This window comes from Vicia villosa, linkage group LG1 (genome assembly GCF_029867415.1).
Source record: "Vicia villosa cultivar HV-30 ecotype Madison, WI linkage group LG1, Vvil1.0, whole genome shotgun sequence".
In the NCBI taxonomy this organism is placed as follows: domain Eukaryota; kingdom Viridiplantae; phylum Streptophyta; class Magnoliopsida; order Fabales; family Fabaceae; genus Vicia; species Vicia villosa.
Window position 1 is genome coordinate 271,913 of NC_081180.1, and position 144,179 is coordinate 416,091.

A 144,179-nucleotide genomic window follows, 5' to 3' on the forward strand; every position below is an offset into this window, starting at 1 on the left:
TATCCTAAATCACCTTAGTAACAAAACTAAACGTTCCTAAAAGATCATTAACAACTAATACAATAACGACGCCTAATACATAAGAATACATAACAACAAAAACCATATTCACCCACCCATAAGCCTGATAATAAACCAAACAAAGAAAAGAACGCCGTGGTATCGTGATGATTTATCTACAATCCCTTCATAAATAATTTCAATTCAATAGTTGTAAAATAGGAGTCTAGTCACAGTTTTAAAAAAATAAATCGATTTGAAAAAAAAACTAGAAGAGGGACTAACATGGTTTGATTAAATTTTGTAAGGGATTAAATATAGACCTTATTTTTTTTAGGGACTAATTTGGACTCTTCTTTTTTTGTGAGGGACTAAAATGAGTCTTTATTAGCAGTCCAGTCACGGTTCAAAAGTAAGAAAAAAACCGATTTTAAAAAAATGTTAGTTGAGGGACTAACATGACTCGGTTAAAATTTGTAAGGGATTTAATATGGATTTTTTTTCTCAGGGACTAATCAGATCTCTACAGTTTTTGTGAGGGACTAAAATGAGACTTCACTCTAAAAAGAAAAAAAAGACGTTTTAAGGAGAAAAATATTTGTCAATTTACTTTCTTCAAATTTTATAGCATTTATTTGCCTCTGATCCTCTTGTAGTTGTTATACTCATATTTCATTTAAGTCAATTGTTGTTGTCACAACAACTATCTTCCTTTCATCATAAAAATCTGCAAAATATATGAATGTTTAACAAAAATTCAAATTTGTATGTGTACATCAACACATCTGCAAAACATATGAATGTTTAACAAAAATTCAAATGTGTATGTGTACATCAACATATGGTTAAAATAGAAGATTATAAAATATAGATCAATCCTAAAAAGAGAAACATTTGACAATTTACTTTCTTCAATTTTTATAGCATTTATTTGCTCATATTTCATTTTAGCCGATTGTTTTTGCCATAACAACTATCTTCATTTTATTTTACAAATCTGCAAAACATATGAATCTTTAACAAAAATTTAAAATTAGAATTGAAATAACAAATTATAAAAAATAGATCAATTCTAAGAAAAGAGAAACATTTGCCAATATACTTTCTTCAATTTTATGGCATTTATTTGCATGTGATACTCCTGATTCTAGTTTTTATACGCATATTTCATTTTAGCCAATTCTTTTTACCTTAACAACAATCTTCATTTCATTTTACAAATCTGCAAAATATATGAATTTTTAACAAAAAAAAAAATCAAAATTAAGATTGAAATAACAAATTATAGAAAACAGAAAGATAAAATTGAAATCAATTCAAAAGGGTAACATTATCATACACACCTCTCATATTTTCCTAAATAATGAAGATAAATTTTATTTGTTTGGAAGACTTGTGTTTTTTGTGACAATGATAAAGATGACTTTATTAACGTGTTGCATTTTGCTGTTATGGAATGCTTTTTTTAAATGGATTGGAGAGCAAAACTATAATTTGAGTGACTTATATAAATATAAGATAAATGAATGTTATTGTGATTTCATAACCGAAAACTAATTACTAATAACTATTTATAAAATTTAATGATTTTTTTCATTGAATGAGTTATTTATTTTTCAAAGAAGAAATTTAAACATTAAATAAAAATTTATTTGATTGAATACTAATAATTGATGATAATTGATTTTAATTTATTATTATTCTAAAACCGACATTGAAAATTTGAGGGGTTGTCAAATTTAATCAAATTTTTAATGATTTTGGTTTTTGGTATCCCAATGTTAAAATCAACATTTTCAATATTATTATTAATAAAAGAAGTTAAGTTTGCTTTTGTCAAAAAAAAATCTAAAATGTATATTCTAATAAAACCCTAGCCATACTTATTCGTATTCCTATATGAATACTCATTCTTACATTTCTTTTTACTTATAGAAAATATTTACAATTTTTATGAAACATATAGGAATATGGATAAGAATATTGAAATCTAACATAAAAAAATTACAATTACGTAGAATCCATACCCTTAAATAAGTTAAAATTACATCTTTTTAAAAGTTACAATATATATATATATATATATATATATATATATATATATATATATATATATATATATATATATATATATATATATATATATATATATATATATATATATATATATCTACGACTACTTAATATTATATTATCATTATTATTATTATTTATTTATTTTTAATGCGAGGTCAAATTAGTAAATGACATAGTAAGATTTTTACCAAGATTTACTATCATGATGACACGTGTCTAGGGTTGCCATCATGACATCATTGGATTTATATATATTAAGATTAAGATTAAGATATTCTTAAACATACATCAATTCTATGACAAATAAAATTACAATAAAATTACATAATCTTAACCATAAAATTACAATAAAATCATTGAACAATAAAATTACAAAATTTTAAATGTCATAATATGATTATATTTACTGAATATCATAAATATAAAAAAAAATAATGATCTCCTCCAAATCATACCTGAGAGCGTCGTGCTGATAACGTATTATAAACTAAATATAGGAAGAGAAGAGAACAAGCAACATTGTATTATATTATTCTCAAGGGTGAACTTTACATTGTAATATGAGTCTTATTTGTAGGACCCAATGGAGGTAGAAAATCATGCACGTTAAAGTAGAATAGGAAGATGAACAATAAGAAGAGAGACGGACATCTACTAGTATAAATGTTTATAACAAATTTAACTTTATTAGATAAAAACAACCAATATTATTGCGGTTGAATTTGATAAATACACTTTTACTTTAAATAAAGTTATGTGTTTTTCAATATCATCTATTATCAGCTTTACAAAACATATACATTATATTTGATTTGAGTCCAATTATATGCTAACTATCCTTGTGTTTGGTCAGTCCATACATAATTGTGCTATGGCTTTAAACGGGACCCCGCTATAGATCCTCTTAGATTAGTCGGCCACAAGGTCGGATACCAATATTTCAAAAAAAAAATTGATTTGCATGTATTTGATTTCTATAGAGATCTTAAAACATAAACCAAATCGGTTTGGTTACGCGATCTAGGTTATTATTAGACAAACCACTTATATGAACCAAATATTATGTATATGTTCACATCTGTCCAAATTAATTTGGTCACATGTTCTAGGTTATTATTAGACAAACCACTTATATGAACCAAATATTATGTATATGTTCACATCCAGTATTTGATAACTACTATGCTTGGTTGCATGTAATTGATTCCTGTAGAGATCTCAAAACATATACCAAATATCATCTATTATCAACTTTACAAAACATAAACCAAATCGAGTCACATGATCTAGGTTATTATTAGGCAAACCACTTATATGGACCTACCAAGCACATCCAACCAAACTTTCCATGCAAATAGACAAGCAAAATCAATGTTAGGAAGTTTCATCACTATCTCATAACCTATACACATAAGTAAAGTTCTGACCGAATGGTAATACACATGAATAGATTATTCTTTGATTGTAATATATTATTGAAAAATCTCCATGCAAGTAATAATATCTTACGAGACACCAATTTGTTCCATGTGATGCACACAAGGTGCATATGCCTCTATGTTGGCACAATATCTAATCACGTGGTGAACTTCTTTGATTGGATATCATTTGCATTTCGCATAAACTTTGGTTTTGTACCCTAACATATAGTATATATTCATACAAATAAGCATTAACGAATGAATCTTCGCACTCTCCCATTAACTCTATTATCCTCTAAAATAAAATAATCATCCAAATCCAACCTCCTTAACTAATGCCATCTTCTGCATTTAGTATTTTGCCACAATCACACTTATTATATGCTACAAACTAAATAGCCTATTAAACACGTCTTTAAGCTAAACTAATATTAATTCCTTTTAAATCACACATCCCTACCGTCATTTTTTGTAGGAAGACAAACCTTCTCCCATATATTTTAAACGTTTTCTCGTTTCTTCTATAAAAAAATAATTAATAGTTTAATTTTTAAAATAGTACTTGTAAAGGCTCTGAAAAAGAAAATAAAATCAGCAAGATAAATAAGACATATTTTAAAAGAATGAAACAAACTTCCAAAGAATGAAACAAACCAAACCAAACCAAACTGAAACCGCAAAAAATCGTATTTGGTTCGGATTAGTTTGGGTCATTTTTTAACAAAACCGCACGGTTCGGTTCGGTTCAGATTGCGGTTTGTATTTTGTAAACCGACCCAAACCGAATCAAGCCGCATTATGTTACAACCTAAATTTTACTTAACTCACATCAAACCCAAACTTAAACCTATTATACATTAGCCTTATGATTACGAACAATTTTCTGATCCTTACACATATAATTTTAGTCACAGTCTTCTCAAATTTCTAATAACATTATCGCACCTTCTTTGCCACATACATCTTCCCTCTTCTTCTATAATTTCTACTCTTTTATATTCTTTCTTTTTCACTTTCTCATTTTTATGTAAATGTTCTGTATTTCAGTTTCATTTTTATCGGACATCTTCTTCTCTAATCTCTCAATACTTTTTTCTTTTCTTTTTCACCTTCACTAATCTTTCGTCTCTTCTATTTTTTGTTTCATTATAATAATTTTTATATTATTTTATGCTATTATATTATGTTTAATATTTCACTTTTGTGTAATTTAATTTTTACATATTAAATGAAAAATTATTGTCAAATTATGACGAGTTTTGTTGTTATTTGATAGTATATGAATGTCTAAATACAAAATTATGTTGTAATCTATATGTGTATGTATGACTCAATAAAATATTTGTAAAAAAACGAACCAACCGAACCGAACCAAACCACATTAGTTTGGTTTGGTTTGGTTCGGATTTTTTTTAAAAGCCAACCGAATCAAACCAAATCGTACTATTTTTTCTCTTGCGATTCAGATGATTTTTTTCTTCAAAACCGTTGAAACCGCACTGCGAACACCCCTAGATACGTGTGCACGTAATAGTTTTGAACCGGTTGAATTGAATTAAGTTAAATAGAATAAAAAAGAATACCAAAAAAAAATAAAGAAAAATGGAAAGCTATGAGAAAGTGGTGGTTTGGAGGGTGGGGTCCTTATTTGATACTATAAGGAAAAGGTATAAGCATTTAGTATTTAGGATATAGGATTGGATTCTGTTTAATTTTTGAACGGAAGCGATTGAAGAATTATCTATCGTAAAGAATAATAATAAAAAAAAGAAAGCAGAGGTTGGAAAAAGAAAAGGTTGAAGGGAAAATCGAGGAAAAGGAAGAAGAAGGAATGAGTGCTACTACTCTCTCTCTAACTCCCACCCCTCTCGTGGGTTCTTCTTCTTATCATTATTCCAATCCAAACCCTAATTTCAATGCCTTCTTCTTCTTTTCCTCCAATTACAACCCTAAACTCAAACCAACAACCCTATCATCATCATCATCTAGGACCACGGTATCTATCACTCTTTCATTTTTTTACTATGCTTTCTGTTTGTATTTTTCTCTAATGAATTAATTCTGTTATTTTTAGTGTGTTTATGGACACGTGAATAGAGATTCAGATTACGAAGTTGAAAATGGGTTAGGCTATTTTGATTCCGATGAGGAACTAGGCACTCTTGTTCGAACTCAGGTTCAAACTGTCGCCGAAGGATCACCCTCCAGCAGGCCATCTGACTACGACCCTGCTCCTGATGTTGATTATCTACAGGTATCCTATTATCTCTTTAATATACCTTTCAACTTATGTGTTTTCAATCATCTTATACCTTAACACTCAATCCACCTTAAATCCTTTCAACTATCAAACACTCACAATTACTTTTATTTTTTCACTTACCTATTACATACATTGTTATCAAATAACACCCTTGGTTGTGCCATGCCGCGAAATGGCGCGAAAAATTGCATATTGATGCAGTGGAAGGATTTCAGGGGGGTTTGTGTTCTGCTGTGAGGCCTGGTTTATAAGGCTATCTGAGGAAGTAATCACAGTACTCCAAGCTCTATGGTGAAGAGTTTAAAGGGATTTCAGTGGAAATACAAGGAGAAGAGAGAAAAGTTGTGTGACATGTTAGTGAGGTCACATGACTAGTTTACTCGAATCTTTTAATCTCATCCATTGATTATTATCTAATGGCTTATAAGAACTCCTCTCATTCTCACTAGATATGATCCCTCTGTGTGTGTTTTATTTGTTATTATGGACGCCACACCCTACCTTACACCATAATGCCGTGCTATATCTTTGTTTGTTATCTGTTTGTTATTTTTGCGGGCTGCCAGGAACCGCCCTCTGCCGTTGATAATATTGCACTTGTTTTTGACTTTGACAATGCCTTTTCACACAATCATTCAAATATTCATAATCTTTAATGGTTGCAATCTTGAAAGCAACCTCAGTTATATTAATTTGCACAATAATTGATTTGATTTGCTACAGGAGTTATTGGCCATTCAACAACAAGGACCTAGAACTATTGGCTTTTTTGGAACACGGAACATGGGATTCATGCACCAGGAATTAATTGAGATTCTTAGCTATGCTATGGTTATAACTGTAAGAAATGCTGCACAAGTTCTATGATTTGTGTTGACAATTCCTATGAATGTTTCACAACTTTATGTGCGTTGGTTGCAAAATTTTCTTTGTAGAAAAACCACATATACACATCTGGAGCATCTGGGACAAATGCAGCTGTTATCCGGGGTGCTTTAAGAGCAGAGAAACCAGAATTGCTTACAGTTATATTACCCCAAAGTTTAAGCAAACAGTCTCCTGAGAGTCAGGAGCTGTTATCCAAGGTAAAGTTCTTGTTTGAACTTTTAAAGTTTTTATATTGTCTCTAAGGTTTAAATTTGAAGTGTTCATATAATCTTTATAGGATCATTTGCTGAGCATCTGTCCTTTCTCTCTTCCTGTATTATTTAATTAAATCATTTTTTACATCCTGAATACTAATTTTTAATACAGTATTTTTATTTCTATATATTTCTCATTGAATTTTAGATTATATAAAATGATATGTAACCAAAAATAAGATTATATGGAATGATCTATTTACTCTTATGATAAAATTACTCATAAAGAAGTTTTATAATTTAATCAAGAACTTATTTATATTTATTTAAATTAACATAAATATATTAATAATTTTTAATATCAATTCTTTTATTTTTATTTAAAACATATTTATGAAATTATTTAATGCTATATATGAGAAGAAGAAACTTCAAAGACCAAATGGAATTATTTAATGATGCTATAAATTTGATAGGTACCAGATATGACCTTATATTTAATGCTTCTGGTAGGAATAGTGATCAGCCACATGTATAAGAATCTCCCTTTTAGATCCTATTATTTTCTATTATTTATCTCATTATCTGGACCTGCTGCGCCAAACCGGATGAACACTAACGCATGCTATAGAAATTTAGATTTCATGCTGCTGTCTCCTAGTTTGTATATAATGTGCCGTTCTTGATTGGAAACTGGATTTATCTCTTTTTGCATTGTTTTTTTGCTGCGATTTTCTTCAGAATAAGCTTTTTAGGTCCTTTGGACCTTGGCTATGCCCTATGATCTTTTATGGTTTTGGCACCTATGAATAGAAGTTTGGTTTTGGCACTCCTAGTTTGTATATAATGTGGCGTTCTTGACCAGAAATTGAATTTATCTCTTTTTGCATTGTTCTGCTGCGATTTTTCCGTTAGAATATGCTCGTGAAGCCCTTTGGACATTGGCTATGCCATATGATCTTTTATGGTCTGTGTGGAATTACTTCACCTTTGCTCCTCTCTGGTGTTTACAACAGCCATGGCTGGAAACAGACATGGGCGCAGAACCCACAAAACACAGACCAGAGCATGCCTGTTTCTGATTATGGGTATTTCTTTGTTAGACCTACAGAAAAATAGTCATGTTCTGTTACATCTCAATTTCAGTTGCTTTTTTTTGTTGCCTTGCTGTGAGGATGTCTTGTTATCCTCTTTCTTTTTACTCGCCTTTCTCTACATTTACACACACACCCTTGTTCCTAATAACCTTGGACTAGTGTAAACTACTCAATTCTATTTTTTGATTGAAATTCTGATGCTCCCTGAATATGGATCTTAGACACTTGCTAAGGGCCGTGCTGTGCACAAGATTCCCAGTATTGTGGTCGAGTTTATAATCATTAATTGTAATTCCTATGATTTTGTTGAATGTGCAGGTGAAAAATGTGATAGAGAAGCCCCATAATGATCATCTACCTTTATTAGCAGCCAGCAGGTTTATACTACTAGCTTTTTCTTGCTGTCTTTCATTTTGGAATGATTATACTTTCACAGGATTTATAAAGACTAAAACCATATTTAACCATTTATAATTTATAATACATGCATTGTTATTTATTTGAGGTAAAATGGAAATAAAAATTTATTGCTTAATTCAAAAACTAAAACCTCCCCAAGCATGAATTTTTTGTATGTTAAACCATCACATTATGAAATGGCGGTAGTGTAATAAGGGTATGGTACCAATTTAGAGAAGCAATGGCATAGGACATATCATTGTCTGCATTTTGTCTGTAAGAATGCAGCATTTGTTTCGCACGTTTAGTGTAAGCGACTAATGTAAATCGAATAAATAAGCTTGATATTGGTAAAAATTGCAACCAGCTTGTAATGAAAATTTGGAGCAAACTTATGCTGTCATAGCGGCTTGTAAGATTAAGACATTAAGTTCTACAGTTGTTTCAATTGCAGGCTATGTAATATGGATATCATTTCACATGTCCAGCAAGTCATTTGCTTTGCTTTCCACGACAGTAGGTTGCTGATGGAAACATGTCAAGAAGCAAAAAATATGCGGAAAATTGTGACTCTCTTCTACCTTGACTGAGGCAATTTTTATCCATGTGTATACATTATTTCTCTGCCTAAGTAGGGGTTGGGAGGGTAGTGCTTATCTTTAGTTTGTAATTAGTATTTCATTATTGTTTTAAAGATTAGTTAGAAAGGTAAACTTAATCACATTATTGGAGAATGGCTGTAGACTTTTCATTTTAAAACAGAGGACGTTGTCCTTATATTTACTCAAAACTCTATTTTGGGCAGTGAAATTGATTGGATGCACACGTTTGAACCGTTTAAATTTGTTGGTTTTTTTGTTGATACATATTGCTTGGATTGACGGTGGGATTGGGAAAAAAGCAAATTTAAATTTGTGAATGTTGGGATTTGATATCAAAATGTGCATCCCTTTTTATTATTTCAACCAAAGGTTTCGGCCACATACTCTAAAATGAATGGTTCCATTTCTCTTTCTATATGTGAGCAGCAATCTAAGCTAGGCAAAGTAAGAGGATGCGAATAAGTTTGAGAAGAGTAGAGAAAGTTATCAGAACATCTACATGAGGAGAGAGTATCATGATTTGAAGAAACTATTTTTTTTTCTTTCTTTTTTCACTCTAGGGATGGAAGTTAATAGTTTAATACCTCTCCTCTCACTTTCTCTCTCTTTTTTTAAGCAACTATGTATTGAAATAGAGTAAAAAATAGAGTAAAAGGGGTACTCAACTCAAATACTAAAGAAAACTATTTCAAACAACAAAGAATTTGTCATCCAATCTTCCCTAGAGAAAGAAAAGGATGCCATTAAATCTAGCCCCAAACCAATCACAAGACAACGACTTTACAATCGAAAGAATATCACAAGGACCCTTCATACCTTTATTAAACAACATATCGTTTCATACTTTTATTAAACAACGTATCGTTCTAAACTAACTAAATGGCCTTAACAACAGTTAACCAGATAAGTAATCTAAGCTTCTTAGTATTGCCTCGTAAAGCCTGATTAAAACGCAATAAATGATACGCTAAACCGCCATCAACAAAAGGAGTGAAGGGCAAGTCAATCCAAAGAAAATAGATTTCCAAACTTGAAAAGCAATCGAGCAACCCAAAAAGAGATGAAGATGAGCTTCAGCACAATCGAAACATAGCGGACAAACAAGGGAGTGTTGCCCTGCAATAACACCCATTTTCTCTAATTCATCTCTGGTTTGAAGCCGGCTGAGGAGAAGACGCCACCCGAAAATTTGAATATTAGAAGGGACATTTGTTTGCCAAATACAACCTAAAGTAGACGGCCTAACTACATCCAAAGAGACTTCCGGAGAAAATTACGAAACATCTTGGAATAGAGGCCGATTTGACGCAAAAGCCGTTTGGATCAAACCTCCAAACCCACCTATCGGGTAATCCCAATGTGGGAGAAATCCCAGCCAAGATGTTGAGAAGCAAATCAGCTTCTATCAAGTGCACATCCTGCAATGGCAACGTAACAGACTGGAAAACATCCCACATCCACTTCCCATGAAGCCAATATCCAACATTTGCAATTTTGATTCCCCTAGATTCCTTTAACAAACCGAACAATACAGGAAATAACCTAGACAACGATGTCTGCCCAAGCCAATGATCTCTCCAGAAATCAATCGAATATCCGTTTTCTAATTTACCGACAACCAAACTACCGAACCAATTCCCCAACACATTAAAATTTCTCAAAGCGATATAAAGATCCCGCCACCATAAAGAAGATTTCTTATTGGTGGAAAAAGAAGAATCTAGAGAGAGCGCGCTATGTTTTTCTCCTTATCAATTTCCTTTCTCCCTTTATAATAAAATAATTATAAGTGAGTGATCTTTCTTGTCACTTTTATGTGGAAATATCATTATGCTGTATAACATTATACTGTTTAAAATCTTAATTTTCAGTACTTTTGTGGGTCTATTTGTCCATTATCTCATGGACTATCACCTGAAACAATATGAAAAATGGGATTACTTCTCCTATCATAAGTAATGAAGAAGCATTCTATGGAAATCTGAAAAATGTTATCTCGAATTCGGAAGTATACTTTCGAATGCATTTAAATACATTAAATTTATACGTAAGTGAATCACACTAATTTTGTTAAAAAATAGTTCAAAAATATAAATAAATTCGGAAGTGGATTTGTTTTTAGTAGGGATAAAGAGTATAATCATAGGATTTTGGAATTGAAACATGAGCTTATTATCCATCATGAGTGGAGTTCGGGAAGCTGGTTTCATGTGGTACACGAACGTACAACAAACTGTTGGACTTCATTCAAAATCAATAGAGATAGGGTTATCGATTCAAGAGGATTCAAGAGGTTATATATGAGAATCTCTTATCCCAACCTATATACCTAAAAACCATCCTATGTAATTCCTAAAATCCCCTTCAATTTTTGGAGATGTATTTTCGGACGCAACTTTATTTGTTAGATGTTAGATTGTTTCGGAGATGCATCTCCATTTTTCATCAAAAAGCATTTAGACATGTATCATATCCAGTGAAGACAATAAATTCTAAATTTTCTAAGTGATTCTCAGATGAAATAGTCATAAGGTATACTATGATGAATTCGACAATACAAAGGATAAAAAATGACATATTTTAAGTTATAAATCAAGAGCACATAAATCCAATCCAAAAATACTGCATGTCGGGCTCGTGCCCTATGTTCCTACGCTGTCTCCTATACATTAGTGCCTGTCGAGCCTTCACCATCAGGGCGTCTACAACGTCCCTTGCCTTAAAGCCATCCAGAAAGAATCCTCTATCAATACTTGTCTGCCCAATCTCCATGATACGGCGACATCTATGCAACACATTAACAATATGATTTTCCCTAGCCTGTTCCTCCTCTAGTATCTCCTGATGAGCTGGCCTTAGTGGATCTCCTAGAGCATCCTACACATATAAGAATGTGACACCTGGAAGAACCACCAGATGTAATCCTCTACATAGCTCCAATCATTCTCAGCTATGGTACTTTGTGTCCTCTGGTACCAAATGATTAAGATAACCATCAAACATATCATCATTATCTATGTGTTTAATAGTGGGAGGACTAGACACATAAGGATCTATGGGAATATACTGCATGTAGCCGAACAAACGCGTGATGCGCTTAGGCAGATGAGTAAATGTTAGACATGACTCGCAAGCCAATCATCCCGAGTATAAGACTATGTCGTCAAATGGATTTGTCGTCTGGTTCCCTCTTAGCGGGGCAAATGCAGAAGCCTGTGGCATGACCTCTATATAAGTCGGTACACATGACCAACCGGAGATGCGTGGGAAGTGCTGGAGGATCCAAGCCTAAAAATTGTTGGAATACATGAATCATTAGTTATTGATGGCATTGCAATAATGTAATGAAAATGAGACAGAAACACTAAAGTATCTCATTAGTTACCATTAATAGTGTGATTCTTCATATCACCTATTTCGTCTTTCACTTACATCCTTCGAATGATTTAGTGTAAAAGTAAACCCCACAAGCGGCCCCTAGTTGTACTCATGGATCCACTCAAAAAGTCTTCAGTACCATTGGTTCATAACATCCACATAAGTGGAACTCTTGTACACAAAAATGATAGTGCCGACCAAATACAATAGGTATGCCCTCATAGCATATGCTCTAAGATGCCCTACCTACTCGTTATCACCAACAACCTGTTGTGCTCCTCAGTATCTCATATGTATACACCTTCTTCAAGAAGCTAAACATAGCATGAGACCTCAGATGAATTCAAACTCCCCCATGGAAACCTCTGGGTCAACTTTTAGATGGTCTACCATCAACTCCAGTTCCTCGTCTTTGTTAATCTTCCCATGATCTAAAAGTTCCCCTAATCGAAAGATGCAGCAGACATGAGACATTGTCTAGTGTGATAGACATCTCACCATGTGGTAGATGAAATGATGAGGTCTCCGTGCACTACAACGCGCAAGGCTTTTAAAAGCGCTTTTTTTGGCCTTTAACAGCGCTTTAAAGCGCTGCCAAAGCCAGCGCTGGCATAGGCTACGAAAGCGCTTTTAAAAGCGCTCTGGTAGGCCCCCCTATAAGAGCACTTTTCTGGAAAAAGCGCTCTTGTAGGCCCCCCTTTAAGAGCGCTTTTCAGGAAAAAGCGCTCTGGTAGGCACCCCTATAAGAGCGCTTTTTTCAAAAGCGCTTTCGTATGTTGCGTTTTTTTTTTTATGCTTTTTATTATTTCTAAACCTGCACTTTTGGCAGCAATATTTTAGAACCTGTAATTTACTATTTTTTGGCAGTATTTTTTCATGAACCTATAATTTATCATTTCAAATCGATATATACCATTATAATCGATATCGATTATATACAAAAAAAGTATTATATTATGTACCATTAATGTAAATCAAAATACATATATACATATTTCTAAACCAAAACAACTAAACCAATTCACATATTTCTAAACCAAAACAACTAAATGGGAAACAACTTCCGAGTTCTTATGCAACCAATGTACGCTTCCTGTATTATCTGGAGCTATGTTGTATTGATGCTTTAGTGGAGAACCAGTAGTCACCTGAGCTATGTTATATTGTGTCACAGAATATGAATCAAATAACTGTACCCCGAAGGATCCTTCCACAGAAGACTTCGGGGTACAATTACTTGATTCATATTCTATGGAACATAATCGGCAGGGGCACATTGTGTTCTATCCTTTACCAGTCCATCCACTGTTTGAAGCTCAACCTACAATAGAAAAACGTGATTATTACTAACTACATATAGAAAATCTTGAATCATGTAAAAGTTGATGAAACCTGCCTACAGTTGTTAGTCCTTCCGAGCTTAAAATGAATATATCCAGCATCACCAAGTCTCTTCTCATACAGATTGACAAGCTCTTCATTTCCAACCCAAAATTCCTGCACAATTCCAATTTCCAACATAAAAAAAAAATTCATAACAAGAAAAATCAAAAGATTTCATACGAAGTAAACATAAAAATCAACACAAGGATCAAACTCTGAACAAGCAACATAAAACAAATTTTTTTTTTTATAATATGTAACAAACAAGTCCTGTATATGAAATGTTTATAATAAGAGAGCTAAACAAAATAAGCTTAAAACAACTAATGAAAATGTCATAAGTTCTTTTCGCATTGTCTTCCATAACAAGTGCATACTTCAGTCAACAGATAAGCTAAAATAACTTCACCTAAACATGCCCTTAACATGAAAAGTAAAGACTTATGCAGTTGAATGCTCACTAATACTCACAAGTGAATTTATACAACTACTAGAAAAACACGAATTACCTGCAAAAAAAATATTCGAAAGGTATAGCTGCGGATTTTTTTGGGAAATTATAAATAAAAATTTGTTTCCTGCAGCCCAGGAATGATTCACTTTACCCTTTTCCTCTTTTTATTCAATGTTTCACTTCTACTACTTATTTTTCTTTTAATACTTTTATATTGCTTAATCTCCAATTAAATACTCACTTTTCATTCCAATCAAAACATAAACAACAACAATCCATTTCAAAAAATGCACAACGATGTTAAACAATCCATTTCAATTGTTGATTCTGGAGGAAAAAAAATGAAAGATTTGATGAAAAATGAGAAGAAACCTGCCTACAGTCATGGCGGAGGTTGCGAACAAGAAGACTGGTGACGGCGACGGGGACTTGGACTGCGACCTCCTCCTCCGCCTCCTCTTCGGCTGTAACGGGGTGGAGGCGATGGAGTGTAGCTTCTTCCTCTTTCTCTCTCTCTCTCTCTCTCTCTCTCTCTCTCTCTCTCTCTCTCTCTCTCTCTCTCTCTCTCTCTCTCTCTCTCTCTCTCTCTCTCTCTCTCTCTCTCTCTTCTATGCTAGGGTTTCGCGTGTTTTGGATCTGAAACAAAACGCGTGTGTTTGTAAAATATATAATTTTTTAAATGGGCTACCAGAGCGCTTTTCAAAAGCGCTTTAATAACACCCCCTACCAGAGCGCTTTTATCCCAAAAGCGCTTTCGTAGCACCCACCCTATAAGAGCGCTTTTAAAAGCGCTTTCATAACCCCCCTACCAAAGCGCTTTTTAAAAGCGCTCTCATACCCCCCCTACCAGAGCGCTTTTTGAAAGCGCTCTCATACCCCCCCTACCAGAGCGCTTTTTTTGCATCATTTTCCCTTGTTTATTAATTTTGTTTTTAGCGAACCCTACGAGAGCGCTTTTGCTAAAAGCGCTTTAGTAGCTGCGCTTTAGTAGCTTAAATTTGGCGTAGTGGTGTGTCATCTCTCTACAAACGCATTAAGCATACTGTTAATTATATGTATTTTGATTGGCATTATGGGAACATGTTGAACAAGATGTTCCATTCACTTCAACTGAAGAAGACATGTCAAAAAAGATGTCCTATGCAAATTTTATTCGACATCGCATCTGATATGTTACAACCAGTGTTTTAAAAACCGGACCGGACATCAAACCGGTGAGGGTACTGAGTCACTGGTTTATTGGTCGAACCACTGAGTCACTGGTCGAACCGCATGACTAAACTGGGTTAAACCGGATAACCCGGTTGAATAGACCGGTCGTTATAATAAAATTATATAGGTATAAAATCTGTTGAACCGGATGATTCAGTCTCTACAAAATATAATTAGCACTAATTTTTTTTGAAAATATCATATTATAAATAAATTCACAAGTTCATAATTTAAATTTATTATTTTTTTTGATAATATGGAGGGCCTAAGCCCAAGAAACAGAAAAGCTAAACAAACATAACTCTAGGGTATGAAACCCCTTGCTTATCACGCTCAAAATTCTCAAAAAGCCAGGACGGCATATCCCGATAAAAAGTGTAAGTAGCCTTTGACTCTTTCCCATGAAGAGCCATCATGTGAGCACAACCATTCGACTCCCTGTAGACATGATGCACCTCCACACTCTCCAGATTACGCATCCACTTGTGAATATTCCGAACCAAGTTGCACTTAGACAACCTCTTAGTTCCATTTTGGTTGCTAATATCCACCGCTTCTTTAGAATCCGATTCAATTATCACCCTCTGATAACCATGTTCTATCACCATCTTCAGCCCATCATGAATTCCCCATAGTTCAGCCATAAGCGGGCTACTAGTCCCAACACACTTCGCAAAACCACCACACCACATACCTTCGTTATTTCTAATAATCCCTCCACATCCTGAAACGCCCTTATAAGAGTGAGCTCCATCCACATTAAGCTTGACAAACTCCTTTTTAGGAAAATTCCACTTAATCATTCTTTCAACCTTATTCCTTTCCATGACCTTAGAATTGATAGCAGCAATGTTGTAACTTTCAACTCTGGAAGCAACCATCCCATGCATATCCCACGGCCTAACAATAAAATAGTACATAATTATAAAATATAATTGCAAACAAAATTTTAATCGCAACATAATCTAATTGAATAATTTATAACAAAATAATTTCATTGTCTACTAAATTTAATTACAAAAAAAAAATTGTTTCAATGTTGGGATCTCCTTCTTCAATATTAAAATTATCGGTAACAAAATCAACTGCATCTGCAACAATTTTTTTATTTTTTATTTATTTTTATTTTATTTATTTTATTTTTCATTTTAATTTTTCATTAAAATAGTCAAAACGACATTGTTTTAATTTTTTAAAATTAATAAAAAATTAAAAAATGCAATTAGACCGCCGGTTCACAAAAATCGTCGGTTTTTCCGGTTTTAACGGTTTACACCGGTTTTGACTGGTTCACACCGGTTCATTGACATTCCCAATCCAACTGTTGAACCAGACCGGTTAGCTAGCCGGTTCCCGGTCCGGTTTCTAAAACACTGGTTACAGCTGGATCAATTGAAGTTGGTTGATGTACAGGTGCAAAATATTTTGGAATATTATGCAATCATATGTGGCACTTGATTTAAGGGATAATAGATTGTCTCTGTTTTCAAGATATTTGATTAGTTACTAAATATGGAAAATATTTAGGAATACAATATTTGGAGCCCTATCTTCATGGAGTAGATTTTGGAAGATTTTATGGAGCACCCTGCAGCAATTTGAAGCCCAAATCCAGTCCAGAAGATTATTTTAAATAGCAAGCATCAAACCTATTATTTGTGTGAACTTATGTTAAAATTTGTATTAGGGTTTGATTCGGGCAAAAAGGCAGCAGTGATATGTCTAATTGTACTCCTCCAAACCCCGAGGTGCTTCTACTGCCTCATGGGCCTGGGATGTCTCAGGTGCCTATTTTGTCTCCTAGGCCTGGGATGCCTCAAGTGTCGATGTCGTCTCTTGGACCTGAGATGCCTCAAGTGCTGCTGCTGTCTCCTGAGTCTGGGATGTCTCAAGTGCCTATAATGTGCGAGGTACCTTCGGTGACTCAGGTACCTCTGCTTCATCAGGTGCCTAAATAGGTGACCTTTGTCGTTTATGGGAAGATTGAGGCAGAGATGCATGAGGAGTGGATCCTCGCCTCCTACGGGAAGAGGAAGAAAAGGGTGGAGATACATAAGCCCTGGAAGCTTACGCCTCTACATCAACCACGCTAGAGGTAACAGGAGCATGTGATGGTTGAATCGTTTCTCTCCGAACAGATGCATGTTATGAAATCCTGTTGTGTCTCAATGCGGACTGTCTATCAACCATAATTCCTTTAAATAGACCACATCACACGCGTTACACAATAAGTTTAGTACAAAAAAGGAAAAAAATACATACTGATGGATTACAGAGATGCATATTTGGTTTCTAGGTAAACGTTGTAATTTTCTGTAGATGCATATCTGTAATGACCTCCAACTCTCAACATCGTTAATGGTGGAATGCACACCCCTAAATCATAAAAAATAATGCATTGATCGTAAAAAGACCTATTTAACTCGTTTCTCATTCGGTATAAGCTATCAAACATGTAAAATCTATCTATTCCGTAACCTAAAAATCAACTTCTACACATTTATACGTAAACTCAATAAAGTTTATAAAAAACTTACAAATTATTTCTTGATGTTGCTTGAAATTGGACGTTTGAAGTTACTTGATCTTGCTTGAATGTGGTTTGAGAGAGTTTGAGAAAATGGGGTTTGAGAGAGTTTCAGGACGTGAGGAAGGTGAAAGGCTTTTGGCGTGTTTTTGATCAAAGAGTATCTGGAGATACATCTACGTAAGGTTTACGAAGATGCATCTCTAGAATAATTTTACATGGAGTTAGGGACTAATTCAAATTTTCACTGGATTTTGGTACGCCCATAAATGTATCTACATAAGGTATACATAGATGTATTTTTGTATAATTCTTTCCATTGATATAGGGTCTGATTCATAAATATATTGAATTTTGATGCGTCCGAAGATGCATCTCTGAAACCTGGAGGCAATATTGTATTTTCACGAGGTATGCTAATAAAGCATAAGATGCATTAAGACATTTCCTTATATCTCCTAATGTCTTCAACAGGATCTGTGGGTTCAATCTAGCCATGCAGAGCATTATAAAAAATATGTGTATAATAACAGTTCTATCAATTTTGGTTCATCCTCAGTTAAAAATTTCAACTTATACCTTTTAGGAATCTGGAAGTCCGTAGAGTACCACATTTGAATTTCCTACTCAAAACATCACACACATTTTTGTATATTTTCACTCCATATAATGTATCATCATCTTCTTCATTCATAAACTTTAACTTGAACATGAAAATAATTAATAATAAATCCTACGAAAGTATACTTTTGGATTTATTTAAAAAATAATTTTTAATATTTTTTTAATAAAATGAGGATGCGACCTAATTACGTATGAATTTGGTGTATTTGGAATGCGTCTGAAAATGTTTTTTTCGAATTTTAAATGCATTTTTAATTTATTACAAGAGTGGAAGAGCATCTCTTTGAATTAAAGAATTAATCCCCATTAAAAAAAGAGATTCTCAATTTCCTCTAAAATTTTAGAATCTTTCTAAAATCTAATATTGATACTTTTTAATAATTATATGTTGGAAAATGTCGACGAGCATGACGAATAACTACTATTGGAAAAAAAGCATAGAGAAAAAATAGATACACAAAAACAACACAAGAGATTAACATGGAAACTCCAAAATCGGAGAAAAAATCATGATTGTTTTCAAATGACAACTAGAGAATAATATTGTGTGAAAATTATTATAACACATAGACTACCTACCCTTAACCATCCCAAGACTCTAATACACCTGCATTCTCCAAAGCAAATAATTAACTACCCCTTACAACACTTTAACACAAGAGAATACGAGAAAATATTAAAAGTCAAATGTAAGCTTAAAGTGCTTTAGACCACTGTACTCCCTTCATTCCTATTTATAAGCAAAATTTAACTTTTTAGATTCACTGAGTAATTAATGTATCTAACCTATATATAGTCTAAATACATCATTTGTTCAATGAATCATTAAAGGCAAAATTGGCTTATAAATAGGAATGACGGGAGTATCTTGTAACGAAGATCTTGAATTCTATATATAGTCTCAGACTCCCTCTTTCTTCAAAAAATTAAGCGACATGGGACTTCGAAGAACTTGAATCTTATATATAGTCTTGGACTCCCTCTTCCTTAACAAAACTAAGCGATGTGAGACTTGTTCAACATGTATATTTTCAACCAACCCCAACAATCTCCACTTTGATTGAAAATAATACATTAACTTCCATTGTCTTAACTGAAATTCATACTCCACCACAAAGAGTATAGTCACTTGAAGCTACTTCACTCCAAGAATTTGCACATTGTCTTCACCGACAATCATAATTTTTAAAACTATCATACTCCACTTAAAGAAGAGTATACTTCACTTGAAGTCAAACCTCTTCAAAAAATTTCACTTGTCGAAAAACAGTTTGAAACTTTATGGTGTAACTTCTATGTTGGTCGGAATCTCTTCAACCATCGACATAATGATAATCCTACAATCGGTTCTTTTATTGAGCTCTAAGCAACTGGTGTAGCACCTAGCATGAACACATAACCAATAGTAGATTTTCTATCCTCATTATCACCACACCAACTTCAGTTAGTGTATCCCTCAAGCCTTCATCCCTTTCCTTCATCTTCCGCGGGAAACAAAATTCCATAATCTAGTGTTCCTTTAAGATATCTTAGTATCCTCTTGGTGGCTGCAAGATATGACAACATTGGCTTCTACACAAATCTACTCACCGTGCCTATAATGTAAACTAGACGAGGCCTTGTGTGTCACAGATATCTCAATGATCCAATAAGTCTTCTATACTGTGTTGGATCAAGATCATCTTTATTTGAATCTTATATCAATTGCAATCTTGGTTCAGCTGGTGTTATTGCATAATTACAATCTTCCATCTTAAATATCTTGAGTATCTCCCTAGAATATCTTCTTTGGTGCATCATCATACCTCTAACACACTTGTAGAACTCAATTCCAAGTAAGTATGAGATATTTCAAAGATCAGACATCTCAAACTCCCTGCTCAACTCAACTTTGAAATACTCAATCTCCTTGCAATTGCCTGTTATTAGAATATCATCTACATAGAGACAAAGTATTAGCATCTCACCTTTGCTTCTTCTGACATACACACCATGTTCAGCTATACATTTCACAAATTACTTTTCTCATCAAAAACCATTTATCCTGTTATTCCAAGCTCCTGGGCTTATTTCAGCCCATACAATGCTTTATGCAGCTTCCACACCTTGCTTTCTTGGCCTTCCTTCTCAAAACCAAATGGTTATGACATATAAATTTCTTCATCTAAAGGGCCATTCAGAAATGCATATTTCACATTCATTTGACACATTGTTCATTTGTCCATGTTTGCCAAACTAACAACCAGCCTTATTGTTTCAATCAAGGCCACTATTGCAAACACTTCATCAAAGTCGATTCCTAACTCTTACTTAAAGAGTACATGTCTTAGGAGGTATGATGAATTCAAATTATTTATTAAATAAACCTGCTTTTTCAACGATGAAGGGTATGTTTACTGGAGAGAAAACGCCAATTTGCTAGGTGAATGGATCACCGACCATCGAATCCAAAATATAAAGTTTGGGTTGGAAAATAGGGAAATTCATTGGTAAAATCACATCTCGATCACAAATCCAAAGCAATTTGAAGAATACTTTGGTGCGAAGAAACCCAGAAAGGCTAATTCGTTGGACGAGTCAGAACTCGCTTAACGAATGAGGATCACTTATGAAATATATAAATATGGGTCTTGGCCATTGTAACTAATATATAATTTTTAAGTTAGTTTTTATATTTTTGTTAAGCTCACAATGGGAGAAAGATAAAGAGTTTGTAACGTTAAAGGTGTGCTTATTGAAGTGGAGCAACTGAGGAATGAGAGATTGTATGAATGTAGTTACGCTTCCACATATTCTATCTTGCTACCATTGTCACGAGTAGCTATGTTCTCTTTTGTTAGGGGTTAGTTTGTACATTATTATGCATTGTATATATTTGATGTAATCATGATGTTACGCCTATTTTAGTCAATAAAATATATCTGATCTTTACTCTTTTTCCTAATGCAGGTGATACATGTATCATGTATGTGAATCTATCTGATGTGAATAGGCGCTCTTAGGTTTACACCAAAGATAAATGTTTGTATGCATAAAATGATTTGATTGCTTATAACATAATTTGTGGATTTATCTTATGTCGAGAGGTGTTTTTAGGTTTATACTTATGTAATCGTATATCATGAGTTATAGTCTATAAATAGATTTAGACGTGTTATTCATGTATATTATTGAACAATAATGCTATTGTATTGTTTATTAGATTGGGAGATCGTCGAATAAACAATATAATTGACATTACATGTTATTTCAGATACGAACAACATTGTTGAACAATATAAGGAAATACTAATTGATAACTAATATGTGAATAAGTGATAATTGATATGCTTGTAATATAGTAGTTACAACCTAATCTCACCACTCTCTATCACAATAATATTTTCTTATTTTACTACACTTTTCTTTCTTGTAACGAGAGAGTGAACAATAACCTATTTCTAAACTCTTGGAAAACATGTGACAAGGGTTAATGCATCGTATTTTGCTAGTAAGTTGTAAGAACAACTAAGCATAGATTTTATCCGTGTTTAATGAGTGTAAAATCATAATTTGTCTTAAAAAGTTTATGATTTTATACCGGTTTTTTTTATAAATCTGATATAAATTCATATTTTTTACATCAAATTTTTTAAATATCCGTTATAAAATCATTGTTTTTTTAAACAAATTAAGATTTTATGTTGGTTTTTTAAATATCTAAAATATTAAAAAAAAAAAAAAATCAAAAAATTCGATAGTGTTAAACTTTATTTTTTATTGGACTATCGAATATGACCTATCATATTTTTGAAAAATCACAAACAAACTGGATTTATAAAAAATAAGATAATATAACTTCGTTTTTATATAGGTTTATCTGATAAGAACTATTGAATTTTTTTAAAATCCAGAAATTAACATAATTTTTCCTAGATTTTCAAAAAAATTGGTAAAAATACATAAACGAAAATTTTGATTTGTCTACCTAATTGAGAAGAGTGTGATATTTAATTGGAAGAAATTGTTAAATTTTGGGTTAATGTTGAGAAGAGAATAAAAAAGAAGAGGGATAAAATTGTTAAATTTTGGGTTAATGTTTAAAAGAATCCTACTATAAGGACACATAAGCAACCTAGTTGACGATGAATATGCAATTTGTGAGTGAGTCGGTTAGGGTTGATATTTTGGGGTATTTGAAAAACAGAAGAGAATGAAATATTCGTGAAAATGGGGCAGGAGATCAAAGAACCGTGCAAGAAAGAGGCTTGTGCCATCCAAGCCTGCCTCTCCAAGAACAACTTTCTCCCCCAAAAGTATGTCTTACTTTCGATTTCTATTTCTGTAATTTATTGGCAATAACCCTAATTATGTAATTAAATTCGTTGGATCAATTTCATTGCTGTCACGTCAGACTATAGAACGAACATGAGAGTCCTATTTGACGGAAAATTTTGATTTCTTGATAATGAATATGATTAATCACAACCTCTCTTTCTGGCGAAACAACTCATACATACCTCTTTATATTTCTAAATGCCTATGTGGAACATCATGCCAATATTACAAACTCTATTCATATGATTTTTATTATGCTCTTGTGACATTGAAGAAACATCGCACTTTTGGACTCAGTTGTTTGTTTTAACACTAGCAGGTGCATTAAAGTAATTGAATTGCTGGACTCATGCTGCACAAGATGCGATTATAATTCAACTCACTGTGCTTCCCTCTCCGGATTATTGAAGCAAAATTCCAAGTAACTCATTACTAATTACACTTTCATTCTGATTCATATACATGACCTGCTTTAATATTCTTATTTTCTCTACTGCAGATTACGAGACCCACCGAAGAAATTGGACAAGTAGTTGAGCCTTGGGACATAATAAAATATACTTATTTATTTCTAATCAAGTTTTAAATTTAGATTATGGGAGGGAGGTACACCCCAATGTCCATGAAATTTAAGTATTACTTACGAATTAATAAGTCACTCACTATTGGTATTTGTGTAATAACTTGGTTTGACAGCTCAACAGTAGTTGTATGAATCATTTGATCCAAGTTATATAACAATATTTTGTGAATTCTATGTTATTTATAACCTTGAAGAAGCTTGTAGGAGGTTTCTGCCAATTCATCCGAAGCTAATGGTTGATCAAGTTTTTTTATCAATATGATAAGCAAAATTTGACGCCTTTCTTGCTAACTTGACTCCCAACAAGCAAGTTTATATCCTTCCAAATAGTCGAAAGAGTGATTCCCACAACTGCAATTAGTGATTCCCACATTTTGAGTAGTAAGGTTCCTCTCAACCCAAGGCTAAACCTAACCCAATTATCTTCTGTCCTCTCAGTCTTGCAACACATGCATCATAGATTCATGATCGAGGGCAGAGATCATCACTATACAATCTTTTATGAATTCTTTCAGCAGATAACTATGAGCAGTCATGAATTCTGGATGTACCTTGAATAAAGGGACCAAGTCATTATTTCTTGTCTCCATCAATCATCATACCAATGAAATTCTGTGTTGGATTTAATCTCAACTATGAGGTTACAAATTGACTTTGGAACTCGACTATAATTCCAATGATCATTATTCTGAACAAAACTATAGATAGAGAATTCAACCTCATAAGTAGGGACGGAGGCCGCCACAATTGATGATCGATGGTTATTTGGCAAGTAAATCAAAAGATGGCCAAGTAATATGATTTATATGATTCATCAACAAGTAAATCAAAAGATAGCCAAGTAATATGATTTATATGATTCATCAACAAAACGGGGATTGTAATAATTCCTACTTTGGTTTGAATACAAGTAAATGGCAACAATTTGGAGGGTACGTGGAGCATATGCTTGTTTGAATGTGTTTTGATGTTTTTAAAAATTGTTTATAAATTAATTTTCAAAATCTGTTTTCCACACCCTTCTTGTTCATCATGATCTCAAGGTCAAACTCTTGCAGCAACACTCATCTAATCATACATGATTTAGCATCTTTCTTAGAGATGAGATACTTGATTACATAATGTTTTGTATACACTATTAACCTTGATGCCCACCAAAAAATATCTAAACTTATTAAAGACAAAAACAACAATCAATAACTCCTTTTCAGTTGTCATTTGAGCTTCTATTAGTGTTTAACTTGCTTAGTAGATAGAGTGGAATATTCTGCCATGCCTATGTCTCAAAATCACTCCTATGGCAAATCATTGGTATCACATACTCACTCAAAGGTTTTGACCAATCAAGAACAGTCATAATTGACATCACACATCACACATATTACGTATATGATCAAGATTAAATAAATAATTGACATCACAAATATTATTTATATATATATATATATATATATATATATATATATATATATATATATATATATATATATATATATATATATATATATATGATCAAGATTAAATAAATTTCTTTCAAAATAAATAGTAATATTTATCTTTATTCAAAGAAACTTTTCAAATTAAAAACAAGATATAAGATATATAGAAAGAAAAATTAATAAAATTTAAACAAGCTAAGAAACAAAGAAGAAACTCGAGATCAGAGAAAATATAAAACATAAAACTTGAATACTACAAAGTACAAATATACAAAGTTAACATGTTAAAATAAAATTTATAAGCCAGGACATCACAATGAATTAAAGTAGGAGAGTTAAATGAGAGAAAAAGAAGAATATGATATTTGTATTATGTTTTTTAAGATGTATCATTTACAATAATACTACATTAGTCCTATTTATTAATAAAAAAATCAGAGCCACAGGGAACAAAAATACAATATCCATAAATACAATATCCAAAAATGTTGAAATATTCTGGTTCTTGTAGCTCATGGGCATACACATTAATTTATATTATTCATAACAATTTTCAATTTGTTTCCTATGTTCACAAACGTATATTTGAACAAAAGGTGACAATTTCATCAATAAAAGTGAAAATAGAAAATAAAAACAAATATTTTCTCAAACTAAACTAAACCTAGCTTAGCATATGTTGAATTGAATATGGTTTGTTGGTTACAAAATAGGCATGTCCAATGCCTGTAAAACATCTTTGAACTCAAACTCACGCGTGTCTTTGTTGAACCTTTCAACTAGTTTGTATCTGACATCATTCAAATAGAAAGACTGAGCAGTTTCCATAAGCCATTTTGCCTCTGAGTCAGTCAACTTGCTGGTAAATACAATATCCCCACGGATAAGTACCAAGTCTTTGCTCTCTGCAAATTCTGTGTAGAAGCACACGGAGAAGTAGGGTGATGCTTGTGTTCCCCTAGCCTTGTAATCTTCAAGACCCGTAAAAAGCATGTATGGCGTTTGTACTGCAAGAAACCATGATTATGCAAGTGGGAGAAACAACAATCAAAGTGGCAATATGAAAAACACATACTAAGAATCATATAATAAGTGTATGTTTTTATTGATTTATTTGAACTTATCTACTGAAATAAGCACCTGAGAGACTTTTTAAAAATAATTATAAAAACTAATGATATGTCAATAAGTTGTTTTCAATTTATTCTCATAACACTCTAAAAAGACTTCCAGAATTACATCACGAGTTGCTGCAAATTTCTGGAGGGGTGTTGCAATGATATAGAGACAATGTGGTCCAAATTTTGGTGGGGAACAACATGGAGTGTCTCACATCCAGGTTAATCTTGATGTTGGGTGCTTTAATGACGGCTTCACTGGTTGGGATCTGGTTATAATCATTTGGGTGTTGTAAATTTAGAAGCCTACATGAGAATTGTTGCACTTAAGTCCCGTGACTGATGATGAGGCCTTAGGCATGAGATGAGGTATTACTGTGGAAAAAGAATTCAATTTAAACAAGATCATGAATTAGTTTATTCATCAAAGTTGCTTGGTTCTAGAAATTGGGTGGGGAATGTCACATACCAACTTAATCAAATTGTTAGCAATGACTCAGCTGTTCTCAGCTTCTAATCAACATGTTTCAACTTTAAAAAAATAAAAGGTTAGTCACGATCTTTACCAGCCCTTGATATATATCCAATTGGAGTGTTTTCATTTAACATTTGTATTTTGATATATCTCTCTCAAGACATTCCTTGAATCTCTTTATTCTAGAATTTTAAAAAATTAGATCCCTCACAAAATCATTACCAAACTTATCACTAAGTATGGGAGAATGGTACATCAGAACAATTCAGTTCCCTGTGATTCATCTAAATCCTTTAATTTCTCTTTTCCATCCAATCCTTTAATTTCAACAACTTTCTAAACTCACCTTTTTCTCTTTTCCTTTCGCTTCAACTTTTTAAGTTCTCTCATTTATTATCAAAGGAATAGAGATAATAACACCAATATTTAAGAGGGATGGATTTTCTCTTGTACAAATATAGACCAGTAACCCATTTGATTCATAACAATTGTTACATTTTTTAAATGATAAGATTAAGAGGGGGCATTTTTATCAAACCTTGAATGAACATTGTTGTATAACCGCTTCCCCTCCATAAAGGAATCACAAAATATCGGCTGCCAAGAAGAAATAGAAGAAGTAAGAAGATGAAATGTTTAAGTACATATATTGATAGTATAAGTATTGATGAAATGAATTACCATTCCTTAGCTCTATGCTCTAGCAAGTGATAAAGTTTTGCCTTCATAGTCGCTCCAATATGACCTCTACCAATGTGGTACTGAAATAAAAATGAAAATAACATTGAAACTATAAATTGACTTATAGTAGATGCTACATAGCCTAACAGCTGTTTCATCAAAAGTTAGAAAAGCAATAATGTGGCAAGGAAACAAAGGAAAAAGCTCTCATAAAAGTTGCATAGTTTATAAGAAACTCGCAATGAGTCTTATTCCTACAACAAAATTAGAGTGCGTGAGTGACAAGGAAGAAGAAGTCGGTAGTTTATAAAGATCATACAGATTTGGTGATTGTAACATGCAAAACACACAAATACTCTTTCAACTAGAATCATAATCTATAGTATTAAAAGTAAATTACCAATAATGCGAAAATTGTATGTGTATATTAGCATTTGTGAAGAATTAACGAAAAAAATCAAATAAGAAGAAGTGAGAGAGAGAGAGATCACATCATCCCAAATAGAAGCGATATCATCGGGATAACGATCCTTGAGTCTGTGAATATCTACAATTGAATCTAATGGCTTCTCTCTCAAAGGGTTGAACCCACTCGCGAACCTTGACATCCTGCGGAATCCAAACGAACACCATTTCATGAAATCATAAGGAGACTGTGATTGATGCAATTTACGAGCAGCTGGTCCAATGGAAAGAGTGGAAAAAGAAGGTGCGTTGTAGAGAAATGAGTTTGTGGCATAGGAGGAGGGTATGGTCCTCCAAATTTTGGAGGGTGAATATAGCCTTTGCATTGCAGAATATGAAATCAGAGGCGTTGGGAGGAAGTGACAGCGGCGGCGTTGGAAAGAAGAAGATGAAGAGCAACAAACGCGAACGGAAAGAAGAAGGAAACACGGAGAGATGGTATTCTGAATTTAGGGGATTTAGAATGTCAAAAATACCCTTGAAACCAGTATTATTATGATTGACCACTGACCACACCCATCTGTAAAAATGAGTTGCGTGATTCTATTAGAAAAAAAAAAAAAGTTGCGTGATTCGAAAATGAATTTTCTTATGTAAAGTGCGTAAATGACATTGTTACAATTGCATATTAAAAAAAAGCATTACTCTGAAGAAGAGGTACGAAAGCATCAAGGATGCCGCCGAAAAGAAATCAGAAGCAGAGCAGAAAGGCTCCTCAGTCATCCTCATCATCAGCTCCCAAGTTACAAATTTCTGCTGAAAACGAGAACCGCCTCCGCCGCCTCTTGCTCAACTCTGCCCGCCCCACCCCCGCGGCCGATGATACCCTAACAAAAGATCAGAAAGCCAAGAAGCTCAAAGCTGTTTACGAGAAACTCTCTTGCGAAGGATTCTCTGATCATCACATTGAACTTGCTCTCTCCGCTCTCAAGGTACCACCAAACTTACTTACTTTATTACCCCCATGCCTTTCTCAAACTTGCCAGAATCTACTACATTTGAGATTCAATTTGTAGGATTCTACTACATTTGAATCAGCTCTTGATTGGTTATGCCTCAATTTGCCCGGAAATGAACTTCCACTCAAGTTTTCCACCGGAACTTCCTCTCATTATAATCAAGGTTTGTGGAGATTCATTCATTCTGTCTTTATAATGAATGCCTCCTACTTATCGTAGTTCATAAACTCGCTTGAATTTTGGAGGTTGATTGATAGTGTGTTTATAATGGCTCCGCAGGGGGTTCTGTTGGTGTTATAATAAACCAACACGACACTTCAACTTCTGTAGTGAATCCGTCCATCACAACAACTAAGGACCAAGTTCTAGAATCTCCTGTCTTAATCAAGAGGCAGTTGAACAATGATACTTTAGATTCTTGCCAATCATCACAAGCTGATTGGATTAGGCAATATGTCGAGCAGCAGGAAGAAGAGGTGATTTCACCATGTCATTCTGAGACTTCAGATTATCCTCTACCATTTTCCCATTTCAACCACTTGATTGCGTCGTCTCTGATAATGAAAATGTTCCAATCTTAACTGTGTGCTGTTAGCAGGATCAAGATACGTCCTGGGAAGATGACCCTTTTTACGAAAATAGTGCTGCAAACAAGGTATTTTTCTTTTTCTTCAACATTTGTAAACATTTGGCTATTCATTCAACATAAAATCTCTCAAACTTTATGATTTTTGTAGGATCTTGCAATCCCACAATTTATGATCTCGGCCTCCCCTTCTCGATCTTAAATAAAATATTTTGTTTTAACTACCATGTTCCAAGTGTTTATGATATATTTTTCTCTCTTATTAGCTCCGTGAACCTAGACCTTATGATGTTATTGCCAAGGAGTATCTTGCTGCAAGATTGGAAGCTACAAAGGCAAAGGAGAAAAAGGACAAAAAACAACAGGAGCAGGCAAGCCTTATCATACGGAAACTGAAACAAGAGTTGTCTGCTCTAGGTTAAATTGATTTTCTCTTCTTTTCTATTTCAATATTTTTTGTGATATTATATTTATCTTAGTTGATTATACAAAACATTGAGCAGGATTATCAGATGACAATTTGGCATTAGAATACGAGCAAATCAGTACTAACCATGCATCTGAGAGAGCATCCATGGGCCATGAGCTGTTGACAGAAGAAGCAACAGGTGATGGAGAAAATAATTCAGCCATTATTTTGCCTTCTAATGGGGAAGCAATAAATGGAGGTGATGTGAAGCTTCCTAGAGTGGAGGAAAATCTTGCCAATTCTTGCTTGCCAGCTGGTCACGTTGAAAAAGATTCTGCACAAGAAGTGGCTGAAGACATTGAGCTTGGCGGTTTCTTCTTGGAGAATGTGTCGTCTAATGAAATACACTCTGATATTTTGAAAGCACAAAAACTAGAAAAAATCAAAAGATTATCCGAGAAGAACTTGGATAAGTTAGATGGCATCTGGAAGAAGGTAAGTTTATTAGCTACATTTCATGACTATCTTGATGAAGTATAATGCAATCCACATGTCTTCCAATTACTCTTAATATCTTTTAGCAACATGGAGTTTGAAGTCTTAGAGTTGTAAAGTGAGGATTACCCCCACTTATAAACATATGTTTTAGGCCATATCTTATCTGATGTAAGACTCTTTAATGCACTCCGTCATGCCTAGCACTATTGGACTCGGTGCGTGGATATTAATTGTGGGTGGTCCGACAGCGAAAGCCTTCTAGCAGGTGGTCCAACGAATCTTAGATAAGCTCTGATACCATCTTAAAATTCTAGTTTAGCCTAACTCAACTCTACAAAACCGACCTGTAAGGTAAGAATTGCCCTCGCTTATAAACATATGTTTAGGCTATCTTATCCAATGTGAGACTCTCTTTAACACGAAGAAACACATTATTACATTAGTTGGTTGGGCTTTGGACATGTAAGTGCTTTACCGAAACTAGTATGCAGATGTCAAGGAGGGTGGAAGAGATGTTTTCATGGATTTTCATAGTGACATTTCTCTTTTTACAATTTTTTAGTATTTTATTTTTCAATATTTTCTAAATAGTAAAATAAAATGCTTCATGAACCTGTACTTGAATTTAAAACTCTTGTTTTGAGATATGATTGTATTTTTTCTTTTCTTTGGTGTAAATAATGGTCTTTTTAATGTGGTTTTGCTAACCATATATGGCAAGCGATCGGTTAGGTTTGCTCCATTGACTTTATCTTTTTATTTTGGGCTGGTTTCTGGTTTGGTACTTTGTTTAGGAGGGTTCCTTATCCCCCACATATACTTTTTCACTATTCATCTTAACGAGTTTGTTCTCTTGTAAATAATTATGGATGTCGTTTGTTTCCAAGCATGTCATATGTTTTTCCATGTGAACATTTATCTTGATATGATCTGACAATAATTATTTCTTACTGGTTACAACCTATCTATGGATAGGGAGACCCTCAAAAGGTTCCAAAGGCTATTCTTCATCAGTTATGCCAGAAATCAGGATGGGAAGCTCCAAAATTCAATAAAATACTTGGCAGAGGAAAGAGTTTTTCCTATACTGTAAGCATACTGCGTAAAGCTAGTGGGAGGGGGAAGAATCGAAAAGCCGGAGGGCTGGTAACACTTAAGCTTCCAGATCAGAATGAGATCTTTGAATCTGCAGAGGTGAGTAATCCATATGCTCATATTATGATTCTATGGTTGAGAAAAAGGTGAGAGAGATATGAAATTTGATCGGAAACTGTATTCAATGTTCACTAAGTAATTGACAGTGTAAATAAAGCTTTTGTAGACAGGTTATGGTTTACAAGAAACTACGAAGCTGATACAAACAGTTCCACAACGTAACATTAATAGCTACAACTAGGCAAAAACCCTTCCGCTGTCCTTAATCTAAATTTATTGCAACAAATTAGTCCTTTAAACTTTGAAATTTTTTTCCGGCTTCTTAATCAAAGCCGTAATCAGTTCTCTAGCAGCTGTTAGTGACTCGATTTTAAGCTGATGTCTTGCTTGAAGACTTGCCACAATAATACAATTGAGTTATCTCACTAATTGAGAGTAGAATTCATCTAGTTTCATTTGAAGAAGCACAATCTTTAATGCTTATGCAATTACTTTTATAACCAACTATGTTCTCTTCATAAACCTGAGCTCAGTTCTCAGCAAGTTAGAATTTCATAACACAATAGATTTTACTAGTATATGTGTGGACTAGTGTCTCTCTTCACGTTTAACACAGAAAGTAAACAATGGAGTTGATTATTGCATATTTATGCAAAATGTTTGGAAGAATAAACTAGTTTTTCATTTATGGGAATTGTTTTTTGTGGATACAGTATTTGCAGTGTTTACTTGATTGCAGGACGCACAGAATAAAGTGGCTGCATATGCTTTGTCCCAACTATTTCCTGATGTCCCAATTCATCTCGTAATTACTGAGCCTTATGCGTCAGTTTTTATGAAGTGGATGGAAGGTGGGCCTTTTCCTTTTTATATGTTTTATTGAACTTTGGTTTCTTTGATTCTGTACTGCGACTGTCATGTTATTAGTATAGTTCTTTTGATAATAAGACATCTCTCATTTAAGTTTAGTTCTTATAATTTTGATTTATCCATTTCCAGCCTCATCTTTTACAAAAACTGAGTGGTTTTAGTTCCTAACTAAAAACACGCCGCTTTTGTAAAAGGTGGGGCTAGAAATGAGAACATTTTTTTACAAGGTCTAATTGTCTAAACTTAAAACTGTGATTTTGTAGAGACTAAAAACATGTTTAACTCTTTTACACTTTAATATAAAAGTTTCTTAGAAGATATGAATTGTAAAACTTACAGGGGAATCGTTAACCAAACTAGAAGATAACGTGGAAGATCACAAGTCTCGTTTTGTGGAGTCATTATTAAGTGGTGATGGTTCTGGTGAAACTGCATCTGCTGATGTTATAGACGATAATTTTCCTCAAAACATCAGTAAACTTGATGAAAATAAAAGTTCAACCACTGAAAGTCATCAATCATTTGTGCAGAGTAGGTTATTCCACTTTTTATCTAAATGAATTTAGATTTGTAATCTTAGTTCCTTTTATTTTCTACTTATTTTTTGTAATATGGTGTTTTTTAAATTTTTTCAAACATAATGTTTCTTCGGAAGTTTAAATATAAATATCTATGTGTGCTCAGTGTTTGAAACATTTAAATATCGTAAATAGAAACGGTTTATAAACTCTACCGGTAACATGTGTTTTTAGTGCTCATTATTTTTGCCTTTTAGAAATATTTGTGGGTATATTGTATGTAGCTCTTAGAATTTTGAGTTGGGCTTGACTCAATCTTAAAAAACCGGCATGTAAAGTGAGGATTGCCCAAACTTCATAAATCCTACCCAAGCCATATCTCTAAGGAATGTGAGATTAAATCCATCCCTTCACATCCAACTCAATGAAGGTGTTAGAGGCTGTAATGAAGACATTCTAAATTATTACAAAACCGACTTATAAGGTGAGAGCAACCAATTTGTAAGGTGAGGGCTGCCCAAACTTTATAAACATTTATGGGAATTTTGAGTTGGGCTAACACGATGAAGGTGTTGGGGGCTGCAATAAGATCTTTTACAAACTCAATACTTTAACACTTTTTGTTTTGACAGTAATTGAATAATAATATTACAAATAAAATGGTCAAAGTTTTGTCACCTTTTTACTGTCGTGAGTTTAAAATTTCATTATGCAGGAGGAACCTATATTAAGGAATTGGAGAGTGCTAATCTGAGACAGCTGCAATACACTAAAATGGGGTCACAAAGATATCAGGTTCGCATGTGTTTTGTTTGATTTCTTATAACGACTAGATGTTTTCTTTATAGTTGTATTAGCACTCCATATCTGTCATAAATTCAGAGGGAAAAGTGATAGAAAGTATAAGATTGAGATTTGTCGTCAAACTTGAGATCCTTCCTATCCTAGGTAATAAGAAAACCAAGTCCCACATTTAAAATAGAGAAGGCCTGAAACAATGGTATAAAAAGTGACACCCTTCTCCTCACAAGTCAATTTTGTAATGATAAGTTAAATCCAATATAAAACATAATTTGGTCCAAGAACTTATCCATCCGGATCACCCACCAAATTATCCATGCACCAAGCCCAATAATATTGAACGTTAGGGGGTGTATTGGGAAAATTCAACTTCTACATTGAAAAGAGATAAAGCTTAAACAAAATTTAAAAAGAGTATACATTTCCCATTACAAGTCGGTTTTATAAGAATGAGTTAGATCTAATATTAAAACCTAATACTTTGTCCAAATTGTAAATGGATGAATCATAACATCCTACCTCAAATACAAAATTTTATATTCATACAAAATAGCATAAATGAAATTACCTGTAAGGCACAACACTAAGTTATATCCACTCGTGAATGACCGTCAAGTCGATGAAATACTTAAGGCATGTCCCATTTACGTAGGTTGCACTTTTGTCCACAAACATGGACGTGCCAACCAAGAATAGGAGGAAACACTTCAAAGCACAGTCCCGATGGTAGGTAATTCGTAGTTCATCGCCGTCGGTTTCCTCGGCCAACTCCAAATTTTATTCATAATGCTCCTTCAAGAATGAAGATTTAGCATCAGCACCTCTGGTGTTCTCACACTGCATCAAGGCTTCCATTGGGTCAGCTCCTAAATAAATCACATCCTAGAATGATCAAGTAACTTCCCCCTGATAAAAAAGTGTAAAAGGTAAGTGACATCATCTAGTGTAATCATCATCTCGTCAATGGGAAAGTGGCAAAATAACATTTCTGTATGTCATCTCTCAGCAAAAGCCCCATGCATGCCATGGCTGATGGTTGCATACCCGGAAGATTACACACTGGCAAGACCGGATTATCTGATGATACTTTGGAACCACTCATCTTTAGGCTGATAAAGATTGTGAATCTTTCTAGAATGGTTAACAGATTTCAAACAACTGTGTTCATGTTAAAAAGAATATATAACAATATCAGCCGCATTGAATTTGGTTAAAACAAAAAAATAACAACCGTTAACAAATATACCTCTCCGGTCCAGACATGCGGAGCAACATGGTATCCATAATGTATCAGTAATGATATGTCAATGGGCCCTCCTGAATAAGGGTCGACAAGTGGAGGGAGACCATCACGTGAAGCTGAGGCTTCCTCCTGGTGTACGTGAGTCTGGGATGAGGACTCCTGTGAGAGGTGACTCCTAGATGACGACACTTCACCGTCACGATGCCTAGGGATGGTTTCCCGCATAGATCTGGCCTGCTCATTTTGAAGAGCCCTCTCGCGGCTCCTAGATGACGACGCTCCACCGTCACGTGTTTTGCTTCAATCGCAGAATCAGTTCCTAATCTTGCCCTAACAACCCAAAATGCATCAAAATCATAATGCATGTCTGTAATATTACCTATTTCAAATTCTAATACTTTCTAATGCATTAAAAAAAAACTATTTTACCTAATATATTAATCAAAAATCAAAATAAGTTAAATTAAAAACTTACTCAAATGAGTGTTGATAAGCAGGAATGATGTTCAATGTAGTATGTGGAATTAGTTGGGATTGGTAAGATTGAAGTAGAGGTTCTTATGTTGTTTGAAAAATTGACTGGAACAGTGTTGCTCACGAGCTCCAATGGAAAAAGAGAAATATTCATAAAATGTAGAAAGAGGAGAGAGAGGGCCTGACGTGCATTATATATATACATTAAAACCTTTCGGAGATACATCTCCGAAAATTTCCCTTAGTTTGAAATTAAAGGTTAATTCGGAGATGCATCTGCGAACAAATCCTGTAACACATTCAGAGATGCATCTCCGAATTAAATTTTAACAAAGTGAGGGATGCTCAACAATTTGTGCTTACTTTGTGTGAAAATGGCGCGTCTGGAGATGCATCTCCGAATTTAGGGGACATTTTTTACTTTTTGCCATGGATTTGGGAAAACATACAAGGGCAGGAAAAAATTGGCAAAATATATAGCACATTGTATTAATTACACAAGGAATATGCTACAGTATCTTCTACTATTCTAGATAGGCTAAAAAATATTCTATATATACAAATATTAACACATCTCATACATCACAAAGGATTAGACCCAAAAATGGTGCACAAACAGAACTCATACGAGCTGTACCCAATTCAACGCACGGTTGTTAAACAGAAAAATTCTTAATGCTCCTTCATTACAATTCCCAATAATTCCCAACTATGTGTTGGAGTTTTGTTATGAAGTGCACGATTTCACTACCAAACATTTAATTTACTTTTGAAATCCTCAATCTAGAAACCAATCTGACTTATTTCATCCATGTCTCCCACCATCCTTGCTATACAATTGTATGTTCCTCTTTTAATTTCATAACCAACTTTAAATTCACGACTATAATGAAGCTGGGGAGTTAAAGTAACAGCCTGCACCATGCATGCAAAGGCCTACGCTGTTAGTCCTCACATCTTTGAGCAAGGATTTCTTAGAGGGGTGGATGTGTAGCTAAGAAAGAAAAAAAAATTAGCGTCCAAACGAAGTCTATAAATTATAAAACCAAACTTAGAGAAAACAAGTACCTTTTGTTTTTATCTTCTTACAACATTTGCATTTTATTTTTCTGTCATTACAATCAATTGAGACACCATTCTTCCATACTACATTACTCTTCATTCCTTTAGCATTTTAATTAACTCTGGTCCTAGGCGATTCACTTCCATTACCGCACCTTCAACATTTCCTCCAGCCCTAGGCACACTAGAACTTGAAGACATTTTCCATTTCCTAAATTCACAGTGCTCAAGCCAGAGGTTTAATTCTGCCGAGATTAGAAAAACCAGAGACTCCTTTGCAGCTTTCACAATAAAGGCTTGCAATGTTTGCTTCATTTTCTCAATTCATTCAGGCACGAGATTGGTTTTATATCCTTAACTGGTTTTATTTCTCTAACACATCTCGTCACACAGTAATCCTGAGCTTGAATTATGGATATTGCATGGACCAATTTATCATGTATTGGAATTTAACTTACATATGAGTGATGAAACTTTAGTCTTGACCTCTTTGTAATATAGATAATAGAGCACTGATACAATTTCTAGGTCATCTTTTCTAAGTGCTTGGATGGAGACAGAAGCTTATAAACTGTTTTACATTTCTTACAATTGGCGTTCTATGTGTAATTGCCAAAATTTTCAGAACAATTGATTGACTTTTATTTGGAGAAAAATATGATTTTGTACTAACCTAGATATATTTTCTGCTCCAGGATATGTTGAATTTTAGAGCTACACTTCCTATTGCCACACTTAAGGGTGATATATTGCAAATGCTAAAGGAAAATGATGTTCTTGTTGTTTGTGGGGAAACAGGCTCTGGGAAAACAACTCAGGTGACACATCAGTTGTAGTTTGTGATTTTTAGAGACATATCATATAAAAAATTCATGTCCTTAGTCAATTGCGTTCTTCTTGCCTTAGGAATTTGAGTAAAGTTGATTATAGATGCCAAACTTCCTCTTGGAGTCAGCGTGTCTGCATAACATTTTAAGATTGACTTTAATGTAGGTTCCACAATTCATATTGGATGAGATGATTGAGTCAGGACATGGTGGACAGTGTAATATTATTTGCACACAACCAAGGAGAATAGCGGTAGGTACTAAATCTTCTGCTTGCATATTTGGTCGATGTATATCTTCTGCCATTATAAGCTGTATATTGGAGTTGTAGTTGTTGAAAGTAAGAATAAGATCTATATATTTATTGTAGAAGATAGACTTATCTTATCATATCATATCTTGTACATAGGGATATCATATCATATCTTTAAATATGAATACCATATTATATCTTGTAAATAGAGATATAATACTTTATAATTATCTTTTTTCACTGCAAAGTATGCCAAATTCCCAAAGAACCAGATCTACCCAACCATACTCTTGGACTCTGATTGAGACTATACAAAGCTTTTTACAACCTACATATAAAGCCTTGAGACTCTTTCTAAGCTATGAACCCATGCACTCGCCCCATATGAATTTCTTTAGCTTAATCACACTCCAAGGATTAGATGTCGCCTAACTACACAACTTGGGATAATGTGTCACCGTAATCCATTACAAATATCTTAGCTTAGCCTTAATCTATAAATCAAGATTTCACGCGACCAATATGACCATTAGAGCCTACCTTGATCGTGAATATCCATTGGCAACCAACAATAGATTTCATTGGCAGGGAGGGCACAATTAATGTCTCGTAAGAGTGTAGAGCCATCATTTCATCAATCATTACCTATCACCCCCTACATGCTAAAGCGTTTTCAATGGCAAGTGATGTGATGACTTCAGGTTGAGGGGTTAGGACATGATATGAGGCATCAGTCTATTCGGTGACAACTTTCTCCATTGGAGCAAGATGACAACTATATGAATATCCAAGAAGAGGAGGAACCATAGAAATGGAGGAATCTGGTGTATCTGATGTGGGTAACACATGACTATAGGGAAAACAAGACTTAGAATTTGGGTTGAGTTTAACTCATTTTTACAAAACTGGCTTGTAAGGTAAGAGTTATCCCCCACTTATAAACATATGGCCAAACCATATATTGTCTGATGTGGACTTTTAGCACACTCCCTCACGCCTAATACTAGCAGGCTTGGTGCATGAATATAAATGGTAGGTGGCCTGATAACCGAAACTTGATAGCAGGGGGTCAAATAGATCTTGAAAGAGGCTCATTTACCATCTTAGAATTTGTGTTGAGCATGACTCTTCCCTACAAAACCGATTGTAAAGTGATGATTGCCCCATTTATAAACATATGTCCATGCCATATATTGTTCGATTTGACACTCTTACCATAACCAATTGTACATATTAATTAACTGTGTATCTTATATTTAAATAGGATTAAAATCCCATTAAGAGGAGATTTGATTAGTTGAATAATTTATGCTTAGAAACCATTGGCCCTAAATTATAGAGTTGACATTGGGCGCAATGATGAGTATTTATTAAGAATTTCCTTTTCTAATTTCATTGTATTGTATTTAAGAGCACATGTTCCTCCATCAATAATATTAGAAAATTACCTTCTGACATGGTATAAGCGCTAAAAAATCCATAGGAGACTCTGAAAAGCTTCCCACCTTACAAAATTGAAAATGTATGAACTAACTAATACCCTTGCCCTAAATATTGGCTCTGTTGAGTTGCTGAATGTCAACTTAGCCTTCGTCGCAATAGAAAAAAAGACCTCAAATGGTTTCATTTTGTCCAAACCTTTTCAATTAGAAGTTATTATGAGTTAATATTATAATAATATGTTACAAGGGTTTAGTATTAAGTATATGGGTTGGCTCATTTGTCTTTCTTATGTGTTATTCTTTTAACCTATGAATATAAATATAAGGGTCATTAGACATTGTAGTGTATCCGATTGATTATTCATATTCTTTTTTTTCTTTCTTTTTATATACTTCCTCTGTTTCAAAATGACTCTCGTTTAAGGTTTTTGCACACAAACTAAGAAATGCAATAATATTGTCATAAGACATTGCACTTTTACTAAATTAACCTTATTAATGTGTTGGAAGTAATGTACAGAGTAATAATTAAATGATACAATTGAAAAAATAACAATCATTTCTACATTGAAAAGTGAGAATGACATTCATTTTGAAATAAATATTATTTTCTAAAATGACAGTTATTGTGAAATGGAGGGAGTAGTATCTAGAACCTACTAGGGTTCGCCATGAAAAAAATCAAACCCTACCAGCAGCTTCAGAGAAGGCCAATATAGCATTGCTGGAGGGGTGAATTTTTTTTGGCGGCCAAATCATGGAAAAATCTGCAGATTAGCGAAATTGTTGTTTTTCAGCTTTTTTTGTGTGCGATCTAAAACGTGCGTTTTCGGCAGCAGTTGGTTCGTGGTTTTGGAATATACTGAGGTGTTTTTGAGAAATGATAGAAGCTCGGTGGCTTCTGCGGCTGTTTGTGGCATTTTGGTGGTGTTCTACATTGATATAGTGTATTTTTGTTAAGTTTCAAGTCGAAATCGTCTATGCTGCTGTGTTGTTGGTTAAACAATGTCGACTAGAATTAAAAATAGCGTTGAAGACACTTCTAAAATGCTCTGTTATCGAATTCATTACTACTTCCACCAAACTCACCGACATCAATCTTGTTGGGGATGGTGAGAACTATGTGGAGTGGAAGTATTTAGTTGAAGTTTGTCTCGGAGGAATGGGAAAAGATTGACATTTAACATAAGCATGTCCAAAGGAAGCAAAGGCAACAACAATATGGAAATGTAGAGGATAAACATATTTTGACTTTACTTGTGAATTCTGTTGATAGGCAAGTTCAATAAGTTATTACTCACTGCAAGATAGTGAAAGAGTTGTGAGATTTTTTAAAATTTATTTTTGATAAATTTGATAATCTAAATCGCATTTATGCTCTTTTGCAAGAGATTTTCCGCCACAAACAGATTAAGCGTAAGTTGATGGATTATTTTTTTGGAGTTTAAGAAATATACCAAGGAGTTGACTTCTCTTCTAACATACAAATCTGTCAAAGAGATGTTAACTCAATAAAAAAAACTGCTGGTAGGGTTTGATTTTTTTTACGGCTAACCCTAGTAGGCTTAAGATATCATGTAGAAAGGAAGAATATGAATAATCAATCAGATTCACTATAATGTGTAATGACCGTTATATTATATTAATGGTTAAAAAAGTAATAGATAAGAAAGACAAATGAGCCTGACCCGTATACTTAATACTAAGTCCTAGTAATATAATATAACTCTTCATAGTATTTATAAGGATTGAGTATCTCCATATATAACGAGATACATGGATTTTCTCGCATGTTTTTTTGTTTTTATTTTTCTCTTTCTCAACATTACTTATAATTTAAATTTTGTGCTCTCATGTTTTATCTTTCTTTTCCACACGTTAGATTGTACTTGTTTAAAATTTCATTCAAAGCAAATTATGAATTTGACATTTCCAAGCTTATTATTTGTTGTTTTGTTTTAGGCTATTTCCGTGGCTGAAAGGGTAGCTGATGAGCGGTGTGAACCTTCACCAGGTTCTGATGGCTCCTTAATTGGTTATCAAGTTCGTCTTGATAGTGCCAGGTGTTCAGTTGTCCATCAACATTTTGCTTTGAAATGATTGATTTAATTAAAAAAGTTTATTGACCCAAATCTTCCAAGTATGAAGCTCTAGATACCATAACAGTGTTTTTGAATATGCTAACTATAGAATTATGTTAATTCTCCGTGTCTAAACTTAGATCACACTACTTGTATTTATAATATTTATAATGGCGTTACAGTAATTACATTGAATGCCTAATGAATAATCACTAACCTTGAAAGTTGTATATGACATAAATTCCAACAATGAATCTAGAATATCTACATGTTTACTTAATTCTAACAGTGACACAGAGTACTTGCAATACTGTGTGAGATAGAAGAGATGAGAGGGAGTGTTATTGCTTACTCTTACCAACTTTCAACTTCCTTTAATCAAATATGTTTAGGCTACTAAATATTTTTATTGTTAAGACTTTAAGGTTGTTTAACAATGCACTTGCAGTACCTTGATGCTTTTGTATAGAAAATTCTTAATTAGTGACATGAAGAAAGTATTCTGTAATGGAATGCTAGTTACATTGTATTTTTTCCTCTCCATATGTGCGAATGCCTTGGGTTTTGTCTTTTTGTTATATTTTATAAATATTAGTTTATTGATTGTTTATTTTCATGCCAGGAATGAGAAAACAAGGCTTCTGTTCTGTACAACAGGCATCCTTCTGAGAAAATTGATGGTACATTATTTTTTTTTTGAAAAGTTTAATAGGTTAATGCAAAAAGTATTCAATGAGGAAAAACTTAGAAAACATTCAATGATCCAAGAAAAGCATAGAAAACAAAGAAAAGCTGAGACCCTAATTCCTGTTATAACAGTTAAAATATATTACAAAAAAGACTCAATCTGTATTTCAACTGATAATTCTTATTTATATGCTGATGCTGTTAGAATAGTAAGAAAGGAGAAAGATGAAGAAATTTTATTGTATTCCCTTGAATGTTCACAATACAGATGACACGTATTTATAGGTAAGAGACTCTATGCCAGCTGTACAAAGTTATAACATATTATATTTAAGCCCTATAACATATTGTCTCCCTATATCTCTAATAGATGCAATGGAAGATTAGTCGATATTTAGTTATGGGAGGATTATTAACCTCAACTAACTAACTACATTGCTTTAATGGTAAATGAAATGCTAATTGCAAATGAAAGGTACACATAACACAAATAATAGGAGTAAAATACTGCCACACCCCTCACTAGCTCAAAGTGGCTGAGCAACCAAAGCAAGTATTAAGTTAGTATCCAATCATCATCAATAATATTACACTATTATTGTATAAATTCTTTATTTTTCCTCTCCTTTATCTAAAACTCATAACTTCAACTTGGTATCTAGAGCATGGTATCAATTCTGAGCCTTTTATTTATTGAATATTTAGTTATTATTTACCTTGTTCTTTTTGTTATTTGTTAAATTTAAGTTCTGATTTACCTTAATCATTTTGCAGGGGAACCGAAGCTTGACGGGTATTACTCATATCATAGTTGATGAAGTTCATGAGAGGTCTTTATTGGTCAGTAAAATCAATTAGGATGGTATACAATAAACATCTGCATGAATCTTACATTGAGAGATGGTTCTAATTGTTTATGTCTTATCTAACTTGATATGTAGTTCTTTGTAAGATGTCCTTGAATCCCCTGCATAAGTATTTAGGTCATGGATCAACCTATAGATGCTATAATTGATAGGTGAGAAAAATAGAAATACTTTTTGGTAGGGAAAGTGAGAAAGAAAGTAGGCATTTTGATATTATTGTGTATATGTAGTACATTTAATAATAAAAAATGTCGTATTTATACTAATACTTATTATTGACGTTGTATTGGAGTCCAACATTACTTAGGTTCTTGGGTTGTTGGATGTATAAGTGTACTTGGGCACCCTCATTCTTCAAGCTAGTTTTTGGATGAGATCCTAGCCCATTTAGGTTTTTTATTTATTGCAATATGGGAATTTGACCCGCACTAGGCGTGATGATGGGTTTTGAAGTTGTATTGGAGTCCCACATTTCTCAGATTCCCGGATTGTTGGATGTACAAATGTATTGGGCACCCTCATTCTTCGAGCTAGCTTTTGAGATGTTTTTTATGTCAACAACTAATGTAGTATTTCTAGCATAAGCTCAAACTCACTGATAGTATATCAATCTTTATAAGGTCTTCATAGGTTATAAACGTTCTTAGTATCGCGGCCTAGCTAACACACTTTTGTTTACAAAATTATAGTTAGGAATCTCTTATCTTGTTTTGTATATTTTGGTATGCAAACTAGAAGGATCTACAGTTATTGCTATTGCAATTTGTTGAAGTTATTGGGTTTTAGATAAAAGGAAAAGAGAACCAATAAGGACTTCAAATATGGTATTGGTGTAATTCAATTGATAATATTTTTATACTGATTTTTTAATAACAACTAGGTTGTACACAGAAAGTAATTTAAGAGATACTCTAAGATAAGAATCTAATCTTATGAGATAATATTAATTATCAATATATCATAAAATATATATTTTTATTGGGTCATGCTAACGAGTGCCCCAGGGGCACTCTTTAAGCATTCTATTTTAAGAAAATATTCTTTAAAAAGTTCACTATTTCAATTTTCGATGCATTAATTAGTTATATTTCCAAGAAAAACTTACTTTTTTAAGCTCTTAAATAGTGCCCCTGGGGCACTTGTTAGCATTTCCCATTTTTATTCTCCTAAAAGCTTGAGTCTCTAACCATCAGTTATGCAGGTTCCTCTTATGTTTATCCCTATTCATATCCATCATACCCACTTGCTTGAGTCTCTAACCATCAAATCTTTTATATGCTTTTTCGTTTTCCTGTTTCTCAATTTATATTGATTCTTTATCTTGTGTCTTGTCCAATAATATTTAATATTTTTCATATCTCATTCAATGTATTTGTATCATATCTTAGCTTTTTCCATCGTTGGTGTTAGGATCAACTACCAATTCACAATCTTCAAACACAGACAAACCTTTTTTTTTTTTTTTTGGTGTTCTTAATTCAGTTTATTGTTGGTAGAAAAGGGAGAGGGAAGCAAATAAGTGAAATTACAAGATTTACAACTTTTTCTTTTATCACGAGATTTTAGAAATCGCTTGGTTCTGCAATATATTTTTTGCTTTTAAGAGGACTCACAATCCTTTATCATTATACTCTCTTATGCTGATAATCTATTCTTTTTTTAGAAATATGTTAATCTTGTATGTTTATTTTTTTGATTTGCTATAGGGTGATTTTATTCTAATTGTGTTAAAGAATCTAATTGAGAGGCAGTCCAGTGAAGGCTCTTCAAAAGTCAAAGTTATTCTAATGTATGTTTTAAGTATTTAAAATTTTTTTTGTCAGGTAGCCTAGTGGCTGAAATTCAGTTTTTAAAGATGAATAAAGTAGGATGTCGCGGGTTCGATCTCGCGCACTTACATTTGATGTCCCTATAAAGCTACCATCTGAGCTGGCTTAAAGGGACTTTAATTATTTAACTTTGTTCGAAGAACTAATGGTCTATTTTATCTTCTTTTCATTTCCTTTTAGCTTAACTTCCATTTTATTTTACAATCATAATGATCAGGTCAGCAACTGTGGATTCAAGTTCATTTTCAAAATACTTTGGTCATTGCCCTGTAGTTACTGCAAAAGGCAGGACTCATCCAGTGACATCATACTTTCTTGAGGATATATATGATCAGATTAATTATCGACTTGCTTCAGATTCACCTGCATCTTTAGCAAATGAATCATTTTCTAAAGGACAGGTAATCTATGGCCATCTTAAGATTACTTTTGCTGAATTGAGTTGTAAATTTTCTGATTTGTAGTTGTTTAACCATTCCTTCTAGCTAATAATAGAACTGGACCAGGGAATATAAGAGAATTAGATATAAAAGATATCATTTTGTATGAATATGATTGAAACTGGTACCTTTAGTGATAACAATCTCTAGAGTGTTAACTCAAAATGGAGAATGAGTTATGTTAGAATATTATAATATATGTAATACTATCTTTGTTATTAAATATAAGAATTTATTAACTCGCAAGGGTTGGTCTAGTGGTGAAGGCTTGAGTCTTAAGGGTGTCCCACTGGGTGCGAAGAATTCTTGTGTTGGGTCATGTTCATACCGAGCTTTGCTCTGGCTTTAAACGGAGCCACACAAGTGGACGGTGGGATTGGTCTCATTGGATTAGTGGTTGCAAGGTCAGATATTACAATTTAAAAAAATATATATAGAACTCTATTGAGTTTTTTTTATCCCTTTTTATAAGACTCTTCAAATTTCAAAGTGCATTAATAATTTCTTTACCCATATGCCCCTAATTATGTTACATCTTTTTTCTACATTTGCACTAAATACTCTTGCACAAACAGTTAATAATTCTTTCTCATAAGGATAAACTTGTAAAGTTATACAAATAGTCAACAAACTTAATACTCCAATCAACTTTCTTAATTACCATGATTTATTTTAAGGGATCTTATATTTTGGAACGGATGTAGTATTAATTTAGAGTATCTCTCAGTATCAAATTTTATATTGTTCTTAATTTAGAGTTAGGTCTATGTATTCCTATAAATATTGATCAATGTTGAGTCCTTTGTATCAATATGAAGCTATTATCAAATTATCAATTATATTTTTCTCTCATATTTTACGATACAACAAAATAGGTATTAACAAATAAACTAGGGAAATAAATATTCTACTGTTGCCAGGCAATTCCTACGCAAGAAATTCGAGAATATTTGTCTTTACTTCTAAGGATTCGAGAGCTTAGTCTCTTCCAATCAATATCCAGTCCCAAAATTAAGGCCTACTCATTTTTCCTTAAATTTTCCTGTTTACTCAAAATCTGTCTAATAACATAATTGCTGCCTAAAACATGATTATTGCTGATTGTTGCCTAATAACATAGTTAATGAAAGTTGGTGTTTTACATATTACCCCTACTATAATTAATGAAATGTTGCAATTTATTTTAGAACTCGCAGAGAGCTTCTGTAACAAACAGCAGGGGCAAGAAGAATCTAGTCTTATCTGCATGGGGCGATGAGTCTCTGCTCTCTGAAGAACATTTTAATCCACATTTTGATCCCAGTTATTATCAGTCATTCAGTGAACAAGCCCAAAAAAATCTGGTTAGTCTCTTTTAAATTGTTAACCTTCATACTACCTATAATTGTAACTCTAATTTGACCATTCAGAAAAAAATATTCAGAAAAAAGTGAACGAGGATGTCATTGATTACGATCTTATTGAAGATCTAATTTGTTACATTGATGAAAGTTGTGGTGAGGGTGCTATCCTTGTCTTCTTACCGGTAAGACTGTTTGGTTTTCATTTGAGTCGTCATGCTTACCTGTATTTTCTTATATAGTAATATCTTTTCATTGTAATTTGACTTTTTAGGGAGTGTTTGAGATAAATCACTTACATGATAAGTTAGCAGCGTCGTACCAGTTCGGTGGGCCATCTTCTGATTGGGTTATTCCTTTGCATTCATCAGTTGCGTCAACTGAACAGAAAAAGGTTTTTTTACGCCCTCCAGGAAATATACGCAAGGTGAGGTTTATCCATCATATGTTATTATTTACTAGGACTATAAAATAGTAATATAGTCTATTAGAACGCGTGAGGGAGAACTTTGCTGATACCTTGCTCTAGGACTGGTCATATGCATCCAACTTAATTTGTCACATAAAAAATCAATATGAGATCCTTGTGGAGATTTGGTGAAGATATATGGCAACTGATTATTGGAGCTCACTAAAGAGGTTTAATGATGTCCGAAAGGATCTTCTCTCGATAAAGTGGCAATCAGTTCTGTGTTTATTCCACTTATGAAAGACGAGTTTCGATGATAGATACAATACCGACTATTCATCACACATGTTCCATAGGCCCTAGTTCACAAAGTTTCAACTCTGAGTAAGTGTTTCAACCATAAAAGTTGACAAGTATTGCAGGCCATAACACGATAATGTGAAATAGACATCCTATCATGGCCAAATAAATCTTAAAGACTTGCGACTAATTTAAGAGACTAGAAAGTAAAGAATTAGAAAATAGAAACACTAAATAACAAAAAGAGAAAGACTTCAATGGTTAGATTTGAAAACTGCCACTGTTCCTATTCATTAGTAATCATATTTCCTTTTGAGAAACTATTTCGGTAAATGAGATATCACAACTTCCACTTTGATACTCAAGCAAAGAGGTTCATCACCTTCGACCAGAGATTCTTGGGACAACTCAATTACAGATCAATTTCTGAGAACATGCTATGACTCAGGTGTCAATAGGTTTAATGACTGCATTTATGATAATTACTAATCAGAATATTTGTGCATAAATGTATATTATACTGCACTATCTGATTTATTGGAATATAATTAGTAGTGTTAATTAGCATAATAAACTGCATAAATGTATATATGGCAGTTTCTGATTTATTAGGAAGAATAGCTCATTTATCTTGTAATTTAACGTGTATATATATGAGAATTCTCCCAAGGGAAGAATACACAGTTTTCACTCATAGAATCTGAGTTTGACATGGCATCAGAGCATGTCACGATCCAAAATCTAGTCTTTGTTCTCTAGTTTTGTCTTTCAGCTTCGAATTTCCCGGTCTTGTTCTTTTCCCCCTTTTTTTTTTTTTTTTCCAATCAAGATTTCCATCTCGTGTTTCCAATGTTCTTCGATTCAATGTCAAAAGAAAAACAAGATGTTTTCATGGTTCGCCTTAATGGCAAAAACTATTCAGCTTGGGAATTCCAATTCTCTTTATATGTCAAAGGAAAAGATTTGTGGGGTCATGTTGATGAAACAACTCCTGCCCCTAACAAAGACAAAGATAAGGTTGAACATGCTAAATGGGTGGTCAAAGACGCTCAAATCATGTCGTGGATCATTGGTTCGGTTGATCCCAACATTGTTCTGAACCTTCGACCATACAAGACTGCAGCAACAATGTGGGCTTACTTGAAGAAAATCTATAGTCAGAACAATGCAGCCCGAAGATTCCAACTTGAGCACGACATAGCTAATCTCAAACAGGAAAGTCTCTCTATATCTGATTTTTACTCTCAATTCATGAATCTTTGGGCTGAATACACTGATATAGTTTATTCAAATTTAAGTACCGAAGGCCTAAGTACAGTACAAACAGTTCACGACACTACTAAACGAGATCAGTTTCTTATGAAATTGAGATACGATTTTGAAGGTATCCGCTCAAATCTGATGCATAGAGATCCAGTACCCTCATTGGATGTGTGTCTCAATGATTTGTTACGTGAAGAACAGCGCTTGCTTACACAATCCATCATTGAAGAACAAAAATCATCTACTGTCCCAGTGGCATATACAGCACAAGGGAGGTCAAGAAACCATGATATGAGCAATATTCAATGCTTTTGTTGCAAGCGCTCTGGGCATTATGCCTCCAACTGTCCAAAAAAATTCTGCAATTACTGCAAAAAGGATGGGCATATTATAAAAGAATGTCCAACTAGGCCACCAAAGCGAAATGCAACAGCCTTCACAACTTCGGTTGATTTGTCTACTGCTGTCCAACAAAATGCGCATACTGCTGTCCAACAAAATGCGCATACTGCTGCCCAACAAAGTGTGCCTACTGCCGCCCAGACTTTGACCCCTGAAATGGTTCAGCAAATGATCATTTCAGCGTTCTCTGCTTTGGGATTCTCAGGTAAATCATCTTCACCTTGGTACTTTGATTCTGGGGCTTCAAACCACATGACCAACAAAGCTCAATTTCTTAATAATGTCACCAAATATTCTGGTAACCTCAAGATACATACTGCTGATGGAAATCAATTACCTATCACAGCAACCGGTGATATTTCTTCAACTTTAACCGATGTTTTTGTTTCTCCTGGTCTCACTAGTAATCTTATTTCTGTCGGTCAATTAGTTGACAATGATTGTCAAGTACAATTCTCAAAATCTGGTTGTCTTGTGCAGGATCAACACTCAGGGACGATAATTGCGAAGGGGCCTAAAGTTGGACGTCTCTTTCCACTCAATTTATCTTTGTTTCCAAGTCTTTCTTTACCTTCTATTTTGTGCAATGTTGCAACCGTTGATTATCAAATGTGGCATAGGCGTCTTGGGCATCCAAATTTTAATGTACTCCATGACATACTAAAATCTGGTTTTCTTGGAAATAAGCACACTCCATCTCTTAATTCTATTGATTTTGATTGCATTCCTTGTAAGCTTGGCAAAAGTAAAATTCTTCCTTTTCCAACACATCAACCGAAAGTAACACAACCTTTTGATATTATCCATAGTGATGTTTGGGGAGTGGCACCGATTATATCTCATGCAAATTACAAATATTTTGTAACTTTTATCGATAATTATAGTCGTTTTACATGGGTCTATTTTCTGCGCTCAAAAGATGAAGTTTTTTCCACTTTTAAATTTTTTAATGCTTATGTTCAGACTCAATTTTCATCCAAAATCAAAATACTTCGCTCTGACAATGGGGGCGAATACACATCAAACTCTTTTCAAGAATTTTTGCAATCTAATGGGATTGTATCTCAAAGATCATGTCCTTCAACTCCCCAACAAAATGGGGTAGCTGAAAGAAAAAATCGTCATTTGCTTGATGTTGTCCGCACACTTTTAATCGAGTCTAATGTGCCAACAGGATTCTGGTGTGAAGCCCTATCCACAGCAGTTCATCTTATAAACAACTTGCCATCCCCATCAATAAATAATGAATCTCCGTTCAGCCGAGTATTTGGTAACCCACCAGATTACTCCACTCTTCGTATTTTCGGATGTGTGTGTTATGTTCATCTTCCTCCACGAGAACGCACTAAACTTACGGCACAATCTGTTGAATGTGCTTTTCTTGGATATTCATCTCATCAAAAAGGATTTCTATGCTATGATCCTAATCTTCGTCGAATTCGGGTTTCTAGAAATGTCATTTTTTTTGAAAAAAAATATTTTTTTGCAACCCATCATGATCTTCCTTCTTCTACATTTTCTGTTTTGCCACTGTTTTCTAACTCTTCAACAGGCCAGCCATCCTCTAAGCCTCTGTTGACCTACCAAAGACGTCGTGTTGTCACCCAAAATCAGCCAGCTGACTCCCACGGGCCCCTTCGAGAAAGTTCCTCGACTGCTGATCCAATACAAGAACCAGAACCAGGCCCTGTACGACAGGGTACGCGCATCCGTAAGCCGCCAGAAAAGTATGGTTTCTCTAATCCCTTATCCTTGACAGCAGCATTATCTTGTGTTTCTATTCCTTCTTCTTATACACAGGCAATGGAGCATGGTTGTTGGCAGACAGCTATTGAAAATGAACTTTTGGCCTTAGAAGAAAATCAAACATGGGAAACTGTACCTTGTCCTCCAACTGTTAAACCTTTAGGCAGCAAATTTGTGTTTTCTATAAAGTTGCGTTCTGATGGATCAATAGATCGTTACAAGGCTCGTTTGGTAGTACTTGGAAATAAGCAAGAGTATGGACTAGACTATGACGAGACTTTTGCCCCGGTCGCCAAGATGACTACTGTCCGCACCATTCTTGCTCTTGCTGCATCACAATCCTGGCCACTACATCAAATGGATGTGAAAAATGCATTCCTACACGGTGATCTTAAGGAAGAAGTTTATATCAAACTTCCCAACGGTATGCCCACTTCTTCCTCAAATACTGTTTGCAAACTAAAACGATCGCTATATGGTTTAAAACAGGCACCACGCGTATGGTTTGAAAAGTTCCGATCTACCTTACTTGGTTTTTCATTTATTCAAAGTCAATATGATCCATCTCTTTTTCTACAAAGGACTCCTAAAGGCATTGTGGTGCTTCTTGTTTATGTGGATGATATTGTGGTGACTGGTTCTGATCAAGAAGGTATCTCTACAATCAAACACATGTTGCATTCATCTTTTCACATGAAAGAATTGGGACGTCTTACTTACTTCTTGGGGTTAGAGGTACATTATCAACCTGAAGGAATTTTTGTAAATCAACAAAAGTACATTAAGGATCTAGTCCAACTTGCTGAACTCACAAGCGGAAATCCTGTTGACACTCCCATGGAAGTTAATGTTAAATATCGACGAGATGAAGGTGACCTTCTTGATGATCCAACTCTTTATCGCAAGCTGGTTGGTAGTCTTATCTATGTAACTATAACTCGCCCCGATATATCTTTTGCTGTACACACGGTTAGCAGGTTCATGCAAGCACCACGACATTTCCATTTTTCAGCAGTGCAGCGAATCATTAGATACCTCATTGGAACCTCAAAACGGGGTTTATTTTTTCCTCATGATACGACACTCCAACTTCAAGCATACAGTGACGCTGATTGGGCAGGGTGTCCAGACACAAGAAAGTCTACTACCGGCTGGTGTATGTTCTTAGGAAATGCTCCTATTTCTTGGAAGTGTAAGAAACAAGATTCAGTTTCAAAGTCATCCACCGAAGCCGAATACCGTGCAATGTCTGCTGCTTGTTCTGAAATAATATGGTTGCGCGGTCTTCTTACAGAACTTGGATTCGCTCAAGCACAACCAACTTCGTTATATGCTGACAACACTAGTGCTATACAAATTGCAGCGAATCCAGTTTACCATGAACGAACGAAGCACATTGAGGTTGATTGTCACTCTATTCGGGAAGCCTATGATCGAAGAGTTATCAATCTACCTCATGTTTCCACATCTGTTCAGACAGCTGATATCTTCACTAAATCATTGACTCGTCAGCGGCACAATTTTTTAGTTAGCAAATTGATGCTTGTTGATTTACCAGCATCAATTTGAGGGGGGATGTCAATAGGTTTAATGACTACATTTATGATAATTACTAATCAGAATATTTGTGCATAAATGTATATTATACTGCACTATCTGATTTATTGGAATATAATTAGTAGTGTTAATTAGCATAATAAACTGCATAAATGTATATATGGCAGTTTCTGATTTATTAGGAAGAATAGCTCATTTATCTTGTAATTTAACGTGTATATATATGAGAATTCTCCCAAGGGAAGAATACACAGTTTTCACTCATAGAATCTGAGTTTGACATCAGGGCAGTATTTAATTCACTTGTTTTGTTTCCATCGGCAATCAAGTGTCAACCAAGTATCATATTGGTTCTGTTCTTGATGTCTTTTAGTAGAATATAATGTCTTCATCGTGTCAATCAATAGTAGTAATAGTATTGAGGCCTCGCCATGCTCATGAAGCAACAGTCTAGAACACCAACAAACCCAACTGTCAATTTTGCCAATTGTTTACTATATTCAGAATATAAGAACGTATAAAATATTTATTCTTATGTTTGAGTATTAGATATAGGATATTTTCTCATATTGTAAAATCTATAATTGTTTTAGTTTATCTTTAAATACCTTAAAATATACTTTTATCGTACTTCTAGGTTATATATCTAAAAATAAATTTTATCGTTCTTTTAGGTTGTTATAGCAACAAATATAGCAGAGACCAGCATAACAATAGATGATGTGATATATGTGATTGACTGTGGAAAACATAAGGAGAATCGTTATAATCCACAAAAGGTATGTTCTTTTATTCTTATTTTGATGAATTGTTATCTTACTTGAACAAGTCAATTGCGCAAAACTAATTTTGTTTGTAAAAGTTTTGATTATAGACAAATTGCCATTGAACTTTCATCATCTGCTGCATTTTTGGACTGCTAAATTATTTTGTTTTCCCCTGGTTAATAAATCTGAGAGCAATAGTTTTGACGTGGATATGAGTCATTCATAGGAAAAAGTAAGTGTGATTTTGGTGTGCACGGAAGCAAGATACCTGAAGCTCTTGTGGTGTCCTTTTATAATTTCTTTGCTTACCAATAATATACAGTACAGACAAGTATATGGAAAATTTTCAAAGTGGAACTCATAAAACATATGTAGGCACAAATATTAAATCAAAAGAGAGAATCAATATATTTTTAGTTGGTAAGGGTCATTGTTGAGATGATAAGTGTTAAGAGTCCCACATCGGACAATATATGGCCTAAACATGTGCTTATAAGTGAGGGCAATCCTCACCCTACCAACCGGTTTTGTAGGGTGATTTAGGCCCAACCACATTTCTTAACAATAAGTTTTTCTCGTGCATTTATTTTTTTTAGTTTTTCTCAACTATTTTCATTTGTATTGGTATAAAAGTTCTAAGGGTGGAAGTAAAAAAAAAGTGAAATACAAGTGGAAGCACTCGAATTGTCAGGTTAGTGTCAAACATGAACATATGTTTGACATCTGTATCATGCTCAACCACAACAACCACTTTTCTAATGTCTTCCTGCTTTCTCTTAAATCATAGTCTAATCTAAGGTCAACACTAGTTGTAGTACATGGGATGCAATGGATCACCTTAAGACAATAAGTCTTTGGAAAATTTCCATCTACATTGTTAATTCAGTTATTTTGCTGGTCTAAATAAATAAATAAAAAGTGAAATGGAAGTGATCTATTCTATTCTACTATTTTTATTGTTTACTGATTTCACTTTCATTTGCACAGCTAGAATTACAACTATAGAATTACTATTAAACTCTTAACATGCATGTAATGAGAAAATATAACACCTTACTTTCTGGTTTGATTGATTTTATGGTTGATACTAGAAATTGTCTAGCATGGTTGAAGATTGGATTTCTCAAGCAAATGCGAGGCAGCGTCAGGGTAGAGCTGGACGTGTAAAACCTGGAATTTGCTTTCGCTTGTACACTCGTTATAGATTTGAAAAACTCATGCGTCCTTATCAGGTATGCATTTTGAAAGGAAATTGTAAAAGAATATTCTTACTGTTGTAAATAATTTATTTTTTACTATTATTAGTAGTAATTTATATTCGGGCTTTTAGTCCAATAGTTAAGCCCATTAGATTAGAATAGTCTTATATAAAGATATTAGTGCTTGTAATTTTAAGATACTTGAAATATATTATTCAGTTACAAACATTTACTATTACTGGCAGCTTTCACTGCTTATGACAGTTACAACTGTTCTGAGACTTACCTACAATATATATACTCAAGCATTAGAATGAAGATTATTCAGATTAGATACTTCAGATTCTCTCAATTACTCTCAGTTTTTTGACATTCTCAAAATACAGATTCTTCAATGTGCATTTAGACTGTTTTATGTTTTCATTTACAGTTGATATGTTTTTGTTGTAAATATGATTTGTAATAATTGTATTTGTTTAGTCCATTATTCAGGGCCATTAGATTTAGAATAGTCTATTCAAACGAATTAGTGTTTGTATACTAATAAAAACTTATATAAGTTTTTGATTATGAGAGTGAAATTCTGAAACCAAGTGTCTTTTGATCTGTATTTCCATCATTCTAATATCCTTTTTTCCTTGCATGTCTATGTTATTTTTTTCTTTTCCAGGTCCCAGAGATGCTTCGAATGCCATTAGTTGAATTGTGTCTGCAGATTAAGTTACTATGTCTTGGATATATCAAATCGTTTTTGTCTATGGTAAGCAGTTATTTTTAGGATTTAAAAAAATTATGTGATCAGTTATTTGGACAGCTCTTTACAATATGTTTCCATTAACAGGCTTTAGAACCTCCGAAAATTGAAGCAATTGATTCGGCAATGTCTTTATTGTATGAGGTACTCAGATCTTTTTAACTATTACTGATTTCAATGAAAGAATTATTTTGAATTTTTTTCTAGAAATTTTGTTTTCTATAACTTTCTTTACACGGATTAATGCATTTTAGTGTCTATAAAATATCATTTTATCAAGATTAGCTCCCACGAAGATTTACAACAATGCTTAGTTTTTAATTTGATGTTTTCTGATTCTTAACATAGATGTAAATTGCATAAAAAAAATACCAAACCAGGGTTTAAACATCGATGAAAATATCTGTAGGGGCTAAACATAATAACAGGGTATCTTATAGTGACTAAAAATATATTTAACCCTATATTTTGGTCCTTGAAAAATATATCCTTCATGATATACTAAAAGTAGTAGAATAAAAATAGAGATTAAGTTTACAAAAGTTATGTAATTCTAGAGAGCAAAAACATATTTAACATATTTTATTAACTATGTTTGGTTCTGATCCTCACTTCGATTATTAAGATAATGCATGTGGCACAGTGACAGTAGACTATAGTTAATGTTATAGTACTTTCCAAGTACAATTAGATTTAGTCATATCATGGCAAATTGCATTCTTAGATTCATTGTACCTTACTCCCTCCGCCCTTAATTATAAGCAAAACAAACAACTTTCACACTTATTAAGAATGGTAGTTAAGTGTATTTAGTTTTCTTAATTTCATGTAAAAGAACTAATATAATTACTAACATACCCCTAATTAAATTGCCATCTCTTCACAATATTAAGTAATTAATATAAGGATAGTTTTGTAACATTAAGTGTGGATCGGTTAGTTGACATTTGCTTATATTTAAGGCTAAAAAGTTATGAAAAGTTTTGTTTATAAATATGGCTATAGGAGTAGAAGTTAATGCTAGTTATAATTTCTCTTGTAAGCTGTACATATGTATATAAATATATGCTCTTGCTGAATATATTACTCACTCAATCATTTAGAAAATATACCATAGTTTATTCTCAAGTATGTTAAATTGGATATAGGTTTGTAAGAACAGCCTAGGTAGCATGGTTACTGTCTCTTGAATGACTGAATATTTATTTTTCTCCTCAAACATGACATCATTCTTATTTGATCTATAGAGAATATGAATTTTCAAACTCCTCATTTACTTTGAAGCATGGTTGTTCTTTTGATAGGTCTTTCGTGTTGGAATATGGTTTGATTTTTCCGTTTATCAATAGACTGAAGAATTTAATTGTTAAACCGAGTTCCATTTGTTTTTCTTAGACATTTTCCTACTCCATTCACTATATTTTCTCATCCTTGTAAATGTTTTCTCCAAAAAAGATATTCCATTTCCTATTAGCCTTGTGTGTGGAAATATGTTTGTAGAACTATATAATATGATATGTCAAATGCTTCCTTATTTTTGTTTCTGTTTTCTTATTATGAAACCAAAATGTTGCAGGTCGGTGCTCTTGAGGGGGATGAAGAGTTGACACCTCTTGGGCATCATCTGGCGAAACTACCTGTTGATGTATTAATTGGGAAGGTACACACACGTTACTCTTTCCTCTTATCTTCAAAGGATTAAAAAGAATTTTTTACTTTCCTGTTTTCGTCGCAGCCGTTTCTCTCTATATTTCATTGATTTTTATATTATGTTTGTCTTTATGTTTATATATTCAAGGTTCTTCACCTAAATCAAAACTGTTGGAAATAAAAACATATTAATACTCCACTTTCCAAGTAGCTAAGGTTCATTGTATAGCAAGTAGATTAAGTTCAATGTATCTTAGGCAATAGTGTTGGGTTAGTTACTACCTTGTAAATTTCTTTATTCATTTATTATCATTGTAATTATCAATGCTGCTGAGTGAAAAGTAACTCAAGTGCATTCAGAAACAATCTTGCACCAAGGGGGTCTTTGGGCATGTAAGGTGAAGGGTGTCACTCTTTATAATCCCTTTTAAAGTCATAAATAACTCTATTCAATGTGGGATTCGAGCTTTTTCCAGTAAACCCTCTTACACCTAGTACTATTGGATTCGGTGTGTGGATACTTTGGTGGGTGCTTGAATGGATAGGCTCTAATACAATATTAGGTTTAATTCATTCTTACCATAATAGTCAGATCTGATTAGTAAATGCCCTTTTCTTTTTTAGGGTAGATTAATTATAGCCTGTATATTATTTACACCTTAATTACTTGAAAATTGGAAAGTAAATTTCGACCTTTTTCCTGCAATTACTTTTCTCTTTTCAAGTGATATAAGGTTAATGGGCCAGCCACTAACAATGGTGTTTTTGTGACTGCAGATGATGGTGTATGGTGCAATTTTCGGTTGCTTGTCACCTATTCTTTCAGTTTCCGCATTTTTAAGTTACAAGTCTCCGTTTGTGTATCCCAAGGATGAGGTCTTCTATCCTACCAGTTCTTTGATAAATATTTTGTCTGGTTAACTATATATTTGACTTCAAATTAATTGTTGTGGCCCTTGTGGATTTTCTTCAGAGGCAGAATGTTGAAAGAGCAAAACTAATATTGTTGAATGAAAAGCAAGATGGGCCTGGTGACGTAAATGATATTGATAAGCAATCCGATCATTTACTTATGATGATAGCTTACAAAAGATGGGAGACTATTTTGAATGAGGTCAGTGAGTGATTCTGATTTGTTTTTTCGGCATGCTCTCGGTAATTAATGTTAAGATCACCTTGGTTGAGGCACATACTATCTAACGATATTGCTTTCTCACTACTACTACTAATGATATCAAAAAATGGGATTGTAAATGAAGCAGCCTTATAAGTAGAAATGACTACCGTGCTTCTTACCAAGAAATAGTGACCTTGTGAGGGAAAATAAGTAAATAAATAAATAGAGAAACTGGCCTTGCTTATCATAATCATCATGAGACTTTAGCTGCACATATGCTTAACTGTTAGCTGTAAGAATGCATATAAATCTATGCATTACAACTTGTTGAGAAGTCTCGTGTTGGATGGATATTGCCTTGAAATGTGTTCATAAGTAGGGGCAGTGCTCACCTTTTAAGCCAGTTTTGTAAGAATTGAGTTAAGCCAAATTCAAATTCTAAGAGAACTATCATATTTGCTAGACATATATTTCATTTTAGTATTCCATTATCAGAAAAATATTGATTACATTTACATCTGCAGAAAGGAGCTAAAGCTGCACAGCAATTCTGCAATTCATATTTTCTGAGCAGCCCAGTAATGTTTATGATAAGGTATTCTATATTATTCAAGAGAATGAGACTAAACTTCAAAGAAGTCTTTTGTTAATTATATGATTTCTCTTGCATCTAATCTATTTACTGTTTTTCATTTGAGACATCTCCCAGCTACCTCTTAGTATTCTTTATTCTCTCATTCCTTAACAATTCTTCTTTATCTCCCTCTGTTATATTGTTTGGTTAGTAATGTGTCTCATGACATGTTTCCTGTAAAGAAATTTCCTCCACCATAGAATAACTGCTATATGCTACAACACCAAAGGTTGAAATTACATAAAATGGATATGCTGAATTGTTAGTTTCAACAACCCCAGAAGCTGAAATTACATAGAATGGATATAATAAATACTTACAATACAGTTTATGATCCTTGTTTGCTGGTTAGCAGAATTATATATTCTAGGATTAGAAAAAATGTGTTGTTTCTAAATGAAATCAGAATGGAGATACACTAGGTGTTTTTTTCTTGCTGCACCATATAACTAAGTTTCCCTAAACAAGGTATGGAAAACTTGCCGAACTTGCTAGAACAAATGTCTTCATCAATTATATCATGATACCCTCAAAGAAATTTACTGAAGTATATTGAAATGGTAATTTAACGTGTAAATGATTGGGCTGTGAAACCTCAACAGTAATGTATGATATGGACATGCCAAAAGGCATATTACTAAGCTTTTTTTTAGTGAATTGTAGTTTCTATATCAACACATCTTAAGAACATGATTTATGTTTGACAGGGAGATGAGGATACAGTTTGGAACTTTGCTAGCAGACATTGGTCTCATTACTCTTCCAAAATTTAATCAGGTTTGCTGCCTTTTCTTATTAAGTATTGCTTATGAAGTAGGTTGAGTAACCAAGACTCCAAGAGTGCGCCTCTTGGCAGGTACTCCCTGACAAACCTGGAGTACTCCTCTAGGTCTGGGGTGCAGTGCCTCTACTCAAATATAAAGAGAGAGCAAATAGTAACATGATTCAACCTAGGCTATCTCAAGGAAACTGAAAACCTAGTAAAAGGAAAGAATAATATAATGAATAATAAATTCAACATATATTTACTATCAATAGTAATTAAAAGGTCGTGTTAGAGTATTTACATTATTACAAATATTCCTTTATGTCTTCTACGTTATTACAAAATATATTTACTATCAACTGTAATTAGAAGATTATACGTGAGAATTTTTTACTGGTAATATTCTCTGATTTATAATCTGGACGGCCACTTCAGGTGGATGGCAAAAGGATAGGGAGTCTTGACAGGTGGCTTTCCGATGCATCACAACCATTTAATATGCATGCACATCACTCTTCGATTTTGAAGGTAAGGTTTGGATATATTTAGTTGTAAGTTTTCCACAACTTGTAACTTTTAGGCAATGCTTGTTTCTTTTTCATCAAAGCTTTAAGACGATGTTCTATAATTCTCTTTCTTGGGCATTTGTTTATGTTCTCCATGTTATGTTTGATGTATGATGTCATTTCTATCAGTGTTCTTATTGAGTTTGTGCCATGACTTTTTCTATCACTTTTCAGTATCCTGAGTGTAGATTGTCATTTTTTGTTTATCCTTTTCTTTTCTTTTTAAAATAATTATACTCATCCATTGCAAATATCTCAAAGAGGTTGCTTGTCACTTTGTCCCTTGAGATTAGAAGTATATTTCCCTTATTTCCATTCAAAATATCACCAATTTAAATCTGAGCTTTAATTGTTATTACTTTCCAGCATGCATTGAATGAAAAATATCAATTGAATTGAAGGATTTATGAGTAATCGTTTTACCAATTAAGTGACAGGCCTAAACCAAGATTCTGCAAAATTGAAGCATGTTACATTTTCCAATTGTTATCGGGTCTTTCCATGATAATCTGAATCTTTGTATCTTTAGATGGATTTCACTTTGCTTGTCCCTGAAACTATTATTTATTCAATCCGTCATGCGTATCTAGAATAGTAATAACAGTTCTTATTACATATCATTTGAAAAAGTATTCTGTTTGTCCTTTTGGGGAAATACTTGTTGGGCATCTATGTTCATTTCTGAAAGAAGGGTCAGTTCATGTACAAGGCCACTCATTCAGTAAAGCCTTCTATTTCCTGACCTATCCTATACAGAAATGATGTTGAAAATATAATGAGCAAATATCTCCATCGGATATTATTTCAACCGAAGATCTGAGTGTACCCTTGCAGGCTATACTATGTGCAGGTTTATACCCCAATGTAGCAGCTGGTGAACAAGGTATTGTTGCAACTGCTCTCAGCAGCCTTAAGCGGTCTCCTAGCTCTGTGAATTCTAGTCGTACATTCTGGTTTGATGGAAGAAGAGAAGTTCATCTCCACCCATCTTCTATCAACAGTAACACAAAAGTATTCAAGCACCCTTTTCTTGTCTTCCTTGAAAAGGTTTGTAACGTTTTTACATAACTTTGTTAAGTAACCTTTTTAGCTTAAAATGTTTCTTCTAACATAATTTGGAAATGTATTATCTCTTTGAATCTGTTCCTTTGAAAAAGTGAATTTGTTTTTCAATTGCATACATCTATTACATACAGGAGAATATATTTATATATAAAGAGACATAAATACAAGGATTTATGTTTTTCCCTAATTAATGTAATTGCATCATTACCTTATTTACACAAATTCTAAAACCCCCCTCAAGCAACATGTAGAATATATGCATCAAACTTGTTACATTTATAATCAATCCAAAACCCCCCCTCAAGCAACATATAGAATATATGCATCAAATTTTTTACATTTATAATCAATCCAATTACCTGTCAATGACGTAAATGTTAAAATTGTCAGGTTGAAACGAACAAAATATTTCTAAGAGATACTTCAGTCATTTCTCCATACTCAATTTTGCTCTTTGGAGGGTCAATCAATGTTCAGCATCAGGTACATTTTCTGTTACTCTATTCTCAAATCAATTATGCCTATGGCAATGCTAGGATGGACCACATATACCCCCAATTGGTGGTCCGCTATGAAATAGGTTATTATATCAGTTTCGTTATTATATTGAATTTTTTAGTATTATAAACAGGAAAAGGCATATTTTTTATAGATTGTTTAATGCTGCTCTTTCAAGAGTAATTCTTGTTTTCTTTTTATAACTTTCTTTCCTTTACACAATAGACTGGACTGGTCATCATCGATGGATGGTTAAAATTGAATGCACCTGCCCAAATAGCTGTCTTGTTCAAGGAGCTACGATTGGCTCTACATTCCATTCTGAAGGAGCTAATTAGAAAACCAGAGGTACCATTTTATAGCTATATTCCTTTTCTAATGATATTTTGAATTGTCTTCAAGTTTTCCCTTTGCCCATACTGTTTCTCTTATCCTCTTCGTTGACTTTAATGCATCAAACTCTACCTTAATCTTGTTAATATTTCATAGAATTAACTTCAAGCTTAGCTTGTTTTGTTCTAGTAACAATAACAACTTTTTTGTTTTCTTTCAGAATGTAATCGTTCTAAATGACGAGATCATTAAGTCTATCATCAATCTGCTTTTAGAAGAAGGCAGTGTGCCCAAATGATTGAGCTTCAGAGTCACATGGAAGAAAACTCTATCCGCTCTGCACTGCCGGTACTCGGTCATTCTGTTTGAGTAAAAGAAGCTGAGCCTTTTCCGGAAACAAACAAGAGCCCTTTTTTGGACAATTGAGTATGAACTGAACCTCAACAACAATTATGTTTGCACTTTAAATGTGGTAAAGTGATGGCATATTCATTTTCTATGTAGGCAGAGCGGAGGCTTTATTCAGGCATGGACAAAGTGATTATATGTACAATATTGGTCTTGATGCCAACTCTATAATTTGTTTAGGATGTTTTGTGCTTGAGAGTATCTTTGGACTCAAATATCTTATATGGTGTAATGTGATTCGATGCATGTGTAAACAATATTGTACTAAAGATACAAATCAATTAAACTCATAAATTATCATACAGTATAAAAATCATATGTATTATTTCATGTGTGCAAGTTTGAGAATGAAAAACAACGGTTTCCAACATGAGAGATTTCATCATCATGCATGATTTTCAAATTCCAATTGCATCAAGCAGCTGAGAATGTTGAGATACTGAAACTAGTGAATTGGCTACAATTGCACCACTGGCAGCAACTGCAGGGACTCCAATGCCAGGAAAAGTGGAGTCTCCACAACAATAAAGTTGTGGTATTGTAGTTGAATGTCCAGGAAAGGTGTCTTTACCAGCTTTGACAGCTGGTCCATATGTTCCTCTGTTCCTCCTAAGAAATCTTTGATGTGTGAGTGGACTTCCAACTAACTTCACTTCACATTTCTCTCTGCTGAAACCTTCTCCCACTGCTCTCTCCACTGCCCTCCACATTATCTATTTTGTTGTTTACAGTAATAACCATCAATTAAAAACACATACACATATGCTGCCTGTTATTCGTTCATTCAATTTTATTCACATACATACCTCTGATCTCTGAGCTTTGAGATTTCTATATTCAGCACTCCTGCGATCAAGTCCTTCCCACAACTCAAATGGTTCAGTTCCGGGAAGATAAGCATGTAACACATGTTTTCCACTAGGCGCCAGATTAGGAGTAAGCACACTAGGCACTGATATCAGCACAACGTTCTGATCCGCGTCAACTCCTCTTTCCCAATCATTTACAACTATATGATGAATTCCCAGGTCATCACGTATGCCCTATTCACTCAAAGTTGAATACTTCAAATAGATGGAAAGTGAAAGATATGAAAAAAGCAGTCATCATCAACAAATAAACTCACCTCGGCATCAAATCCCAAATGGAGATGCATGAACGATTCACACTGGCGAGTTGTATTAATCCTATCTGATTCAGACTTTTGAACAATTTCTTCAGGTAGCAATTTTAAAGTATCCCACATTGATGCATTGCTCACAACAGCCTTCTTAGCACGTATGAACTGCACCAGTCATAATTTCAACATAAAGTTCATCTTTGCACCTATTCTCATCAATATTCAAAATTAATATACTACTGTACTCACTTGACCACTTCTAAGCTTCACTCCAACGGCTCTGTCATTTTCAACAACAATCTTTTCCACATGACTTTGAAGAGAAATCCGTCCACCAAACTTCTCTAATCCTCGTACAAGAGCATCAATAATACCTGCGGATCCATCGAGGGGGTACTCAAGACAGCCCCCTGGTTTGTACCATTCTGCAAACATGTAAACCTGAGAGAAGGGAGAACCACTATTAGCAACAACATTTCACTAATGCTTCAACCAACACTGTTTTATTAGCTTTATATTCATTTTACTTCTATTTCTATGAGATTTTTAACAAATGAAATTGGTCAGTCACTGTTAATAATCTATCTAAGAATAAGAAGAGAGAAGCAACAGGGTTGTTTAAGAATCATGCAATAATATAAATAAATGACTGCACATTGATGACTTGAGATAGGAGTACCATCTCTGCAGAAAGTATACTATCAGATTTGACACCAGCAAGCAAGAAAGAGAGTAGGTCAATCCAATTTCTTATAAAAGGGTGTTTGAGTTCCAAAGAATCAAGTATTTGGGAGAAAGGCGAGAGAAGCTGCGTGGATCGAAGAGCAGCCTGAGGACCCATTTGTAAAAAGGTGTTGAAAAGAGAAGGGGCATATCTAGCAGCAGCAGTATAAACAACACCGAAATCTCCTCGAATAGATAGAGGAGGAAGAGCCATTGCAGCTGTAGACAAGGGACGTATAGCATCCTGTGAAAAAACAAAAACAACTTTTGTTTAATACATACACACAGACACATGTTTGCAGCAAGTAGCAAGAGAGAATAACTGACTAAAAGTTTCTGCCATTCTTGAACAGCTTCAGGACCAGCGTGATTTTGAAGATCCTTTAAAAACTCAGTAGGACCTATGCGTGACAAGAAATCAGCTTCAGGTACATAGACCATCCATGAATCATAAGTAGCACATGGGACAGACTCTCCCAATGCATCAAGAACTTGAGCAAGAGGGTTTGCCTGAGGACCTCTTGACTGCAAACCAGAGAACAGCGATGGACCTGAATCAAATTTATATCCTTTGACATCAAAAGAATGAGCAGCACCTCCAGCAACATCGTGACTTTCAAGAACCACAACATTTTGTTCGTATCTTGCCAACAGTGCTGCACAACTGAGTCCACCAATACCACTCCCAATAACAATGACATCTGCTTCTGCATCATCATCTAATTTGCTGCTGTTTCGCACCACAACTCTGCTTTTCCTAATTCTCCCATTATTATTATTACTGTTACTATGATGATGATGATGATGAATACTTGAGCAGTGTCTTCTCAGTCTCATAACATTACAAGGAAACACGGCAACACCCCTCATCGTATTCATGGCATTGCATGGCCCAGGAACCACCAAATCTAGTGTTATGTTATTTCTTGACAAGTTCCAAACTCCACTGTCTTTAGTTTAGCCACGTCACTGCCCCACTTTCCTTTCTTACAAATATCCTATTCAAAAACATTCACTTGAACTTAAAATCCACTCTAATATGGTACAATAATGTTTTAACAATTGAATAATTTATCTGTCCTACTATTAATTAAAAATATTAGCATAAATTGATATTTATTTTGCGATAAACCTATTTTCAAACTAAATGAGATAAGGGAAAAAAATATCCATGTGATGTTGGAGGATTTAACTTGCCAACTCCAAGTTGAATCTGGCACCTCCTATTTTTGTTTAATTTTCAAATTGTCTATGAATAAATTTAGGATGGTAAGAACGAAATTTCCGGTAAATTTTTTTAAATTTCCGTTAACATACCAAATTTTTGGTAGTTTATTTATAAATTTTCGATATGAATTTTTTCAAAAAATTAGATTAACCACCTGAACTCTGTTGTGGATGTTGTAGGTGTTGAGGCACGAGTTGCCTATTATAAAGTATGTGAACTGAGGACATACTTCCTAATTTTGATTGGCACATGTATATGCATTGACAGAAGTGTGACCTATGTCAATGTTGTCTACAATAAATACTTCACGGAATAGAGATGATTCACGAGTCTAATTAGGAGCATCTTGTTTGGTTTACCTCTACTCTAAGTTAGTTGAAGGGAGTTTATTGAAGATGGGAGAAATGACAGGAAGCAGTTGTCTATTTCAAGTAATTTATTTTCACCCTGAATAATATTAATTTTACAATATTTATGCTACACACTTACTGATATTTCATTTGAACCATTTTCAAGAATGTATCCTTCAGCATTTTCTAGATATTTTCAGTTGGGAGTATGTTGAAGAATGCTCTGAGGATTTTCCACGTGCATGCTCGATTATCCCACTCGGAGGTAGTATAGAGAATGAGTCGTAAAGCCTTTCTATTGACCTCATCCTGACAAAAGATATATGTTTCACATTGTACAATGAGCAGTGTCAAACACGGTCATTGGAGGTGGTATCTTGATACTCTTGATGGTTGGCATATGAGTTTTAAATTATGTATTCACATGTACCTGAGTGAGTATTATGGAAATTCGGATATCTACAAGTTATACATATGGACCCCATAATTTTTGACTCAGTCACTATCCTCCACATAGACATTATTGTGATATTTATGGACTACCATGAGCACCTGATGTTAGAGGATGTTAGTGGTGTATCAGCTCCTCGTCCAAGAAATACGGTATACGGTTACATATAATGGTTTTGTAGAATGTATTATCCTTACATGACATCAGACCCAGAAGAAGATCCTTCTAGGTCAGCTCATTATGAATTACTATAAGGGAAACAGCCAAAGGCGGACCATGTCGTGGATGTACTACCTATATGTCACTGTGTTGTTGTTGTTGTTGGAAAAATCTCATAGCTAGCGGAGAGTTTCAGGAAGACACTTTTGAGAGGGTCACTCTACAGAAAATCTTAGCAGGTGCATGACATGCAATGCAAAATATAGAAGACTGAGGAGGAACATGGGTGTTATATATACCTAGTAGTTGTATTTTTTTGTATTTTGTAAATATTTTAAAAATTTGTATGGTTAGTTGTATTTTGTGAATGACTCATGTATAATTTACGAATAAGTTATGAGAATTTAATATAAGTTATGACTAACTATGTGTATGGTTTGTTGTTTGAATAATGTATGGTTTTAAATGATATAAAATTTTCTTTCTACTTACTGCCAAAGGGTACATAATATTGTATAGGATTTTGTCCGAATTTTGAAATCTCCATACACCACCTACAATAACTAAGCCTTATCCCACTAAGTGGGGTTGGCTATATGAATTAACTTTTGTCATAATGTTCTATTAAGGACAATGCTTCTATCCAAACCATTAATCTCGATATCTTTTTTAATAACTTCTCTTATATTTTTTTGGGTTTTCCTCTTCCTCTAATTGTTTGCCTTCTCTCCATCTGGTCTACACTCTCATTTTATAGAATCTGCAGATCTTCTCTCTACATACACGAACCACCTAAATCTATTTTCCACCATCTTCGCCACTATAGGAGCTACTCTGACACTCTCTAATAATTTCATTCCCAATTTTACTCTGCCGAGTTTACCACACATTCACCGCAACACCTTCATCTTTGTTACACTTACTTTGTTCTTGTGTTGATTATTAACCGCCCAATATTTTGTCCCCTACAAAATTGCAGGTCTTACCGCAGTTCGATAAAACTTTCCCTTCAGCTTTAGTGGTACTTTTGCATCATATAAAACACCTTATGTCTTTCTCCATTTCATCCATCCAGATTAAATTTGATGGCTTACATCCCATTCTATTTCTCCATCATTATGTATTACAGACCCAAGATATTTAAATTGTGTGGCTGAAGGGATAAGATGGTCTCCAATTTTTACCAATAGGTTAGAAATGCTTCTTCTTTTGTTGAATTTACATTCTATATATTTCGTCTTACTTCTGCTTAGGCAAAAACTATGTGTTTTTAAAGCTCTTCTTCAAATTTCCAACTTCTCATTTAACTCCTCCTTCAACTCTCCAAGAAGGACTATATCATCTGTAAAAAAAAAAAAAAAAGAAACATGCATCTCAGTGCTAGCTCTTGAATGTGTTTTGTGAGTGCATCCAAAATTAAAGTAAAAAAAAACTTGGAGCTTAGTGTTGACCCTTGATGCAAACCAATTGTAATGGGTAAATCGTCTCTCTCTCCATATTGTGTCCGAACAATGGTCGATACCCCTTCATATATATCTTGGATAGCACGAATATATCCAATTTAACTCTTTTCTTCTCTAGAGATTTTCATAAAATCTCTCTAGGCACTCTATCACACGCCTTCTCCAAGTCAATAAAAATTAAGTGCAAGTCTTATTGGTCCATCTGATACTGCTTCATCACACACTGTAATAGATAAATCGCTTTCACGGTCGACCTTCTCGACATAAAACCAAATTGATTCTCGATGAATTGACTTTTTTTTCTTAATCCCTGCTCAATCACTTTTTCCCATAAGTTCATGGTATGACTCATAAGGTTAATCTCCTATAATTTGCACAATTATATATCCCTATTGTTCTTATAGATTGGAACTAAAGTGCTTCTTCTCCATTCATCTGGCATGTGTTTTAACCTCATAATTTCATTAAAGAGTTTGGTCAGTCACCCAATATGTCAATCTCAAAGAATTTTCTACACTTCAATAGTTATGTTTTCTGGTCCAACCGCCTTACTGTTACTCATTCTTTTCAACGCTTCTTTAACCTCTTGTTTTGAATCTGACGATAGTAATTATAATTCTAGTCCTCTTCTCTAATATCAAGTCTGCTAGAGTCCAGTGAAATATCTATCCTTTATATTTTTTTTCTGAACTAAGACTTTGTCTTCTTCATCCTTAACACACTTCACTTGATTCAAATCTCTTGTATTTCTTTCTCTTCACTTGGTATAGTCCATTAAAAGTTTGGGTTCTTGCTTCACCCCTGCCTTTTTGGTCTCATTCTTAACTTTCTTGTACTTTTCTCAAGTTTAGGAATTTTACACCTTGACCACTTTTTAGAACAATCATTTTTTACTTTAACTTTAATCTAGACATTTTCATTCCACCACCATGTTTCTTACCCCCTAGATTTAAAACCTCTTGATTCACCCAACGTCTCTTTAACCCCTTTTCTAATCTCTTGACCATCTTGTTTCACATAGCATTTGTATTTTTTTATGATTGTCCACCCCGTTATTATGATAAGAAAAAAAACAGCAATGATATTTGTTCCAAAGGTCTGTCTGAATTTTGAAATCTAGATTCAACCCATTATTATAAAATAGAAACTCAATCAATGTGAAAAATATCGTCCAAGAATTTGTCTGAATTTTGAAATCCAAACTTCTTGCTTAACACACAAGCAATAAATACATCCAAACAATATTAGATGGGGTGTGCTGATTTCAATCTTGGAACATTGTAAAAAGGACAATTTTAAATTTTCCTAAGGTTAGTAAACACTACATAGGGCGACGAAATGAACACCCCCGAGTAAAATTCATAAAACTAAAACAAATAAAATGAAAAAAAATCTATAATTTATCATAAACTCTAAATAAATAAATAAATAAGCTCACAAAACTGTACTCGTACTCGTGAAACTTCTTAAAAAGTTGTACATGGTAAAACATATTTTACCTCAATCTTACTTTGTAATATATTTCAAAATAAAATATCAGCACAAATCATACATATCTAGGAATTTTTTACATAAACATAGATTCAAGCAGCCAAAATAGCTTTTAATCTTAAAACATACGAATTCTGCTTTATTGGAAAATGAATTTTAAACTTAGGTATTGAATGTAAAAAGTAATTATATTCTTTTAATATTTGTAATAGATACGTTTCATCAAAACCGCAAGTGGTTGGTCTGGAGATTAGTGATAAAATAAATAAATAAAAAATGAAGATTTCGAATTCAAGCATGCTAGCCTACTTTGTAAGTGTTCCATAAATTTTTTATTTAAGAAAAAAAAACCTTCGAACCCATGTACCAAAACAGGGGACCAAAAATAACACTGAATCCACAATTTTTCATACATACTGAAAAAAGATATTACTACTAGTCTTGCCTTGCAAAAATGAAAACTATGGTGGAAAAATCAAGCACTAAGGCTTAAATGTCTCAAATCAAGTATCGGCTTGAACTTCCCTGAAACTGAGATAGCAAAGAAACTAAACTATACCAAAAAACAAAGACAAGCATAATAACCTTGCATAAAATAAATTTTCACTTGAAGCACTTGGCATCCAAAAGAGACTCTCCCTCAAAAGGTTCAAAATCTTCAATCATCTGACTCACACGCTCCTTCTGAGCTTCGTCTGATATGTCCACCTTAGTCCACTCATACAGCTCCATGTCATAGCATTCTTCCATCACAAATTTTGGGATTTCTTGCCCACGGAACAACCACAATCCCTTCACCTTAAAAGGTGGCTCAGATCCAATGATAAGCATCTTTCCAAATGCATACTTGCGGGCCAAATCCATCCTCTGAAGAAATCCACCGACCTTGTTCAAAGTCACAAAGGAAACAGTGTTCTCATCTTGGTATTTGTAATCACAGAACCAGAGAGAGTATCCTTCAGGATCATACATATCCCAAAATCCTGCACGATAGGAAAAATGTTTTTAATCAATCTTGCCTATACGGAAATCTATGACATTCTTTGAATTGACATGACATTCATAAAACCAAATTTGGCAATGAAACTACTACAGTGAGCCTACAATAACAATACTTGATGATGAAGTTGAAAACAATAACACTAAAGGGAACAAAAAAACAACAATACCTTTGATTGCAACCTCCCTGAAGTTGGATTTAGTGTTTGAGTAAAGTCTTTTCCATTCATCCAGTACCATCTTACTAGGAGGAAGAAGATCAAGTGGATTCTTGGGTTTGGGCTTGGGAGCCTCCTCTTCAGCCTCTGCTTCTTTGGGCTTTTCTGCAACCTTCTTGGCCTCCTTCTTTGGTTCGTCCTTGGGCTTAGAGTCCTTTGCCTGGGCAGGCTTCTTTGCAGATTGAACCGGTGGTACAGCTTCAGCCTGCTTGACCTGGCCTAAAATCTTGCGGAAGTTTGGCTGGTTGACCAAGGTCCAGAAGTACCTCTCGACATGAGGATACTCAGAGGTGAAGGTCTTGACCAAGATTTTGGTGAAACCAAAATACAAATTGCTTATCATAATGATGTCAGCGAGGGTGACAGAATGGCCAACCAGGTAAGTGTTGGAGGCAAGGTGAGTGTTCAAAGCAGTCAAAGCTCTCTTGAGTCCAGTAATTGCACTCTCCTCGGCCTTGATTCACACAAATAATTATAAACAAATTTTGGTGTGATGAATTGGAAACATAAACATTTTCAAAACATAATATCTAAGAATGTGATAACATGAACATTTTAACAAACATAATAGATAATTTAAGCAGTTACCGGAGGAAGGTATGGTCCATATCCCAATCTAGGGTAGTACCACCTAAGAATGTTGGAATCAACTTCCAATGATGAAAAATCAATCCATTGTTCAACTTGAGCCTGAAATGTCAAAACATGATCCATTCAGACATACAATACAGAGAACATGAATTAAAAGAATTGAAGGGAGAAAAAAAGGGTTACATATTCGATGAGAGAAGATCCATAGAGAGTGTTGTCATCCTTGGATCGAGCAACATAACGAGCAATAGCGTTGCTCTCGAAGACAGGGCCGTGAGGGGTTTCCAAAACGGGAACCTTGCCGAGAGGATTCATTTTGAGGAATTGAGGTGTTTTATTGGAGACACCAAATTCAAAGTTAGGGGTGTACTGGACTTGGACAGAAGCATACTCGGCAGCAATGAGTGCCTTGTAAGCATTTTTGTTGCCTTCACCAGTATGCAGGATCTACGATAACAACAATTAGATTATTATTATTAGAAAAAGTAGATAGATAGAGTGAATGAATCTGGTTGGTTGGACTTACGAGAGCCATGGCTTAGTTGATTGTGCCGCTCTACTTCGATTAAGATCTGATGAATACAAATCAATGAATTATTATGAGAGAATGAAAATGAGAAAAACAAGATGAACGCAGCCAAGACAAGAGATGTTACTTACAGTGATATGCGAGCGGCGGAGAGAGATATGGTTCTCTTCTCACTTCGTTTTAGGGTTTTTGTATTCTACACAATCCACCTTTCTTCACCGGGTCGGATCACTTCAACCCGACATCCTTTTTCTTTTTCTTTAATTCTTTTTTACCTTCTATAAAAACTAAATTAAAAAGTTTTTTTGTTAAAATTGAAAATGCCTAAGCCCAATCCAAATAACAACTTACTAACCATAGCTTTTATTTTTAAAATGGCTAATAATAATAGACAATTTCTCAATCCACCCCATAGATCTCTAACACACCGCGTGAATTTCATTTTTGCCTCCAGCTTTCGCAAATGCACCTTCAGAAACACTCCATTATCTAAAAAAAATTGATTGGTGTCGTAGATACATCTACGGAAGTATAATAACTACTATAGATGGGAGAAAATAGAAATAAATTCAGTTCAGGGATAGTTCCGTAAGTGCATCTACGGAATGGCTTAGCGTCACACTATTTCGTAGATGCACCTACGGAAGTGTCTAATATACTTTGAACCAGCATGATCACTCCCTCCATTGTTTCATCTCTTCTCCAACACTCACACTCACCACCCTAAAAAACCTTACTTCATCAATATCATTTTCTACACCAAAGTTCCAACTTTTTGGTGCAACATATCAAAGGGAGCAAGAGAAGACTCAATTTCAGGTAAATATCCATCTTCAACCACTACATTATTCGCATTATGCAACTACATTTCTGGAAAAAAAAGTTGCGCTGCTTCCGTAGATGCATCTACGAAACGGGTTGAAGATGAACACTTTCGTAAGTGCATCTACGGAACAATCACCGAGTTGTTTTTTTCCAGCAGTTATGTAATTCTATGTTATTTTGGTAATTTTTTGCAAATAGGTATGGTGCATCCCGATAATATTCCAAGAGAATTAGGTCCTTTAGTCGATGTTTGTACGAGTGTTGTTTTGGTAATCTCTTAGTTTTCTTAATTTTCGGTTGGAAATTCCGATGTATCTTTTAATCAATATTGATTTTAATGAATGAATGGATGTTTTATCATTAGAAATGTTGATGTTCTGGTTTCTGAGTTTTGTTTAGTTCTGTATGTGCATCTACGGAACAAAACAACGTTAAAATAAAAAAAGGGTGCTTCCGGAGATGCATCTACGAAAGCACAAGGACATTTTGGTCAATTTGGTGGTGCGTAAGAAGGTCATGGGGTGAGATGAGAAATTGTCATAACAATATATTAATAAAAGGTGGAAATCACCTGAATGTAATTAAAAAATACACAAAGCACAACAAGTGTAAGAAGACATCAAAAGAGCAAAGAAAAATAACAAAAGAATAAAAACAAGTCAATCAATGTTACTGCCCAAGAGATCCTAGTTGAACAAAATTCAAGCTACACAAAATTCATCTTTTTTTTCTCAGGTAAGATCTCAAATTGACAAATTCATCATCAACAGATCTGATACCACTAAAAGAACATCCAAAAAACTAAATATCGTAGCATACCTCATAACCAAAGCAAACATTTGATTCGCCGTAGGTGCAAGTAGATGATATATTTCTAAAGTTATTCACTAAAGGTGTAAGAGTTCATCTCTAATATACCCAAAAACCACTTTTATGCCAAAAAAAATATTCTTTCCCTCCACATCTTTAACTAATTTTGTGACTCCTTTAAAGATGATATCATTGCAAGTTTTTCAAATGGACAAGACTACAACGTATCATATCAAAAAATAGTCGCCCTGTACTTAGTCAGGCCCTTGGAGAAAGAAAGAAAAAACTCAAAGTATCATAGTATCATTGGGGATAATAATCTATCACTCCAACCATTTAAAGAATATGTATCGCATAAATAAGGCTAGCTCACGAGTAACGAAGAAATGAGAAATAGTCTCAACCAAAGACCCACGTAAGGGACAATAAATACTTCTAGGATCAAAGCACAACCCTCTCTTAGACATGTTATTTATAGCCGGAAGTCTATCTTGCAAAATTTACCAAAAAAAAGATCAAAATCTTAAAAGGAGACCTAATAATCCATATTAGAGGGAGGATATATATATATATATATATATATATATATATATATCCCTCTCTCTCTCAACCTCTTCATTCGTAACAACTAGCACTAAGATTGAAGGCACTCTGTTTGTATGGAATGAGTATAGACGTTATTCTTTATTCAATGTTTGTGACCGTTCATCCAATTTTGCATCAAAGTTTTAAATCGGCACAAGAGTTAACCGTTTTTATCACTGATCATGCTTATTCGTAATGATTGACATAAGGGGACTTTTTTATGCTGCATTTTATATTGTGATTTCCCTTCGGTGGTATCAAAGTCACTTAAGAACTATGTATTTGATAGTTGTTTGTTTTATGTACTTTTTGTCTTAATTTAAAACACAAAATGAATTAAATAATAATAAGAAGTTAAATATTAGGCCATCATGTTTGTATAATTGGATGATTCATTGTTGACTATGTTTTAAAATTCGACATTTGTATGGTGAAACAAAGAAACTTCGATCATTCGTAATTGATACGAATATGATTGATTGATTTATATAAGATATAAATAATTATGGTGCTATAGCAATATATTTGATATGCTAGTTATCTTTTATCCACTTTATTAGTGTATTGGTTGTCATTCAATTGAATGATCAATATTGATTATATATGCTTCAGAATATAACATTTGTATGGAGAAACAATGACATTTTAATCAATCAAATTGAATAACCGATCATTATGCTATGGTATTAATGTGTTGCACTGGGATTTATGACAGTGCAAGAGTTGTGATGTCAAGAGTTATGCGGTTAGGATTTGTGATTGTGTAATAGGTGTGCCTTGGGTTTGCAAAAAGCATTAAGTATTGATGTGAAAATGATGACAATTCCAAGTGAATTATTCATTAAAATTTTGAATTAGGGCATTGCCTCCTTGACCTCGTCTGCTGAATGGTTAGCAGAACCATCGTCTGTTGATCGGGCAACAAAACCCTGGTTAACTCTGTGTAGTGTGATCAATTGTTGAAATTTAATTTGATTTATTTAATTATCATAATTTAATTATGATAATAATATAACATGTTTATTAGCTGCCTTATGATGAGTGGTTAGGGCCTTTTTTTTCTCTATGCTCTCTTTATATAACTTATTTTCTCATTTCACTTCCTCGTATGTAAAATGAGTATTCTTTGATATAATGTAATATAATGAATAAATAAAGAAGACAGGATTAAAAGAGGATAAGCATGGAGGTCTATCTTGGATAAGCATAAATCATTATTAGGTTTAGCTTATATTCTCTCATTGACTTAATGGAACAATTGCGCTATGGGCTATAATTGTATCATTTTTTATATGTTTGTTTATGGATGTGAATGTATGTTGATGCATGAGAGAGAGAGAGAGAGAGAGAGAGAGAGAGAGAGAGAGAGAGAGAGAGATGATTGATATGATATATAAGCAGACGAGATCAAACTGATTTCAAAATCCCTCAAAATCAATATTAAGTTCATGCTTTCCAAATTTTAGCTCTCATAAAGATTAGTACCGAATAATGTATATTTCACCCATCCTAAGGTGCATGTTCTATATTAATAAGGTGTGATGGGATAAATATAATATCCAATTTCTAAAACTTGGGTTTAACTTAACTAAACAAATTATAATAAAATTATATGAGTTTAGAAGCAAGAGTTGGAAATAATCCATATGATTAATCGGGACAAGGAGTCATTCACCTCAACTGATAATATTAGAGAATTATATTAGGTACAACCAAAATGAGTTCCTACATAAATAATTATGTTTTATGTAATAGCCCACCGCTGACTTGAAACAAAGTGAAATATGGATCTCGAATCTCGATCTACTAGTAAATCTTCCATCAAGATTTTTCGAATCAAATGGTGAGCGTCATTTGATTTGAGTAAAATATTGAGAGCGTATTCATTTAAAAGCCTAATTGAATGTGTTTTTAATTATAATTATATCTTCATAATTTTTATGTAGATTACCATGTCAACAAACACCTCTAACAACATTTTGCGATCAATCATTGACAAGTAAAAAAAACGAGACAAATTTTCTGTATTGGCACTGAAACCTGAGGATTGTCCTCAAGCGTGAGAAAAAGGTTATGTCTTAGAGACACTTGTTACTAAAGATAGGCCTTCTAATTCTTATCCTAAGGGGCTAAGGCTGAAAGAGATACTTATAAGAAGCATGTCGACAATGACAATGAAACTGTCTACCCCATGTTGACTACCATAACTCTAAATTCCAAGAGCAACATGAGAACATGACAGCGTAATTGAACACCTAAAGATGCTCTATCAAGAACGGGCCAGGCATGAGAGGTTTAAATTTTTCAAAGCCCTTTTAAGACAAGTTAGCTGAGGGAGTCCCCATAGGTCCCCCGTATACCATAGATGATTGAATATGTAGAAAACCTTAAAAGGTTAGGTTTTCCCCCTCATAAATGAACTTGAGACTAATTTGATCATACATTCATTGACGAAGAGCTTCATCCAGTTTGTCTTTAATTTAAATATAAATCATATGGACAAAAGTTTGCCAGAGTTGATATGCATGTTGAGAACTACTGAGCATAATCTGGAATCAAAAGGAAATATCATTCTCATGATTAATAATGGAATGAAGCTGAACAAAAGGCCAACTGAGCAGTGTAGTAAAAGGAAAGGAAAGAAAGTTGTAAGACTTTTACCTACTGCTCGTGCTTTGAAGCCCAGTGAAGGTATGACTAAGGAAGACATTTGCTCAGTAAGACCGAATGATAACCCATATTATGTGAGTTATTACAAGTCATAATACTTAGATCTTGCTATTTGTTTTACCATTCAATAGTTAAATTCATTGCATTTTTGTTGTTTTTAGAGTAGTTTGTAAAGACCACGATAGATGCTATCTTTTGTAATTTTTATTTGTTTGTTGCTTTTGAAAGGTTAGTTCCAATGAGGTCAGCCACAACAACATGGGGTAGCAGTTGGTACTTACAAGAAAGTAGAAGATTGTAAGCAGCTAAGAGAAGAGGAGAAATGTAACACCCTGAATTCAATTAAATTATTTAATTTTTGTTAATCAAAAGGATATATATTAATTCAAAAAAGTTGTACAAACAAGGCGGTCAAAAGACCCGACCAACAAAGGGGACCTAGAGCATTAGAGTTGCAAGATGCAATCTAAGTTTTTTGCTTTACCAACCTCTGATAACTACAGTATCTATAATATTTTCTACTATAATGTTACTATGCCTATTATTTTCAAATACGAACTCATTTCTATACATCAAAATGCTATAAATTGCATTTGTCACTACAATCCTCATAATGGATGCATGCCACCCTTTACCCTTTTGGTGTTTGCTACTATCCACTTGAATTCTTCCTGCCATGATTGACATTCATCCATATCAACATTCATCCACCTGAAATCCTTTTTTTTTTTTAAAATATGTGATTGTGACTATATCAACATCTTTAATAAAAATAAATTATACTAAATTGTAATCCTATAAGTTTATTCATCAAAATTTCCAACCAAAACTTATAATAAATTAATTAAATAACAAAAGTAAATATTGTTAATTGATAAATAATAAATTAATTTAAAAAATCACACTCACCCATTATTCACTTAATTTAAAAAACTTCATTCCCATATTAATTCAGATCCTACTATTACATCATTAATCAATATTTTTTATTAATTATTAATACTTTAATTAATAATTTATTAATTAATAAATTAAAAAAACTACTTTCTCCATTAGTTTCCATTAACTCCATTAACTCTATTCCAAAACTTATCTTTTTATGTTATATACTAGGATTAGTAACACCCATATCATCTTTTAAAGTGTTAAAAAATTAATATTTTTGTTTTGTTTAATAAATATAGCAGTTTTACTGTTTTTTTTAAGTGTTATGCGTCTTGTCATTTATTGCTTGTAAGGTTGGAAATAGATCAAGTTGAATTCGCCTCTATTCAATTTGACTCGTTAAAAATATGTTTAGCTCAAGTGTTAGTTTGAGTTTGACACGAACTATTTTTTTAAATTCAAATTCGACTCGTTATAAATTCAACTTGCATTCTTCACAGACTTCAAAGTCATTTTTTAAATTTATTTATTTATTTTATATATTTGATATTTTAAATTAATATTTTTTAATTAGAAAATATATGTTGATTTTTAAATTATTTTTCTTAAAAAACATAATTATAAGATGTTGATTTTATTGTATAACTATTTTTAGAAATATTTTGTTCACTTGAGAATATAAATTATCGATTAAAATCGTTAGATTAAAAGAAAATATAAGGCTAAGTTCTGGAGTAAATATTCAAACATACTCTTAAAACAATATAATTTATCTCATATATAATCGAGTTGAGTCATGATCCTAATGAGTCGAACTATGTATATTTTAAGTTCAGCTCATTTAATTAACAGACTTAATTTTTCGTTCATATACAACTCATTTGGTTCATGAACCAAATTCAACGATTTAATTGTCCAACTGAATCCCAAACTATTTTCAAGTTTATTCAGTTTATTGTCAGCCCCTAATTGCACACTACCATTTTCTATTTGTTTTTTTTGTTTGATTGAGATAGTTTTTATAGTTTTTCTAAACATAATTAGAGGTGGCAAATGGGCATGCCCGCCCCGTTAAGGCTTGTCCCCCGAAAGCGCTTAAAAATGGGGTATGGCTGGACAAGCTTTATTGAGGGTGCGGATCGTAAACCTTGCACCGTCCTGTAAAAAAATGAGTGCAGGACAGAGCGGACTCGTGGACCCTGCACCTTTTAAACTAAAAATTGCAAATTTTCTTGTTAATGTCTACGTTCGTAAAAAAAAAGCGGATGCAAGACGAAATTAAAGGGTGCGGACCTAAAACATTGGCCTGCCTCTTAAAAAAGTGCGGGTAGAGCAGACACGTCCGACGGACCGCGCCTGCTTGGCCACCTTTAGACATAGTGATCAATTTCTCTGTTTTCTCTCTCTCTCTCTCTCTCTCATAGTTGTAATGCTCTAAATTGCTTTCAGGATTATCGACTTATTCCACAAACCAACACGGTCTTTTCAGACTGATTTATCCTTAGTCACACGCTTTCCGGGAAACTTCCCAGAGGATCACCAATCTCAAAATTTCTCCAACTTAAACACGCTTAACTATGGAGTTCTTATGGAATGGGCTACCAAAAAGAAGATGCATCTTGTTGGTATAGGTAGAACCTATCAATCTTTAAATGCATTCCTTTAACAATGTCATCCCTTCCCTGCATAGTTGGTCCTCTCATTTCGATGTGGCGATCACCCTTGCCCCTTCGATCTCAGGTGTTACATGCGGTGCAACCATTACTCGCCTTCTTCGATCTTAGATGTTACATTTGTGGTTTGTACTTTCATATTTAAGGAAATAATAACTTAAAGTTACAATTATTTAACTCTTAATTTGTTTTTCCTTTTCTACTTTTATTATTCTTTGTTAAATCTTTAACTCTTAATTATGTTTTTTTCCATAGTTGTAAGTGTTGATTTAGCATCATAACAAAAATTTGTTTGTGTTCTATGAAATGAAGGTTCAGATTTTTTAACTTTATTGTTGTTTGTTAATTCTTAGCTGTATTTTTTATAGGAGAAAATTTTGAAGCATTAAAAAAACATTTTTTATATAAAAAAATTGTTGAAGAAATTTGTAGGTGGTGATGGATTAGAAGATGATCAATACACGTATCTCTCTTTAAACCTATAGTTTTTTCTTTCTTTCATGAACATGTTTAAAGAAACAAAATAAGTTCTTAATTCTTTCATGAACATATTGAAAGAAACAATATAAGTTCTTAATTCTTGATTATGCTTTTTTTTTTTTGTAAGTATATATTTTGAAGTATTACAAAATACATTTTATAATTGTAGATGCTGATTTAGCATAATATAAAGCATTTTTTATAAAAACAAATGTTATTGAAGAAGTTGTATTATATGAGAGGGTGGTTTAGGAGAAATATCTTCCTCTTTTAAATTTATGTTTTTGATTTTCTCTTTCTAACTTTATTATTTTGTTTGCTAATTCTTAATTGTGTTTTTTTAGGTGAAGATTTTGAAGCATTAAAGAAAAGCATTTTTATGTAAGGTGATGATAGATTAAAAGATGAATACAAGTATTTTTTTTTCATGAAAAACTTTAAAAAAACTCATATGGTGTTACTTCTTGATTATGTTTTTCTATGTATAGATTTTGATCTATTACAAAATATATTTTTGTTTAAAATATTGTTAAAAAAATTTAATTATAAAAGAAGGCATGTTAATTGAAGTATTCTCTAAGTCTATAATTTTTATTTTCTCTCCCATAAAAACACTTTAAAAACAAAAGTTGTTAATTCTTAATTATGTTTTGTATTCACTTTAATTCACAACATTATAATTAAGAATTATTTTTTGGTTATAAAAATTTTAAAATAAATGAAATTATTTTAATTTATAATTATACATTTCTATTTAAAATACTTTAGAGTAAAATTTATAATTTTTATTATAATATGAAATTGTACAACATTATATTGAAGTGGAGTAGTATTCAATTTTTTTTGGAGTTTGAAACAACACAACATGTATGAACTATACAGTACTTTAATATTTTTTTAATTTGCTTATTTAAATTATGATTATTAATAATAAATCTTACAATGAAATAATTTTTATTATTTAAAAAAACATAAAAATTATTTTCTTTTCAATATGGTAAAAATAGATCAAACAGACTAATAGGGACATGCGACTTAGCTTACACAAGATCGTCATATCATATTTTTATTAATAGAAAAGACTTGAATTTTTTTATAATTTAAAATATGAGAAATTGATCTGTCACCTCCTCTAAATACTAGGGGTGGGAATAGGCTAGGCTAGGCTAGGCTTTATAAGGCCTGGGCCTGGCCTACGATAAACTTACAAGGCCTGAGCCTGGCCTATGGCCTACTATAGGCTCGTTTTTTCAGCCTGGCCTGGCCTTTTTAAAAGCCTGGCCTGGCCTGAAAGCCTATTTAAAAGCCTATTTCTTATTAATGTTTTCAATTAATTCATATTACTTAATAGATTTATTCCTTATAGGTCGCATATATATGAACATTTAGATCGACCTATTTAGCATTTTTTTTCCTATTACATATGCATATATAGACCAATCTATTTAACACTTTTTCTAATATATATGCATATATAGGTCAACCTATTTAGACTAATTTTAATATATATATATATATATATATATATATATATATATATATATATATATATATATATATATATATATATATATATATATATATGAAAATATAGGCCGGCCTACAAGGCTTTATAGGCTTTTTTAATAGCCTAGGCCTGACCTATTTTATTAAATAGGCTTTTAAAAAAGCCTAAGCCTGGCCTTTTTATCAAATAGATCTGGCCTGGCCTGGCCTTAAGTAGGCTAGGCTATAGGCCCCTGTAGGCCGGCCTGGCCTATTCCCACCCCTACTAAATACGGTGATATTACTCTTATACCCAAAAAAGTTGTCGGAAATATTGAATTTTTCGATTTGAAAAATCCCATAGTACATTTTAAAAAAAAATTCTTTGTTAAATTGTAAAGTTGATGGTAAAGAAAGTGGAAGTAGGGTAAAAAAGAAATAGTAAGGAGTGGAGTTGGCATTATAAAAAGTGGTTAACATAAAAATAAAATGAAATAGAAAAGTAGGTGGAGAGAAGAAGTTTTGAGTTTTGTTGAATAAGAAAAAAAGGACAAGTGAAGTAGAAAATACGGCAAATGAGAGTGTAAGACGTGGAGGAAGAAGAAGTTGGCTGTGGTTGAATTGAGCCAAATCTGACTATTATTTATTATTTATTTTCTCTCTCTTTCTTCTTTTCAGTTATAATATTCTTCTCACTTGGTAGATCATTTCTTCAGCGTCTTCTTCCTCCTTGAGTTCTCATTGGATCCATCCAGGTATCATCTACCTACTACCATATCATGCATTGACTTGTTCGATCTTTCATTCATTAATCTTTCATGCAATCAACATTTACAGACAAAATGGTTCAAAGTGGCGACCCTCCACAACTTACATGGAAACGCAAGTTAAACAATCTACCAATTCTTCCTTCTGAATTCGTCTTAACTATCAAAGATATCATTCATCTTGTATGTTGTTCTTTTATATTACCTTTTACCTACTACTACTAATAACTCATTCACTATTAATTCATTTTCATTTTCTATATAGGCTCCAATTGGTTATCGACTTTGGCGCTATATTCGTGAAGAAAAAACCAAAGGAAGGGTAATCTAATCAATTCTCAATTCATCATCATCATTTCTATCTTATATCTATCTGTCAACTCCGATCATCATTACATATATCTTTCTCTCAGACTGGAATGATTGATCCTTTTGCTAAGCGTCATATAACATCTTCCCACGCTGTTCCTTTAGGTGGCGTTGGGTCAGTTTTCAATCCTTACTTACAATTTCTCTTCTATTTATCAACTAACTTTTCAGTTTCACTATCTAAACTTGTTTCTTTTTCAAACTCATCTACAGTGCAGGAAGTATCGGAAGAAGTTTTCAAGGTGAGTTTCAGCGCTGGCAGCTCTTCCCTCTTGCATGTGAAGACAAACCAGTTTTAGCTAATCAGTTTTCTGTAAGTTATTTTACAAATTAGGATTAACTAATTTTTCTATTTTTCACATCTTCACATTAATTGTCATAGCTCTTGCGCTTCTTGATACAACATGCCTATACACCAGTTAGATTCAAGTTTCAGGATTACTGTTTCTTCAAACTTCCACTATCTCTCACAGCTTAATTTTGATCCATATATAGTTATGAAAGGAAAAAGGACATTCATAATTACTTATATTTTCTTTACTTCATACTTTTAATTATATCACATGGAAAATACTTTTATCTTAGGTTTTCGTTTCGCGTCCAAATGGTGAAAAATATTCAACCGTTCTATGCTCAGGGAAGCCAGATGTGTTGAAGTGAGCTATTATAGATTGTCTTGTAATTTTACATCATTGTTAACGCCAGATATAGAAATCTCTAAATTTGATTCATGAACTTCATTTAGAGAAAATCCAGCGTCAGGGATTAAATCATGGGATTGGGATTTGAATGGAACAAGTTCCACATATCACGCATTATACCCAAGGGCTTGGACAGTATATGAGGGTAAGCTACGCTAATTGGCACACTTCCAACTCCATTACCATATTTATAATTATACTGCGTTGCATCTCTTACATTCATCATCTGTGTTGTTCAAATGCAGAACCTGATCCAGCATTGAAAATAGTTTGTCGCCAGATTTCACCTGTTATCCCGCATAACTACAAGGAGAGTAGTTATCCTGTATCGGTTTTTACTTTTACGGTAGGCAAATGTCACTTCATTAATCTAGGTTATAGTTTTATACATATAAAGTTAATGATAATCTGTCAATTTTATTTTATACAGCTGAATAATTTGGGCAAAACAGCAGCAGATGTCACCTTACTTTTCACATGGGCTGTAAGTGAAATTTTTTTTTGCTGCCTATTACTGTTACAGTATGTTGGTTTTGAATACTTGTGCATTTTGTTGAGGTATTGAATGCAAACAATTTGCTGTGTGCATTCAGAATTCTGTTGGAGGACAATCTGAATTTACTGGCCATCACTTCAACTCAAAGATAAAGTAAGAAAATTTTCAGTTGGTTTGCCATCTACATGAAGATGTTCCCATTTTATTGCTTTCCCTATCCCCATATCTTGCCTGAACTTTATTCTAACATTCAAGATACGTATTATCTCATGCTAGGAGGCCTGATGGGGTGCATGGTGTGCTTCTACATCACAAGTAACTCTCTAACTTGGTGATATATTTTTAGGCAATGGATGAAAAGAAATAAAATCGTTGAATTTATAAATTAATTGATATATAAATATATGCACCTACAGGACTGCAAATGAGCAATCTCCGCTCACATTTGCAATTGCAGCAGAAGAGACCGAATATGTTCATGTCTCAGAATGCCCTGTTTTTGTTATATCTGGTTCTCACAAAGGCATCTCCGCGAAGGACATGTGGAATGAAGTTAAACAGGTTACGAACCTGCTTTCAGATTTTATTGATCGTTGTTTTTTGAAATGTCTATGTTTGGTGTTATTATTATTAAGTTGTTCATTCTTTATTCATGCGGTGCTGTCCCAAATAAGCTCTCATTATGCTCCAAGCATTTTATAACACAAGTACTTGAAGTTTCCTTTATTTCATTTTCCTTTTGTTTCGTGTGCCTGAATTTCTTCTTATCAGTTATCATGACAATGATCAATACTGACTCTCTTTGAACACCACTCTTTCATCATCTTTTAAGATTAAAGAATCTTACCTCTTGGGACTGTATTTATCAATTTTACAAGCCATATGTTCATTGGTATTTGGTAGTTTTAGGATTGGTCACTGCAACTAGGATTTACAATTGCTGAAACTTATGTTGGAATCATATTTGCTAATCAAAAGATGAGGTAACTTTAGGAACTCATTTGCCGCAATCCACATTGTGTATGATCTCAAGTCCAGTATCAATGTGACTGAAACATCATCTACTAGCAGATTATGTTTGTAGAAACTCGGCACTTTAAGTTAACTGGCTTTCCAAGGGCGGACAGGTTACAGACCTAACTGGAGTTTAAATACTGTCAAGAAACAGAAGTTTGTTTTAATATTACTTCCAGACTGTCCAGTTCATGGTTTAATCTCTGCCGGTGAACATTTTAAGATAGGGATGGCTGAGATGATTAAATGAAGATCATACAATTGCAGATAGTGATTACCTTTTCTGCTTAGTATGTTCTTGTCCTAGATTTGTAGTGATGCTAGGATTGTTGTTGTGCTTTGTTCCCTTAAGAAACATTGTAATTTGTCTACTAGAGATATGACCAAAGTAGTAATTATAAGGTTTAGACAATCCTCGCCTCTTTGGCTGGCTTTTGAGGTTGAATTAGGCTTGACAATCAAACTCTAAGACTAAGAGTAGTGTTAGAATTACTCACTGGTTTTTATGCCTTGTGTCATTAGTTGCTAATAGGATTGGAATTATCAACTGCATATTAGTTTGTATTCATTGTAAATATATTATACCAACAACCTTGTTCAGTCCAGTTAGACATGCAGGAATTCAAATTCAATGTGGTATCATAGTAGCCCAGTAGGGGATGAGTCTTGCAGAGTGGGTGGTGGATGTGGTCTCCATTAATAGGTGTGAAAGGTGGGTGGGGATAGATATAGGGGCGGGTGCATTTGGAAGATTGTAACTTACTAGAAACATTTGACTCGTTTAGAGTAGAAGGAAATAGTGGACTAGTCTCAATGAAGCAGACATATGCATAGACAATGTACCGCCTAAGATCGGGGAGTAACATCAATAGCCTTTATGCAGAAAAGAATAGCCGAGGAAAAGACACTTGAGGGATTTTGTAGTGAGTTTATCTTTCCATACAGGGAGATCAACAACAAAACATGTGCATCCAAAGAGGCATATGGTAGAGAGTAAATATGTTCATGGAATAAAATGGAAAGTTATAATGGGAGAAAGAGAGTAATGAACTTTAAGGAAAAAAATTGTGTCGTTAAAACAAATGACGCCATAATCCGGGATAAAAGAATAGTTCCCACTAGATTTTAATTTTATAACGATGTAAGATTGTAAGTTTGATGATATCAAGCTTCGTGTCATCCATGCATTTATTTCACTAAACTAAACGATGGTACTCATTTTCTTTTCAGCACGGGTCATTTGACCATCTGAATTTTACCGAAACGTTGGTGCCTTCAGAACCAGGATCATCCATTGGAGCAGCTATTGCAGCAACTGTGACAGTCCCACCTGATGCACAGCGTAATGTGACATTTTCATTGGCATGGGACAGCCCTGAAGCTAAGTTCCCTGGAGGACGGGTTTATAACAGGTTGGTGGTAGATAACATGTATAAGAAGATTTCTCGTTTAAAGACCATACAAAACTAATGAAACTTTACTATCAGGCGTTACACCAAATTTTATGGTACTAGAGGAGATGCTGCTGCAGATATTGCACATGATGCTATTATTGGTAATCTTCTTTTCTGAAATCCATTAACTTTTGTACCTATAATATGGAGATTGCTTCTAGCATAATCATATCAATAGATAGGCTTTAAAGAGGCAGACTATATTTATTTATATTTTTATGCCAAATTTAGACGAAGTTTCCACAAAACCGTGCAGAGACATACTTATTTGTGAATAATCATATCAATCAATAGACTTTTAAGATGCAGGCTATATTTATATTTTTCATGTCAGTTTAAGATGAATATTCAACCATATTGACAAAAGCGTACAAATGCATACTTATTTGTGATTATTGATACCATCGATAAATTACTTACTCAAACTTCTACGAATTGGCGATGTAGATCATCGTCAGTGGGAGTCCCAGATTGAAGATTGGCAAAGACCAATCCTTGAGGACAAGAGATTTCCTGAATGGTAATTATCAGTTCTTTATTATTCACTTCCTGCTACTGCAGTCAAAATCTAATGCTTTCAGAGTTCTGTGCAGGTACCCAACTACCCTTTTCAATGAACTTTACTTCCTGAATTCTGGGGGGTCAATTTGGACAGGTATTTTAAGCTCTTACAGTTTGAATCCTATTTATCAGATGATTAGCCCAAGTTTATATTGCTTTTAAATTTCTCCTAACCTCACATACATGACAGTATGTGCTACCATTGCCAATTTATCATTAAGATTTTTTCTTCTGTGCAGATGGTTCGCCTCCTGTGCATAGTTTAGTTACCATAGGAGAAAGAAAATTTTCCCTGGATGGATTCATATCCGATTCAGAAAAAACCAATAATATATCACGTCAAAATGATACCGCTATTAACATTCTTGAAAGTTTTACCTCCGTAGTTGAGCAAATACAAACTCCACCTGCATCAAAGTCTGCATATGGAGTAAGTCTTCTCCAAGAAGGGGAAGAAAACATTGGTCAGTTTCTTTATCTTGAAGGAATTGAGTATAAAATGTGGAATACGTATGATGTCCATTTTTACTCATCTTTTTCACTAGTCACGCTATTTCCAAAACTTGAACTTAGTGTCCAAAGAGACTTTGCTGCAGCAGTGCTGATGCATGATCCTGGAAAGATGCAACTTTTACATGATGGGCAAATGGTATCAAGAAAGGTTCTTGGTGCTGTTCCTCATGATATTGGAATCTCTGACCCGTGGTTTGAAGTAAATGGATATAACCTTTATAACACAGATAGGTGGAAAGACTTGAATCCAAAGTTTGTTCTTCAGGTTTACAGGGACGTGGTTGCCACTGGTGACAAGAAGTTTGCACAAGCTGTCTGGCCGTCTGTTTATATTGCAATTGCATATATGGACCAATTTGACAAGGATGGTGACGGAATGATTGAGAATGAAGGTTTCCCAGATCAAACTTATGACACATGGTCTGTAACTGGTGTAAGTGCTTATAGTGGCGGATTGTGGGTAGCGGCACTTCAGGCAACATCAGCCTTGGCACGTGAGATTGGAGATAAGGGTTCTGAAATTTACTTTTGGCACAAATTTCAAAAAGCAAAGGCTGTATATGAAAAATTATGGAATGGTTCTTACTTCAATTATGATAGCAGTCGTGGAAGTTGCAATGGTGGTAGTCCAAGTTCATCCATACAAGCTGATCAATTAGCTGGCCAGTGGTATGTTTGAACCTTGAATCTATACTACATTTTCGCACGTGTAGCTAAGCTTCATCTTGGTAATTTTTAATATAAAATTGGAACTTCCTGTTTCCTGTTTTACAGGTATGCTAGAGCATGCGGTCTTTCACCAATTGTTGAAGAAGAGAAGATTAAAAGTGCACTTCAGGTGGTTTTTGACAACAACGTTATGAAAGTGAAGGGCGGAAAACGTGGTGCTGTAAATGGAATGTTACCTGATGGAAAAGTTGACATGTCATCGATGCAATCACAAGAAATATGGTCAGGAGTCACATACGCCGTAGCTGCAACAATGATTCAGGAAAACATGATTGATATGGCATTTCAAACTGCTGAGGGGATTTATGAAGCTGCATGGTCCACCAACGGTCTCGGGTAAAGTTACATTGTTCCTTTTAATACTTCACAGATCCATGCATCTTCTTTCTTTCTTTATACTAATAACTAATTGAGACTCTTCTTATATCTGATCAACAGTTATTCTTTCCAAACTCCTGAAGCTTGGAACATTAAAGATGGATATAGATCTTTATGTTACATGCGCCCATTAGCCATATGGGCCATGCAGTGGGCATTATCAAAAGAAAAGGTCGCTCAACATGATGAAAGTGAGAAATCTTATATAAACGAGGAAGAAATTGTGTCTAGATGCCATGCTGGTTTTTTGAAAGTAGCTCACCTTCTAAAGTGGAAGGAGGAGACTGGATCCAGAAGTTTATTTCAGGTTATATATGACTTAACTTGCAAGAGGTATGTATGACCTGAAATAGATAAAACATCATCGTTGTGTAGATTATGTCTATGCAGATACCATTACAAACGGTTGTAACTTCGATTTCATTTCATGTACTATATATAGATTGTTGTCATTTGTCACACACATTGTTAATTTTGGATTTGGAGTGGTCTTACTAAATTGACCAACATTACTATCATTTTAGCAATTACTATTATTACAGTGCAACTTCATTTTCATGCACTACGCAATTTGAATTCTTTTTAATGAACATCTTATCACATATAAAAGTGGGTATCTTATCACATATAAAAGTGGGGTGACATGTTTTTGGATAGTTTTTTTTTCATTAGAAAATTAGATAAAAAGAATTGTTTGGACTGTAAAGTTATTCCGGGAGAGAGCTTGACTATCCAACATATAATATTGGTTACGGATATAAGAGTAAAGAGAGTTAAGAGAAAAAGTCACATGGGAGCGCCACAGATCAAGCGGTGTCATTTGAAGGGAGAAAAATAAGAAAGTTTCCAACACAAGATCTTGGAGGGAGGGTTTGGACAACCACAAAGAAGTGTAAATGATATGTGAAATATGATGGCTCAGGAGATTAGAAAAGTGACTAAAGATACGTCGGGAGAATACAGAGGTTTTGGACCTAGGGGTAAAGAATCGTGGTGGTGGAATGAAAGTGTTCAAAGTAAAGTTAGAGTAAAAAAGGATTGGTTTAAAGAATGGTCTATGTGTAAAAATGTCGAAACCTGGAAAAAATATAAGAAAGCTAAGAATGAGACCTAGAAAGAGGTGAGTGAAGCAAGAATCCAAACTCTTTACGGATTCTACCAATATTTAGGAACCAAGGAAGGAGAAAAATCTATATATAGGCTTGTTAAGGGAAGAGAAGAAAGACAAGAGATTTGGATCAAGTGAAGTGTGTTAAAGATAAGGAGGTAAAGTTTTAGTTCAAGAAAAAGATATAAATGATAGGTGGAAGACGTATTTCTGCAATTTACTTAATGAAGGATGTGATATATCACCGTACTCTAGCAGACTCGACATTAAAGAAGAGAACCGAAACTATAATTACTATCGTCAGATTCAAAAGCAATAGGTAAATGAAGCGTTGAAAAGGATGAGTAACAGTAAGACAGTTGGGTCAGACAATATATCGATTGGAGTATGGAATATTCTTGGAGAGAGAGGCATTGAGGGGCTCACCAAACTCTTTAATGAGACTATGAGGTCAAAAGAAATGTTGGATGAATGGAAAAGAAACACTTTAACTCCAATCTATAAGAAGAAGGAGGATATACAAAATTGTACAAACTATAAAGGGATTAAAGTTATGAGTCATACCATGAAGTTATGGGAAAGAGTGACTGAACGGAGACTAAAAAAAAGAAACTTAAGTCACTGAGAATCAATTTCGTTTTATGCCTAGAAGGTTAACCATTGAAGTGATCTATCTACTACAACGTATGATGGAGCAGTATCGGATGGACCAACAACACTTGCACCTAATTTTTATTGACTTGGATAAGGCGTATGATATAGTGCCTAGTGAGATTTTGTGGAAAGCCATATATAAGAAAGAGGTTAGGATTGCGTATATTCGAGCTATCCAAGATATGTATGAAGGGGCATCGACTAGCGTGTGGACACAAGGCGAAGCAACCGACGATTTTCCCATTACAACACATTTGCATCAAGGTTCAACCCAAAACCCCTACCTTTTTACCTTAATTTTGGATGTACTCACGAAACACTTTTAAGAGGTAGCACCAAGATGCATGTTTTTTGCAGATGATATTGTCCTACTTGAAGAGTCAAAGGAGGATTTAAATGAGAGGTTGGAGATTTGGAGATGAACTTTAGAAACACATAGTTTTCGCGTAAGTAGAAGTAAGACGAAGTATATGGAATGTAAGTTCAACAAAAGAAAAAACATTTCTAACCAAGACGTGGAATTTGAAGACCTATCATCACTCAAGTCACACACTTTAAATTATATGTTTTATGTGATGTAAAGGTACCGCTCAAGCTGAAGGAAAATTTTTATCGAACTGCGGTAAAACTTGTGATATTGTACGAGGCAAAATATTGGGCACTTAAGAATCAACACGAGAATAAAATAAGTGTAGTAGAGATGAAGATGTTGCATTGAATGTGTGATAAGACTATAAAGGATATGATTAGAAGTGAAAATATTAGAAGAGTGTTGGGGTAACACTTATAGTAGAGAAGATGATGGAAAATAGACTTATGTGGTTTAGACATGTAGAGAGAAGACTTGGAAACTGTGCGATAAGGAAGGTAAATCAGATGGAGAGAAGTCAAACAAGTAGAGGAAGAGGAAGACCTAGAAAGACTATAAGAGAAATTATTAAGAAAGACATCGAGTTTAACAATTTAGATAAAAGCATGGTTTTGAATAAAACATTATAGCAAAAATTGATCCATATGATCGACCCATTTAGTGGGACAAGACTTGATTGTTGTTCTTTATTTTAAATTTTGTAAAAATATCATAAGAGGAGGCTTCTCCCCTTGTAAAAGCCTGACACAGGTATTTACCATAAAATTTTATTAATTATTAGGAGTTTAATTATTATTCACTATTTATAAAATATTTTAAAATGTAAATACATGACAACTATTCGTGATTAAAATTAAAGTCAACCATCTCCTTGATTTGTGTATAAAAACATTTTATGTTCATAATCTATACTCCCTCCGTTTTTTATTATAAGTCGTTTTGGAGAAAAAAATTGTATTTAAATATAAGTCGCTTTACAATTCCAATGAATAATTAATGCTACTTTTCCTATTATATCCTTAAATATTTATTATTCTCTCTCCTTTCAATTATATAAATTTATCTTCCATATGTCATTAATGAAGGATAATTTTGTAAAAACTTTCATAATTTCTCATTTTCATACAACAATTATTATTTTTCTTAAACTGTGTGAAAAGTCTAAAACGACATATAATAAAAAACAGAGGGAGTATCAATTAAATTGACTTTAACCTAATTAATTGGAAAAAAATTTCCGTACGGAAAGGTTTGATGGGGTTTGATTAATTGAGAAAATCTCAAATTCTCAATTCATTGGAAAAAATCTTCCGTAGTTAAATCTACGAAAAAGTTTGATAGGGTTTGACAATAGAGTGTTACGTACGGAACTTGGGATTTTCCCAATTAATTGGAAAAATCTCAAGATTCACTATGTTTTACACGCTTCTGTAGATGCATCTAGGAAAGGAATCAAATTTTTTCAAAATATGGGGTGCTTCCGGAGATCTATCTACGGAAGCTAGTGGCAAAAATGAAAATTCATATGGTGTGTAAGAGATCCATAGAATTGGTTGAGAAATTTTCACAAAAAATACCCAAGAGTAATAAATCAAACCAAAACATTTTTTATTTTATTTTAATTTTTTGGACAAATTGTCTCCACTAAAAATAGTTATGTTTGGTGTAGTGTCTTAAATGCATGTCTTAATATAAACTTACACCCTTTTTGTCATGCATCCAATATACATTATCATATGTGGCTGTTTATAATAGTAAAAATGGTTAAATAAGTTGGGGATATTTCTAAATATATTAAAATTTGTTTTTTAGTTTTTCAATTTTTTTCTTTAAATGATAGTTTTTTAAATATTTTTTAGGGTTAAATAAGTTTTTTGTCCCTATAAATATTGTAGTTTTCATTTTTAGTCCTTCTCTGCCTTTAGGCAACGGTTTTTACAAAAAAACCGTTGCCAAAACCAGCTAAAACTGTTGCCTAAAGAATGAGAAGGACTAAAGATGAAACTCCAATATTTATAGGGACCAAAAACTTATTTAACCCTATTTTTTATGAGAATGATATTTTGACACTAATTTTGATACTACATTGTATTTCATTGCTCACCAATACGATAAATAATTTATTTTTAAAAAATATTTCATTAAGTGTTCATGCCAAATTCATTTAATATCCATCAAGCTCATTCATCAACTTCCATTTTTAATACTATGAACAAAAAGAAAGAGAATTATATTTAAGTCAAGGAGTTTTTCATTCATTTTAAAGGAAAATTACAAAGGCGATTCCAAAGTTCTAAAAGCCGTGAACCTAAGTCCTAATCCAATACTAAATTGAAGTGTAAACACTTTGCTTCAAGTCTTCAAGATCTCTTATGCCCAGGGACGGTTCCAAGACCTAGCGAGCCCGGGCACGCGCTCGGACTCAACCCCTATTTTTTTTGTACTCCCCCTATTTAATAGCCGATTTTTAGACAAAACCAAGGGTAAAATTAGTAAAAATATGGTGTGAAAGTTAAAACAGATGAATAATCAATGGTGTAAAGTTTTTGCCCAGGCTGCCTAAAATTCCTGGCTCAGCCACTGCTTATGCCAACTAGGAATGGCAAGCAGACCCGGATCCGCGGGGCCTACCCGCACCCGAACCCGAGTTGACTGGGTTTGAGTTCGGGTGTCACTCGATATTTCAGGTGCGGGTTTGGGTAGTGTGAAATCCGCACCCAAAACCCGAAATCACACCCGTTTATATATATTTTATATATATATATATATATATATATATATATATATATATATATATATATATATATATATATATATATATATATATAATATTGTGGAAAGTTGTAGTAAAAATATATTTTATGTATTTTGCTGCGGGTTTGGGTTTGGGTGAAAAAACCCGAACCCAACGGGTGTGGGCGTGAGTGTTATTTTGCCACCCGAACATCATTTGGGTTTGGGTTCGGGTTCGGGTGCCAATTTCGGGTGCGGGTTTGGGTAGTATGAAACCTTCACTCGACCCTACCCGTTGCCATCCCTAATGCCAACATGAGCCACATGCCTTGCCTTTGCCTTATTTTGCAAACCTCCAACCATGTTTCCTTCCATATTTGTTTCTTAGTGCCAAACTTGTCCAATACAAAACAAAACTCTATTGCATTGTTCCTATCATGCTGCTACCCTGTATCAAAAACCCGAGAATCTGCAAAGAATTAACAGAAGAAGGAATTGTTGCACATAAGCTGGTCTGTAAACTTTCCACTTATGATTCCTAACCAGATAATTCATCTTAACCTAAGGATTCCAAAGCAAAAACTTATATCCTAACCTAAAAACTAATACAGACCTCTGGACTATAGACCTCTTCATTGATTCCATGAATGTCCTTTGTTTCCACGCGTGTGTCCCCGTGATTTTGCTATGCGCCCTCTTTCCATAATCATCAAATCTTGGTCAATCCTAGACTTGGTCTAAATCCATTGCTCCAGATGCATTTTTGAGACAACCTTGTTAAGCCCTGGATCTTATGCTTACTCCCACCCCCATGTTTACTACATGCTACGCTTGGGCCCTCACTTTGGGTCTTGGTAATTTTAATTTTCACCCCATTTGATTTTCTTAATTCATTTTTTTTAAAATTTTATTTTAAGGTTAAATATGTTTTTGGTCCTTATAAATATCTCAAATTTTATTTTTTGTCCCTATTAAAAAAATGACATATTTTGGTCCCTACAAAATATTTACGCATGCAGTTTTAATCTATAGTATTCTCTAAAATTTTGAAAATTGTTTAATTGCCCTTTAACCTTTAAATTTTTTAATATTTTTTTCATACATGTGTAGAATACTGTAAAATATTTATTTACCAAATTTTAGAATCTTTTAAAATGAGAAGAATTAAATATGAATTTTTTAAATTTCAAAAGATAATGACAAAAGTAATGAAAATCTTGACTTAGAAATCAAATTTTGAGTTCTCTGTTTTTAAGAAATTTTTTATAACGTTTTAAAAATGTTTGCAAAATAATCATTCAAAAATACACATTGATTTAACAGCAGGGACTAAAATTACATGCATAATAATTTTGCAGGGACCAAAACATATTTTAATATGGACCAAAAGCAAAATTTGATAATTTTATAGGGACCAAGAACATATTTAACCCATTATTTTGTTTAGTTTTTTTAAATTTCTTTTCCTGTTTATTTTGATAAAATCATAAAAACACAAAAATATATTATTTTAAGTATTTTTATTTAATTGAATTAATTAAATTATTAGTCATTTCTTTTGAATAATTATTTTTAACTTAATTAAAATTTTCATTTTCATTTTATTTTTTTGATACTTAAAAAAACAAAAAAAAATATTTTCTTTCAATATTTCTAAATATATTTATTTAACTAAACTAATTAAGTAGTTAATTTCTTTAAGTGACCATATTTAATTTAGTCAATCTTTAATTAGAATTAGGTTTAACTAAATTGCTTAGTCTTGATTGTTGGTTTCTTGATGTTGCCTGTGTTTCTCCTTGAGCTATTCTTACCATGTTTAGATGCTTTCATGTGTTGATGAATGACCTTGAACCTTATACATATGATTGAATTTCCATGATTCTTTGATCTTTGAATATTATATTCTTGCTTGGTCTTGACCTAATAGTTTGTTCATTCTCATGTTGATTGCTTGTCACACTTATGTTGTTTGTATCCCAAGGGAAAGGGTTGTATGTGTTTGACTTTCTAGTCAATTGCTTGCCTCTTTGTGTGTGCTTTACATCTCTTTGCTCATCTTTTTATTCCTTTATGGTTGTGTTTGTTTCCCAACTTTATAATTTCAAACTTACTCCTCTTTCATAAAAAACATTGACTTATGTCATTGCATTTTCAAAACTTTCTTTTCTTTCAATAAATGCTTCAAAATATTTAAGCATATTAAAATAATTTTAAAAGACTGAAAAATACAAAACTCAATCAAACATTTTTGCCACTTTGGCTTTTCATTTAAAACCTTTTCAAAGATTAGACAGGCTGAGTCCTTTTCATTGTTTAGATATGAATCTCCTATACCCATAGTATTGATTGAAATGATGTTGATTTATTTTCCACTTGAGGGGGTTAATGGCATACTTGTTAATTCTATATCTAAGTTGGATCCCTCCTCTCACGACGATGCAAAGACTGTCTTCTCATAACTTGTGGGTGACTAGTTGAACATTCTCCTTAAGGTGACAACATGTCTCTTCCAATTAAAATAAATCATAACAAACCCTTTTGTCATTTGTACCCCGAACTACGAGGCTTTGATCCTTTATTGGTACGTAGGCATAAGACTTTATGTCTTTCCAAACACTAAAACCATAAAAAAACACTTCTTTTCTCATCCTCCCATTCTTTTACAAGCAAACAATTTTAGCCATAATACAAATATTTCAAGAGGTTCCTATAAAGTTCTATAGATACATAGGGTGTTAATACCTTCCCTTTATATAACCAACCCTCGTACCTTTGATCTCTTTATTGCTTTATTGTTAGCCTTGGTTCTTAATTAATGTTTATTGTGGGATTTGTTCGATCTTTTCCCCTTTCCCTTAGAAACAATAAAGTTCAGTGGTGAACTCTTGTCTTTGATTTTTCATAGCGACAGAGAAGACGACGGAGGGTGTGTGGATGAAACTAAAACGTTTGTACATGACCAAATTGTTAGTCAATCACCTCAACCCGAAGCAAGATTTGTATTCATTCAATATGAGTGAAGATAGAGTATTTACAGAGCATTTGGGTGCGTTCAACAAGTTGATTTTTGATCTAGAGAATATCGAGGTTAGTATCGATAATGAAAATTAAGCGTTGTTATTTTTATGTTCTTTACCTAAGTCTCATGCTCATTTCAAAGAAACTCTCTTGTATGGAAGAGTGTAACCTTTGAAGAATTTCATCCAGCCTTGTACTCTAAGGAATCGAACAAAAGAAAGGAGCATAAACCACTGTTTGTTGGTGAAGGTTTGTCCATTAAGGGGAAATTCTCGAAGAAAGATGGTAAGTTTGAAAAGAAGAAAGGTAAAGGTCAACAGAAATCTTATGGTGGTGATACTCTTGTAATTAGGTGTTATTATTGTAAGAAGGAGTGTTCGAAAGAGCAGTCATGGTGGTAATGACAATGGAAATGCAGCCATTGTGCAATATGATTTTGAATCATCTGATATTCTTGTAGTTTCGAGCAACAATTCTTGCAAGGAATGGATCATGGATTCAGGTTGTACTTGGAACATGACTCCAAACAAAGACGTGTTTGAAAATTTTTGTGATCAAGATGGTGTATCAATGTTGTTGGGAAACAACAAAGCCTGCAAAATTGAAGGAATTGGATTTGTAAGATTTAAGCTCCATGATGAGTCAATAAAGCTATTGACTGGTGTCAGGTATGTACATGATCTGAAGATAAATTTTATTTCTCTTGGTGAATTCAACAAGAAAGGATATGTTTTCAAAGGAGAGCAAGGTATCCTACGGGTAATGAAGTGGTTAAAGTAAGTCTTGAGAGGCATATGGGAGGCCATGTGACGTGCATTAACGAAGATGTCCTTCACGGGAAGAACAAGATCTTCAAAAGGAATCCCTATAGGCTAGGGATTGCAATAAACAAAGGAAACCTCTACAAGCTAGGGAATGCGTGGGAAAGAACACATGGTGACCGTTCAAGATGGTCACCAGATCTCATGAGTCGTTCTCTTCAAATATAATGGCCCTCAAAATAGATATCCGAGGGCGTAGATTCAAAGTCTAATGAACGGATGGATTGGATTGCCTATTGGCTTTAATAAATCCCATGGACGGCTCGCTTCAAATCTAATGGCCCTCAGAATAAATATCTGAGGGTGTGGATTCAAAGTCTAACGAACGAATGACTAGGTTTGAATATTGATTGAGGATACGCGGTATGCGAGCGCTCGGGGATCCATCAAGAGTCTCCTCATCACGTGGCCATCATGAGGCCACATGTTACGCATTCGAGGATGGAGGGACATCCACTTAAACCAAAATCTGAGAGGTCTTATAGACAATGTCAGATTAAAAGGGAATCCCTACAGGCTAGGGATCCAGGTTAAGCGAAATAATATCCTTATGAGTCTAAGGGATGATAATTGTGGGAGGTGATCCTATGTAGACTTAGATTTACCAAGTAATGCCCCTCTCGGGATGGCTTCCCGTGAAGGGTGGGATGATAAAATTACCTTAGTACGTAGGTTCATAAGTTCGTCCTACGTATCTTCTACCCTTCCCAAAGATGGTTTAATTCTAAAGGTCTCATGGTGCTCTTTCGTACCCTCTGAAACTTTTTGTTTCGTCGGATTTTTTTTGAAAGGGCTTTTTTGTCCATGAGGTTCGAATTTTAGGGGTAGGTTCCCAGAGAGATCAGCCAAATTCCGCATCCTACCCTCGACAAGGTCTAGCCTCGTCTAAGATATTTCTCGGAATTCAGCCCACTCTGAGTGGAATTGTCACTAAAGCTCGTAGGCGATGCAAGTCTCCTCTTACTTAGTGACAATTCCCACACTTAAGGTTTAACAAACACATATATGATAATTCCCCAATATTAAACAAGAATAAATATAAACATAGGCATGCAATTATATAACAAAATATAATAAATATATATATATTTTTGCCAAATAAAAAAAATAAACCATAAAATAAATAACCCCATAAACCCTAAAAACAAAAAGAGACATGCCCTAAACCTTAAGTGCTTCTCTGCTTTAAGGGTCCCCAGCAGAGTCGCCAGCTGTTACGACCGGCTTTAAATTTTAAGCTTTTTAAACTTAAACTACAGAGTCGCCACCTATATTTATTCTATCCTAAGGATAAGGGAAAATATGGGATAAAACCTAATTAAGAGTTTTCTAGGTAAGTCGAGAAATTAGGATTTAGGGAAGGTGTTAGGCACCCTAAATCCTTCCTTAAGGTTTATAGAGTCTCTTGGGTAAGGTTTATGGTAAATAGTTTGTGGTTAAAAATTATATCGTAGGTTAGAGAATAAAATCTCAAACCTACTTAATTTTAGGGAACGGGGACTCGTTTCGGTTGTCCGAATGCCTACGTACCTCCTTAATGGAGGATCAGAGTCAACGTAGTTCGTATGGTTTGTTGGTGTTTTTTATGGGATTGTACACCATTATTTTGTATGTTGAAGTGTGTTTTAGTGAGTTCACGTAGTTCGCAATTCGTAGTTATCGTAGTTCGCAGTTATAGGTAGAAATAATATTGTGTACAATCCCTATTTTTTGTATTTTTGTGTATTGAATAAATTGTGTTAAATAAAAGAGTTTTAATTGAATTAGAATAATTATATTTTAAATTTTAATTAACGGTTTGTTATTTGATTGATACGATATAGAAAATCGACCAATTCGAAAATAGGAGGTAATAGATATTCATCCCATTATTTATCCGTTTAGATAGGAAAATTAGACAAGGATTATATATTTGTAAATTTACAAGATTGATATGATTTATATAATTATATTTACATGGTAAACTTTATTAATTAACAAGATGTAATTACAAATAAGAACATTTATTAAAATATAATACAATGAGTATTCAAATAAGCCAATACAAGTATATTTTTAAATATTAAATTAAGTAAATTTTAATTATTGATACTTAATTTTTAAATCATTTATTCAAAATAAATTGGAATATTTTAGTAATTAAACCAGGGGTGTTAATAGTTACAGACCAGGCCCAATAGATTCTAAGACCCGTTGGGCACCGTGTGGGCTAGCGCATGGTGCTATGATGATACTGCAGGATTTTAACCGTTAATCAAATCCTATGGCTCACAGAATTAAGATCTGGAACTTAGATTCAACATGTGACGATCAAATGGTATGCATGCACTCTTAAGCGAGGGAACACGAGAAGAATTACACACTGAATCAATGTTCATGTGTGAGACAAGTGGTCATCAAGGGGCCACATGTCATGAATCGGACGGCTGAGGGAGGATTACATTATCACTTTCCATTTTAATTTTCATTTCTATTACTCTTCTCTCTTTCTAACCTCTCTCTCGTTTCATGTTCATTTGTTTTTCAGAACAAGTAACAAAAAAACAAATCACTTTGTTCAAATCACACAACAATGATCAAAACCAACAAAGTAACATCAATTAGATTAAGCAAGAGGAAATTAAAAGGGAAATCGGGCTACCGCAATTTGTTACTGAGATGTCGAAGTGGCGACGGCGGCGGAAAGCTTAGTTGGTGGCGGAATCGCGATGGTGAAGGGGTCGTCGGAGTGACGTAGTGATGACGTCCCCGAACGATTTTGCATGAACTCCTCTTCTACTCCTTTCTTTTCTCCATTCTTTCTCTCTATTTTTTCGGTCCCCTGGTATTAGTTTTAGGGTTTGATTTTATAGTGTTAGGAGTTAAACGAATTAGGCAATTTGTTTTTAAGAGTCTTGATTCGAATTGATTGGAGATTTGTTTCGTTTTTATTATTATTTTTAATATGTTTTGATATTGACTCAAAATCTTTCTCGATTTAGAAATTTGGTTATAATTTTCGGATTCAATTTCGTTTAAAGCTTATTACCGTTTCGGATTCATAAAATTTTTCCTTTCTTGATTCGATATTTGTTCCAGAATATTCTTCTTGAGAAACATTAGGGTTTGATGTTGGTAGAGGGTGGCGGCCGCCGCTAGAGGTAGAAGAAGATGAACAGGGTTTTTTTTCAACCCTAGTTTGACTTGGTCAAAATTTTTAGATAATTAATTATTTAATTAACAAAAAATTTATTTAATAAAATTAATTAACCACCTAATAAAACATGACTTAGTTTTTTTTAAAAGCAATACCCTTTTTTTTTAATGATACGTTAATGACTTCTTAATAATTTTTTTTAAAAGTAATAAAAAAAAGCTGTTTTAATTTTAATCAATAATAGTTAGTGTAAACAACATTAATAATATTATTAATAATAGTTGGAGTATGAATAGTTAAAAAAGAAAATAATGGTATTGAAATATTGATAATTTCTATAATTATTAATTAAAAATAAATAAATATATAAAACCCATGTTGTACTAATCGAGTTAATCATATTTTATTTTTTATCACTCATAAAGCTATTTATAATAATAACCAATAATAATGTAAATAAATAATGACTTTTTAATAACTAAAAATAGTAGAATGATTATTGATGTATATATTTTTTCAAAAATTAGTAAATACTTGTTTTTTAATATTTTGCTTGGATTGTGTCTTTTTCGAAAATTGCTATCATCAGTTAGATTAATTGTTACTATTATTAGTTATACTAGTTAATTATACTATTATTAGTTATTAAAATATCATTAGCTATTTAAACTATTATTAAATTATTATCTAATTTGATAGACACCCTTTTAGAAATAAAAATCATGTAGACTTGTAACATGCTCTAATTAATAATTGGATGTAAAAAGATGGGTCAAATTTTGGGGTATGACAGCTGCCCCTATTTAATTATTCTTCGATTGAAGGATGCGAGAGTGCGCAGTTCTCGTACGTTGAGATCGAAGGGTAATTAAATAATGGAAGACCCCAAAATTTAACCAGTAAATAGGCATAGATGACGCGGTTAACTTATCCATACCAAGGTTTGTGAATTGACATATCCGTTTTGCTATAAGATTGACACTCATAACCACGAGATATGTTTGTCACATGTTTCGCTCCTTCATACTGACTTATGAGGTAAGGAGTACTAATGTCGACCCTATATTTATAATAGAGCCGAGAATGTTCAATGATGATTATGCATTCTTACCGCGACCTAGGGGGCAAGGAACGCGGTTCTGAACTCTGTTTGAGATCCGTCCAATATAGTTGGGGAAACATGAAGAATTAACTTGCTAAAGCCTAGAGACTGACATAGCAAGTGCTCGATGATGCGTGTGTTTAGTTTCGTGCTGTGTATGTTTTGTTTTAACTTGTTTAACCTGTGAATAGGTTTTAACCTGTGAATAGGCGCTCTAACCTGTGAATAGGCGTTTTTACCTATGAATAGGTGCCTTTGGCCTGTGAATAGGCGTTTTTACCTGTGAATAGGTGCCTTTGGCCTGTGAATAGGCGCTTAGCATGTGAATAGGCGTTTTACCTGTGAATAGGTGCTTTTGGCCTGTGAATAGGCGCTTAGCCTGTGAACAGGCGTTTTACCTGTGAATAGGTGCTTTTGGCCTGTGAATAGGCGCTTAGCCTGTGAATAGGCGTTTTACTTGTGAATAGGTGTTTTTACCTGTGGATAGGTATCTTTGGCATGTGGATATGCACTTAGCATGTGGATAGGCGTTCTTGACCTGTGAATAGGTGTTTTTGGCCTGTGGATAGGCGCTTAGCCTGTGAATAGGCGTTCTTGGCCTGTGAATAGGTGCTTTTACCTGTGGATAGGTATCTTTGGCCTATGGATAGGCGCTTAGCCTGTGAATAGGCGTTCTTAACCTGTGAATAGGTGCTTTTACCTGTGGATAGGTATCTTTGGCCTGTGGATAGGCGCTTAGCCTGTGAATAGGCGTTTGTGACCTGTGAATAGGTGCTTGAACCAGATGAGAACTTGTTACTGAACGAGAATCAAACTTTGACGTAACAGTCAGACGAGAACTGACTACTAAACGAGAATTAGATTTGATGGTTTGCCAGGACGAGAACTGGACTTCGTAATGATTTGCCAGGACGAGAACTGGACTTTGTAAGGATTTGCCAGAACGAGAACTGGACTTTGTAACGATTTTCCAGGACGAGAACTGGACTTTGTAAGGATTTGCTAGGACGAGAACTGGACTTTGTAATGATTTTCCAGGACGAGAACTGGACTTTGTAAGGATTTACCAGGACGAGAACTGGACTTTGTAAGAATTTGCCAGGGCGAGAACTGGACTTTGTAATGATTTACCAGGACGAGAAATGGACTTTGTAAGGATTTTCCAGGACGAGAACTGGACTTTGTAATGATTTGCCCATATACCACGGCTATGCTTATGCCGGCTTGGTAATGTTTATGTATGTGGATAATGCTTATGCTTATGTATATGTTGATTGATGTAACGAGTGGAGCAAAATAACGTCTTATATAAGACTACCTGAAAATGTTTCTGGATTGGATATGAAAATTTGTCTTAAAGAAGACTACCTGAAAAGGTTCTTTAGAAAGGATAAAAATTTTCTTAAAGAAGACCACCTGGAAAGGCTGAAAGATGTCTTAAAAAAGACTACCTAAAAAGGTTCTTGGAAAAGACGATGAATGTCTTAGAAAAGACTACCTAGAAAGGTTCTTAGAAAAAGAATGTCTTAAAGAAGACTACCTGAAGAGGTTCCTGGAAAGGATGACAATTCGTCTTAAAGAAGACTACCTGAAAAGGTTCCTAGAAAGGATCGTAAGATTTGTCTTAAAGAAGACTACCTAAAAAAGGTGTGGTGTAATGTATCAACCAATGTATGTAATTGTATTTGTGTTTTGATGTACGTAATGTTTTAACCAATGTATGTAATGCGTGACTTGGGCATGGATATTGAAGTGCCGATAAAGATTTGGGCTCTACGAAGTTAGGTTTATGCTATATGAGATGAATGAAATGATATGTATGACTTGACGCAAGGGCGAAGTGCTTTGATGAATGCATGATTGAAGTATGTTTGAATGATGCCCCAATGATGGGTCGTGGATAACGAAGGCGTAGAGAGGTTACTAATGTAACAAGGTTGTTTGTCATACGATGGTTATGCTAGCATGATTTCTTGATACTCATTTTGAAGTCGAAGATCGCAGGCGTAGGAAAGAGATTCACTGGGGATTGTGAAGATACGAGGACAATTTTCCCCTTTGTGGTATGTCATGCCCCAATTTTTCGGGTATTTCAGAGATTTGTCTTGATATGAGCTTGGACGTAGTTTTGTCGTAGTATGCGCTTGAGATGGCTAGCCTCACTAATTTGAATTCACAACATGATGCCACATGTTACGCATCTCTTGGAATGATTTCAATATGATGATCTATTTCGAATCAACTCCTTTTGATCAAGCCTCATAGTGATTGCCCCTGGGAAACTATGTTTTGAATCAATTCCTTTGGTCAAGCCTCGTAGTGATTTGCCCCAGCATTTGAAAGATGTGCCCCTTAATTTGAAGGAAGTGCCCTTAGAGGGAACTTGAATTTTACCAGTGAACTTGATATGCACTACCCCAATATTTGATAGTTGAAAGGTCTGCCCTCAATCTCTAAGATATGGAGGGCTAACCATGTGTGATATCAATTCGATATGAATTGCCCCAATATTTGGATTTTTGAAAGATATGCCCCTGATTGTTATTGCTTCGAGATGTGACCCAAGTTGATTGAATCTTATGATGAATGCCCCTAGTCCATAGGATATTTTGATTATGCGCCCCTATAATTATTGGGATTTTGCCCATGATTAGGAGAAACTCTTAGATGTTTTCCCCTAGTTAGAAGCTTCTTGAAATGACTCACCAATGTCAAAATCTCCTTGTTGCTAAGTATTGATTTGAAAGTAAAGTTGTACCCTTTAAAAAGTAATTCTTAGTTATGCACATGCCAGTTTTGAAATTGAAGTTCGTTATGAAATAGAAATGGATGATTAGAGATGGATATTTGCAGAAGCAAAATTTTTAGCAATAAATTAACAAACATGGGAGTCAGTATAACACAAATTTTGCCGAGTATGCTTTCAAAGTTAACCTTGCTTCAATTAGGGCTTTTGAATGTTGTATCGTGGTTGTGGTTCGTGGTTTAAGAAACAAAGATATAAGGCTCAAATTTTATATAAACCCACCCCATTCTCCTTGATGTTCTCCAATCCTAAAATCTGCTTAATACAATGAATGCATTCAGTTTGCAAGAGAATTTTTCGTAGTCGTAATGATGATAATAAGCATTGATAAAGATTCAAGCGCCAATGAAAAGCATTAATAAGATCCAAGCGTTGATAAGAAGCTTTTGATGATTTTTGAGATGGCAGTCACGAGATTATTCTCCTATTTCCTTGTTTTTAATCCCTTATTTTTGCATGAACCAATTCTTTTGAATTTGCGGTCCATCGGGATGCCCTGATTTTTTTTTGCCTAAGTTTTATTTTTGACTTAGCGGGTCCTCCTCTTTTTTTGAAATCGTTCTTTTGCTTTTTTTTTTTCATTTTGAACGTTCTGACTGCCATGTTTGATTTTTAGAGCTTCATCTTTGTGGTTTCCACGACTTTAGATGATGATTGCGAGAGAATGAGTGTGCTTGAACCTTTGCTTAGATTAACTGATTCTCTTGAGAATAGAATGTACCATTGAATTAATCGAAATCTACCCTGCCCCTGGTTAAGATTAAGGTTTATTTGAAAAATAGAAACAACTCCAACTTCTAGCTCGAGGGGGTTGACTACGGATTATCTCCTTATTTCTCCACTGTTTAAGGATTGAAACAATGCCTTACCTCATCAGCTCGGTCTTACATTGAAAGCATGCATTTAGCAAAATTCGGTTATTTATATTTCGTTATTCTCCCTTAAGTTTGTTTAAAGTGGAAGTGGAAAGTTGATAATTGCAATGGAAAAGTATTGATATTCACATATATGAAAGAGTGAAACGAATGGATTTCTTTCAAAACATGCATGATTATTTTATTAGAATTATTAATAAAAAGGTACAACGTTTACAACAAGTAACACTTAGCAATTACAATTTGAAATGATGAAACCTATTTACCCTAGGGACATTCTCCTTTGTTGATCCAATGACTTTGTTTTACTTCTTAGTTCTTTGACTTGTAGAAGTAAAGGGTGATCTTTGACTTTCCTTGGGCATGTCAATTTTGCTGAGAAGGCAGTTGATCTCGATGCAGGGGAATCTCCAACGATAATTGAATTTAGGGCGTATGTGTAGGCGTAAGCATGTATCTTGTATAGTGAAGGGCAGACTTTTCTATTCGTAGGACCAAGCTCATTTGAATCTCCAATAGTTAATTTTCCTCTCTCCATATTTTAAGACCTTTCGAGTTTCTTCACGGGTCTTGGGAAATCAGCTAGCATAGCAAATGTTGGCACGGGCGATGGTGGAAATGCAAATGCAAATGTATGAATGTAAGACAATGTGTGGTACGAGGAATGAAACCAACATAGGCTAAGGATTATGCTAGATAGACGGAAATCCCTACAGGCTAGCGACTATGACACAACAAAAGAAATCCCTACATGCTAGGGAATGCGTAGAAGATAGCACCTGGTGATTGTTCAACAGACGCCAGATCCCATGGCCGTCGGGAGGCCATGTGACGTGCATTAACGAAGATGTCCTTCACGGGAAGAACAAGATCTTCAAAAGGAATCCCTATAGGCTAGGGATTGCAATAAACAAAGGAAACCTCTACAAGCTAGGGAATGCGTGGGAAAGAACACATGGTGACCGTTCAAGATGGTCACCAGATCTCATGAGTCGTTCTCTTCAAATATAATGGCCCTCAAAATAGATATCCGAGGGCGTAGATTCAAAGTCTAATGAACGGATGGATTGGATTGCCTATTGGCTTTAATAAATCCCATGGACGGCTCGCTTCAAATCTAATGGCCCTCAGAATAAATATCTGAGGGTGTGGATTCAAAGTCTAACGAACGAATGACTAGGTTTGAATATTGATTGAGGATACGCGGTATGCGAGCGCTCGGGGATCCATCAAGAGTCTCCTCATCACGTGGCCATCATGAGGCCACATGTTACGCATTCGAGGATGGAGGGACATCCACTTAAACCAAAATCTGAGAGGTCTTATAGACAATGTCAGATTAAAAGGGAATCCCTACAGGCTAGGGATCCAGGTTAAGCGAAATAATATCCTTATGAGTCTAAGGGATGATAATTGTGGGAGGTGATCCTATGTAGACTTAGATTTACCAAGTAATGCCCCTCTCGGGATGGCTTCCCGTGAAGGGTGGGATGATAAAATTACCTTAGTACGTAGGTTCATAAGTTCGTCCTACGTATCTTCTACCCTTCCCAAAGATGGTTTAATTCTAAAGGTCTCATGGTGCTCTTTCGTACCCTCTGAAACTTTTTGTTTCGTCGGATTTTTTTTGAAAGGGCTTTTTTGTCCATGAGGTTCGAATTTTAGGGGTAGGTTCCCAGAGAGATCAGCCAAATTCCGCATCCTACCCTCGACAAGGTCTAGCCTCGTCTAAGATATTTCTCGGAATTCAGCCCACTCTGAGTGGAATTGTCACTAAAGCTCGTAGGCGATGCAAGTCTCCTCTTACTTAGTGACAATTCCCACACTTAAGGTTTAACAAACACATATATGATAATTCCCCAATATTAAACAAGAATAAATATAAACATAGGCATGCAATTATATAACAAAATATAATAAATATATATATATTTTTGCCAAATAAAAAAAATAAACCATAAAATAAATAACCCCATAAACCCTAAAAACAAAAAGAGACATGCCCTAAACCTTAAGTGCTTCTCTGCTTTAAGGGTCCCCAGCAGAGTCGCCAGCTGTTACGACCGGCTTTAAATTTTAAGCTTTTTAAACTTAAACTACAGAGTCGCCACCTATATTTATTCTATCCTAAGGATAAGGGAAAATATGGGATAAAACCTAATTAAGAGTTTTCTAGGTAAGTCGAGAAATTAGGATTTAGGGAAGGTGTTAGGCACCCTAAATCCTTCCTTAAGGTTTATAGAGTCTCTTGGGTAAGGTTTATGGTAAATAGTTTGTGGTTAAAAATTATATCGTAGGTTAGAGAATAAAATCTCAAACCTACTTAATTTTAGGGAACGGGGACTCGTTTCGGTTGTCCGAATGCCTACGTACCTCCTTAATGGAGGATCAGAGTCAACGTAGTTCGTATGGTTTGTTGGTGTTTTTTATGGGATTGTACACCATTATTTTGTATGTTGAAGTGTGTTTTAGTGAGTTCACGTAGTTCGCAATTCGTAGTTATCGTAGTTCGCAGTTATAGGTAGAAATAATATTGTGTACAATCCCTATTTTTTGTATTTTTGTGTATTGAATAAATTGTGTTAAATAAAAGAGTTTTAATTGAATTAGAATAATTATATTTTAAATTTTAATTAACGGTTTGTTATTTGATTGATACGATATAGAAAATCGACCAATTCGAAAATAGGAGGTAATAGATATTCATCCCATTATTTATCCGTTTAGATAGGAAAATTAGACAAGGATTATATATTTGTAAATTTACAAGATTGATATGATTTATATAATTATATTTACATGGTAAACTTTATTAATTAACAAGATGTAATTACAAATAAGAACATTTATTAAAATATAATACAATGAGTATTCAAATAAGCCAATACAAGTATATTTTTAAATATTAAATTAAGTAAATTTTAATTATTGATACTTAATTTTTAAATCATTTATTCAAAATAAATTGGAATATTTTAGTAATTAAACCAGGGGTGTTAATAGTTACAGACCAGGCCCAATAGATTCTAAGACCCGTTGGGCACCGTGTGGGCTAGCGCATGGTGCTATGATGATACTGCAGGATTTTAACCGTTAATCAAATCCTATGGCTCACAGAATTAAGATCTGGAACTTAGATTCAACATGTGACGATCAAATGGTATGCATGCACTCTTAAGCGAGGGAACACGAGAAGAATTACACACTGAATCAATGTTCATGTGTGAGACAAGTGGTCATCAAGGGGCCACATGTCATGAATCGGACGGCTGAGGGAGGATTACATTATCACTTTCCATTTTAATTTTCATTTCTATTACTCTTCTCTCTTTCTAACCTCTCTCTCGTTTCATGTTCATTTGTTTTTCAGAACAAGTAACAAAAAAACAAATCACTTTGTTCAAATCACACAACAATGATCAAAACCAACAAAGTAACATCAATTAGATTAAGCAAGAGGAAATTAAAAGGGAAATCGGGCTACCGCAATTTGTTACTGAGATGTCGAAGTGGCGACGGCGGCGGAAAGCTTAGTTGGTGGCGGAATCGCGATGGTGAAGGGGTCGTCGGAGTGACGTAGTGATGACGTCCCCGAACGATTTTGCATGAACTCCTCTTCTACTCCTTTCTTTTCTCCATTCTTTCTCTCTATTTTTTCGGTCCCCTGGTATTAGTTTTAGGGTTTGATTTTATAGTGTTAGGAGTTAAACGAATTAGGCAATTTGTTTTTAAGAGTCTTGATTCGAATTGATTGGAGATTTGTTTCGTTTTTATTATTATTTTTAATATGTTTTGATATTGACTCAAAATCTTTCTCGATTTAGAAATTTGGTTATAATTTTCGGATTCAATTTCGTTTAAAGCTTATTACCGTTTCGGATTCATAAAATTTTTCCTTTCTTGATTCGATATTTGTTCCAGAATATTCTTCTTGAGAAACATTAGGGTTTGATGTTGGTAGAGGGTGGCGGCCGCCGCTAGAGGTAGAAGAAGATGAACAGGGTTTTTTTTCAACCCTAGTTTGACTTGGTCAAAATTTTTAGATAATTAATTATTTAATTAACAAAAAATTTATTTAATAAAATTAATTAACCACCTAATAAAACATGACTTAGTTTTTTTTAAAAGCAATACCCTTTTTTTTTAATGATACGTTAATGACTTCTTAATAATTTTTTTTAAAAGTAATAAAAAAAAGCTGTTTTAATTTTAATCAATAATAGTTAGTGTAAACAACATTAATAATATTATTAATAATAGTTGGAGTATGAATAGTTAAAAAAGAAAATAATGGTATTGAAATATTGATAATTTCTATAATTATTAATTAAAAATAAATAAATATATAAAACCCATGTTGTACTAATCGAGTTAATCATATTTTATTTTTTATCACTCATAAAGCTATTTATAATAATAACCAATAATAATGTAAATAAATAATGACTTTTTAATAACTAAAAATAGTAGAATGATTATTGATGTATATATTTTTTCAAAAATTAGTAAATACTTGTTTTTTAATATTTTGCTTGGATTGTGTCTTTTTCGAAAATTGCTATCATCAGTTAGATTAATTGTTACTATTATTAGTTATACTAGTTAATTATACTATTATTAGTTATTAAAATATCATTAGCTATTTAAACTATTATTAAATTATTATCTAATTTGATAGACACCCTTTTAGAAATAAAAATCATGTAGACTTGTAACATGCTCTAATTAATAATTGGATGTAAAAAGATGGGTCAAATTTTGGGGTATGACACAGGTACTCCCATGCAAAATGGTTTAGCTGAAAGGTTTAATCAAATCATTTTTGAAAGAGTTAGATGCATGTTGGTACTGAATTGCATACGGCATTTTTGGCTGAGGTTGTTTCGAAAGTAGTATATCTGATAAATAGATGTCTCTCAACTGCCTTGGGAATGAAGACAACTGAAGAAGTATTGTCGGAACATCCACCTAATCTCGATAGACTTAGAGTATTTGGTTGTGTAGTCTATGCTCATATTAGGCAAGATAAGGTCGAACCTAGAGCTCTGTGGTGCTTGTTCATGGGTACCCTGAAAGAGTCCAAGCTTAAAGGATGTGGTGCCTAGAGCCAGGTCACAAAAGGTGTATCACAAGTCGAGATTTAGTTTTTATTGAAGCAGAAATGACATTTGAGGAAACTGATGATGCTGGTCGAAACACATAAATATCTAAAGAAGTATTGGAAGAAGAAGACATTCTTGTTGAGGTGGAGCATAGTGATGCTGAATTGCACAACCTAGATGAAGTTGAAGAAGAAGCCCAAGTTGCCGATGAAGATGAGAAGACTGATAATGACTACTTGTTGGCTAGAGACAGGTCGAGAAGAGTCATTAAGACACCTTTGAGACTTGATTATGTAGATCTCATAGCCTTTGCTTTAATCTCTACAAGTGAGGTCCTTGATGAAGAACCTATAGACTACAAGGAAGCTCTGAGGATTCAAAATTAGACTAAATAGCTGAAGACCATGAATGGTGAGATGAAATCTCTTCATGATAATAACATTTGAGAGCTAATCGAGAAACCCGCAGGGTCCAGATTAGTTAGTTGTAAGTGTAACGCCCGGAAATATAAGTATATGCTTAATTTGGACGTTTGTGATGTTTATTGGAATTTTACCGTTTTTGGAGTCGTTTCAGTCGGTATTAGTTCGGGATGGCGGGCTAATATTTAATTGAAGGTTTTCATATTTTTGGTACTGGAAATATTATTAAGGTAATATTCTGCGTTTTGGGGTTTTTCTGAGCAATTGAGTTTAGACCGTAAAGTAGATATTTTGTTGAGATATTTTGGAGAAGTAGGGGGAGATAGAAAAGAATATAAGAAAAGAAAAGAAGAAAGAAAAACATAAAGGAAAGAAAGAATAGAAAGAAAGGAAGAGGAAAAAGGAGAAGAAGGAAAAGAGGAGGAAAAGTGGAGATTGGTGGTTTTTCATCCGAATCGAGTTCCGATCGTCGCTATAGTCGGGTAAGGGGGTGAATCTAATTTATCTTGGATGTATGATTCTTATAGTTTTGTTCTTGTTTTTGTTCTTGTTCTTCTTGTTCCAATTTCCATAACTTTCTTGTGTGGTCTTTGTTTGATCTAAGTTTGTTTGAGAATGATTGTATGATGATTAAATGATATCCTTGTTGTGTTATGGTGATTGATCATGCTTTCTTTTCCATTTCCATGGCTTGATTGAGTTTAAAGAGAAGGTTAGGTTTTGAGAAAGATTGATGAATCATCCATGAAAAGTTTGATGTTAGGTTGTTTCTATAGTATGTATGTGTTGTATTGGTGTTATAATGATGTTTTGGAGTGGTTTTGGTGGGTATAAGGGGCTTGAGACAGTTCTGGTTCGTGCTGGTTTTTTCTGGGTTTACGCAGGTCCGCTGAGAGGAGGTGGGTCCGCTGAGCGGAGGTTCTTTTGCAGAAAAATCTCTGTGAGGGTCCGCTGAGCGGAGCTGAAGCGGACAACAGCATTTTCTGTTTTTCCAAAACTTTGAAACCTTGTAACTTTTGATCCGTAGCTCCGTTTCATACGCCGTTTGAAGCGTTAGGAAGCTAGTTGGATGTTCTATATGATAGTATAGGCTTGGTTAGCTTGTGATTAATTTGTTATGGGGTGTTTTTGATAAAAACACATAACTGTTTATCTGCGCGATATGATTGGTAAATAATCATAGTGCTTGGTTGCAATTGTTGTTGATGTGAGGATTAACATGAAATCATGTTTGTATGTGTTATGCATTAATGAATGTTCATTCTTGATATGTGACGTTGTTTGGTTGTTTGTTGTTAACATGATGTGTGGCCTTATGGCAAGTAATTGTTGTTATGAGGAGGATGTATTATCATTGTTGAATTGTTGTTATTACAACTTGTTGTTGATGTATTGATGAAGTTGTGGGCCGATGGCCAATATTAACTTGATGTGTATAAGTGTGTTATACGTTCATCTATGTCGATGTGGCCAGTATGTTTTGACGGTGAATGTGTGCGGTGTGCTTAATGATGCCTGTGTGGTAATTATGGTGTGATGTAATTGATAACGATGTTATTAATTGGTGATGTATCCTTTTGGATAGAATATAAACGATGTAACGTGAGTGTATGATCGTGTTATATTGTTGATGATGTTGTTGTCATGTAATAGAGTCATATATTTGCGCATCATAACATTTCAATACGTTAATGGCGGAATGCTGTTAACAGATGGCCTGCGGGCATTGGTTACCAGTAGGAGCTTAATGCTCGGTAACGGTATATTAGCCTGAGTGGCAAGAGGTCATCAGTGGGAGCTTAATGCTCGATGACGACAGCCTGCGGGCTTCCTGAGTGGAATAAAGTCCCAGCATAATGCTCGGCAGGTGTATTTGTCATAATGACAAGGAGGAGTTTTACTCCGGATTTGGTACCACATGCATATGCATAGTCGAGTCTCATTCATCATTGTCTGTCTATATAATTTATGTTATCATTCATGTGTCACATTACTTATATATTGATTGTGGTTAAATGAGTGGATTACTTTGTTGTATGATTCTTGATGATACTTGTTGGCATTACTATATTTATCATGCTTCATTATAAATTATATTCTCACCCTTCTGCTGATTTGATGCTTGAGTGACATCCTGCAGATTAGCCGCTTTGGGAGTCTTTTGGAAGAGGTAGTCCTCCAGTTGGTCTTGTCGGTCGCTCTGATATGTAACACTGGGTAGTCGGGAGTCTGTTGTTATTTATTTGTATATGACTCTTTTGAACATGTATATGTGATAACGTGCCATTGTGTATTGTAAACACTTTATTTTGGAAAACTCCTCTTTGAGAGTGAGAGCTATACGTATATATATATGTTCATATCTTCCGTGTGTTATGTATCATGTTATTGGCAGGTGTGTATGCTTTTGCCATCGGTGATGTCCGTTTGTTTTCAAGGTGTTTGTTTGGTTACTTAGTGTAACATCCTAAATGTGTTGTATGAAATTTTAATACTCTGATATTTTCTTGCCTAAATGCTTTGGGTAGAATTGGGGTGTTACAGTAAGGGGATTCTCAAGGTTAAGGAAAAAATCGAATGAGTGATGTCGAAAAGATACAAGACAAGATTGGTTGCTAGGAAGTTCACTAAAAAATAAAGAGTTGACTTCAATGACGTGTTCTCACATGTTGTTAAGCATATATCCATTAGAATGTTGTTACCTATGGTGGCAAAGTTCGACCTAGAACTGGAACATATGGATGTGAAAACCGCTTTCTTGTATGGTGATCTAGATGAAATAATCTTATGAGGCAACCTGAAGAGTATGCATAAAAGGGAAAGAAATATTATATGCGCAAGTTTAATATATCGTTTTACGGGTTGAAATAATCTCCTTGACAATGGAATATGAGATTCGACAAGTTCAGGGCACACATAGGTTTCATTATGAGTCAGTTCGACCACTGTGTTTACTTCAAATTTCGACCTGGAAATTCACTTGTTATTTTGTTGCTTTATGTGGATTACATCCTTATATAAAGAAATATTGTTGAGAATGTAATGAAGGTGAAGGTTGAACTCAGTAAGGAGTTCGACATGAAAGATCTTGGAGTTGCATCCAGAATTCTCGGGATTGATATCCGGAGAGATAGAAAGCAGTCGAGATTATGCTTATCTCAAGAGACATACCTGAAGAAGATTATACACAAGTTTGGTAAGTCGAATTCAAAGCCTATTGTGACACCAATCAATCCACAATTCAAGTTGAGTACGAACCAAAGTTCTAGTACTTAAGTCAAAAGAACCTATATGAGTAATATTCCATATGCTAGTATAATAGGTTCTTTGATGTATGTCATGGTCTGTACAAGCTCATACATAATATACAAAGTGAGCCTTGTAATCAGGTATATGTACAACCCGGGGAAGGTACACTAGCAAGTAATGAAGTGAATTCTAAGGTACATAAATGAGTCTCTGAGTAGAGTCCTGATTTATGGTGGAGCATGTGATGATGATGAAAAAATAGAAATTGAAAGGTTTGTCGACTCTGATTATGCAGATTGTATGGATTCTAGAAAATCTATGTCTGGATATGTGTTCACTATGTTTCGCATAACTATCAGTTGAAAAACGAAATTTTGGAAGGCTGTTGTTACCTTATCAACCACTGAAGCAGAATATATTGCCTTACTACATTTGTGAAAGAAACTGTGTGGCTTGAAGGTTTTGCTAAGGAGCTGGAACTTCAAGGTTGAGTTATCACTGTTATATGTGATAGTCAAAGTGACATACATCTGTCGAAGAATTCAGCCTATCATGAGCGAACCAAGCACATCGATGTGAGGCTGCTTTTTATTAGAGAAATAATCGAGCGTGGAAAAGTCCAAATGCTGGAAGTTTTGAAAAATCACATTGTTGCTGATATGATCACCAAGACATTGCCAAGCTGCAAGTTTTTCCACTGTATGCAGTTGATAAAGCTGCATGAAGAAAGCTAGTTTGTTTCCTTAATATTGTAGAGTTTGTTCCAAGGTGGAGATTTGTGAGATTTTGGATCGAACTCTAGTATCTCGATAGATATAGATTTCTTGATTCGACAAATTGAGCATATTGTCGAAGTTTGTTCACATGTTGATGGCGAAGTCCTGCATGGTGTAGTCGAAAACTGTTATAGCAAGCAATAGTCGATAATGCTAGGTTTGTTAGCATGTCAAATTGGGCCTGTTTGTTTAGCCTAATTGTTTTAGTTAACTTGTATCCTAAGTTAACTTAGTAGTCTATAAATATACTTGTTTTCTCAGGTTGTTGAGAGATGTTGGTTGTTGTTATTCACCTGTAATCTTGGAATCCTTATTGAGTAAGTTAATAGTAAAATAGTTATAACCAATCCTGATTTTCTTCTTCTTCTCTATTCTCTCTCTTTCGTGAAAATCTAATAGGTTTTCTTGTGTTTGTTCAAGAAACTCAATCTTTCTCATAGTTATTTTTGATGGTGCTTCGTTATAACAAAGTTGAAATTTTGTACCACGCTGATCTCGAACCAAGTGGATCTTTTACAAGGGCTGAGCTTACGAACCGAACTAGAGAATTAATATTAAATTCCCAAATGAAGCTTTTAATGAGTTTAGCTTTAAACTCAAATAAACACTCCTTTAAGAGAAATTATTCAATCGAGAGAAAAATACCTCTTGGTGAATTTACAATATCACCCTTTTTCAGAATATAAAACCTCACTTTAACACATAGACATTCTCGAAGGGCCATGGCTAAATTAAAGTGAGAGAAATTAGAAAATATTTTTAGAGAGAAAGAGAGGAGTGAGAGAGATAAGTCACATTTTTTGATGTGAAAATGTAAAGGGAGATGTCTCTATTTATAGGTTAGAGATTGACACAAAAAAGGAAAATATCCACTGGTCAAATTAATGTCCCAATCGACCGGGACCTTATGGCAAACGATTGGATGACCTAAAACAATTGATTACACATGCCTACTTTGGAAGGTTTTGAAAGACAATAATCGTCTTTCATTAAGATTTAAGACGCTGTCACAAATTATTATGAACACTATTTGCACTAACCCCATCAGTTGGGATTATGCTCCAATCGATTAGATAGTTTAAAAACTTGTCCAATTTGTTTTGAAATTTCTTGATTCATCTGACACGATTCCAAAATATTTTTAGGTTTTTTTTTTTATAGAAATAGAGGCCTTAAAACATGTTTTAGAGTGTGTGTTTGTGTGTGATTTAACCATACTACTTTACGAGAATGTCCTTGTATTTTTACAAAACATCTATCTCTCAGACGTGATTGGGCGAGCTTTCACACTTCATCTCTTTCACACTCTGAAGTTTCAAGATTTTGCCGAATAAACCAATCATATAAGAACCTGCTTGAATCTAGTCAGAGATTAGACTTTAGATATCTTTAAGTTGAATGTCATCATCAGAAGATAGAGATCGTCAAACAATCCTAGTTCATCTGCTTGATTTAGAAAAAATACTTCGAACAAAATTGTCTTGTGCATCTTTAACCACTTGACATATTTAAATTTTCATAGGTTGCATCAAGTTGTCATTAGTAAAACCAATCCAAATTGTCCAAAATGTCCAAGTTATCCTCATCAAAATCATATCTCAAAAACAAACTATGATAATCTTTTATCTTTGATCACTTCTTAAATGGCATGCAAAATACGATTTCATAATTTCTATCACTTTCTTTTATAAATTAAAAATATATATTTATTCTTTGCTACTCTTATAAGTGAAAATGACAATTTTGAAATATTTTAAAATTAGTATTTCTATTTTTTAAATTCTATATAATGGATTCAATAAATATATTTTGATAAATTTGTTTTATATTTTATACGAAAATAAATAAATAAGCAACAAGCTTTTTTAATCAATATAAAATTATTACTAAGAGAATAATGGGACAAAGTATCCCAATTGTTGAGGTTGGTCCAGACATTGTTGAGACAGGCAGACAACCTATGACTGACACAATAGATAATGCTGCCTTTCCCAAAATGACAAACAAACAAACAAATTAGCTTTATTAATCATGTCCATTCATTCCTAGTATTTTTCATTATTATTAAAATGTACTAAGTTGTAACCAAAATACGTATGTGTAAATACGTGAGAACCAGCGCATTCTTCGCTCACAATATATACATATACTCTCACACCCTTTCTTTCTGAACTGATGATGATGGTGCTAGTTGCATCTGCATAGGACAGAAGAATTCAAAGGCAATCACTATGGTTATGGAAATGGAGGAAGAAATGGACGTGGAGCATATGGGGCACGAGGAAGAGAGAGTAGGGATTCTTATATCATCAAGATCATCATCAACAACAACAGGATCTGGATCTGGAATCCGAGAGCCTCTTCTTCCCAAGAATAGCAGACTCAATACCACTTCTCAGCATGCTATTGTTGGAGCCAATGTTTGTCCCATCGAAAGTCTCGACTACGAGTCAGTACTTTCCTCTTCAATTCCTTTTCCGGTTCATTCATTCTCTATTATTTTTCCTTTTTAATTTTCATAACATTCGAGTGCAGGATCATTGAGAATGATATATTCAAACAAGACTGGAGGTCTAGAGCAAAATCTGAGATAGTACAGTACGTCTACCTCAAATGGACCTTTGCACTTCTTATTGGATTAGGTACAGGCGTTACCGCATTTTTCAGTAACATTGGAGTTGAGAATATTGCTGGTGTCAAGCTTAATCTCACCAACGATCTCATGCTTAATCAAAAGTATGTATAATCTATTTCTATCATCTATGTTTCCTCCCTTATTTAGTAACATGGATGGAATAACTGCGCTACCATTTTAACTGCAGAGCAGGTTTCATCATGCTTTTGCAGTGTTTGCTGGTTGTAACATGATTTTAGCCATCGCTGCAGCTGCTCTCTGTGCCTACATTGCCCCTGCAGCAGCAGGATCTGGCATTCCTGAGGTCAAAGCATATCTCAACGGCGTAGATGCTCCTTCTATATTGGCTACAAGAACCCTCTTTGTAAAGGTTACAATCTATGTGTCTCATCCTTATTACTGCTACATATCTATAAATACATAGCTTCTTAGTATATCATCTTGGAATGCATTAGTTTCTGATTTAGAATCTTATTAAACATGGAAATGGCTTGAACTTTTCAGATTTTTGGTTCAATTTTCGGGGTTGCAGCTGGTTTTGTTGTGGGTAAGGAAGGGCCTATGGTGCATACCGGTGCTTGCATAGCTAATTTACTTGGACAAGGCGGGTCTACAAAATATGGACTGACCTGGAAAGGGTTCAGACAATTTAAAAATGACAGAGACCGAAGGGATTTGATCACATGTGGTGCGGCTGCTGGCGTTGCGGGTGCTTTCCGTGCCCCGGTTGGTGGTGTCCTTTTTGCACTTGAAGAAGCAGCTTCCTGGTCCCCTCTCTTTCTCTACTGTCTTGCACTTTCATGATGTCTGTCTTTTGTCTGACTGTAAGCATTTTCAGGTGGAGGAGTGCTCTTCTGTGGCGAACATTTTTCACGACAGCTGTCGTAGCTGTAGTGCTGAAAGGTTTCATGGAATATTGCAAGGATGAAAACTGTGGTCTTTTTGGAGAAGGAGGTTTGATCATGTTTGAAGTTGATTATGCAAAGCCGTCATACAGCATACCTGATCTACTGGTAGTTATATTTCTTGGAGTTGTTGGAGGTCTTTTGGGAAGTCTTTACAATTTTCTCGTCGATAAGGTCCTTCGCACTTACAGCATCATTAATGAGTATGTCCTCCTATCTCCACCATCCCCTTTCCAACAATGAATTATTTTCTGCTACTGTCTTGAACTAATTAATCTGTGGCGTACATATATTGCAGGAGAGGACCTATATTTAAGGTAATACTTGTGATGATTATATCGTTTTTGACCTCTTGCTGTTCATTTGGGGTTCCTTGGCTATCAAAGTGCATGCCTTGTCCTCCTCAAGCGGCGGATCAGTGCCCAACCGTAGGGCGTTCCGGACACTACAAGAATTTCCAGTGTCCTCCTAATCACTACAATGACCTCGCTTCTCTCTTTTTTACTACCAATGATGATGCTATCCGCAACCTCTTTATTGCTGGCACTGACAAAAGATTCCTTCTCTCCAGTCTCCTAATATTCTTTGTGACAATCTACTTCCTCGGAATCATCACTTATGGAATTGCGATTCCCTCAGGGCTGTTCATTCCGGTGATACTTGCAGGGGCGTCTTATGGACGCGTTGCAGGAAGTCTGTTAAGTCCATTCACAGTTCTGGATGTTGGTTTGTTTGCACTCTTGGGAGCTGCATCCTTCCTTGGTGGCACAATGAGAATGACAGTTTCTCTATGTGTCATACTTCTTGAACTCACTAACAACCTCCTCATGCTACCATTGGTCATGTTGGTTCTCTTGATCTCAAAGTCCGTGGCAGATTGTTTTAACAAAGGTGTTTATGATCAGATGGTGGAAATGAAGGGGCTGCCTTATTTAGAAGCGCATGCAGAACCTTACATGAGGCAGTTAGCTGCGGGGGATGTGGTTTCTAGTCCGCTGTTTATGTTCTCTGGGATTGAAAAAGTGGGGAATATCCTGCACACTTTGAAGGTGACGCGGCATAACGGTTTTCCTGTGATTGACGAGCCCCCATTCTCAGATGAACAAGAGTTGTGTGGATTGGTATTGAGGTATCATCTGCTGATAGTTCTTAAACACAAGGTATTTACTACTAGCCCAAGGGGGTCATCCTCGATTTTGAAAAAGTTGAGCGCACATGATTTTGGAAAGCCAGGTGCAGGGAAGGGAATAACACTGGAGGAGTTAGAGATATCGGATGAGGAGATGGAAATGTATGTTGATCTGCATCCTATTACCAACAGGTCATCCTATACAGTGTTGGAAACAACGTCTCTAGCGAAAGCTGCTATTCTTTTCCGCGAGCTTGGCCTCAGGCACTTGTTGGTCGTCCCAAAGAAACCCGGAGTAAGCAAATAAACCTTTTTTAGCAATGAAAAATGTTTGTTACTTTGAATGAGTACTAACTAAAAATTACTAATACTTTTTATGCAGAGACCTCCAGTGGTAGGGATCCTGACAAGGCACGACTTGATGGCGGAACATGTATTGGGACTGTACCCTCACATTGTGCCCACAAGGAAGCGGAGTCATTATCAAGAAACACATAGTCATTTATAGTGTATGTTGGATCACTACATTCTACAGGAAGAACCACCTTTTTGTTGTTCTGCAAGATGTGACATGATAAAGCAACCTCGAGCTAGAATGTATTTTGTTTTATTTGGTTTGGTTTTTTAATTAGCTTTTACGCTTTGGCTTTAGAATAATCAACGGAAACTTACATAGTGAATGAGTTTTTTTCATGGTTATATTTAGAGGGTAGGAGATTCCTTGGAATACACGTTATAAAAATGTTACTCCTTGGACTCATCTGTTAATTGGATTCCCTAGCAATTCACATATTCAAGACAATGTTACCCAAACTGTACTTTCTCTAACTCTTGTTTGCTTTTGCATTCCACATAGAGATTTTCCAAACAGAGTTAGAGGCAGTTAAAAAGGCTGGTTAGAATGTGATTCATATGTCTTTTTAATCCTTAGAAACTATGGACTAAGTTGTGTAATTGTTTACTTTTACTTTATTCCATGCAATTCAAGATCTCTAACATTAGTGTTGATAAAGTCACTTGTTTTGGGATTTATTCTCAATTATTAAATATCAAACGCTTTCATATAATCACCCAATTCTTTTTACTAAATTGATTAGTAAAATGAGTGAATCAACTAAAAATTACCAAATCATTAAGAAAAAAAAGATGAACTCTAGTGCTCTATCTACTAGGATATAACATGGAAACACATGAAAATATGAAAAATGAGGAAACATAGTGTGGGTATGAAGAACTCCATTTATTATGTAATACTGGTAGGAAATTTGATCACTATAAAGAAAGTTGTTTGCATCAAAAATTGTAGGAGAAGCTTGATGAGTATGACCAAGATCTCATGGTGGAAGCTGGAAAGGCAAATGGAATGGAGAAAATAGAGGAACAAGCAGTGTTAAATAAGAAAAAATGGTCACAAAATAGGTTTGAGAAGAAAAGGAATAAGCTTGATGTTGTGGTAACACCTTTCTCATCCTTCAGTGGAATACTTGGTATTTGAGGCTATCCTGGAGTGAGTGTTCTGGCAGGATATGAAAAAGGTTATGGAAACAACATTAGTAGGTTCTAAAAATATATTTCCCGAATAAAATTATTCATAAAACGGAGGCTTAATTCAAAAATAAATGAATTGTGTATATGAAGTGTGCTCGAAAACGAATTTTTAAAATTAGAGAGGTATTTTTAGGATTTTCACGAGATGTCCTTATAATTCATAAGATGCATTAATACATTTCCTTCACTTATTTACATAAACCATTAAGAACACATCTATATTTAAGAGAGTTTAGAGAATTTGGTGAAGGAAATCTAAACTAGACTCACCCATGATCCCACTGTATGTAAGTCTAATATACCTCTTATAGTCCTTATTATAAGAGAAAATTCACTTTTATGATTCATATAGTGTTTAATGTATTTGATTTATATATGAACCAAAAAATATTTAATGTATTTGATTTATATATGGACCAAATACATTGACCATTGAATGAATCTAAAAGGTCAATTAACTCTTATAATAAAGACAAAAAAAAAGACAAATTCTTTATCATTTGATTGAAGGAAAATATCGATACCCAATCATCTTGTGTAACATACGGTTAAAAAAAATACTATGAGAAGTTGTATAAAGCGAAAGAATATAGAACAAGAATTTCTTCACTATTTATTGAAAACACTTCACACATGCATGCCAGTAACAAATTCTCACATGCATATTTTACTTATTTTAATTGCCAAACAAATCATAAATATATTTTAATAATTAAAAATGATTTTATTGTTTAAATAATGCAATTAATTAAATTTTGTTAACAAGAGAGTATGAAATGAAATGAGTTAGCTTAAGAGATGCATGGAGTAATAATAATAAACATAATAATAATAATAATAATAATAATAATAATAATAATAATAATGTGATAAGTGAGAATGGTGGTAGCGGTGAGAAGGATAGAAACCGCGAAATAGAAGGACGTAAGTGGAAGCATTAAAATTGCAAAAAAGAGAGAGACGAGTAGGAGGGTTAAGCATATAGCAGAAGCAATTATTAAGCAATTAACAGCTCCAGTTGGTTGTTATATTGACGACGTGTGAACCAACCATTTCAAATCAAATCTCTTGCCGGAAACCTAACTTCTTCAGATCCGATGGAGGCTATCGACGAATTGGTTCAGCTCTCCGAATCCATGCGCCAAGCTGCCGCTCTCCTCGCCGACGAAGATGTCGAAGAATCCAGACGCACTTCCACTTTCCTCAACGTCGTTGGTCTCGGCAATGTCGTAAGTTCCGATTCATGATCCACATTCATCTTATCGCATAATGCATTTGTTTTGAATCCAATTGTGATGATGACGGTGATGGATCAGGGTGCTGGAAAATCTGCTGCATTGAATAGCCTCATTGGACATCCCGTTCTGGTATTCTTATTGTTGCTTATTTCCATTTTTATCTTTCTATTTCCATTATCCACTACCTAACTGACTTAATTGCAGCCTACCGGTGAAAATGGTGCTACCAGAGCTCCTATTAGCCTTGAATTGAATAGAGACACTTCTTTAACCGCCACCTCTATCATCCTCCAAATCGATAATAAATCTCAGCAGGTTTCTGCAAGTAAGAAATTACCACCTGCACCTCTTTTTTCTATTTCTATTTCTATTTAATAAATCTTGCCTATGTCAGCATTCCTACGCATAGCCTCTGTTAAAATTTTGTCGAATTTCTATGACATGGATTAGTTTCTATTTGTAAATACTATTAACACTTGCTATTTCTGCTTCTAGGTGCCCTTCGACATTCACTACAGGAAAGACTCAGCAAAGGTTCCTCTAGCAAGAAAGGTGAAGAAATAGGTCTAAAACTCCGTACTGGTACCGGTAAGTCCTTTATCATATCAATGTGTTTGTGTTTCCCCCCTTCCTTTATATGCATCAGTAAATAGGGTTCGACATGCAACATAAATGCATGCTTGCATTTGCATCATCACACTTATTTATTTTATTCCATTCTAAAATTCTGCAGCACCTCCGTTGAAGTTGATTGATTTGCCTGGATTGGACCAGCGGATAATGGATGACAAAATTGTGAGTACGAAGAAGATATCATCTCATAACTTTTTAAGTATCCAGTATGTTGTGGCCAGTTTATTATATAATAGTACCACTTCCATTCTCTAATGATGGTGGATGATGTGTTGGATTTTAACTTTTTCTTAGATCTACAGTTAATTTTTGTGTACTTTCTTCTACAAAACTTTGATTTCTTATTTTTTTTTATCATTGTAGATCAGTCAATATGTTGAGCACAACGACGCTATTTTGCTGGTAGTAGTTCCCGCAGCTCAGGCACCAGAAATTTCATCATCACGAGCCCTTAGAGTAGCAAAAGAATATGATGCAGAATGTAAGCTTTTATCTTTTGTTTCAATCTTCCTTCCTCTCCCCCCTCAAAAAAATATAGCTATTTGTCAGCAGTATAAAACCAATCTTGACCCTCGGCATAATAGCTTAAGCATGATATCTAATCTGAATGGCCTAGTTCTTAGGCTTCGGAGTTTGAATTAATGCTTGCGACCCTTTTTTTTCTTCTGTAAATAAAGTTGAGTTTCTGCATAAAAAGAGCGAGTATATGCAATTTCTACACTTAAACTGAAAGGGCACTTGCATAAAACTGTGTTGGGATATGAGGCCATTCTCCATCTCTCACCAAAAAACTTATAGCTTTTAGGTGCATGGTCCTTGACACTATTAAACATCTAACTTAAGAAATTCCTTTTATAAATTCCATTTAACTTTTTTCAATGTGCCTTTCAACTGTAGCCACCAGAACAGTCGGTGTTATCAGTAAAATTGACCAGGCAGCCGCAGAACCGAAAGCCCTTGCAGCTGTGCAGGCACTCCTATCGGATCAGGGACCTCCAAAAACATCTGATATTCCGTGGGTTGCTTTGATAGGCCAGTCTGTTTCTTTAGCTTCTGCACAGTCTGGGAGTGGTGCACCTGAGAGCTCGTTGGAAACTGCTTGGCGGGCTGAAACTGAAAGTTTGAAATCAATACTGACTGGAGCCCCTCAAAGCAAGCTTGGTAGAATTGCTTTGGTTGAGTCTCTTGCTGCACAGATCCGCAATCGTATGAAGCTACGGCTACCAACACTCCTCACTGGGTATTTATTTTTGGCTAGCTTATTATTTCTCATTGTTTGTTGTCAAGGGTTCCACTTGCTCCTTATCCACTCATGATCTCGCAGCAAACACATTGCCAACATCAAAGTGAATTGGTTTTTTCATATCTTGTACATGTTCCCTGTTAATGTTCACACTTAATGTTTGCTATAAAAGAGAAACTAGCCTGGTTTTTGTCTGTGTTTGGGAGTTTAAATGATCTTACAATCCACGATAATCCTTCATTTAAACTGCTGCAGCCTTCAGGGAAAATCTCAAGTTGTTCAGGATGAGTTAGTGAAGCTCGGTGAACAAATGGTTAGTACTTCTGAAGGTACCAGGGCTCTAGGTTTGGAGTTATGTCGTGAATTTGAGGAAAAGTTTCTTCAACATCTCACTGGAGGCGAGGTCAGTAGTTTTTATTATTTATTTTTACACAGTATAGCAGCTAGGCGGTGTAGATTTTGGCACCATGCAGTCTACGCCATGAATCGGTCCATTTAATTTAAGGGTAATGCTAACATGTGCCCTTAGGGGTTAAGAAATCAACAATTAGAAAGTTTGTCTTAAAAAACAATTTAAAAAACTAATTACATGTTTGTAATAAATTTAAAACACAATTTCCAAGATAAAATTTCTTTATTTAGTTCTTAACATGTGCCCTTAATTTAGTTATAGATTAAAGCAATACTTTTCAAGGATAATTTCTCATCATTATCACTCTTTTTGGATGGTATGATATTATTAATCTGTGTGCTCAGCAAGAGCTATTTCACAAGGTTTTTTTTATTGGATATGAAGCTAGCATAATTTGTTCAATTGATGTGTTTTTTCCTCTCCCTCCACAAACAAATTTATTTGCTTAAAAATTTGTAGTAAGTGTTGGAAAATAAATTTTAGGCGGGAAAGGAGGAAGAGAGTATAGATAATATCCTCGTGTACAATGATGTGATGAATATGTAACAAATCGCTAAGATCTAGTTATACTAGAGAAGACTCCTTGTCGTAATTAAATAAAATAAGGACATATATTTAAATATGAAAACCACTGCTATGAGATCATCCCGGATAATTTATGTATTGTGAGATGCAATAATGAAACCCTATTAAATATTCTAAAATTTGTAACAAAAACTTTTGACAAGGAATATCCTCTAGGAGCAAGAGATGATTAAGCATTAAAGGGGATTGAACAACTAAAAACTGATTTTTTGCTACACCTTTTTTTTCATTAAAGGAAATTTATTTAGACGTTCTTAATTAAAAGAAATTTATTTAGACTAAAAGAACGGACCACAAAGTTAAAGAAGGATGCAGAATCCTCCAAAGCAAAATAATATAACAGAAAACAAACACGTACTCTTATCCCTAATCAAGTGGTGTGCCAAAGAGTCCTCCTTAAAAATACAAGAGCTCTGCTTCAACCTAATACACCAAACTGTATCATATGTCTCTTTGTTCACACATTTTAACCTCTTTATTTTTACCAAAACCACCAAAGCTAATAGCTAATCATCAACAACTGTTCCAGGTACCTATGATGCACCCAGCATTCTGCTAGTGCTAGATATAGGCCCTTAATTAGGATAGCGATAAGAATGAACCTTGTTAGTTAATATTAGCAGGCAGTTTTTGTTAAAAATAACTGTCATATGTAACTACAGTTTGAATAGGAATTAATTAATTAGGATTTAGGAGAATGAGAGTGTTGCCAATAAATAGAAAGGGTGATTGAGAGAGAGGGTATCTTGGGATTGGCATTAGGGAGGTGCAAACCCTCGAAGTTTTGCAATATTATTCTGTTACCAAAGGGATTTTCCCTATTTCCTTCTTCTATATCAATTGGTTTCTATCAAATTCGTTGAAAATGCTCTATATAAAATTCCATAAAAAAGCCACAATGGAATAACATAAATGTGTTTTTATCAAACTGGCTCTGGAAATGATTCAGACGTTTGAACTCATTAAACTGATACTAGGCTGATCCTTTGTTTGTTACGATCTATTTTCCCCTGTATTTCAAATAAAGAAGTTGGGAAGGGGACTAGACCACTGTATAGTACAAGAATACTATTCTTTGTTGATCTAATTTTCTCTCTCTGTTTCCTTGCAGGGTAATGGTTGGAAAGTAGTTGCCAGTTTTGAAGGAAATTTTCCTAACAGGATCAAGCAACTTCCTATTGACAAACACTTTGACATAAACAACGTCAAGAGGGTAATTCTTCTTCATTAAAATTGTCATATTGTTTAGGTAGAATTTAATTTCTTCACATTCTCTTGAGATGATTGTTTCTTTTATTTCTGTTTTGGCTTATGTCAGATTGTCCTAGAAGCAGATGGATATCAACCTTATCTTATCTCTCCAGAGAAAGGTCTGAGGTCCTTAATAAAAGGTGTTCTTGAACTGGCAAAGGAGCCATCACGCCTGTGTGTCGATGAGGTATGATTCTAAATGTGTTGTTTGTTTTGTTTCAACAAATACTAAGGTTTTTGAGCCACGAATGGATAGCACCAAATTACTTCAGATATTGATAGGAAGTGGTATTTCCTTGTAAGAAATTGATAGAACCTGCAAATAAAAACCAGTGTACTATCAGAAATTGTTTTGACAACTACCAAATTAGGTACATCGCGTGCTTGCGGATCTAGTTTCTGCTGCTGCAAATGCTACACCTGGTCTTGGAAGATATCCTCCATTCAAGAGAGAGGTAACTATGGTTGTCGTAGTTTATATTTAACTTGGCCTGTTTTTAGAAACTATATAGCTCATTTGTTGCAATTTCAGATTGTGGCAATTGCAAGTTCTGCCCTGGAAACATTTAAAAATGAATCCAAGAAAATGGTGGTTGCACTAGTTGATATGGAACGTGCATTTGTTCCACCCCAACATTTTATTCGTCTAGTGCAGAGGCGGTATGTTTAACACGTGACTCTTGTTGCATATTTATGAATTTTGGAATCTTAATGCCATTTATGGGAGTCATACACGAGCCTGAGGTTGAATTTGAAACTCATTAGAACCACTACCATTTATATGATATTGGTATATGACTTCTAGAACCACTAGGGACTCTTATGATGATATATTTTACTGATAATGAATAAGCCTCCTCTGAAGTAGACGTATGGGATTCTTAATATTTAATTTCTGAAGTAGCTTTGTTTTGTGAGCTTACCCGATTGAAATCTTACCGAGTATATGCATTTATTATTAGCTGTCCCCGGACTTTCCAGCTAGCCTTTTCTCTTTTAGAAGTAGGATGAATAAAATTTTCTTCCTAAACATAATAATGTGCACTGTTAGGATAAGCAATAAAGGGGAGTTAAGTTGTATGAATTAGTCAGGACAAATTAATAGTTAGAGGAGGCTTAGTTAAATAAATAGGAAAAATAGTAAATGGATTCATTTTCTGAATTTGATTGTTGCGCATAAAAGGAGAAATCCTTTGTGAGGGGGAAACCTTAGGAGGAGATCTCTCTCTCCTATTCTTAATCATTCATTGAATAACACTGCGCCTTTCTTTTCTCTATCAACTTTCCATTTGTTTTTTGTACAAAACAAATGCCATGTTGAATGAGCACTTTGGAATTCATCACATTCTCTCCTAATAGGAAACCAAACCTTGTTGGTCAGTTGCTATAAAGTGAAGGGAAGTAGTGGATACATAGAAGAATTAATGGCTTAAAAGCCTTTACTATTTGTAGAATAGAGAAAATGAAGAAAATGATAGGCATTTGGTGAAACTGTGTGTCTCAACTACATCATGGAGTTCTATTATATAGACTCAGGAATATATCAATATACAATCATCAGCGTTAATTACAAGATAATATTCTAGAATATGTTATTTCTATATTTACAAATTATTCCTATATTTAAACATCAAGACTCCCTCTCAAGCTAGAGCATATAAATCAAATGGACCAAACTTGCTACATATACAACTGATTCTAGGACCTCACAGTGATTTTTAAAAACTTCCACAACTTGATCATTGGAATTAACAAAGTTTGTGTGATACTGATATTGCCTGATTAGGTCTTCTCTCTGACAAATTGACATTCTATTTCAATATGCTTGGTCGTCCTATCGTGAAAGATTGAATTTGAAGCAATATGCAATGCGACTTGATCATCATAGATTAGTTACATTTGTCTTGCATCTTCAAATTAAAGCTCTTTAAGTAATTGTTTCAATCAAATAAGCTCACATGTTACTAGTGCCATGGCCATGTATTCTACCTTAGCGCTGGATCTTGCAACTACATTATCTTTTTTTTTTTTTTTTTTCATTTTCAAGATATCAAGTTTCCTCAAACTAATACACAATAATCAGAAGTGAATCGCCCTCAGATTGAGTGATGATAAAAAAATCATCAGATAAATAATTATGACAATATCATTTACATAAACAATTAGATACATAAATACACCCTCAGATTGAGTGATGATAAAAAAATATAATGATCGGCTTCACTGCGAATCATACCAAATTATTGCCCTACTGGGTTGAATCTGCCAGACCAAGCATTGGGAGTCGGCTTAAGACCATAAAGGGACCTGAGTAGGTGGCAAACCTTTGAAAATGACTCCCTTGAGCAACAAATCCTGTGATTGCTCCATATACACTTTCCCTTAAGATCACCATGCAAAAAAAAAAACATTTTTAATGTAAATCTGAGGTTGAGGTTAGTGTCAGATGACTAGATGACTGCAATAGAAAAAAAGAGTCTAACAAATGCCATTTTAGCTACTGATGAGAAAATATCACTATAATCCAATCCAAAAATCTGAGTATATCCCTTGACCACCAAATGAACTTTATATCAATCATTTTTACCATCAAGACCGACCTTCACCGTATAAAGCTAACAATAACCTACTAAAGACTTTCTAAAAGGTAGAGGAACCAGTTATTAGATACACTGCTTCGAAGTACACACATCTCATCAATCGTTGCTTGCCTCCACTCTGGGTGGGATAAAGCTTCACCACCTAGAACTTTAGGAATGGGTGGGATAAAGCTTCACCTAGAGCTTTAGGAATAGACACAGAAGTGAAGCAAGTGTAATGCAAAGATGAAAGACAATGATAACTCAAAGTAATATAAAGAGGGGACGAGTTTCGACTAGGCGTATACCTTTACGAATAACAATAAGAAAATCCACGGTTGGATCTGATAAAGGCGGTGACAATGGAGGTGAGTCGGGAATGACCTTAGTATCAAGAACACGTGTCAGGACATGTACAACAGAAGGTGGTCGACGTCACTGGAATGTTGGAATAGGTTTTTGAGTGAGAGGGTATGTAGGAGGGACAATAATAGTGGGCTCAGGTGGGGCATACGCGCAGGTGGTAGATGGAGAGTAGCAGGTGGGATAGGGAAGACGTCAGAAGAAGGTTAGGAGGTAAATAGGAAGACTCAGAAAGGAGCAAACTCAAAAAATGTAACATCAGTCAAAATGAGGTATCGTCTAAGAGAGTATCATATGTAACCTTTTGTTAGATTTCTTGTTATGACATTTATAGTTATTTTTATTGATGTCTGTTATGTGTAGCAGTTATAAGTTATGTGTGTTTTTGTTTTATAATAAATAGAGAAAGGAAAGGAGAAACTGGTTATGGAATAGTTGTTGCGTAGTTTTGGCATGGGAGAGAACATGCTCTCTAATTCTTGGAGGGAGAGACCAAGACTCGGTACCAACTTTTGAAGTTTAAGAAGATTGGGGTGACCCAACCGAGCATGTAAGGGTGGGATGTGGTAGGGCACATTGTTGATGGGGGTTTGAGAGATAATGAAGGCCATTAGACTCACATTTGACACCAACCTGCCGTTTCGAAATCCGATCCTGCAAAGTAACATTCTCAATTAGTAAAGGTGACAACACAGTCATGAGAACAAGTCAACCGACTGATGATATTAAACTAAATGGACATCCGGTCACATAAAGGAGAAATGTAACTGACAGAGAAGAGAGAATTTGGACAGTGCCTATCCCTAGAGGATGTGTTTCAGAACCATTTGCTGAGACTACACTAGGTAAGTAACCAGAAGTATTAAGAGAAGAGAAAAGTGTCTTGGTACCAACAATATGATGAGATGCACCAGAGTTGAGAATCCATGGACTAAGAGAAGGTGATTGAGAGATGTAAGCAAATAATTTACCATCGTGGGCGACAGTAACTGTTGAGTCAGTTCTGATGATACTTTACCCATCAGAGAAATTATTCATAAGTTGTCAGAGAAGCTTTAGTAGGATCTGTGGTCTGAATAGTGTCAAATGATGCAATCTGAGGCCATGGAGGGTGGTCATGCAGTTTCCAACAATGAACAATAGTATGTCCTAAATCAATGATGAGAACACTCATATTTGGAATGAAGTTTCGAGGTGGAAGGTCATCGTCGAGAATTAGAACCTGTCATAATACTAAAACCAGAAGAAGTGATACATGACGAGTTTTTTTTTTATTGCACAATGAAACAGCTCCACTCTTATACAGTGTACGGCCGTGAACAGTGCAAAATGAACAGTACTTGTCAATGAAAGCAAGCGGTAAAGGGCAAACCGAAATTGGAACATAGTTTGCCGCTTATTTTTCTTCACCGGAAGACAATGGGTCGACTGGGTAGCGCGGTTTAGGATTTCCTCTCAATAGACTTTAGATACCATGCTGAATGAGAGAAAACAAGAGGCATTTGGTGAAACCGTATGTCTCAACTACATCACGAAGTTCTATCTCATATAGACTCAGGAATAAACCAATATACAATCAGCAACATTAGTTACAACGGATTTATATCATATAAACTAAGGAATAAATCAATATACAATCAGCAACATTAATTACGAGAATATGCTATTCCTATAATTACAAAATATCAACACTATTACCAAAATCTTAAACAAATTTGTTGAGTATTCCAAATTCAGTTTTTGTATTTGTCATGGTTTTTATTAAAAAACAAAAGTTAGGGAAGACGAAAATTTTTATTAGTTAAAATGACACTAATGATAATTTTACAACGTGGGGATTTGAACTCTGTCCCTTGATATTACAAGGTCAAACTTTAAAAGTTAAGCTGACACCTCATGGTCTGGTTACCCATTTTCAAGCAATTTGAAAATAAATTATTTGTTAGTTTTTTTGTTGACTTTTTAAATGCTTTTTGAAAACTACTAGTTTGTCCTTCCACTTAATTTGTACGGGCATAGATTGATAAGTTCTCGATTCTACTTTTTTGTTGGGCTAATGGACAGTTAACTTATGACTAAGTGAGGTTTGGTTTCTGAATCTCTGTCAATGCCATGATCATATAATTTAGTATGTACGAATGTTCCCTAACATCTATAACTGTTAGACCGCAGCTGCATATATGTTAATTTAATATGCTTTAACACTGTCAATTAATTTCATTAGAATGGAAAGGCAACGCCGAGAAGATGAGCTAAAGAACCGGCCATCCAAGAAGTCACTTGATGCAGAACAGTCAATTCTAAATAGGGTGTGGGACCCTTTACTTTAATAACTGCTTGCTTGAACTTGTAACACATACCACACGTACTTACATTTTGGCTTTATGTATGAGATGCTTGTTTTGTTTCCTTTTCTAGGCAACTAGTCCTCAATCAGGTCAACAAAGTGGAGGAAACTTAAAATCAATGAAAGAGAAATCCAGTCAGCAAGACAAGGATACGCCAGAGGCATCTGGCTTGAAGGTTGCCGGACCTGATGGGGAGATAACAGCAGGTTTTTGGCATTCATCCTAAAATTTGTATTCTAGTTCTAATTTCACTGTGGTATCTCCGTTCAGTCTGCTGCGTCCCATTATTAAGCATGTGGCTTCCTTTTCATATTTTGTTTTTTCAATTTTCCTATCTAGATCTGGAGCTTCAGTATCCGCCTTGTTCAAAACAGTTACATATTCATTTGCTTGAGTCATCCTTATCAAGTACCTCTTGCAATCATCAAAATTTTCCAAAGTGGCTTCCTTTTCATATTTTATTAATATCAATTTTCTTATCTAGATCTGGAGCTTCAGTATTCGCCTTTTTCAAAACAGTCATTAATTTGCTCGAGTCATCCATATCTAATTCCTCTTGCAAATATTTCCAGATATTGCTTGGCACATCTGAGTAATGGCTGATAGTTTAGTCACTAAATTTATGATGCATACAGATGAAAGTTCAGAAGATTCTTCAGTACTTTCTAAACAAAGAAAAGGCAAAAAATAGGAATCCCTCGCTATATATTTTCCAATTAAATCTTGACAGAATACAGTTTATTAGAGTTTACTTTCTAGTATCACCATCATGTAAAATGGAAAGTTTAACTGACTTTCTGTTATGGCAGTTAAGCTTGGTCAGAAGTAGTTATAATTTCTTGATCTCATTCAATGTATAATTACTAAGATTTTCACACTAGATAAATCAATCAATAAATTTTGTTTTCAGATACCCAAAATCATTCTCTCTGTCTCCATGTGTGCGTGTGTGTGTGTGTGTAAATTCTTCTAGTTGAAGAATTCCAATACCAGAGGCATTATTTGATCCGTCTGATCATCTCCACCTAGCTGTTGTAGGTGGATATCAATATATATATATATATATATATATATATATATATATATATATATATATATATATATATATATATATATATATATATATATATATATAAATATAATAACCTTTTAATTTAATTTTCGTTATAGTGATCCATTAAAGTAGGGTATTCGTTTGATCTTAGGACCATGACAGTTTCTATACATTCCCTTTCTTTCTAGGCCCGCTTTTTGTTTTTTCTTCCATTGTATCCATTTTAAAGTAAGGAGTCATATTTTTTTAATTCTCAAGTTTAGTATTTTGATTTAATTTCTGTAACCTCTAACTAAATGCAGGATATCTATTGAAAAATAGCGGCAAAGGTGGTTGGAGTAAACGGTGGTTTGTTCTAAACGAAAAGAGTGGCAAGGTTAGTAAATTTATCATATTCGGTTTTCTATTGCGGTTGAATTTGGGGTTTGATATTGTATGATTGTATATTGTTAGACAATTATACTTTGGATGAATATTTATAGGGTCATGCTAACATGTGCCCTAAGGCACATGTTAAGGATATTATAATTAGAAAAAGTTAAATGTAATTAAATGTAATAAAGTCATATTTAAAGTTTTAACACATTGAATGCACGTGTTCCTAGAAAATATTTTTATAAATAGCTTATTAACTTGTGCCCTTGGGGCACATGTTAGCTTTTTCCATATTTATATACAACAAATTATCTTTCAGTAAAAGGGTATTAGTAAATGGTTAAATTATCTAAGGAAACTTATCAAGATTAATAAACAAAAAGAATACATGATAAATTACAATCAATATGCCCCTCCATGCAACAGTTTTTGTATTTGAACTTGAAGCGTGGACAATAAATGAACCCACTCTTTATCTTGTGTTGAATTGAAATTCAACTTTTTAATCAAGGAGAATAAGGGTGACAAGGATAATGCTCTTAACCAATTGCTAATAGGGGCTTTACTTTTCTCCATGTTACTAAAGCTTAAGCTTTCACATGAAATCTTGTGATTAATTTAATTTATCTAATAGGGTCTTTAACCTGTTTTAAGTTAATTTTTTTATAAACGGAAAATCTCCGAGGACAGGAATTTTGAATATTTTACCAAACTTGATGCATGGATTAAGGCAAGCTGCCTTGACCATCATATTTCAATTTTCAAAGTACATTCCCTTAGTATAATTACCCACACCATAAACTCAGGCATTGAATAACTTTTTCTAGAATCCCTATATCACTTGGACTGATTTGGTGGGTGGCCAACGATTAATGCTTTCTAAAATTTGATGGTTTGACTGTTTTATTGACAGCTTGGATATACCAAAAAACAAGAAGAGAGACATTTCCGAGGAGTAATTTCATTAGAGGTATGAATTTCTTGAATTAATGCTAGAGTGCTCATTGGCTTTAACATCTACTGTTTTTAAGAGAATCAAGAGCCTTGGTAGTCAATAGCAGCTACTATAGCGGTATTGCATAGCTTGGTGACCTCTAGGTACCACATACGTCACAGATTTTAGTAGTGGCTGCAGCAGTCAACCACTACTGTGATGTTCCTTCAACTTTTAGCCGTTCCCTATGTGTTTTTAGACTTTTTGGTTGTTTCACCCTGAAACGTATTTGCTTATATTGGGATTGAATATTAATGAGCTTTTATTATTAGTTATAAAAATGTCTTTAATTTTGTCTATTCTACTTTTTAGCTTTTATGTGTATGGTACTATGGTATAAATTTATTGTCTTATTTCCCTAAGCTTCAATTTAACGGCCATACAACTATTCGTTATACTGCTATAGTGTTTTGGGGTCAGCTTCTACATATCACTTTCTGCCATTGACTATAACAAGAGTCAAATAACCACACAGCGTAATCAGTTAAAAAAAGTCTTTGTATTGTTATGTGGTGATTTGGTCCTTTTATGGATATTGATTGACTCATGTGAGTATAGGTTTCATATATATTTTAGGCTTCATATTTGTAGAGGCATATAATCACGGTTCCGACATAATACTTATTTGAAGGTTTGGAACTTGGAAGTTGATTGGAATAATGACTATTGTCTAATCAGGAATGTAATATTGATGACATGTCTGACGAGGGTGAAGCCCCTACAAAGAGTTCCAAGGATAAGAAGTCCAATGGACCGGACTCTGGAAAGACAGCTAACCTTGTTTTCAAGATAACGAGCAAGATCCCCTATAAGACTGTTATGAAAGGTAGTCACCTGAATTCCTATTTGTGCATTTCTTCTCCTACCTCTCTCAAATCAATAAGCAGATATAAACCATGTTTGGCATGTATCAATGTTGAAACATGATTTTGCAGCTGAAAGTACAGTTTTGTTGAAGGCTGAGAGCATGGCAGATAAGGTTGAGTGGATCAACAAGCTGAGAAATGTTGCACGTGCTAAAGGGGGTCAAGCAATTGGTGAGCCTAGTTTTCCCATGCGACAGAGTCTTTCTGATGGTTCCCTTGTAAGTAATTATTTTACGTGTCCGTTCTCTTTTATGTGATTCATTTAACAGTGGCCAATTGTACATGTGAATTTCGTTTCTGTCCCTTATCAACGATTGACACATATTTCGTTGGTTGTTTGGGATTCATTTGTTGAGTGCCCTTTTCACTTGACTGCCTCCTTATGATGAAGATACTTACATTGAAATGTATTGTGACGCCTTGGAACACAGAATAGAATCCTTTACCAATTGCTTTTAGTTTTTCAAAAAGTTACAACCATGAACCAATTTTCATAACTACTTATTCATGGTGCTAAATATTTTAGGATACTTTGGCTAGAAAACCTGCTGATCCAGAAGAAGAGCTGAGATGGATGTCTCAGGAAGTGCGTGGTTATGTTGAAGCTGTTCTTAACAGCCTTGCTGCCAATGTTCCGAAAGTGAGTTAACTTTATTGACTTCCATAATTCTTCTGTTCTGATTTATTTCTGTTTGTGAGATCAGTTAGTTTTGGGTGAGCAGGCAGTTGTTCTTTGCCAAGTTGAGAAAGCTAAAGAAGACATGCTTAATCAGTTATACAGTTCTATCAGGTTAGTGCTGTCTCTTTTTGCCTTATTGTCTGATGACTTTCAGGTGAATTTTTCTTGATTAATACTATTTGGTGTACTGGCATCCTTCCCATATTCCCTGCATTAACTCATCAAAACATTAAAGTTCATGCAACCGTAATGTGATACCGTATCACATGTACATACATGATCATAGTGTGAATGCTCTTGTGCATTCTCTTTTGTTCGGTAGAATGTTAAGAGTCTTTGGTTAGATACAAGGAAGCTAAGTGAAGAGTTTATGCAGTTGCTAAGTTTATTTGGCTGGGGTGATATTCTCGCATCTTCAAGGATGTTTCTTGTGAACCCTAAACATGATTTGGAATGTAGATCATAAATTTGGTAGCTCTGTATGATGTTTTTGCTCATGGTTATCCCAATGGAGTTCCCATTATGTTATGTAGACAGACTGGGTAGGTTTGCAGTATTCTTTAATTTAATTTAATTTGGTTGCAAGTTCCTTCTTTTATCTATATTTTTCTGGTCAATAGGATTTATTTTATTTTTTTGAACTTTATTTCCAAATAATAATACTTCATCTGAGATATTCAATTTATCTTAAAGATTTCATTTGTGTACAATTGTTCTTTAGCAATGAAACATTTGATTGTGCATTTTTTTTTCTTTTTCATGCTGTGTTTGGCAGCGCTGTAAGCTCGGCACGAATTGAGGAACTGCTCCAGGAGGATCAAAATGTCAAGCGTAGAAGGGAGCGTGCTCAAAAACAGTCTTCCCTTCTTTCAAAACTTACTAGGCAGCTAGGTGTCCATGACAACAGAGCGGCTGCCGCATCCAATTGGTCCGATAGAGGGAATGCAGCAGGTATCTACAAATTTGCTTGAGGTGCATTCTTGGAATTTCCTAGCATAATGTTTTATACATGAAAGCTTAGGTGGCATGTTATTTATTTGGGAAGAACTTGAAGTTTTGTAATTTATCAAGAAAGAAGATGACGATTTCTTGGAATTTTCTAACATCCGTTTTACACATGAAAGCTTATATGGCATGTTATTTGTTTGGGAAGAACTTTAAAGTTCTGTAATTTATCAAGAAAAAAAGATGACGATGATGGTTTATAAATTTCACTTTCACTATTTAGAAACATAAAAGTGATTAAATATATTTAGTACGTTGACTGCGATCTTATTACGTCTCTTGCACAGATTCTGCATATACATGCATCAGTTGAGTCTATAGGTTGTTATTTATTTATATAATTTTTCATTTGATTTTGGCAAACAAATTAATACAGAAAGCAGCCCACGAAACTCTGGACCATCATCGGGCGATGATTGGAGATCTGCGTTTGATGCTGCTGCCAATGGTCCAAGTGACTCATTATCTAGGTATGGTTCTGGTGGTCACAGCCGACGTTACAGTGATCCATCCCAAAATGGCGACCCAATCTCAGGATCAAATTCTGGCAGTCGACGGACACCAAATCGGTTGCCTCCCGCTCCTCCACAATCTAGTTCAAGATATTAGATAAAGCTACATATGATTTTAACCACAGTTATGCATTCTCCTGGGATGGACGCATTCAATTTTTCTGCTTATAACTTTTTCAAGTGATTTAGTCGGAATGTTTTAGGTTGTAGATAAGTATTGTTATCACAGTCATAGGCAGTATGTGTCCAATTTTATTCTTACTGGGTATGCGGGGGCATTGTTGGGCGAGACGATATTGTGTCTCCCTGACTTTTTTTTCTTCTTTTCATCATACCGGTGTAATTGTTTTGTATCCAATGTGATTATCAGCAATTATATCGATGCACATTTATCACGAGTGCTTAATGTTTTTACTAGAACTTTTTTTTTAAGCACTGGACTGTTTCTGGACAAATCTCACCCCTCAAATTAGACATGCCACTCTCCCATTTTACGTTATTCTCAAAATATCCCTTATACTATTTACTTTAAATTTTCACCTTTTTTGAAAAAATATTACTGTTGTCAATATAATCAAAAAATAAATTTTCGATACCCCAAAGCAAATTTCCGGTATCTCTTTTTAGCTGATACCGGAAATTATTTGTTTTTTAAAAAATCCAGTATCATTTTATCGGAAATTAAAAAATTTCTAGTGCGATTTACCGGAAATTTTAAAAATTCCGGTAATTTTACAACATCCATTACCCATAAAAAACCAATACTGGAAATTTGGAATTTCCGGTGTGTACCTAGTTCTCAAGCATAACAGCCTATTCCAATACTGGAAATTGCTATGTTTCAAATTTTCGGAAATTGCCTATGTTCAAACTGCTATGTGTTCAAATTTTTTTGAAATTGCCCGTGTTCAAATTTCCAGTAAATTAAAACAATTTAAATAAACATACCGGAAATTTGAAATTTTTGGTATGTAGCCTCAGACACGATAAATATCTAACAAAATTTTCGATATTTATATGAAATTTCCGGTACGTTACCAAAAATTTCAAAAAAATCAATATTTTATAGAAATAATTTGGTAAAAATGCCTTATTTGGGAGGTGCTATGTATAAAATGGGGGTGACGTGTTGATTCTTCCTGTTTGTGTTCCTGGTTGAATATAAGAAGAAAAAAATGTTTATGGTTTAATTTGTTGGATTTCACCATTGAATTGATGTCATTGATTGAAAAAATTGTAAGTATGCCTGCTAGGCACTCTGCAAATGCCTTGTGCCTTCCTGGAATCTGGAGAGACAGAAGGAGAAATATATTGTAAACACGATGTATAGAGATGACCTAATAGTTTAAATATCGTACTAGAGGATCCCAACTTGTATTGGAGTATTCTTGCACCTGTGTATTTCTTATGCAAATCTAGCAAGATAATTGCGCTTCCCATAGACTTTTGCTTTTGCTTCACTTTTTTTTTAAATTGTAATTTGATTAGGAACAAACTACTCCATCCGTATCACAATGAGTGACTCACCACACCATTTTTCACAGATTAAAAAAGTGTATAAAAGTAAGAAAGGGAATATTGTTTTTACTATAGTATCCTTATCATGTATTGAGAATAGTGAAATTTTTATTTATTAGAGGGTAGAATTGAAAAAAGTGTATTAAAAATTAAAATGAGTCATTCATTTTGAGACATCATTTTAGTCCAAATTGATCATTCATTATAGGACGGAGGGAGTATTACTTAAGACTAATACACATGTCAGCTTGAACATTGATAAAACCTGCCACTGTAGGTCAACTAGTTTGCTATATATAGCAGCAAGTTTTTTTGGACAGGAAAATATAACAGCAAAATGTAACCAACTATTATCAGAAAAAATAAAAAAATTAGTTAGATCCAAAATGTATTTGTTATCTATACCTATCAATTTTATCATGGTATTAGATTGTTAGGTTCTGGTCTAGGTCTTGGCCATGGCTGCGATACTACCACCGCCGCAAATGCCTATGTATATCAATATCAATGCACATAATCTAATTTATTTGTTTTTTTGCATTCTAATTCCACCTCAATTCGTGGATGATGCATCTCGCACAACTGGTAGCATGAATTATGTGTACTCGCGTTGGCTTTAAAAGGATCAAATGTGTCTTTTGTGGTTACAATTGACGATATCTAACAAGATTCTCTCACGTGTTCTTGGATGTTTGCATTCTCATCAACTTTGGGATCAATTGTTCAGTTATTTTCAGAAGAAAACTCTTGCGCGTGCTAGACAATTGCGTGTGGAGCTTCGTGCCCTAACTCTTGATAATTCAAATGCGTAAGAGTATTTACTCAAGGTGCATACTATGGTGGATTCTCTTGCTTTTATTGGTGATCCTATTCCTGCATATCATATATATGCTATCCTTGAGGGTCTTCCTTCCGAAGTTGCTCATATAGTGTCAGTTATTGAGAATAAGTTTGCTCTCATGGATTTAGATGAAGTAGAAATTCTACTATTAGCTCATGAGCTTCGTTTAAACAAGTTCAAGAAGTCACCTACTCTAGATTTGTTGTCTCTCAATTTGACCCAAGTTTCCTTTAGTCTTGTTACTTCTGAGGATACTCATTTTGTTAGTGTTGAATCTACCCCTTCTCAACTGCCTGCACCTAATGTTGAACAAGAATTTACTCAATTTTGTGGTGCTAGAGGATCTCATGGAGGTTGGTTTGTTATAAAAGAGGAGGGTATTCTAATTCTCATATCCAATGCTAGGTTTTCTATAAGCATGGACACACAACACTTACTTGTTGGTACAGGTTTAATTAGAACCATCATTCTCATGCACGAGATGGTAATCCCTTCAATCAACAACAATGAACCAACTCAACCTTTGGTTATGGTGTCTTTCCTCATAATGTTTGGACAAAATCTCTCATGTAGTCAAGGAATGTTGCTAGCTTTTCCTTTTCAGCAAATGCTTTTGTTGCCAATTCCTTGCCGATTGCCTCTACATCGTAGTTCACTGACTCTAGAGCTTTGTTTCAAGTTACAATTGATGCCAACAACATCTAACAACTAATTCCATTTGAAGGCCCTGATCAGATTTTCATGGGAAATGGATAAGGTTTTCATATTCAGTCATCTGGCTCTAGTGTTTTCCCTCACCTATTCACCCCCACACTTGCCTCACATTTCACATTATCTTACTTATTCTTTATATCATCAAGAATTTAATTAGTGTTGGTCAGTTTTATCATGATAATAATGTTCAATTTTTATTCTCAATTTTTATCTAATGCTATATTACTTGAAGGTCATGTTGGCAGGGATGACCTATATGAGTTTCCATCCATTACTCTAGCTGGACAGTCTATTCAGTCTTATAACTCTTCTAGTTCATTGTGTCATATTAAGCCTGAAGTTCTTTATGAAATGGTCCTTTGGATGGACTGCATTTTGCAAAACAACAACATGGAAGAATTGTTCAAAGCGTTCAAGTGGATCTAGACGTATCCTTGTTTGGAAAGTATCCTTGTTTCAAAAGTGGAACTAGTATAATTCTTATGCCTCTTTTACATTATCACAATTTATTTTTCAGCATATCGTTCATACAATCATCATAGTTTTTCCAAAAAAAATAAAAAATAATCAAAGCATCTCTTAAATAACCGAAAAAGTCTTAAAACCTAATCCATCCTCCCCTCTTAGTTTGTACTATAAACTTACATCCGCGTATTGATGGGAGCATCAAAGGACGAACACTAGGTTCTCAACTAAGCAAAGATCTAAAAGACATAACGTAAGAAAAATCCCTAGGATCATTTCAATATGCTTTAACGAACTCAAGAACTATCAGGGGCAACATTGAAAAGGGGGAACCAGGACGGCCTTCTCCGCTAATGGGACGACCTAAGTTCACCCCTCAAACTCCTCCTACGGAGTCATATGCATTTCCACCAAAATTCAGATTCAACACTTGATAGAACCTTCAATGGACTCAAAAATGTCATTAAGGACTATGAGATTTGCTAGAAGGAGAATATGGAACAAATGAGCAATACCTTGTATTTTTAGGTCTACCACCCCTATGCAAGATGAGGCAGTGCTTATGTCATCACCACTATGTGTATTAATGTTTGCAGATTCATCTCTTAAATTGGTTATTGCTAAAAATAAAAAGCATAAAATGACATCAATAAACAAAAGGGAGAGAAATGGTAGTTGGAAAAAGTTGTAGATGCGAAGGTAAAACTATAATGAAAATCGATCAAAACAAAGAAACCAAATGAGTTGTGAAATTTGAAAAGGAAAAAAACAGACAAAGCAAAATATCATCAGAGCTCAAGAAAGGATGATCGAACTTTGCAAAGAAAAAAAATAATTTGCACAAAAAGTGAAAAGTAACTTGAGTAGAGAAATTGTCTTTATATAATTGAGCGAGGTAGGCACATCAACGACCTATAAAGAATTAAGGTAGGCAAACAAAAATCAATTTAATAATTCACCTCAACATCACAACGACACTCAAGTGCACATGGGCATCGTAAAACACATCATCTCACCTATCTTATGTTTAGATCCATGTGACAAAATGATCTTGAAAAACGTTTCAGTGACATGACTTTCATTTAACACACTTATTTCAAAAGCCAATTGCTCCCACTTTTATAAGGTAGGAATCCGTCACGAGGACCATGATCGAGAAGAGAAGCGTTTGGTACTCTTTTAAAGTATTTCCATTTCTGTGTAGTGACAGACCTTAGGAGAAATTATTCTAGGCCAACCACAGACCCAATGTCAGTAAAGTGCAATCATGATAAGGCACAGTCCAAAAATGTGTGTACCAAGACATTGAAGACTTAAGTTACTCACAACCATGAGACATGCACTCAATCCTAGCTCGCAGATGATCGCCTACTGTCAAATAGGAGTGGAAACAGGTATGCACAGCCCGTTTAGGCCAACCCCTCAAATGCTTGTAATAAAATAGGGCGAGGCAGTTATAAAATTGTTGAGGGTCTAAGTCTAAAACTTTGGTCCGCACCATAAAATTTGAGGGTGAGGCAGGGCGTGCCTACGGGCATTGCTTCTTTAAAGCTTAAAAAGGACAAAAATTATGTTAACACTCGCGTCAACAAAAAACAAGGACGGAGCAGACATATTAGAAGGTCCCGACCTAAAATCTTGACTCACACTGCAAAAATATGCGGGCAAAACGAGCATGTTCGGCAGGTCGTACCTGTTTTGCCATCCCTACTGTCAGATATAATTAGACGCCCCTCGCGTAAGACGGTGAATCACATGAGAACGACTTAATGGTTCATAATATGTAAAGCTAAACACACACACACCATTTAGATATTCTTTCAATCACATACTTAAATTACTTTATCACTCATTCATTAACTTGAGCGTTAAAGTGTTAACTTTTCAAGTCCACCCACAATTCCCCCAATATCACCTATTTCTATTTCCTATTCAAAATGGTTTTGTATTTATTAGTGAGACCATATACTAATAATGTTTTGTAAATAAACTATGATATTTGATTCGTAATAATGGATGAGGCGACACTGAGATTTTAAGAAGAAAAAGATAATTTTTTACTTATAAAAAAAACATTGATAAGACGAGACTTTCAATTTGATTAATAATTTAGTTGTTGAAAGTAGGGGGTGGGCATGCCCACCGTGTTTAAGTCCTTCCCGCAAAAGTTTGCAGAAAAATAAGGCGGGACATGCATAATTGAGGATGCGGGCTTAAAACCTTGTCTCTCTTTGTAAAAAAGTGAGAGTGGGGTGGGGAATGTCTACAGACTTTGCATCTTTTAAGCCTAAAAAAAGTAAATTTTCATGTAAATGTATGTGCCTACAAAAACCCGCAAAAACGGGACGGAGCGGGACAGACATATTAGAGATTACGAACTTAAAATTTTGGTATGTCCCGCAGAAAAGTGCGGGTAAAATAGGCATGTTCAACAGACCAGGACCGTTTTGTCAACTAAGATGTTTATTAAGGGGGAACAACTGAGTATATAGGAGTATACATGATTCAATTAAAACGTATCAAGACATGAATACATATGCTCTTAGGAGGCAATAAATATTTAAAAAAAAAACGGTTGAGTTAATGAAACCATTATAAATTGGAACCGTTTCTCCAACCACTCTTTTCAAATTACACACTAACCCAAACATCTGTGAAAGAATGTCTGAGAACCCAATTTTGCAGACAAAACTCAAAGACCTAGAATCAAAGTTGGACGATGCAATACTACGTGGTCTGGAAAGACATTCAGATGAAGACATTCAACAGACATTTACATGTATTGGAAATCTTGTATCTGGTGATTCAACACAGCCACAACATTTGCATCACTTTACACAAAAGTTGGAATCATTGAGAAAGTCTTTTAATGAAAGGGACACCTCCACTTTTACAACTTTTTCTAATCCAATATTTGACCAGGACTCTACTTCCAATTCTGGTTCTTCTACTTCTTGTATGAATGACGATGAAGGACAAGAAGTTGATGATAGAGGATCTATTGTTTTTAATAATCCGGAATTTGTAGGTGACGACAAGAAGGCCATGGTGGAAGTTAGAGGAAATGTTAATGAAAATGAAGTTGTGGAATTTGATTCATGTTTAAAAGAGGAGAAAAAGAAGAATAATAATGAGTTGGGATTTGGAAAGAATTCTTGTGTATTGGCTTGTGGGATTGGAATCGGCATGATTTTGATGGGCTTTATTATGGTCAATATTTCTGGATGCTTTCAATATGTGGAACAAAATTTTGTTGCAATTCCAACATAGAAATGGTAAACTTTGTATCTAATAATATCTGTTGTAATGTTTGATTTAGTTCTATTATAGTTAGATATTAGGATAGGATAATTTGTAATTTGAATTTATAGATCATGTATGATGGATGGATGGATATACGTAAGCAAATAACATTTGTATGGAGTGTAATGAAAATTGTGGGGTTATGCTTTGTACTATAATCTATAATATACATATTTTTGTTTGAATGAAACATATAATTTGTACGGCTTTCTCCAAGGGTAACAAGCCCTCAACACAACACTTCAGTAACGCACTTCACATTCACTTATTCACAGGTTATACATATTATATTTGTTAGTTACAAACACTAACAGGTTCAACAATCTACCCAACTTAGTTAGTTAGTTATTTGTATAATAAACTTAAATTACACACTTAAACACTTTGTCTTAATTCAAAGTTTTTACACTAATTACGTTGAAAATACTTGTCATCTCTTTTAACTTTTCAATCTTGAATGGCTTGGTTAGAATATTTACTACCCTATCCTCTTTTATGTAGTATGATAGATTAATTTTGTCCTTGTTTACTTGATCTTTAAGAAAGTAAAACTTGATCCCTAATTGATTTGTTTTCTATCATTAGTTGCACTTGTTCCACTGTGTCTATCTCCATCTCAATCAACAAAGATAGCAGCCATAATCCTTGGCGTGTTGCATTGCTGGCGGAGATATACTGAGGTTGATGACCATATTTTATTCACCTTTCACAATGAGTTTTTAAGATTGTTGACCATAAACTTGTTCCTCAAGAGAATTATTGAAAAATACATATTTGACATCTAACTATAACTAAACAAGGTTCTATTACAACAAGTTAGCCATTATGTTTGATCTATAATCATATTTGTATTTAAATACTTTATGTTGATTTTATGAGATTACATTGTGCGTGGTTGAGTGAAAGGAAGAAATAATTTATTTGTATTTAAATAAGTTTTTAGTTAGTCAGAATAAAATTGTTGTGTTTTGGCATGTAAATATGTTGTTGAATTTGATATGATGATTATTTTATAAAGTGTTTGTTAAATTTGAGACAACCTTGGTAAAAAAAAAAAAAAATTTGAGACAACCTACTTTTCAAAAATAAAAAATATGAAAGTAGGTTGTCCATAACCATAACCCAATCCAAGTTATAAATAAACTTGCAACGTGGCATGCAAATGAGTGTCCCGGAAAATTGGGGATGGCAGCAGCAACAGCAGTTGTTGTAGGAGTAAGGTCCTGCTCTTCGCCATTTCCGCCTCGCAAATTCAAATCTTCATCATATTATCACAGAACATCAATCAACGCTTCCTTCTTCTGGGAACCTACCCAAAAACGCAACACCTACTCCTCTTCCCACCACCAACAATTCACTTTCCCTCTCGCCACTGACAACAACAACAACATAACCATTTCTTTTGTATCTTCAATCTCACAAATCCCATCCATTCAATGGGACGCTTGTGCCCTCGACGCTACCGGCCACGACAAATACAATCCCTTCCTCTCCCACGCTTTTCTATCCACCTTAGAACATTCCCAATCCGCCGTCAAAGAAAAAGGATGGACCCCACACCACATGATTGCTAAAGACCAATCCGATCTAATCCTCGCTGTTGTTCCTCTCTATCTCAAAACTCATTCCTATGGTGAATTCGTTTTTGATCATGCTTGGGCTAATGCTTATTATAATTATGGTTCCTCTTATTACCCTAAATTACAGTCATGTGTTCCCTTT

General features: G+C 34.2%; 10 protein-coding genes across 14 annotated transcripts in view; 7 read left to right on the forward strand and 3 right to left on the reverse strand.

Moving 5' to 3' along the window:
* The first annotated feature begins 5,202 nt into the window (after nucleotides 1-5,202).
* LOC131625900 (uncharacterized) lies at nucleotides 5,203-9,180 on the forward strand. The gene is made up of 6 exons (XM_058896736.1): nucleotides 5,203-5,493; nucleotides 5,572-5,751; nucleotides 6,484-6,600; nucleotides 6,696-6,845; nucleotides 8,258-8,316; nucleotides 8,793-9,180. Exons 1-6 carry the CDS (start codon nucleotides 5,329-5,331, stop codon nucleotides 8,926-8,928), a joined length of 807 nt encoding a protein of 268 aa, XP_058752719.1. The 5' UTR covers nucleotides 5,203-5,328; the 3' UTR covers nucleotides 8,929-9,180.
* A 13,461-nt stretch (nucleotides 9,181-22,641) lies between these two features.
* On the forward strand, nucleotides 22,642-23,260 carry LOC131599279 (uncharacterized). The gene is made up of 2 exons (XM_058871689.1): nucleotides 22,642-22,813; nucleotides 23,155-23,260. Exons 1-2 carry the CDS (start codon nucleotides 22,728-22,730, stop codon nucleotides 23,258-23,260), a joined length of 192 nt encoding a protein of 63 aa, XP_058727672.1. The 5' UTR covers nucleotides 22,642-22,727.
* Nucleotides 23,261-25,305: 2,045 nt separating this feature from the next.
* On the reverse strand, nucleotides 25,306-28,068 carry LOC131625937 (uncharacterized). Its single transcript, XM_058896777.1, has 4 exons — nucleotides 27,623-28,068; nucleotides 27,132-27,211; nucleotides 26,989-27,047; nucleotides 25,306-25,864 (listed from the first exon to the last, which is right to left on the reverse strand). The coding sequence occupies exons 1-4, from the start codon at nucleotides 27,920-27,922 to the stop codon at nucleotides 25,560-25,562; spliced, it is 744 nt and encodes a 247-aa protein (XP_058752760.1). The 5' UTR covers nucleotides 27,923-28,068; the 3' UTR covers nucleotides 25,306-25,559.
* A 47-nt stretch (nucleotides 28,069-28,115) lies between these two features.
* LOC131625910 (DExH-box ATP-dependent RNA helicase DExH7, chloroplastic) lies at nucleotides 28,116-61,700 on the forward strand. Of its 4 annotated transcripts, none has more exons than XR_009290979.1 (35): nucleotides 28,116-28,528; nucleotides 28,613-28,718; nucleotides 28,835-29,031; nucleotides 29,154-29,210; nucleotides 29,408-29,558; nucleotides 29,645-30,045; nucleotides 31,024-31,242; nucleotides 31,943-32,054; nucleotides 32,413-32,604; nucleotides 33,307-33,386; nucleotides 36,867-36,989; nucleotides 37,165-37,251; nucleotides 40,656-40,756; nucleotides 41,397-41,454; nucleotides 42,236-42,301; nucleotides 44,034-44,116; nucleotides 44,374-44,557; nucleotides 45,784-45,939; nucleotides 46,020-46,121; nucleotides 46,211-46,363; nucleotides 52,288-52,392; nucleotides 53,472-53,612; nucleotides 54,250-54,339; nucleotides 54,421-54,477; nucleotides 55,910-55,993; nucleotides 56,761-56,859; nucleotides 56,957-57,097; nucleotides 57,625-57,695; nucleotides 58,442-58,511; nucleotides 58,936-59,028; nucleotides 59,901-60,113; nucleotides 60,522-60,614; nucleotides 60,855-60,977; nucleotides 61,183-61,388; nucleotides 61,467-61,700. XR_009290979.1 is itself a non-coding variant. In XM_058896748.1 (34 exons), the coding sequence occupies exons 1-34, from the start codon at nucleotides 28,271-28,273 to the stop codon at nucleotides 61,258-61,260; spliced, it is 4,344 nt and encodes a 1,447-aa protein (XP_058752731.1). In that variant the 5' UTR covers nucleotides 28,116-28,270; the 3' UTR covers nucleotides 61,261-61,700. The 4 variants fall into 4 exon arrangements, 2 of the variants coding, with proteins under 2 accessions (XP_058752731.1, XP_058752739.1); XR_009290981.1 differs by having other exon boundaries at nucleotides 61,471-61,700; XM_058896748.1 differs by having other exon boundaries at nucleotides 61,183-61,700.
* LOC131625930 (prolycopene isomerase, chloroplastic) lies at nucleotides 61,633-64,191 on the reverse strand. The gene is made up of 6 exons (XM_058896767.1): nucleotides 63,541-64,191; nucleotides 63,170-63,457; nucleotides 62,740-62,931; nucleotides 62,497-62,655; nucleotides 62,177-62,413; nucleotides 61,633-62,083 (listed from the first exon to the last, which is right to left on the reverse strand). Exons 1-6 carry the CDS (start codon nucleotides 64,090-64,092, stop codon nucleotides 61,769-61,771), a joined length of 1,743 nt encoding a protein of 580 aa, XP_058752750.1. The 5' UTR covers nucleotides 64,093-64,191; the 3' UTR covers nucleotides 61,633-61,768.
* Nucleotides 64,192-68,741: 4,550 nt separating this feature from the next.
* On the reverse strand, nucleotides 68,742-70,927 carry LOC131625942 (elongation factor 1-gamma-like). The gene is made up of 6 exons (XM_058896781.1): nucleotides 70,824-70,927; nucleotides 70,690-70,735; nucleotides 70,347-70,610; nucleotides 70,161-70,262; nucleotides 69,525-70,026; nucleotides 68,742-69,338 (listed from the first exon to the last, which is right to left on the reverse strand). Exons 2-6 carry the CDS (start codon nucleotides 70,696-70,698, stop codon nucleotides 68,959-68,961), a joined length of 1,257 nt encoding a protein of 418 aa, XP_058752764.1. The 5' UTR covers nucleotides 70,699-70,735; nucleotides 70,824-70,927; the 3' UTR covers nucleotides 68,742-68,958.
* A 9,774-nt stretch (nucleotides 70,928-80,701) lies between these two features.
* Nucleotides 80,702-87,639, forward strand: LOC131625947 (uncharacterized). Its single transcript, XM_058896788.1, has 19 exons — nucleotides 80,702-80,860; nucleotides 80,943-81,055; nucleotides 81,138-81,194; nucleotides 81,286-81,356; nucleotides 81,455-81,554; nucleotides 81,827-81,897; nucleotides 81,987-82,087; nucleotides 82,188-82,288; nucleotides 82,373-82,426; nucleotides 82,536-82,591; nucleotides 82,715-82,753; nucleotides 82,855-82,999; nucleotides 84,683-84,864; nucleotides 84,940-85,007; nucleotides 85,354-85,426; nucleotides 85,500-85,561; nucleotides 85,707-86,649; nucleotides 86,755-87,045; nucleotides 87,148-87,639. The coding sequence occupies exons 2-19, from the start codon at nucleotides 80,948-80,950 to the stop codon at nucleotides 87,428-87,430; spliced, it is 2,805 nt and encodes a 934-aa protein (XP_058752771.1). The 5' UTR covers nucleotides 80,702-80,860; nucleotides 80,943-80,947; the 3' UTR covers nucleotides 87,431-87,639.
* A 27,684-nt stretch (nucleotides 87,640-115,323) lies between these two features.
* LOC131625953 (chloride channel protein CLC-c-like) lies at nucleotides 115,324-118,723 on the forward strand. Of its 2 annotated transcripts, XM_058896794.1 has the most exons (7): nucleotides 115,324-115,711; nucleotides 115,798-115,998; nucleotides 116,090-116,267; nucleotides 116,402-116,664; nucleotides 116,736-117,005; nucleotides 117,101-118,226; nucleotides 118,314-118,723. In XM_058896794.1, the coding sequence occupies exons 1-7, from the start codon at nucleotides 115,494-115,496 to the stop codon at nucleotides 118,437-118,439; spliced, it is 2,382 nt and encodes a 793-aa protein (XP_058752777.1). In that variant the 5' UTR covers nucleotides 115,324-115,493; the 3' UTR covers nucleotides 118,440-118,723. The 2 variants fall into 2 exon arrangements, with proteins under 2 accessions (XP_058752777.1, XP_058752782.1); XM_058896799.1 differs by lacking the exon at nucleotides 115,324-115,711 and having other exon boundaries at nucleotides 115,864-115,998; nucleotides 116,085-116,267.
* Nucleotides 118,724-120,354: 1,631 nt separating this feature from the next.
* LOC131625962 (dynamin-2A) lies at nucleotides 120,355-136,011 on the forward strand. Its single transcript, XM_058896802.1, has 22 exons — nucleotides 120,355-120,708; nucleotides 120,796-120,846; nucleotides 120,922-121,042; nucleotides 121,213-121,305; nucleotides 121,451-121,512; nucleotides 121,714-121,831; nucleotides 122,248-122,590; nucleotides 122,849-122,996; nucleotides 124,702-124,803; nucleotides 124,909-125,028; nucleotides 125,213-125,296; nucleotides 125,374-125,501; nucleotides 130,008-130,092; nucleotides 130,202-130,337; nucleotides 131,488-131,561; nucleotides 132,474-132,530; nucleotides 133,233-133,380; nucleotides 133,490-133,638; nucleotides 133,947-134,060; nucleotides 134,143-134,210; nucleotides 134,875-135,050; nucleotides 135,481-136,011. Exons 1-22 carry the CDS (start codon nucleotides 120,577-120,579, stop codon nucleotides 135,711-135,713), a joined length of 2,742 nt encoding a protein of 913 aa, XP_058752785.1. The 5' UTR covers nucleotides 120,355-120,576; the 3' UTR covers nucleotides 135,714-136,011.
* A 7,585-nt stretch (nucleotides 136,012-143,596) lies between these two features.
* LOC131625975 (uncharacterized) overlaps nucleotides 143,597-144,179 on the forward strand; it is a 3,668-nt gene continuing 3,085 nt past the window's right edge. Inside the window, exon 1 of the mRNA XM_058896806.1 lies at nucleotides 143,597-144,179. This exon is cut by the window's right edge and continues 221 nt beyond it. Coding sequence (XP_058752789.1) covers nucleotides 143,643-144,179 — 537 coding nt within the window. The 5' untranslated portion in view covers nucleotides 143,597-143,642.

What these genes read in the sequence shown, in the direction of transcription:
- LOC131625900 (XM_058896736.1), top strand. Translation starts at nt 5,329, where the DNA reads ATGAGTGCTACTACTCTCTCTCTAACTCCCACCCCTCTCGTGGGTTCT. An exon ending in GCTATGCTATGGTTATAACT is followed by an intron (nt 6,601 to 6,695) that starts GTAAGAAATGCT and finishes TTTTCTTTGTAG; the next exon opens with AAAAACCACATATACACATC. An exon ending in CCTTTATTAGCAGCCAGCAG is followed by an intron (nt 8,317 to 8,792) that starts GTTTATACTACT and finishes TTTCAATTGCAG; the next exon opens with GCTATGTAATATGGATATCA.
- LOC131599279 (XM_058871689.1), top strand. Translation starts at nt 22,728, where the DNA reads ATGGGGCAGGAGATCAAAGAACCGTGCAAGAAAGAGGCTTGTGCCATC. An exon ending in AACAACTTTCTCCCCCAAAA is followed by an intron (nt 22,814 to 23,154) that starts GTATGTCTTACT and finishes TAACACTAGCAG; the next exon opens with GTGCATTAAAGTAATTGAAT.
- LOC131625937 (XM_058896777.1), bottom strand. Translation starts at nt 27,922, where the DNA reads ATGCAAAGGCTATATTCACCCTCCAAAATTTGGAGGACCATACCCTCC. An exon ending in TCGCTTCTATTTGGGATGAT is followed by an intron (nt 27,212 to 27,622) that starts GTGATCTCTCTC and finishes TTTTTATTTCAG; the next exon opens with TACCACATTGGTAGAGGTCA. An exon ending in GAGCATAGAGCTAAGGAATG is followed by an intron (nt 27,048 to 27,131) that starts GTAATTCATTTC and finishes TCTTCTTGGCAG; the next exon opens with CCGATATTTTGTGATTCCTT.
- LOC131625910 (XM_058896748.1), top strand. Translation starts at nt 28,271, where the DNA reads ATGCCGCCGAAAAGAAATCAGAAGCAGAGCAGAAAGGCTCCTCAGTCA. An exon ending in CTCTTCCAAAATTTAATCAG is followed by an intron (nt 58,512 to 58,935) that starts GTTTGCTGCCTT and finishes CGGCCACTTCAG; the next exon opens with GTGGATGGCAAAAGGATAGG. An exon ending in TTCTTGTCTTCCTTGAAAAG is followed by an intron (nt 60,114 to 60,521) that starts GTTTGTAACGTT and finishes TAAAATTGTCAG; the next exon opens with GTTGAAACGAACAAAATATT.
- LOC131625930 (XM_058896767.1), bottom strand. Translation starts at nt 64,092, where the DNA reads ATGAATACGATGAGGGGTGTTGCCGTGTTTCCTTGTAATGTTATGAGA. An exon ending in GTATACTTTCTGCAGAGATG is followed by an intron (nt 62,932 to 63,169) that starts GTACTCCTATCT and finishes CCCTTCTCTCAG; the next exon opens with GTTTACATGTTTGCAGAATG. An exon ending in TGAAGCTTAGAAGTGGTCAA is followed by an intron (nt 62,656 to 62,739) that starts GTGAGTACAGTA and finishes TGACTGGTGCAG; the next exon opens with TTCATACGTGCTAAGAAGGC.
- LOC131625942 (XM_058896781.1), bottom strand. An exon ending in GATCTTCTCTCATCGAATAT is followed by an intron (nt 70,263 to 70,346) that starts GTAACCCTTTTT and finishes TTGACATTTCAG; the next exon opens with GCTCAAGTTGAACAATGGAT. An exon ending in ATGGACCATACCTTCCTCCG is followed by an intron (nt 70,027 to 70,160) that starts GTAACTGCTTAA and finishes GTGTGAATCAAG; the next exon opens with GCCGAGGAGAGTGCAATTAC.
- LOC131625947 (XM_058896788.1), top strand. Translation starts at nt 80,948, where the DNA reads ATGGTTCAAAGTGGCGACCCTCCACAACTTACATGGAAACGCAAGTTA. An exon ending in GGGAAGCCAGATGTGTTGAA is followed by an intron (nt 81,898 to 81,986) that starts GTGAGCTATTAT and finishes AACTTCATTTAG; the next exon opens with AGAAAATCCAGCGTCAGGGA. An exon ending in TGTGGAATGAAGTTAAACAG is followed by an intron (nt 83,000 to 84,682) that starts GTTACGAACCTG and finishes TTTTCTTTTCAG; the next exon opens with CACGGGTCATTTGACCATCT.
- LOC131625953 (XM_058896794.1), top strand. Translation starts at nt 115,494, where the DNA reads ATGGTTATGGAAATGGAGGAAGAAATGGACGTGGAGCATATGGGGCAC. An exon ending in ATCGAAAGTCTCGACTACGA is followed by an intron (nt 115,712 to 115,797) that starts GTCAGTACTTTC and finishes ATTCGAGTGCAG; the next exon opens with GATCATTGAGAATGATATAT. An exon ending in GATCTCATGCTTAATCAAAA is followed by an intron (nt 115,999 to 116,089) that starts GTATGTATAATC and finishes ACTGCAGAGCAG; the next exon opens with GTTTCATCATGCTTTTGCAG.
- LOC131625962 (XM_058896802.1), top strand. Translation starts at nt 120,577, where the DNA reads ATGGAGGCTATCGACGAATTGGTTCAGCTCTCCGAATCCATGCGCCAA. An exon ending in AAAACTCCGTACTGGTACCG is followed by an intron (nt 121,306 to 121,450) that starts GTAAGTCCTTTA and finishes AAAATTCTGCAG; the next exon opens with CACCTCCGTTGAAGTTGATT. An exon ending in GAGGAGTAATTTCATTAGAG is followed by an intron (nt 132,531 to 133,232) that starts GTATGAATTTCT and finishes TTGTCTAATCAG; the next exon opens with GAATGTAATATTGATGACAT.